Here is a 144179-nt window from a genome sequence, read left to right as displayed (position 1 = left end):
ACATTTCCTAAGATTCTAAACCAGCAGAGGATTTGTCTCTGTTGACTAGAATTTATAAGAGTTAACTAATATTATGTCACAAAGATTCCAGGCTGAACGAAAAACCTTTATTCAAGATACTAATTTCCTGGAAATTTATAATCTGAGTTGTTGCCAGATTCAATGATCTTCCAGAACACACTACTGATTTAGTTGCCAGGAGGTTAAGGAGCTTAGGTCTCCTTTTCCTAAATGCAAACTTTAACCACTACATCACACTACTGGTAGAAGCACTTTAAATATTTATTATTTCCACATTCTGTCTAAAAATTTGGAGGTAATTGATTGGTAGGAAACTTTAAGGTTTATCACAGAATTGTTTTGATGTTAATGATTGATCAATCAATTGATCAATTGATAATATGCAATCACTCTTAGTGATTATATTAGATCATTTTTCCATGACAGTCTCTTCCTAACTGTTAGACTGCGAGTAATGAGACGCAGATGGACTCCAGCTCTATAAACATTCCTTTATTTTCTCTTACAGGACTGACTTCGGCAGCCGCAGCTGCAGCCAGTGATGGCTGTTCAATTTCCTCCCACCACGGACCAACCAATCACACGTGAGTATGTTAATACCTAATACTCACCTTGTCCTACAGATCTTCCATCTATTGCCATTGTCATTGAACATCTACTTGTTCATCATCATCCTCTTTTTCCTTCCTTCTTTCCCAGCATTAGAGCCTTATCCAGATATCTAGGTCTTCATATAATGTATCTAAAATAGGATAATTTGGGGCTAGTTCTGTGTACCTTGAGTGAGAATTCTGATTTGATTTATTTGATGATCTATTTGCTTGCTTTCTTGGCTGTCCATGGTATGATCAGGAGTTTTCTCAGTACTAACATTCAAAAGTGTCAAGATTATTTCTATCCTGTTCTACAAATCCCAAATTTTGTTTCCATATGATGTCACAGGGAATGCTATGACTTGTACTTTTTTACTCTTTGTGGGCATAGACACATTATGGTATCCAAATATTTTTTTCAAAGTCTTCATAGCTGACCTACTAACCTGCAGTATATTTCTTGACTGCTTGTTCTTTCATTGTTGATGATTGATTTTAAAAGGCAGAAGCTATCTACCAGTTCAGTATCTTCACTGTAGTTCTGAGACTGGTTGTTGTCATTAGCTTGGTTTCCTATATTTAATTTTAGTCACATTTTCCTAGTTTTTTTTACTATGTTTCTTGAGTTTTATTACAAGAGCTTGCAGATCATGTGAATTTTTGGTGTAGTGTTATTAGCCTAGTGCAGGTTATTGATATTTCTTCCTCCAATTTTAATATCATGCTAATTTTTCCAGGTTCCTTTAATATGTGTTCAGCATATACTTGAATAAATAAGGGAAGAGCCTATAGCCTGGACTCAGGCCTTTGACAACCTGGAACCAGTATATATTTTGCCATGTTCTGTCCATATTTCAACTTCTAATCTGCAAATAGTTTTTGCATGAGGACAATGAGATGTTTTTGGGTTTCCATTTTTCCAGCTTGACATGATTGCCATAATCAAAAGCTTTTCTATAATCAATGAAGCACATATTCATTTCTTTTTTATATTCTTTCTCAATGAGCCAACATGCATTACTAAAAATGTCTTATATCCCTGGACTTTTCTAAATCCAGGTTGTGGATCATGAAATTATAGTCCAAAACATATGAAATAAAAATATATGTTTGGCATAACTACAAACTCCTAGAAAAGTATGATAAATTTGCACATTCTTATACTATGGAGAAAAGTTCAAGACCATTTAGAAAATGCCCAGACACCATTAAAAAAATGCAAAAAATTCTTGGCAGGAAACAGGCAATCACTACCTATTTCACTCAGCATAATGCTTGGCTTACATTACTGCCACGCACTGCTGAAGCCAACAGATCTCTGCAGATTGTAACTGTTTAAATATTATTGAAGCTAGCCTGGATGGGAAAGCCCATTTCAGGAAGAAACCAGCTCAGTATATTTCAGCTTCAGCTTGCAACCACTCTATTCAATAGATTATTTATACATCTTCAGTACTCCATCAGAGAGTTTAGAAAGTTTAGTCATGAACAGGAAGTAATGGAGAAAAAGCAGGATTTCTTAGAAGAAATCATATATCTTGAAATTAATCATGTAAGATAGTTAGACTGCTTTCCTGCAAATACACCTTTCTTGGAATTTTATTTTTAGCTGATTGTAAATTAACAAGACAGATAGATGTTAATCCAGAAGGTTCTTTTCTGACAATTGAGATGTTCATGATCAAATGGAGACTAAGATATAAACAAGTTCTTCCCTTGGCCATTTATCTTTTTACAGTTTCACTGACACGGATCTTTAAAATGCCAAATCTGTGACTCCCTTATTTGTAAGGTCACATCTGTTGCTGGAGGGAAAATTAATAAACTGCAACTGACTCCAGACTTTACAGTTATAGTACCCAATTCATAACAAGATCTTGATAGCAGTGTGACTGGATAAGAAGACTGAATCTAGTAAATGAACTTCAAGCTTCAGAAATAAAACAGCTTATATGGAACTCAATATCAGCAAATTAGATTAGGATAGTCTTAAAAACACACCATATACTGTGTTTGCAGGGCATGGACAACCAGCCAGCTTCTACCATGAGAAAAATATTCACATCTGAGCAGAACCCTCATGAAATGATAATCCTGTATAAACAGGAAGTGAAGGCATTCTCTTTCATCTTAAAAATATGGAAAAAGAAAGAAATATTTAGAGTGATGTTTACAGTATTATTTAACTCAATATCACTGAAAGAAAGTTGCAGAAAGCTTATTCAGTTCTACTTTTCTGCTTTTGTTTCTATGTGTGGCAATGCTGATAATGCTGAAAAACAAATAGGAGAAAGAGAAAGATTATTACAACAGTTCTATTTTTATAGCAGGTAGAAATTAAGAGTTGCTGGACAGGGAAGTAGTGGGGTATAAATTTAATTAATAAATATATAGCATTCTTTTTCTTCTTTCAACTAACTAGCGTAGTTTACTTCCAAATAACCCCAGAGCATTTTTATAGGTTTAAGAATCTTCAGCCATATTACTGTTTGGATTTAGTTGTTGAAACAATATGGCAACTTACCTTGATCCTAGTAAGTATACCATAAGTACAACAGAGACTAGGAACAAGCCTTTCCCCAGCTTAGTTGCTGAAAACTTCATTTATTTATTTATTTAGTATCTGTTTTGTTTTTATGGTTAATAAAAACCAAAACAGATACTAAAAATAAATAAATACATAAATAAAAAAGCAACTTACCAAAAATGAGGCAGGCAACTTCTTGTTACATTGCTGTTGTTATACATTATCTGTTTCTGCTTAAATAAATATATAGCAACAGCGATGTAACAAAAACCTGCATGCATACATAATTGGAATCTTTTTTAAAATAAAAGTTTTTTATTGTTTTTTAAACACAAACAAACAAAACAAACATAAAACATAAACCATCTTCAATTACATACAGTGTGTCGGTTGGTACAAATCACTTGTGCACAATCTTTGCAGTGTTTCCCTTCCAATTTGCATTAATCCTTATATCATAAGTCCACTATATATATTTATATTATTACTATTATTAATTACTTACTAGACTTTACTAATATTACATCATTTTATGCAAGCAAATCAACATTTTTTACTTAATCTACTTTATAATGTTCATTTCATCAGCACCAATCTATTCTATAACAATATATCCTTACTTTACCTTACCTCTGTAATTCTATTATATTTATGTTATATGATAAAGTATTATAAAATATTTCATAAATGAAAATTGTTTTGTGACAGTGCTGTTACATATTGATACTTATGTTTCTGCTTTGCTTTTTCCTAATAGGGAGAAGTATCTGGAATTTATCCGAATTGAACTTAATGTCTTTTTAAATTGTGAAATTGTAATAGTTCAGCCCATATTTGTACCTGAAAGCATAGCAAATGTAGAAAAAAGAATGCTAGCACAGGAATCCACCATTCAGTTATAGAGTTTTGAAGGAATGAAATCTCCCCAGCAGCTTTACCATATTTCAGTTTAGCAATAAGTCGGGAAGTTTCTAAGGGACCCAATAGAGAGACAATAAAAATTTTCATCCAAAGGAAAAATTCACAAGCTACTGTATTAAGCTTCTGGCAGGATCAAATCCCCAGTCACAAAATAGATTTGAAAACTGATTTGGCAACAATATCCCAGAAGAAAGTAGGTTTCTTCTGAGATTTTCATATTAACTTTTCCCTAGCTGGCTATTTGCCATGAGTGTTTCTACTTTTTCATAAGAAACCTTCTATATGTTTTTTGGGGCGGGGGGAGTTGCCCAGAGGCATGTTCACCCTTGCACCTGACAGCTCTGCATGCAACAACTAATTCAGCTTTCAAATTTATTGTTTTTCAAAGCATGGCTTGGAAAACTGTGAGTTTCTCTCACTTCTGTAAGTGAGATTAGATTTTAGGACCTCTTGGTTGAGATTGATGCCATGTTGCCAAATGTTAAGAGCTTCAAAACATTTTTCACATCTCCCATAGATTGTTTAAGATTATATTCTTAAAGCTTGGGATATATTACAAAGTTTTTAGGTTGCTCATGTGAGTTTGAGGGTTCTGTTTTCTGACAGCCTCCTCCAAGCCTTTCTGATGCTACCTGCAGATAACAGTGCTAAGAGGAAAACTCCCGATAACTGTTAATGATTACTGCTAGGGTAGAACTTTAAAATCAGTACCCTTGGTTGACAATTTATCAGTTTTGCAATCAATCATGCTGGCATTCATTACTCCCTAGAAAGTGAACTCTTTGTTCAAACTGATAGTAACCAAGCTATTTATATTTAATACATTCAATTTAATAGTCAAATGTGCTAACATCCATCCTCCCTTTATTTGTTCTTAGAACCACAGAAACCAAAGTATAGTAGCCCACCAGAATTAAACATGCAAAATGGGAGGGCAGGAGCATATTGCCAGGATTCAGGCTAGCATTAAAAGCTGCTAAAAATGGTTTTGAACTTGGAAATTGGGAATTTATTCAAATATAGTTTGATAACTAACATAAAAAAAGCTTTTGTTTGGAATACAAACAAAAATCACATGCAGTTGTCTGCATGTGATTTTTGTTTGTATCCCAAACAAAAGCTGTCTGCAGTTGTCTGCATTCAATTACAACAGAGTTGGAATGCATCTTCCATGGGACCTTCCAATCCAACCCTCTGTTCAAGTAGGACACCTTATACCATTTCAGATAAGTGGCTGTCCAGTCTTTTCTTAAAAACCTCCCTTGATGAAGCAGTTACTAGTTCTGAAGACAAGCTGTTCCACCAGTTAATTGTTCTCACTGTTAGGAAGTTTCTCCTTAATTCCACATTGCTTTTCTCCTTGGTTAGTTTCCATCCATTGTTTCCTGTCTTGCCTTCTGGTGCTTTGGAAAATAAGTTGACAGCCTCTTCTTTGTGGCACTTTTCAAATACCGGAATACTGCTATCATGTCACCACTAGTTCTTCTTTTCTCTTGACTAGCCATACTCAATTCCTGTAATCATTCTTCATATGTTTTTGTCTCCAAGCCTTTAATCATCTTAATTGCTCTTCTGTGCACTTTCCAAAGTCTCAACATCTTTTTTGTAATGCGGTGACCAAAACTGGATGCAGTATTCCAGGTGTGGTCTTATCAAGGCTTTATAAAGTGGTACTAATTTTTGCCTGGCAAAAGAGAGACTAAGAGGTCACCCATCTGCATTCTGGACTGCTGCTTCTCATGAGGAGAACATGGAATAGAAGTCTTGTTGTTTTCTGATTAGTAGAGTGCATAGCAGAGTCAACAGAGAAAGAGCCTGAACACGGGACATGTAAATAAAATGACTTTCAAATACTAGGAGTTTTGATTGAACCTTATAGAGTGGACTTGAGACATTTGGAAATCTTCTTGAATTACCTAAAATAACTAATTGACTAACTATGGAACATAAAGAATTATAATTACTGTATTTCCTGAGGAACAACATCAAGACTGAGTAAATGGTTTACAGATCAACTTTCTGAGGTCAAAGATAATTGAGACTCTGGGGCGGTGATAGACCATTGATAAACTACAGAACAATATTTGGACTTACCAAAAGAAGACAAGATGTTTCAGCAGGGGGATATAAGTGGGTTGCAAAAAGAAATGGTGTTGATGTTTCAAAGCATTTATAATATTATGATAAGGAATCACAGGGAGATAAAGGATCTAATAAATAAGATAGATAGGAAACTAGAAAGTGTTCCGCAAGGAATAATGAACAATGATAAAAAAGCCCAGGAATTATAGGAGATAATAGAAAGACCAGAGAAAAAGATAGAACAGACAAATCAACAAATAAAACAAGAAGATAAGAAGGAGAAGGCAATAAAGTATTATGAAACAATTCAAGCAAAATACATACTAAAAGACAAAAAAATGGTACTGGATAAACAGAAAGATATTCTTGAAAAGAAGATAGAGACCTCTGGAGGCTTAACAGCAAAAGACAGTAGAGATGGAAGAAATACTTAGGTTAAATAGGAAAGATGTAGATAGAGATAAAGACCCAAGGAGGAGTTTGGGTGGCAATCAAAAAACAAATAAGAATTAAAATAGCAAGAGATGATGGATGGAAGAAATGTTTTGTAACACAAGATTGGCTTTCCTAGGAGCTAGTAAAGTACCAGGTGGTAGGGATCAGAATGGGCCAAAAATAGGATCCAGAGGCCAGAAATGGGATACGTGGAGGTGGCAATAGGCGATGGTGATCCTTGAACCTGAAACAGCTGATTGTCGGGAGGCCAATCCAACCAACAATCAGCTACTTGTGCTAATGAGGCTATGCTGAAACTGAGCCGGCTGTTTGCTGCAAGGTGGCAAATTGTTGGAAAGCAGAGGCTGAAGAATGGGGGCCGGTGGGTGGGCGGGGCTTTGGCAACATTCACTGTATAAGATGCACAGACATTTCCACCACAAAATACAGTACATTGACAATTTGTTGCTTAAGACAGTGGCTGACCTTGAAAAAAAGATTAGGGAAGCACTTTAACTAACAGTTTTTACACATGGTGTTTTCTCAGCTTGCTTGTGTTTTTTTTTTTTTTTTTTGCAGATGTTTCATTACTCTAACTAGATAACTTCATCAGTGCTGTTTGTGGTCAATTTACATTCTAGTGACTTGTCTGTGTGGGTGAGGGCGGTCTTAAAGATTCTTTGGTTGGGCTCTTTACTGATGGCTGTTTGGCAGTTTCTTAGTTGAGTCCTATTTTTTTTCTTCTGGGGTTGCTGGGTCTTTTAGTTTGCTTAGGACGTTTTGAAGGGCTTTAGTTGGCTTGTGTGCTATGCTGATTCCATGTGGTTATAGAAGTCTGTTGGTGGTTTCTTATATATTTTTGATGTATGGCAATGTAATTCTTTTTAGGGTTTGTGTTGGTTGTACTGTATTGGGTTGAGTGGCCAGGAACATTTTCATAAAGTTATGTGGGTATCCATTTTGTGGGAATGTGTTGTTTAAATGCTCAATTTCCTTGTTCTGCTATTCTGGATTGCTGCAGTGTGTTTGAACTCATTTAAATGAAGTCCTTATGCAGCTTCTCTTGTGGGAGGTTGGGTTGAGCACTCGGTTAGTATGGGTGATTTTTACACATCTAGATAGCCAATGTTACTCTCCCTGATAGGTTTCTACACTGCTTAAACAAGATATAAAGCTTTGGATATATTAATATTTTGAGTAAGAGATAGAAAGTATAATAAGTATTGTGGATAGGGAAGAATAGTCTATGACCATTTTTCTCAAATTGTCGTCCCAAACAATGTTTATCCATCACCAGTCTTTAGGATTATAAAAATGGTGCACACATCTGCAGCCACTGGACTGAAGAAAGCTGCTGTACAATATGTTGTAGTCACTAAACAGAGAATTCCACACTGCACTAAAGGCAATGTAGAGCAAACTCTACATCCATGCTAAATTTCTGTCAGGAAAATTTGTAGGAGTGTCACTGCAAGAAGGTTATTGTTTTGCATGTACACTGAGAGCTTATTCACTGGAGGCAAATACTTTGTGTGTCTAATCACACTTAGCCAATAAATATTCTATTCTATTCTATTCTATTCTATTCTATTCTATTCTATTCTATTCTATTCTATTCTATTCTATTCTATTCTTTTTTTAAATATATTTGTATTGTTTACAACTATAAATATCAAACATAGTGCGACTGTTCTGGCATCATTCTGCCATACATACAACCATTAACATTCATATTATTAGTACAATATTCACAACCTAGGTCTATTTGTCCTAACTATTTTTGTTCCAACCTTCCCCTCTCTCCTGCAACCATTGATAAAATGTATTCCAAATATCATAATATTGACTCCTAGTAATGGTATAGATTGATCCCTCGAATTCTCTTGACAAGATTATTGGAAATGGTTTGCCATTGATTCTTCTTCCTAGGCTGAGAGAGAGTGGCTAACCCAAGATCACCTAGCAGTATTAGTCCTCACTGTCTCCCAATTTCTAGCTTGGTACTTTAATCACTACATTAAACTCTCACTTTAACTTCACTAGGGTATAATAATGTACATCTGTAGATGCTTTGTTTATAAAAAGTATGTATGCTATAACTTAACCCGGAAAGAAAAAAATCCAAATAATAATTCCACACTATGGGATACCAGAAAAGGGTATAATCTCAGTATTAATCTCTTTCCGTTGTGTTTTAAAGATCTAATATTTACTAATAAATTATATATTGTTGGAAACCCCATGGGTCCCAGTTGCAGATGGCATGATTAAGACTACTTCAAATACAATTTCTGCTTATAAAAAGTATATGTTAAAAGGATTACTTTTAACAAGTAAGATTATATGTTTGTTTGTTGTGTTTATAGACTTCTAGACTAGTGGTTTACAGCATAACATATAAAAACATAGTAAAACCTGAAAACCAATGAAAGCATCAAACTACATTACATTCACTATATATATAAACGAACAATTTGTTTGTAGCTCCTATCCTTATAACCATAATTCATGGTTTCAAAAAGCTTTACAAAGTTTCTAGTGATCCAAAGAGCTCAAATCCTGAAGCTGGGGATTATGGACCAAATCCCCAGCAGATGAGCAGTTTATGGGAAAACAGTTAATTTCTTACTGTATCAAGCAACATGTCACTATCTTTTGGTAAACTAAGTTTAGAATATTTATTAATATACTTTATTTATTTATTTATTTAGTCAAATGATTATTAGATAACAGGTATAAGTATAAACATGAAATGGATACATGAAATTGATATAAATACATGAAATGGATACGAATAAGAAAAAAGAAACAATAGGACAAGGATGGTAGGCACATTGGTGCGCTTATGCATGCCCCCTACAGACCTCTTAGGAAAGGGGTGAAGTCAATAGTAGACAGTCTAAGGTTAAAGTTTTGGGGGTTTGGGGAAGAAACCACAGAGTCAGGTAGAGTATTCCAGACATTGACTACTCTGTTGCTGAAGTCGTATTTCCTGCAATCAAGTTTGGTGAGGTTTATCTTGCATTTATTATGTGCTATTGTTTTGGTTAAAGCTGAAGTATTCATTGACAGGTAGGACATTGCAATATATAATTTTATGTACTATACTTAGATCAAATCAAAGGCAGCGTAGTTCTAGGTCTAGAATTTCAAGTCTGGTGGCATAAGGTATTCTGCAACGAGTAGAGGAGTGGAGAACTCTTCTTGTGAAATATTTCTGGACTTTCTCAACTGTGTTAATATCAGATACGTAATGTGGGTTCCAGACTGATGAGCTGTATTCGAATATTGGTCTAGCAAATGTTTTGTATGCTCTAGTTAGTAGTGTGATATTACCGGAGAAAAAGCTACGCAGGATTAGGTTAACAACTCTTAATGCCTTTTTGGCTATGTAGTTACAGTGGGTTCTAGCACTTAGATCATTTGAGATGAGTACTCCAAGGTCCTTGACAGAGTTTGGATCATCAACAAGGTCTTGACTATTCAGGTTGTATTTTATTTTCTGACTTTTTTTGCCAATATGTAAGACAGAGCATTTATTTGTTGAGATTTGAAGTTGCCATTTGTTTGACCATTCTGATACATAGTCGAAGTCTTTTTGAAAGGTAACAGTATTGTTGGTGGTGTTGAATCGCTTTACATCATCAGCGAAGAGCATACAGTTGCTCTTAATATGATCACAGAGGTCATTTATGTAGAGTATGAAGAGAGTTGATCCTAGAAGACTGCCTTGGAGGACACCACTGTTGACAGGTACAGAATTTGATAGGACGCTCCCAATTTTGACCATTTGTTGTCTGTTTGACAGGAATGCTTCTATCCAGTTATGCAGTTGTCCAGAGATACTATAAGATTTTAGTTTTAGGGGTAGTTTGTTGTGTACCACTGAATCAAAGGCTTTACAGAAGTCTATCTAGATTGTGTCTATTGCTTTGCCCTGATCGAATTGTGTAGTCCATATGTTTTTGCAGTGTAAGAGTTGCAGATTACAGGATAGTTTTTTTTTCTGAAACCAAATTGTTTATTAGAGAGTAGGTTGTTTGTCTCTAAGTGGAGGATAATGGATTGGTTAATACTTGATTCCATGACTTTACAGGTGATGCAGCATAAAGCGATTGGTCTGTAATTTTCAACTAGGCTGGGGTCTCCCTTTTTGAAGATAGGGATGACTGTGGCTAGTGACCATAGGTTTGGCAAGGAGCTGGTCCTGAAAGATTTTTCAAAGATTATGCTCATGGCAGTGGATAACCTTTTTAAGAAGTAGGCATAAATTCCATCCAGTCCAATAGATAAAGATGGTTTTAGATTGCATAGTGTTTTTTAACATTGTCCTCTGTAAAATCAATATGTATTAGACCATTGTAGTTGTCTGTGGTTCGACTAGGAAATATTGAGCATGATCCATTGCTGTTTACAAATACTGAGCCAAAGAATGTGTTAAAGAGGTTGGCTTTAATGGTGTCATTGTTGCAGTCTTAACCATTTGGTTCTTTCAGGGGTGGGATGGAACTTGAGTCTTTTAGTTTGTTGTTTACAAAATTGTAGAAAGCGTGAGTGGAATTGGTGCATAGAAGCTTTTCCTCTTGTTTAATGTGATAATTGGTGCATTCAGTCTTTATCTGGTGGCATAAATTTTTGAATTGGCTTTTAAAGTTGGCAACATGACCAGATTTGTTTTTCCACCAAAGGATTTTTTGGATTGGAGCTTCCTTATTGTTATGGGTAATTTGTTTTTTCTGGTTTGGGTAGTTATTGGTACATATAGTTTGATGACTCTTTTGACTTCAAGTAAAAATAAGTTGTAATGGTCTTCAACAGTATTGCATCCAGCGAATAGAATTTGCCAATCAAGAGATGAGAGATCATTGTCTATAAGATCATAGTTGCCTTTTTTGAAGTTATAATTGGGGATCCAATTATGGTGATTTTTGTGAGGACATATGTTGAAACAAAAGTCAATCATGCTGTGGTCACTGTTGGAAAAGGGTTCTTTAATTTGTATTCCATAAATTGAATTCAAACTATTACAGAAGATGAGATCGAGGCAGTTGTTAAGTCTAGTGTTGTTGGTTACTAGTTGTTCCAGTCCCAGATTTGTTACAGCATTGTAGAAGGTTACATGTATGGGTTCGGTTGTACATTCGTTTAGGGTCCAATTAATATCAGGTAGATTGAAGTCACCAAGAAAGGTAAAAGCGTGTGGGCAGGAGGTTGCCCATGTTAGTAATGAATTTAACTTGCTTACACGTTCGATGTCATAATCAGGGGCTCTGTAACATAGTAAGAATCAAAATGTGATATTTAAGGACAGTTCACAGGTGATGGTCTCCGGAAGAGCAAGCTCCTGGGTAATTTGGATGTTTTTTAGACGTAGGGACTTTTTATAGAAGATAGCAACTCCATCTCCTCTATGGATTTTGCGATCAGACCGATAAACTTGATATTCACTTACAGTGGTAATGGAGTCTGAGAAAGATGCATTCAACCAGTGCTCACAAACAAATATAATGTTGAATGTGGCAGTGCTTAGTAAGATGAAGAATTCATGCATTGTATTAGCTAGGCTTCTTGCATTGAGTAGTTTAAGATTTAAGATATGAGGGAGTGGGTCTGGAGGAAGTAAGGGGCATGCATTCCTAACATTGGATGCTTGGTTGATTATTGAAACGATTAAAAGTCTTGTCAATATGCTATACCAATAGACTTACTGATAACATAATTATGTGTAATATCTAATGACTAGACTATATAATAAATACTTGATATATTCCCCCAAAGGTATGCTTGAGCAGCTGTTGCTTATTGTACAGGCTCTTTTTCATTGAGATTATAATATTAATCAGGTGAACATCTTTTCAGAGACTGTAAAATAAAGACAGGTTCATAATGATATATTGATTGCATGCTGTATGTGGTAAGGCTTATTCAGAATAAATAACGCATGAAGAAAGAACTGCATGCTATACAATTAAGATAATGATAAAAAACAGGATGTTAGTTTCCTAATATGAAAAATCTTGAACAAACAAAATGGTTGCTAAGGAAGATTTGTCTCTTAACAGAATAGCTGCCCATATGGGAATGGCCAATCATAAAATATAAATTTAGTGGAAATAAATTTGTTCCTGAAGATACTCTTTAATATCCAGTGGGGCTTTGGAGAATGCAAAAGATCACGTGATGGGTTTTCTCTCAAAATTAACAAAATCAGTCTAATACATTTCTAGTATTTTCAAAATTCATTTCTGTATTGCACATTTTACAGATCTTACATATTTGTTAAAGACACAATATAGATGAATTGTATTGGTATATTCATAAGTTACTATTGTTAAGTTACTATAAGTTGCTATGTTATGTGTGCATTATTAATGGGCAATTATTAATAATGGTCATTTTTGAAAATGGGATTATTAATCCTTTGGCCAGCAAGTACATTTGAATCAAAATAAGGGGGTTACATACCTGTTGATCTATAGCAGAATATTTGATAAAACTGAGCTCTTTGAAATGAATAGAAATTCCACAGGACTCACTCTATTTAAAAATCATATACTTCAGTCTGTCTGAAAATCTGAATGAAATCAAAATGAAATACATAAGTCTATGAAGGAAACAACCCAAAGGTTTCCAATATTGTGTAGTAATAGAAATTGCATACAATGTGAAAATATGTGACCTATATAGTTCAATGTGTTGCATTGCTTCTTTGGCTTATTATAGAATAGTCATACTTAGTACTCAAATACACAGTGCTTTATTTATAGATAAATATCACATGTGACTCATATCTTTATGCTTATTTAACAGACTTTAGCAAATAATGTTATAGAACCCCTGGTTGTTCTCTAGAATGGGAAAATGTCCCAATAATTGACATAATTACTCTCCCATGCTTTGTTCTACTGGTAGACAGCCTATGTTGATATTAAAATAAATGTGTTGAAAGAAAAACAAAACAAAACAACCTAACTGTAACTACAGGAGTACAGGATAACAGTCTGTGTCATGACTGCTATTAGAGCTGAAGTAACCAAGACAAGAAATAAAGAATCTGGAACCAATAAAACTCTTTTCAAGACCATGATCAAAAACTGAGCATCCTCAACATCAGAGGATGGGCAACATAAAGCCTGTATCCACATCTCGCAATAGAAAAAGACACAAAATGTAAAACCTGGAGCTAACAGGTAAAAACCACTAAATTGGCCTCACCTTCTGACTAGGGCAACAGCTGATTCTAAGGGGATGGGGCACTGGGATCCAGAGGAAGAAGAGAAAATGCAATACCCAGGAAGAAATGTGCTACATTTACTTAATTGTACTACCAATAAAAAAGAATCTGAATGTACTGTGCCTGAAGTTGAAAGGAAGACAACGGGTTTAGTTGCTAAAAACACTGAGAACATGGACATTTGCCCTACCATTTGTATTAGATGGACAGGAGAGTTAAAACTCTGATTTCTGCTGAAAGATAATAGAAATTTCCCATGCTGAGATCCCAGAACAGAAGAAAGAGTTCCAGAATGAAAACAGGGAAGGCTAGAAAGTCTTCTACTTTCTACTTTCCTCTTCTACTAGAGTTAAAGAACTCTCTGACAAATTGAAAGACAAAAAGGACAAGTATAAAAAGTGGAAAGAGGGGCAAATAACTAAGGCAGAATAACAGCAAATAGCCCGAGCCTGTAAAGATGAAGTGAGAAAAGCTAACGCTCACAATGAACAAAGGCTTGCAACAAAAGTAAAAAATAGCAAAAAAAAAAAAAAGCTTCTTCCAACATGTTAAAGACAAGAAAAAAAGGCAAAGAAACAATTGGTCCATTGCTGGGAAAAAGTGGCAAGAAGGTGACAAGCAATAGGGAGAAAGCAGAACTACTTAATTCGTTTTTTGCAATAAAGGGAAAAACAGTCCAACCTATCCAAAACAGAATTGGAACACAAGTTAAAATAGGAAAGAAAATAGTAAGTGAACACCTGTCTACCCTAAATGAGTTCAAATCACCAGGACTGGATGTGACTACACCCCAATGTTCTGAAGGAACTGGCAGATGAGATCTCAGAACCGCTGAATTATATCTTTCAAAGATCCTGGAGCACTGAGGAACTGCCAGAGGACTGGAAAAGAGCTGATGTAGTTCTCATTTTCAAAAAAGGAAAAAAAATAGTTCCAGGAAACTACAGACCTACCAGCCTGACTTCACTACCAGGGAAGATTTTGGAAAAGATAATCAAGCAACAAACACCTAGAAGCAAACAAAGTAATAACCAAAAGCCAACATGGGTTTCTTAAAAACAGATCGTGCCAGACTAATCTTATTGTATTCTTTGACAAAAGGACAAAATTAGTTGATCAGAGAACACTGTCTATATAATTTACTTGGACTTCAGTAAGGCATTTGATAAAGTAAACCATAACCTTCTACTTGATAAAGTAGAAAAATGTGTGTTAGACGGCATCACCACCAGATGGATCCGTAACTGGCTAACCAACCGCACGCAACGTGTATTCCTCAATGGAACTGCATCTACATGGAGGGAAGTATGCAGTGGAGTACCCCAAGGCTCTATTTTAGGCCCAGTACTCTTCAACATCTTAATCAATGACTTGGACAAGGGAATAGATGGGGAACTCATCAAATCTGCAGACAACACCAAGCTGGAAGGAATAGCCAACACTCCAGAAGATAGGCTTAAAATACAGAAGCATCTTGACAGACTTGAACATTGGGTGCTATCTAACAAAATGAAATTCAATGGTGAAAAAGTAAGGTTCTACATTTAGGCAAGAAAAACCAAATACATAGGTACAATATATGTGGAATCGTGCTCAATAGTAGTAACTGTGAGGGTGGGGAGAAAAGGAGAGGAGGAGAGGAAGAGAGAGAGAGACAAGACACAGAGAGAGGAGAAAGGGAGAAAGAAAGAGAGAGAGAAGACACATAGAGAGAGGGAGAAAGGGGGAAGGGGAGAGGGAAAGAGAGAGAGAGAAGACAGAGAGAGAGGGAGGGAGAAAGTGTGAAAGAGAGAGAGAGAAGAGGGAGAGAAGGAAAGGGAGAGGGAGAGACAAGACACAGAGAGGGAGAAAGAGGGAGAAAGAGAGAGACACAAGACACTGAGAGAGAAAAAGGAGAAAGGGAGAGAGAGGCGTGGGAAAGAGAGAGACAAGACACAAAGAGGGGGAGAAATGGAGAGGGAGAGAGAGAGACAAGAAAGAGAGAGAAAGGAAGGAAGAAAGAGAGAAACAAGACAGAGAGAGAGAAGGAGAAAGGGAGAGGAGTGAGAAAGAAAGAGAGAGATAAAACAGAAAGAGAGAAAGAGGGAGGAAGGGAGAAAGAGAGGGGGGAGAGGGAAAAAGAGAGAGACAAGACACACAGAGAGAAGGAGAAAGGGAGAGAGAGTGGGTGAGAAAGAGAAAGACAGACAAGACACAGAAGAGAGAGGGAGAGAGGGAGAAAGGAAGAGGGGAAGAGGGAAAGAGAGAGAGACAAGACACACAGAGAGGAGAGAAAAGGAGAGAAGGGAGTGGGAAAAAGAGAGAGAGAGAAGACAGAGAGAGAAAGGAAGAAAGGGAGGGGAAAGAGATGAGAGAGGGGGGGAAACAGAGAGAGAGAAGACACACACAGAGAGAGGGAGAAAGGGAGAGAGAGGGAAAGAGAGAGAGACAAGACAGACACAGAGAGAGGGAGAAAGGGAGAGAGAGAGAGAGTGGGGAGAGAGAGAGTGGGGGAGAGAGAGAAAGATAGGGAGAAAGGAAGGAAGAGAGAGAGGGAGAGAGAGAGACAAGACACACAGAGAGAGGGGAAAAGGAAGAGGGGGAGAGGGAAAGACAGAGAAGACTCAGAGAGAGAGGGAGAATGGGAGAGAGAGAAGGCAGAGAGAGAAAGACGGAGAAAGTGAGAAAGAGAGGGGAGACGGAAAGAGAAAGAGAAGACACAAAGAGAGAGGGAGAAAAGGAGAGAGAAAGAACGAGAATGGCTCTAACACATTTTTTTTGAGAATTCAGTGACAGCAACAGTGAAAACAAATGAGATGATGGTTATGGAAAGACATTTGACAGCTAGATAGGAACTTTAAACCGTTAGTCATGGGGCTTTTTCCAAGTAATTCCATAGTTTTCAGTAATACCTCTGAATATTTGTTTTTCCTTTCTTTTATTAGTTAGACAGCATCAATTTTCAGTTTCAGTAAGATTTCTTAGCCAATTTTATTTACAGCTGGATCTGCAAGCACCCTCTCTTCTGGTTTCTCTTGCCTGTTTTTACTAATAACCATCAGGAAAGGAATAAACTATGGTTTGAAATTTACATTGTAAAGAGAACTGTTTTTCACTATTGAACATTATGAAATCTCCATGTTTCCTAATGAACAAAAGACTTCTTGCATTCCAGGGAAAATCCATTCCTGTCAGTAACTCCAAGAAACACATCATCTCAAAGTACTTTTATTAGAGTAGCACCTGGCACATTCTGTGGAATTCCGAAACTAAAAGTTTCCTGGCTTCCCCACAATGTCCCAACCTACAAACCATCCCCTTTTCGCTCATCATCACATCAATCAATCCCAAAGTAAGTTCTAATTCATTCTGCACCACACTCTTTAACCTTGAACAATCAAAAGAATTATATTTTGTCTACTAAGAGCTACTCAATTTACATCACCCCCCCTCCCACTTTCTCCAGTTATATGGCAGCGATGAATTCTATAGCTGACAAAGACACCGGCCAACATTTTCTCTCTCTGACTGCCCTTATCTCCATCCCATCCAGGGATAGGATTCAGGCAGTTCGGGCTGGTTTGGGAGAACCGGATGTTATATTTACACCTGGTTTGCCGCACTGGTAGTTGAAGTGACCGGTTGGCCCTGCCCACCCCACCCTGCCCCTCCCAGGAGTCTCCACGCAGCCCATTTTGGATGCAGGTAAGTCCAAGGTCCACGCAGAAGCTCTAGGAGGGTGAAAAACAGCCCTCCTGGAAGTTCTGGAATAGAACATGGCCTGTTTCTGGCTTCCAGAGAGCCTCCGGAGCCCGGGGGAAGACACACTCAGACTCAAAATATCTTAATTCTGTTAACCATTATTTAGGCCTACAACTGAATTGGCATTTTCTCTGTTATGAGCAAAGAAAGTAATATACAAAAATATTTTTGTATATTACTTTATTTCAAATTACTTCTTGAAGTGTTTAATGACCGTTAGTGCTGAACACTGAAAGAGAACCAAGTTCTCTCTTCCCCCAGTTAATAACAACATTTTTGCTTTCTATCATAGGACAAATATGGGTGTCTTTGCACCTGGCTAGAATGTGTATAGATATATGCAAAAGGCAACTCTATAGCTCTGGGCAAGTTTGAATGAATTTTCATTTGAACACAAACCACATCTGAATCATTCATTTTGCAGAAATCAGCACAACCCAATGAAACTATTTTGCAGAAATATACAGAAGATCAAATTAAGGAGGCTGGGGCTGGCAGAAATAGCAAAACAATGGCTATGGCTAGGATTAAAAGGAAAATAGAAGGGGGAGTGAGGTTTTTCCCCCCTGATTTCGTGTACTGACAAACCTTCAGAATCTTTCTTTTCCAGGTAATTCCAGAGTTTTCAAACAGCAACTCTATTGATTTTGAGTCATGAGTCATATGTGGCCCTGGAAATGGGAGAATGAAGCTTTTAAAATGCAATCACCAAAGCCAAATGGCTTTGTTTCACAACAACTTTGAGCTTCACTTTAAAACAAACATAGCTTGCAATGGCGATTGATGTTTTTCATCAAAACCCAATTATCATTCTAGCCCACACAGAACAATAATGCCACACTAACTGAGCCAAGGCAAACACATTGCAAACATCTGAAAAATTTAGATCTGTGTTTTGGGAATGTAACCTGTTATAGTTCTCCAAGGCGTGCTTGATCTTGCCCATGAAGTAAGCAAACATAAAGGAAAGCACTTCTTTTAATCAAGCATTTGCAGAAGTTAACTTTCACTAACTTTGGAAAATGGGAGGAAAGACTGGCGAAGTCTTTGAGAAAATGGTTAAAGACGGGATTTAAAAACAAAACCAGCTTAAGCAAACTGTGACCCATCCAGTCAAATACAGCACACCAGTCACATACCATGGCCTCCTGAATACTTAGCCAACTTTCTTGTTTTTTTTCCTGTCAGTTAGAAGAAACAGGTTGCACCTGATGAACCAGAACAAGGGGATTGCAAAAATTGTGCAATTTATTTTAAACGAAAAATATTGCCCCTTGGAGGTTCTGATATATAACTACTGGTAATCTGTTGGTTTTAGTTTTGGCTGGCACTAAGTATTGCCCTCTGATAGACCTTAAGTATTACAGGAACATGCCATTCTCCTGCTAGATAGAACAGTAGAAAGAAGTAGATAGGAGTTTTCTTATTTGTCTCAGCTACTCTTTGGCACAAATGCAGGGATGCTTCAGTATTTCATAACACAAAAGCTTATTGTTTATTCCTTCCTCTGCAAGGAGTCCGAGATAATAGCTAAGCAAACAAAATAAAGTTGGATCTAACCTGAGTTTCCTGGGACTCGATATTTATAATGATTTCCCCTCATTACCCCTGATTACCCTTATTACCCATGATTACCATTTTTAACGATAATTATTCATATGAACTCAATCACGTGAATCGTGGTTAATGCATGGAGTTTCACCTCACAGCATTTTACATAGACCGCGCATATAATTATGATACAGAGTTTATTCTGATGAAGAGGAATGCCATCCTTCAGGTCGCTATGGCTTCTATGCAAACATGTGTGTTGTGTAGTCGTGACAATTTGCCACTATTTTATTTTAATATTATCAATATAACTGTAGCCCAGGCACAGCTTACAAGCACACTGAAGCAAAATGGCATATCTCTGATGCAATGCTGAGATGTAAAGAAGATTGGAGGATCAAAAGATTGGATGGAGGATCAATTACACCTAAGGGTGAAACATCTATGAAAGGAATATGCTGTTCTCAGCAATTACCATATTAAATCAATTTATATGCTTGATGGAAACACCCTTTTCCACATACCAAGTGGACTAAAAAACACATCTATTGCTGGTAATGATAATTCCATCAGATTGTTCTACCTACAGGTAGATCTTGATCAACATCTGCCTTACAAAACCTGCTTAATAAACAACTGCAATTATGAAATATTTTATCTAATTTCCAAACTTAGCTCTCAGTCTCTCTTTACCAAGCTTTCATTTTTTTCTGAGGAACACTGAAAGAAAAATGCTCAATTTCCATGAAATAAATAGATCGTAGGTTAGTTTCCTAAGATTTACTTCTAAAGGGATGTATAAAATTGTGCACTAATTTAAGTTGCTATGCAACTTAAGACTTTAGTCCATAAAAACAAGCAGAAGCCAGAAGCCTGATCCTTTTGGTCTGTTGTAAGCCATTGTTGTTCCCTCAAGCATTGAGCCAGGAAATTGGACAGTGTGACATTAGTGGATTTGTCTGCTGTGATACATTGAAATTGATTTATTTTTAGATTTCAGACATATTAGTAATTTGGATTAGTTGCTTCTTTTTCAATTTGTATTGCTGGATTAAGGATAGTGGTATGCTTTTACTTTAAACACTGTGTGCCATTCAGAATCCCTGTTGTATGATAGATAGATGGCTATAATTTTTCCTCTCTCTTTTTAAAGTCATTACATGTTCAGAAGGAAGCCGAATCCAGTAGGCCCCTTGAAATTAACAGGGTTAACTTCTGCATATACAGGTAGTTCTCAATTTACAACAGTTCATTTAGTGACCATTCAAAGTTACAATGGCACTGAAATGACTGCTTTTCAACTTACAGTCATTGCAGCATCCACATGGTCACATGATCAAAATTCAGATGGTTATCAATTGGTTTATATTTATGACAGTTGTCCCAGGATCATGTGATCAACTTTTGCAACCTGTAAACAATCACTATCAATTTACTGTAAAAATTCATTGCATTATCTAAAGCAATGGATATTTAAAAGGACTAGCTATAAATCTGAACTAAGACTGTGGATCTTTTTAAAAAACAAGGGTTTGTTTAAAAATAACCTTCATAATATATCAATATTAAAAGCGTTAATATTCAATTATCATACTATGCTGCCATTTGATTATCATCAAATGACTGGGGAATGAAAAAAGGAAAATAAAATCTTTTTGGTGGAACATCTATTTTAAAACACAATGAAGTCAACCCACCTGTCATTGCATTATTTAAAAAAATATTATATATATAAAATTTATGTCTGGATAGTAACCTTTCTTAGGGAAAACAAGCTAACAGAAAAATTGTGAAGGTTTTGAATTCTCCACAGCTGTTCATTAGGTAAGCTATTGCAAAAAACAGGAATAAAGAGCAAACAATATGCTACAGCATACCAGTGGTGGGATTCAAAATTTTTTACTACCGGTTCTGTGGGTATAGCTTGGTGAATATGGCAGGGTAAAATCTCCAGTCACAGGTGGTATTTGCTGGTTCTCCGAACTCCTCTAAATTTCCAGTACCAGTTCTCCAGAACTGGTCAGAACCTGCTGAATACCACCTCTGCAGCATACTATGATTTTGGTATAGTGAGTTTTGTAAACTGAAGTCTATAGCTTGGCCACTGAAGCTCATTTTAATACCATTATGCCATGACAAGTGAGTCCAGATAATCATAGTCAATAATATGGGGCTCAACAAGATTTCATTGTCCTGTTCACAACAAATTACAAGAGTGAATTGTATTGCAGTATGACTGAGCTGGAACCTTTTCTACAGCAAACTTTGCTTGGGGCAACTGGCAGTTTTAGACTTAACAGTTTAACATATCTTCTTGCTGGAAAAATGAATCATCCCAGTACTATCTGCATTTGTTTACAGAATACATAGGATGGGAAATTTTTATCAAGTAGTTGCATGTTGATCTGATTCTTGGCAAGATTTATCTTGTGAAAATTTGCTGACAGCAGTACTGGTTAAGGGAAATATTCTCTAAGTGGAAAACATTCTGAAGTTAACTTTTATTCAATTCTAAGAACAACATGGTATTAACTGTTATTTAAGAAGGGAAGGGAATCAGTCCATTGAAAAACAAATAGTTACAGCTTCTGCTATGGAAATTTTGCCTCAGCTGCAATGCTGGTTCAAATTGTCCCACAGTGCAATACATACCTAACCAGATGTTTCTCAGGGTTTCCCAGCCAGGTGGAGGAAGATCATCATGCAAATCAATCACTCTTCCCTACAAAGTAAATATTACAATACTTTCATTTTGCAATCTTTTTGCTGGTTCACAAAGAAGTCCTGAAAAAATATTAGCCTCCAAAGGAGCCAAGCAGTACACATACCACCAAAGATATTTGAGAAAACTGGCTTTTTAAATTCTTATATGGCTTTTGCCCTTTCAAAACAAAGATTTTCTAAAACAGTAATAACAGTAATAACAACACTACATTATGTTAGTTGGCTTCTTCCTTCCTGCCAAATGGCAATCGTACTCCCAAAATCTGCACACTCAAAATGCCTCCTAAAGGGATCTTCTTAGTTTCTGAATGATTATCAGTATAATATATATGATCAGAAACTTCAGAAGTTGCAGGGGACATTAGATCAACGATACATAATGTCATCTATGTTTCTTCCCAATACCAAAAGATTAATCTCTTAGCAATAAGAAAGACATGGAAAATCCATTTACATTATTCAACCAATTTACAATAGGTATATAATTCAAAAGAGGCAAATTAAATTATGTAATTACTGTTCCCAGAATGTAACAACTTTAGGATATCACAAAGAATTAATGAACTAATGAAGTATTTCTATTGATTCTAAACAAAGATGATGTACTTGTTTCTTTTCTATACAAATACAATGAAATCCAATATGTCTGAACTATTACATAAGCCATGCGTCACCATGTATTGAAATTTTTGATGCAAACATAAAGATACAGTAGTTCCCCATTGTTTAAGCAAAGTGAGAATCTTCATTTTCTTGTTCCATTTAGCTTTTAAAATTTGTACATCGATTTCTCAATAAGAATTAAGACTCTTGCAGTTGCCAAGATTGGCAGATGTTTTTTCTATTAGTTGCAGTGAGTAAAAGGGGAAGGATATAAAAGCCAGTCACATCAGCCAGGTGATTTGCTTATCAGGTGCTGCACAAAACTTGTGGCACTGAAGCAGAGCAAAAGTAATGGAAGCAGGACAAGGAATGGCAACCAAGAGAAGCAAATTGCAAGTCTACAGTTTTCTACCAAATCAACAAAAAGCAAAGAAAGACAGAGTTAAGGTCTTGCTGCAGCACTTTCAGTGAATCCTTGGTGTAATTTGGGTAGGACTCTAAATTCCAGCATCTATGAGAAATATAAGTTACAATGAATCCAATCATCCATTATTCTGTATGTTTTGATGGGAAAGGAAGATCACTAATTGTAGGGGTAATACTTATTATTCCTTTAAATATGAATCTAATCTAAATGATCATGTGGAATATTAACACATGCATATAAAAGTACATGCATGCATACATGCATGCATACATACGAAGCAGTTGTCTTCCCTCTCTCTTTTTGCCTTTCCCCTATGGTGCATTTAATGAAATTACATGTGAGTCTCATTTATTTTAAGTACAGAGTCAACATCTCAGCAAGATTTAGTCCATGTCCAAAGCTTACCTTCTACTTGTTAAAGACTTAAAAGTAATTCTCAGCTTGAATAACTTGGAGATGAGTTGTTTACTGTTTTAATAAGAGTTTATAAAACTCCATTCCTAACCATTATTTCATTGATAGCTGTTCATTTTCCTGCATTCCTCCTCTGTTCCTCTATTCTAAGCAAGCAGAATTTTGGATATAAAATAATATTTTCAAAGAAAACACTTTTTTTAAAATTTAAGAAGATTGCAAGTTGGTAAAACTGGATTTGGAATGTTATAGATCATGGGTGTCAAACTCAAAGCCCCAGGCCCGAATCCGGCCCACGGGGTGCTTAGAACTGGCCTGTGGAGCCGCCCTGCAAATCATGAAGGACCGGCCCGCAGTGCCTCTGCCAGTGAAAATGGGGCTCAGGAGGTCTGTGTGTGCCCCTCCGGACATTTTTGCTGGGAGAGGGTTGCAGGAGGCCATCACAGGTGCCCCGATATAAATGATGTCAAGCTGGCTACACTCGCCCTGGTCACACCCACCCCAGCCCCACTGAGGTCAAACACAACACTGATGTGTCCCTCAGTGAAATCAAGTTTGACATCCCTGCTATAGGCATTTAGGATTAAACATTAACTCTACTAAATCAAAATATGTTGTAAATTGCTAAAGAATATTTGATCCAAAAAAGGAGAAGAAAGGTTGGATAAGTTACCTATAGCAGCTTTAAAATTAAACTATTTAGATTCATTCCTCCTAATTCACAAGAAATTTTCAGTATGTTGAAATGAAAGAATATAGGAATCAAAGACAAATATTTTCCTTAATATGGGCTTTCCTGTGTTACTTAAACTTTAATAGAAATATTTTGGGACTTTGCTTCTTCATTCCATTCCAGTGGTTTGCATTAAACTTGATTTTGGAGTCCAAAAAAAGAAGTCACATCTAAGGAAAATATATTTAAAGCTTTCCTAAGGCAATAAGCAATTTGAAACTCGTTAACTAATTTCTAATTTATCTAGTCATAACATATCCTTGATTGCTGCTTTCATGAAAATATGCTGAAGCCAAAGGAGTGTAAATGTCGTAGCACTGAGAAACTACTTTTAATGTATTAAATTGCAATAGTAAACAAACTCAGACATTATCAGAAGATTGAATACATTTGGAATATTCAAAAATATTAGAATACAGTATTATGCTGATTAATCAGCTTTTAAATGAAAGAAACCTGGGCACAGATTTCTTCAAGTTAATAAACATTTTAAAAATACATTAAATTGTTACATATTTTTAAAGTTAAAACCCATCTAAACTAAAATAACATCAAGGGTACAAAGAGACAGGAAGGGGAGGACAAGAAGAAATCACTTCCATTGAGTAATGATTAAAAAAACCAGGTGGAGACAAATAGTAATGTAGAGATAGGAGCATAGGAAACTCCCTTCTATTAAGGTAAAGTATTTGTTTATTTAGCTCAAGATAGTTTATTTGTTTTATTAGGCTTACATTTTACTCCAATCACAACTGAGTTCAAGTTTGTTAGTAGTAGTGGTTTGAAAGAAGATTTTCCATCCACACTGGAGATCCTGAAGTAATTGGGGGTTGAACCTGGGACCTTCAGCACAAAAGCCATTAAGTTCCGCTTTGCCATCAAGGTATGATGGAGTTTGGATCAGCAAAATGAGTGAGCAATTGTCAGTTCTAGCTAGACACCAAAGTGTTGTTTTGGGGCTTCTGGGAACTATCCTGGTGGTGTTATTTATGGTTTGCCATCATAATTTGGTGATATTATATGATTACAAGCATCCATTTTAGTAGTGATAGGAAATTAAAGGAAATCTCACACCCACAGGAAATCAATATTAGACATTATCAATCATCAGTCCGTCTGTCTGTCTGTCTATCCACATACACAAACATATATACCGTTTCCCTGAAAATAAGACCTATCTCAAAAATAAGCCCTAGCATGTTTTTATGCATGTGCCTAATATAAGCCCTTCCCCCAAATAAGCCCTACATAAGAACCTGTGCAGCCCATTCTGTCTGGCTGATCATGGTGGCACAGCCACAAGGCGAGGCAGGGTGGTGGTAGAACTGCCCATGTGCCTTGCACCGGCTTACACAGGACCCCCACAGCCAGGCCATCCATGACCCGACAGCTGCTTCATAGCAGCAGCACCAGCAACCATGTGCAGCAGGAGTCCATGTGATCTCCGACCCACTTCTTGTGCTTGCTTGCAGTTGCAGTTGAGTAGGAGACTGTGTGATGTGTTGGCTATGGCCACAAAGCAAGGCAGGTGTCGGGGAGTGGATGGCCTGCTGCAGGGCCCTGAGTTAGGCCAGTGTGGGGTACATGGGGCAGCTCCACCTACCTTGTGGTGATGGCACTGGTGCACAACACAGCCTCCTGCCCCTTGCCTCATGGCTGCAGCACTGGCATGTCGCTCAGCCTCGTGCTTTGTTGCGGCTGTGAGCAGGCAGAAGTGGGCCTGTGGCAACGTGGGATCCTGCTGGATGGGGATGGAGCCACCGACACGAGGCGAGACAAGGCAGGTGTTGAGGCATGGGTGGCTTGGCTGTTGGGCCCTGAGGTAACTGGTACAGGGCATGTGGGGCAGGTCAACCCCATCCCATGGTGGTGGCACTGGTGCACCGCACAGTCTCCAGACCCAGCTGCAAAGAAGCATAAGTGGGCCTCCCAAACATGGGGGGGGGGATAAGAACCCCCTCCAAATAAGCCCTCGTACTTATTTTAGGGCCCAAAAGAAAATAAGATCTACTCTTATTTTTGGGAAAACATGGTATCTATTCAGAGTTTTGCAGCATTAATTCAGCGCCAAAAAAATAAACACAGATGGCTGATGCTTCATTTAACATCTTTATAAACATAATAAGTAGATTTTACAAACCAGCTGTAGATTTCTCCAACATGGAGCAAACTCAGGCAGAAACATGTTGCAAGTAACTTCAGTAAGATGTTACAAGTGCAGAGCAGAATAGCAACTCAGCTTCAGCTCAGAAACAGAAATCAGTTTCGCTTTAGTTCAGCAGGCAAGCAGAGGAGAGAAGCAGTTTCATTTTCAATAGACAGACTCAGAGCTCAACATAGCTTCAGAACTGCAGAGCTTAACATAGAGTCATGCCAAGGCTACTTCTAGTTTCAGTTTCCAAGGCTACTTCTAGTTTCAGATTCCAAACAGTTCTCATTGGCTGACTTAGTTGCTTTGCCTATTGATTGGCTGACCTTGTTACCATGCTCTATTCCAGTTCATGAATATACTCCGTCCCAAAGTTTTCAAAACTGTGTCAAGCCATACTGATACACACACACACACAAAATACACATGTACCCATATGGGTTGACAGTTTTGGAAGAGGGAGATAATCTCCACTTCACTACAGCTAGCGAACAACACACAAGTTTGTATGTATTTAGATATGTGTATGTGTGGGAGAGAGAGACAGGGAGAGGGAGGGAGGGAGGGAAGCGGGTGGAACAGTGCTGTATATTTTTTAAAAAGATAATGTAATAAAAAAGAGGACTTATTTTGTCCTGTACTCCCACCAAGCTTTCATGCCTTCATTTAACTTCTCATTTACCATATCCAGGACATATCTTGAAGACATTAGCCATTATTACTAACTGCGAAAAGGAGAGTCAAGTTTATTTGTAATGGAGACAAACACCCCACATTTGGGTGGATGCTACAAATGGCTGAACATTTGGTGCCCTAGGCAAAACTTTCAGAGAGAGTTCATATGGTTTTGCTAGTTGTAATCAGCACAACTCAAATTATCCATAATTTGGTTTTCACAGTTGGGTCTTAGCTGAAAATCAAGTATAATCACTACCACAAAGGCGTATTCTATCGTAGATGCATGTCAGGACGTTCATGATGGACTTATGACACACTAGAAAAAGATTCTACAATTACAAGGAAATGATTTAAACACTTTTTTTTTTTTACCCCTCAAAGGCATGTGAATTGCAGTGAGTAATCACAGGATCTAAGGTAAATGGTTATTAGGATTGCGTGTGTATGTGTAATGTATGTGTAGTATTAAAAAATTATCAACTTTTTTCGCGTAGAGAGCAAGAGTGTCCTTAAAGAATTTACAGTAGGAAGGATAAGGGAAGCAAGGGGTGGGGAAAACTAAACAGAGGGAAGAAGATAAAATATTTTGCTATAATGAATAGATAATAATCTATTCATATAATCTATGTCAGCTTTCTCCAAACTGGCATTTGTGAAATATGTAGGGACTGCAAATTCTAGAATTGGCTTTGGAATTTTCTTCTACTTGCCCCTGAGGATGTTCCAGAATTATGTCTTCCAACACTCATCACCATTGGCTTTGTGTAATATGTTCATCTTATATTGCTTACAGCATCTTCTGCACTCAGATCTTTAGCTGACATGCTGAAATGTGATGGCAACATTGCCAATTATGAACAAGAATTTTTCAGCTCCAATGTCATAGGTGCCTATGTACATTAAGACTTATTTTATACTTCAACCATGTGAAACATAAAAAAAACAAAGCAAAACAAAGCCAAAAAGAAGTTAACGATGCCTCTATTTTTAATACTGTACATTTTTCAATGAAATCACTTTATGTCACTCACTCGGATATGGAGGATGTTAAGATTATTCCTGATTACTAAATGTAACTTGTAAACATTGACCTATGGTTGCCATTTCATCTCAAACCTATGACCAGCTTTTTCAGGGGATGCTCTATCATAAGCTTATATGTATCTCTTGACAAGCTGTCTACTGAATCGTCTAAACCAGGGGTATCAAACTCGCGTCATCACAGTGTCATGTGATGTATCAGGACTTCCCCCCCCTTCACTAAACTGGGTGTGAGCATGGCCAGTGCATGACACATCTGGCCCATGGGCTGCAGGTTTGACAGCCCTGGTCTAAACAGTCCTCCAATAGCAATAGCAATCAGTCCTCCAATAGCAATAGCAATCTTAAAATTAAAAGAAGCATCTTGTTTCAAGAGATTCATGAAGTTTCCCGTTTTTTCTAGAAAATCTTTAAAAGCAGTTTTAGATCATCCTACAATCAACCCCAATGTGCTTATTGTGGAGAACAGAGAGCAATTACTCATTTATTAATTACTATTTTTAAATAACTTGATCTATTAGCATTACTTTTATTATCTTAATGTTTTCTAACTCCCTCCCATCCCCCAGTGATTGCAACTATTCCAGTACCAGAGTTTTTCCAAAAGTGAACTCTTTTTAAAAATGATTAAACAAAACAAAATACAATTACTTATCAAAATTTTATTGAATATTTTAATTGGATGTGTACATGGAACTGAACACACTTTGGAGGAAATGAGGACATCGTCAACATCCTCACCATCTACTATGCCATACAGATTGAATTAACCAGGCTAAAACAATTTCTTGATAACTGCAAATCTGGAAATGGATTTTTAAAATATTGTTTTAATGGAATTACTTATATTTCTGAATATGAAAGCATTGTTATCCTCCAACAAGTAAATTAAACTATTCAAATGTCAACCTCCCAGCCTTCCCTGTACTTATATAATTAAAATACAACAATATGACAAATGATGTAAACTTGTTGCATGCCATAATACAGTGTTCATTCCATACTTCTTATTAATCTGTTGCCCTCCAAATCGGTTGGGAGTTACATTTTTTTATAATTCCCAGTTCAATATGATCCAAGATGTTTTTAAGTGATGGAAATTAAGTGGTGGAAATAGACAAACATATCTGTAATATTCTGTTCAGGAAAAGCTGCTTTACAGTATAAAAAAGTTCATTTTAAACATAGCATAAAATGTACTGTTCCAGAAAATGACAAGACTCAGACCTTGAAATCAAAAGAAGTTGCTTTTATTTGCACAAAGGTTCAGAGCAATATAGCCAAAGCAACATCTGAACAACCTCCTATGGAGCAACACTTACATATATACTCTTCAGAAGCAGCAAAACACAGCATAAAATGTACTGCTTTTCTCATTCTTCTTTTCAGCCATACGTAGAGGGTCAGCTTCCAGAGTGACACCAGTAAGGCCTCTTCTGCCTCATATGTTCCTTGCCTGTTGCTGGTAGGGCAATTATAAGGGGCACTTCTTCAAGTGTACACTAAAGGACGGGTCTCTGCAAATCCTGGATGAGCCTATATGAGCCATCAGGCTTTGGGATGGGTAAGATGGGAGTATTCCAAGGAGATTGAATAGTTGTTAAAATGCCTGCCTTTAAGAATTTGGTAATTTGGTCTTGAATTGCTTGTGCAATGGAGTGAGGGTAACTTCTCTGCCGGAGACCAACAGGCACTGCCAGAGGCTTCACTTGAATGACTAGTGGTGCATGGTGAACTGCATAGCCTGGCAGATTATCTTCTGCCCATAATCAGTGCAGACATAGATGCAGACATAACCACTAGGGTCAGGACCTGCCAGACATGTCAGCTATCGCTCCCTGGCCCACCAGCTGCCACTCCAGGGGAATAGGAATTGGCTAAGTCCCCATGGTCATGAGTCCACATAGATTTGCCAGGCCCTTTCCATAGCCGCATATTCCTAATTGTAGTGGACACTTACTCCAAATGGGTTGAGTTGACCCTCATGCATACTACTACTTTGGAAGCTGTCATAAAAGCATTAGACTGTTTGCAGCTCATGGGTTTCTAGATGTTCTTGTTTCAGACAATGGTCCGCAATTTACATCAGTTAGTTTTGAATTGTTTCTTGCTAAGAAGGGGGTCCGACATGCTCTGACAGCCCCTTATCACCCAGCAGCAAATGGACAGGCTGAAAGAGCCGTAAGGGCAGCCAAGGAGGTTTTAGGCAGACTTGAGGGAGACAATTGGCACTCAAAATTAGCCACTTATTTACTGTCACAATATATCACGCCCAGTTCAATGACAAATCGTTCTCCAGCAGAGCTGTTAATGGGAAGGAGGCTTAGGAATAATTCACATAGGCTCCACCCAAGCTACACACCCTCAATCCCCTTAGATTCTTTTAGCTGAGTAAGATCATTCCAGGTAAACAACCTTGTCTATGCTAGGAATTTTGGGGGTAATCCTCTTTGGCTTCCAGGGCAAGTGGTGGCTGTCACAGGGCCCAGGTCTTATACAATTGGTTTACAGGATGGCAGAATATGGCGCCACCATATCGACCAATTGAGAGGTCGTTGGGGCTCATTCCCAAGTAAATCAGAAGGGAATGAGCAAACAGAGGGAATGCATTGTAGAAACGACGAACTGGAATTCAAGACACTGATGAGTGATGCACGTGCTGAAACAAACCTACCGTATGAAGAGTTCCTGAGAGATTCCAAGTCATCTGTGGCAAGAAGTCCAGTGCCGCCTCTACAGGAGTGGTGACAGCCAATCCATTCCAGCCAGCTGCAAAGACTGAACTGCGCAGGTCGGGGTGAGAGAGACGACTCCCCGCCTATTTAAACAATTCTGCATGCTCCTAGCTGGGGGAAAGGAGTATTGCGTTGTACAAAAGTTCCCTTGTTGATCCACATTTTAAGCGAGAGTTTTGTGTGTTTCTATTGGCTGAGCCGTCTGGCAGCGAACTATAAAAGGGAGCTGTCACACGGCATCAGCTGTTATCCGTCAGCTATCCAGTTCCGAAGCATATTGGCTGATGCGGGTAACCTGTTTATTTGTTACATTAAACATTGATCATTTGTTAATGCCTGCCTTAGCTCATTCTTAAAAAAGACCATAACAGAACCAATAGTTATTAAATTCTTTTGTATGGTAACACCACCTTACTTATCACACCTTGAGTCTTTTGTAACAATTCTGACACAAGAGTCAAGATTAGCAATGCTGTATTTCTTGCATAGTGTAGAGGCCATATATTTGCAATTACTAGTTCCAAATTCTTAGTTAGGTATATACTTGTTAATAATATACATGTTATGATATGTACAGAAGAACCCTGAGTAACAAGTATATGCACATGGAAACATTTATGAGAGTAGTTATGAATAATTATTTAGCCACACACAGCTACACTGAATTGAGTTAAAGTTTACTTCAAGAAATAGCACAGTCCAATAAACGGTCCAGGTCATATACTTGTTACAGTCCAAAGAATATCCAATTACAAAGTCTTCTTACCGGTTGCCTTTGTCATTTACACTAAACAAAGATATCAAAGTATAAGCACAGCATAAATACAACAGAGAACCTTAGATAGCAACAGAATGTCAGAGAGACAGAATGTCAGAGAGAGCAAGCTATGATCTCTAGCTCCCTCTTATGATAATTTGCAATATAATCAACCAGTCGGAATATAGTATAAATCAATACAGTGATTTTGTCTTAAAGCTACAAACATACATTGTTGGTTTATATATTGCCAACCCAACTAATTGGTGTATAGATTCCTAACAATATAGTTTATTATATTATCCATTGATATAAATTATTTTAAAACACAAATAAAACAGCAGCTTATTTCTAGTCATTCTTGTTTTTGTTTTTTAATGAGTCATTGCCCTTGCCAATACTTAAGATAAGAAACGCTGTGACGTTTTCCAATCAAGCCCAGCTCATACCAGCAGAAAGAACACTTATCATTCAACTGCTATTGAATGACCTCTATTTAGATTTTGAACTTAAATTTTGCAGGATCCAATCTGAGTCGGTCACCAGGACCAGAGTTACAAGCTTTTGGACTCCCGCTGGAGCCCATCCTTCTTTTTTTTTCCAGAATGTGTATGCTGGGCTGTTCCGTGTAGTATTTATGTGGTGCCTGTTTTTTTGTGTCTTAAAAAATTCAAATCTTTACTAAAATCAAGATGTTGATCAAATCAGATTGACTGGAGCTTTAGTTTCCTTATCACCTTCTAGGCGTATTTGTGCGGACATTTGGTATGTTTGCACAAATGGGTTTGGATTTTTTTCCCTTTAGCTCGAGATGGCTCCGCTGCTTTTGTTCTGGAGACACTTGCCTGCAAAGCGTATCCTCCGATCGTCTCCCCAAGCCAGAGCTCTGCTTCCCCCGGGTGCCCCCATCTTTCCTCAGCCAATCCGCCCCGCCCGCCGTTTTGTTGTTATCACATGGCAGGGGGTGGGCTCAGCCTGTCCGGGCAGGCGCTGGGAAAGCGCCAGAAAGTTAGGCTAACTGAGTAGAGTTGGCTGGTCGTCGAGGAGACTTGCTTGCGGATTTGCCAGATGGCGGGAGGGAATGAAACGACGCCTCCCAGCGCCCTGAGAGTGGCAAATCCTTGTCTTGACTGCACTCCGTTTCCCCAGCCCCAAAGCCTCAGATACTGAACGGACGAGGGACTTCGGACATGGGCTCCTCTGTGCGCCGCTGGGTGGTACAGCGGCCGCCGCTGCCACTTTTAGGACGCCTGCTCTTTTGCTGCAGTCTCTTCTTCTCAGGACTGGCCCAAGAACGCCCGACTACTTGCCGTTGTTTGGGAAAACGATTGGATTGCAGCCGCCTCAAACTGAGAGAAGTCCCCGCACTGTTTCCCAGCAGGACGGTGCAGCTGTGAGTATAGGCGGATGGGGGGAAGGTACTGGCCGCGAGTCTGAAACAGGGATCTCCGGCGCTAGGAGGTGATCAGGGTTTTCCTGCTGAGCCCACTAAATAGAGGTGCTGGAGAGGAACTAGAACTAAGCTTTCAACACTTTGGCTCCCTTCCCCACAAATACCTCAGCTTCCCATCTCTCTGGTAGACTTCTGCAGCCTGATCCCAGCTTCTGGGCCGTGTGGATGGAGACTCTAGGTCAATGATTGGAGATAATCTTGTAGAGTTGTCCTGCACCTTTCTAGCCATTAAGACTGCATTTACACAACTAGGCTAAGATGTCCTTGGCTAAACTATGATTCATCCCTTTTGTGTGGACCCTTATGGATAATTTATGGGCAGTTTATCTGTTATGCAAGGCCTGACAATAGAATTGATTTAGCAAACCAGAACATCCAGGCTATCTGGGTTGTGTTGGTACTTCCTGTTGCAGGGAGAAAGTTGGTGGGGTACAGCCCTAGCTGCTGATAGGTCCTAGCTGCAATAGCATCAATAGAATTAGCATTAAGCCATCCTTCCCCATTTCAAGCATGTTGAAAGGTAACATTCCCATAATTCTTATCCATCACCTGGAAGCAGTTTAGTTACTCACCTATATACTTTGCATCTAGGCATTATAGAAATGAGGATTGGCCCAAGTTTTAATGGTCCTTTCACTTAAAGACAGGCAAGCAGTTAAACAACTTCTGATACTATGGTATATCCTGTTGTGTGCAAATGGAGCTGGCATTTACTTATTTTGTGCCTCTCAATAGTCCTGGGGGACAGGGATGGCCTAGGAGGTCTAGCAAAGCTTTTTTACTCTCAGGACATCATGGAAGTTGGGGTTTTAGCCAGTCTCCAATTGCTTTGTGTCTAGAAGGAAAGAGCAAACCGGTAACTAAGTGAAGGGTTTCCTTTTCTCACTTCGAAAAATGAAAGGCAGTAATGGTGACAGTTTGTACTGACATCTGATTGCCTGGTTGGGGCAGTTAGGTATCTATCACCATGATTACATAGAAGGAAAAGATAGAAGAATGAAAACAGAATTGCTCCATGTGCTTGTGATTTGTTGGTTTGTGCCGCCTCTGGCTTAGTTGGAAAAAGAGGTACAATTGTTGACTTAAAAATAGAAAACAAATCTACTAATTGAAAGAAGCCAGAATATCCAAGTAAGTACAACATGTTCCCCTCTTTCTAGAGCAGGGGTGTGAAACTCAAGGCTTACGGGGTGCTTAGATCTGGCCTGTAGGGCCACCCTGGAAACACCAGCCCACAGTGCCTCTGCAAGTGAAAATGGAACACCATTTTCACTGGCAGAGGACTGCAGGAGTCCGTCACAACCCAAAACGGAGCTCAGGAGCCCATTTTTACTGGCAGAGTGCTCGGCCATCAAAGGTGTCCCCGATATGAGTGATGGCAAGCTGGCCACACCCACCCTGGTCATGCCCCCCCCAGGTCAAACACAACCCTGATGCGGCCCTCAGTTAAATCGAGTTTGACACCCCTGTTCTAGAGCTAAGGCTTTGGAGATACATCAGTATCTGGATGCTGCAAGAAAAGGTCTTGACATTTTTATACATTGTAATGGCCTTTTGAATGGGGAATAGATGTTGCCATTTAGATAACTGAAGAAAAAATGTAGATTTATATATGATTAATCATTGAAACTTGGGTAGTGGGCCAGTGTTCATGTCACATCTACATCTATTCCAGTAGAAGGGCCACTGTTTTTCTCTTGCATTTTTTTTCCTGTTAGGGTTTTATCTTTTAAGAGAAAAACAGTTTTTAAAAAATGTCTTGCAAAAACCTAAAATGGGAGATAGCAATAGCAATAGCACTTAGACTTATATACCACTTCACTGTGCTTTACAGCCCTCTCTAAGCAGTTTACAGAGTCGGCATATTGCCCCCAACAATCAGGGTTCTCATTTCACCCATCTCGGAAGGATGGAAGGCTGAGTCAACCTTGAGCCTGTGAGACCTGAACTGCCAAACTGCTGGCAGATGGTGATCAGCAGAAGTAGCTGGCAGTACTGCATTCTAACCACTGCGCCACCGAGATACTTTCATAAAGAAGTCTGTTCATGCAACTCTGAAGAAGGCACATGAATTTCCTTCAACTTCTTACTCTTGTGTAAATGTAAGGTACATATAGTTAATATAGATAACTAAGGATTGTGGTAATTGTAATACAAAATACCGGTACTAGAATTTATCAGGATAGAGAAAATTAGTCCAGCTGTTTATAAGTGTTGGTCTGTCTCTGTACTGGGAATATGATTCCAAACATGGGTAAGAGAAGATATATGTTGATTTCAAACTTGAATAAGATAAGATCATATATGTTGATCTTTTGATGTATTGCACCAGAACATGTAAGAGATGAGATAGGATTAACCAAGTTAGTCTTTCAAGTAAAAGCAAAAAAACCAACAACATTCATTTGTATGATACATGACAACTAATCTGTTATTGCATTATTATTATGCATTAATATTATTTGATTTGGATGTTATCTAGTGACATTTTAAAATAACTATTCAGCAGGAGTTGCTTCTCATTTTAAAATTGAAGGGCAAATCTAAATTAGGACCAGTACAATTTTTTAGAAGCAATAACAAGAATACCTAATGTAATGAGGAAGATAAATTCTATCACTGATATTCACATGGATTTATTGTGAGCATCATGACTGTTAATCAGCAGTTATAGACAATGGGACCTGAAATCTAAAAATATTTTAAGGGCCATTTCCCCCAATTTCTGATACAGAAAACATTCTATTTGTGTTTAAAGTAACTTTGGGTCCAGTATGGTTCCTGAGCAACAATCCTGCATGCTGTGAGATCTGTATGGGAAAGTGAAGGATTCTAAATAATTTTTGTCCATGTGATTTTATTTAATTGCTCTATTAGTTTCTGTAGACACTCTCTCCTTCTGACTTAGATTTTTGTTAAGAATGGGATAAATTAATATCTATATTTTCATGAGGGATGGCCACAATAGTTTTGATATTGTTTAATTCTGTAGGGATTTCTTATATAAAATCTTAATTTGTTAATTTGTTTAAAGTCATCAAGGTATTTAAATGTACTAGTGTTGTATGTTTGTTCTGTATGTGTTGTCATTTCAATCACTTCTAGAAATAGTAATTTTCTGTTTCAGTTCAGAAGCTAGTAAAGAATTTAAAATAACAGGAAGTCTTTCAATTAGTTGTAGCTAATTCTGTTCAATTGCCTCTTCTGGAAATTGTCCTTGCTTATTGAAAAAAAGACACTGATGTATTCATTCCATATAGTAAGTCATATGGAATCAACTATGTATGATTATAGCTGTAAATGTAAATCCCCCTGTATGCAGAAACTATGCAGTTCATAGATAAATATGTGAATTGTAGCCTTAGAGAAAGGAGATTCAAAGAATGTAAACAGAAAATAAATATTTATTTACTAAATAACAAGTGATGTAAAGATCATCTTGAATAACTTTTTAAAACAATTTTTTTTAAAATCTTCATTTTTATTAAAAGCTATATATAGATTGTAAATATCCAGAAAACTTCTAGATGATAGCAAAGAGGCCCAAAACCAGTCAATATAAGGTAGACCTAATTGTTTACAACATTTGAACAAAACCTTTTCAAGGTTTATTATAAATATCTGTTCACAAAAGGTGCAGTATTTAAGCACTCTTTATCAGGCAAGAACTTTCTCTCCCTGATTTCTTTTTAAAAAACAAACTAGAAAACCAAATGAGAGAGAAAAATTGGCAGATGTTCAACCATGTCTATATTTTATTACAGTTTTAGATGGAATGTGGGAGTAGACTACAGACATGCAAATAGAGCCTTTTCAGGTGCTTTCAGTAATGTCAGGTTGCACCAGGACTCTTAAGGATTTCTGGGAAGAAAAGACAAATATGTAATGGTTTTTTTCCCCTCCTATTTCTGAAAATATAAAATCGGTTGTCTAATTGTCTCCCAGTCCCACTGAAACACCTCAGTTACTTCTTAAGCAGAAAACACAAGAAAACAGCATAGATGTGTCCATTAAGTTTTCAGGAGTCAGGCTTGATTTGAGGGATAGTTTACCTAAGGCTGTTTATGGGTATTTTAAATGTTTTATTTAGAAAGAGAAAAAGCAATAAACATGTACTAATTGTCTGCAAATAAAACTCCTTGAACACAGAGGGACTTAATTTTGAGTAGATATGAAATAGAAGTGCTTATAGAAGTACATGTTTTCTTGAATAACCAATTTCATGGATAACCATTTTTGCTTGTAAGAGACCAGTAAAACCAACATAGAGATGTGTAGCTAATAATTCATTAATTAGGACTTAAAACTTAAAAATATGTTCTTTTCAAGTGGATGGTGGATTAATCAAAATAAGAACAGGATACCTATATCTTGGTGACAGTTAATTTAGTGTTTATTAAAACAAAGAGATCTTTTATGGTTGCAGAAGCAGTGGAAGCTTTCTAATTGGATTTCCCCTGGAGAGGCAAATTGTCCATATGTATGTTCACATTCCTTTACAAGAAGTGTGAAAAATGGGCTCCACTTGTATAAATACACACTTGGTCTTTTGTAAGGAACCCTGCTGTGATCACTCATGGGCAGCTGTGTCACTTGTTCTTAAACTGACTGGGTGACATCTTTGTAAATGTCATCAGACCATGTGGTCTGGTAGATTTGGTGACAAGTTTCTTTTGTTAAAATTAAATACCTTCAGCAGTTACTGTTCATTGCTTGCTTTTCATGCCTTTAAAAAAAGCTAGCAAACTGGCTGTTCCTCCTTCCCTCCCTCCCCCCTTGGCCTCCTTTTGGTCTTGCCCCAGGAACCCTCAAATGCTAACAACTAAACAAAAATGGCTGTATTTAGTACCGATCATAGTTTACCCAGTTTGTTTGTGAGGAATGTCATGATATATTGGCAGCAGGATAAATAGATAAATAACAAAAAAGCATTTGGTTTGTTTTTGTATTTAAATAATATATTTTTAATTTAATTTTTAGTAAAGACAAAATGCTGATTACAATGGATTTGATTTATTAAAACTGCACACACTCATGCACACGCATATAACTCTGTGGGGTGTCTGTGTATATGAGAGAGAAGGTGTGTATAAAGAAATCATGAACCCCAAGAGAAATTTATTTTATATATTTATTACTGGTAATATAATTAGTCACAGTGTAAACCTACAGTGTTAACTTGAAAGTTAACTTGAGAGGGCGGGGGAGGAGGGAGAGAGAGAGAGAGAGAGAGAGAGAGAGAGAGAGAGAGAGATGTGTCCCCAAGATATTATACAAAGAAAAAGGTTGGGTTGAGCAAAATTGACATATATTTACAGGGTGAGCCTTTGTACACACACACACACACACACACACACACACACACACACACGCGGGGTGGGGGGGGCGGCAGGCAAGCAGACAAAGGTTCACCCTGTAAAATATATGTAGTTTTGCTCAACCCAACCTTTTTCTTTATATAATTTCTTGGGGAGACAACCCCTGTTTTAATTTTATTTTCATATTCAAAGTTCTAGATAAAATAAATGCTGGATGGTTGGTAGGAACAAACTAAGTACAAATTTTGAAATTATTATTTTTAAATTTTGGAAGCTCTCCAAAGGTTCCTGGTTCTTGAAAGACTGAAATTATCTTTACATGTTGTCAGCATTGTGGTTACTCTTATAATTGTGATTGACATAGCAAAATGGGTAGTGGAAAACAGCCAGTTTTAACACAGCTTTAATGCAGGCTTTCATAAAGATGTATGCATATACTAAAAATAAAGCCAAGACTGTTCAAAAGAGGTGAATGTTTATAATAATTTATTTTTTAAAAACCTCTGCAGTCCAACTTTAGCGTAAAGGTTTAAGAATTCATAGAAACAACTCCTCATTTTAAGAATGTAGCTTTTGTTAGGTTTAAAGTATAGCAGCCAGATGGGAAAAGAAGAGAAAATCTGAATAATTGCCAAACATCTTTGATGTTTTTCCATTCTCTTTGGAATTTTAGATTATTTTATCAGGATTGTCTAGGAATGTTAAGTCTGTCACTGAGACAGGGAGGGAAATCTAAAGGATGCTTTCTACTAATGTTTGCATTACATCTCGGTATTTACATATTCTAAACTCTCTAGTCCTTACCAGACATGCTAGAGGGGAAAAAAAGTTTGGATAGTTTTCACAGCTGTTCTGCAGTATTTTCCAGACTGGAATTTGAACACAGCAGGCTGATTTATGAGTCACTTTGGACCTGTGTCTTAAAACAGCTACAGCCTACCTCTTTGTTTTTTAGCTTTCCTTCTTTCTGCTGAATTAGCAATTCTCAAGGTCTCAGTGGGGTTTAATTAATATGTTGCTGGATTTGCATTAAAAAAAAAACTAGATTTCAGCATTTTCAAAAAGAAGATACTATACTTAACAAAGTACATTGAGTCAATTATATAAGTGTGCTTTGTGAAGACTGTTTCTGAAATTACTAAGTTTTATGAACCTTGGGGCATAGTATTAGGTTGCTCTATTTCTTTACCATTGTTGGAAGAAATGTCCACCTGGGTATAGTTCCAAGTGGGAAGAAAGACACTCAAAACATAGAGACTGCTTGGAATGATGGTTTTAATGGTGGACAGGACCACATGGTTTGAGGTCCTGGGCAAAAATGAGCACATGGGTAAGAGAGGGAGAGATTTATACTCTCTGTTGGGCTTTGAACTTACTTCCTGTTCCTGCGGCAAGAAATGTATCTTGATTGGTTGTCAGACTCCCATAGGGCCATGCAGGGGTAACTTTGTAGGTTGTCTTGAGTCCCAGGCTTGGTTGAATCTTGCTGAGTGATGTAATGAAGGGGCTTTAGGCAATTCCTTTTATGGCTTAATGGCTTTGTTCTGTTTGGATTTTGAGTGAGGGCTAATCCTATCACCCTGAAGCTGAAGGTCTTTTGTGTTGTAGATAACCTGGCCCAGCCTTTTGTTCTGTAGATAAGCTGGCACCAAAATATTTGCTGGGGCTGAGTTTCTGTGTCCCTTAAGATTTCTATTTCTCTTTTCGGGGAAATATTCTGCCTTTTTAATATTTCCTAGAATATTTCATTCTTCTAGGAGAGGGGTAGGTGCTAACTTTCTATACCATCATTTTGCTCATATTTGAGATCATATATATCAGTGATGGCAAACCTTTTCTTTGCGTGCGTATGTATGCTGGCTAGCTGATCTTCGCGCATGTGGGAGTGCTGGAAACCGGAAGCTCAGCTTCCTGGTGCATGCATGTGCACCAGCCACCGGTCTTCCAGTTTCTAACACGCATGAGTGCATGAAGACCAGCTAGCACGCCGGGGAGCTGCTCTTCTGGATTCCGGTGTTCCCGTGTACATGAAGACTAGCGGGCTGGAACCCAGAAGAACAATGGATGATGGCTGGCATGCCCGGAGAGAGATGGCCCTGCATGCCACTTCTGGCACATATGCCATAGGTTCGCTATCACAGATATATTGTTAATATTTTCTGATAACAAACAATGACTTGTGCATTTGAATAATATTTCTAAAAATCTTCATTATCCTAATGCAAGAATGTGAAGGATGAAACTGACATCTGTCCCTACATCTAAGGAAACGAGGAAATTCAGGAGCTGGTATTCAGAAGTTGAAGTTGAATAGGGGTTTGTGATTTCAGTCCCAACATTCAAATACAAACAAGAAATGATTTAATATTACTTGAATGAAAGTCAGGCTCCTGAGATTTTTCCTCTCCATCATTCAATGATAATAGTACAGTATATGCTTTCATTTGTAAAAAGATGCAGTTTATCATGTTTAAAGCCAAATTCAATTCTTGGTGTCTAATTTTGGCTTCTTACACTATATCATAGTTACGATATGCATAGTTGTAAAGTTGCTGTAGTGGTGTTGAATTCAAAGCTTTGGTTCTTCTCTTTGGAGCCTTATGGGAAGTAACTGGAGGACGCAGAAGTGAACAAAGTTGCCGTATCTTCATTCATTTTACATATATATTGCAAAGAGATCAACATCTGTCTAGATATGTACACAGAGGCTTGCTGCTCTGCAAAACCTCACAGTTTCTTAATAAAAAGGCAGTGTTTCAAGATATCCATTGCATTTTCCACATCCAAGAGAGCAAGGTCTCTGCATGTTGTTCTGAAAAGTTTAAAGAAGAGTCTTACTCCTTCGAAGATTGTAACAACTAATGGCAGCTTAACAGGCCTGCCTTCTTAAAAGTGAAATGCGTATTTTTAATGCCAGAATCTAGTCATTCTTAATCATTTAAAATTTCCAATGCTACTAGAGATTTGAAACCACTGGAGAAATTTTACTTTTAAACTGTGGTTTTAAAGACGTGGGAGGCCAGAGGAGTGGAAAATGTGTGCTCCAGAACTTCAGTGATGCTAGTGCTTACTTACTGCTAAATTACAAGGAAAGAATGATTCATATTGTTTCATATCAGTTTAAGGATTTATGTCAAAAATTGTTTGAGGTGCCAGAAAGAGATGCATTTTAAAACCTATTTTGTCAGGAAGCTTCTTCAAAATTGACTTCAGAAAAGATCACGTTTATTTCAGCTCTTAGAGTATTTCTACTTGTTACTTCTTCAAATAAACAATCTTTTCCTTTTTGTATGCTTCTATAAGCAAAAAAAAAAAAGATTTAAATGACAGGCCTATTAAATTTCTTGTTTAAGTATTAGTATTTATAAGTATTAGTATTTAGTATTTGATTTTGGCTGCTGAGTAATGAAGACACACTAAAAATCTGGACAGAGGAGGGAACGAACAGATCACAGAAAATCTGCTGATACCAGCACTTCTTGAAAATACAAAGGTAGTCTGAAAATAATGCAAATATGTTTAAATATAACAAATATGTTTACATATATACATATAATCTCCTTGATAGAAGCCAGATGGAGAGTAAGTTTGAGCTCTTTAGTGAAAATTCCTGAGTCTAGTTTAGTGATAATTGACAGCAGTAGTTGCAACAGTTAGATTTCTATAATGTAAAATCTGTGCCCGGTTCCTTCGCTGCTACATTCCCATTTACCAAAGCAATTCTACTCATTTCTCTTATTATCTGTCAGACCCTAAAGAAAGTATGTCTTCTATATTATTTCATGATGTTGACTCCTTCCTATCTTTATTTAGTGTCAGGCCTTCCAGTCAATGTTGACTTCCTAGATGAGTCCCTAAGGTTTCCTCAGCATATTTCAGAAGTAGTTTGCCATTGTTTTCTTCTAAAGGCTGGGTGTGAGTGGTGAGTCCGAAATCACCCAACTGGCTTTGTGACTAAGGTGGGACTACAACTCAGAGTCTTCTAGCTAGTTTCTACCTTGGTGCCTTGCATATGCATTTATCTGTTTTAGCTGTAACTTAAGTCAATAGAAACCTGAAATCCTGTGTTTAAATAATTATTCATATTCTTTGCTTATGCAGAATAAAGGTTAATGTATTTTAATAATAATAATTTTATAAAATTGGGCTTATAATGCCTTGATCCAAAGTCAAATATTGCTATATTAGTATTAGTAAATATTAGTATAAATCAGGGTGGTATTTATTGTGAGCTTTTTTAGACCACTTACACAATATTCATGCATTTTTTAATTTCTTCCAGAAGGTACAGATACATACCCATCAAGAATATGCATACCAGAAATAAACACATGATCTTACAGGGAATAGATTTCTTTGGCATATTGAGCAGTTTTATTCACTGCTGAATCTGAAATGGGTTATGCCTTGAAGCTGAAGTATTTATTTGGGTTTTTTCCCCCATACTTGATATTGCATTTTATATGTGAGAATTAATGATGCAGAGACATATGAATGGGAGAAGTTTCCATGCCACCCAACATCAGTATATCCATATACCACAAATTTAGACATATCAAGTAAAAACTATAAATTGAAAGACAGCATTAGCTTTGTTTGCCAAATGTGCCTTTGGTCTCCTATGCTGCCAAGATAGATTTTATTTTATTTATCTGCTACACAGGACAGTTATTTGACATGCTGGTCTTAAATAGTTTTTTATTTTATTGTTTTAAGCTCCTATGAAAATAGCTTTTGAGTTGTATGCACTTGATAGACATCATATGAAAATATATGAAAGGCTATCATATGAGCTGCTGAGGGAAAATGGGAGAAGATAGATACGAATCAAAATGTATTTAGATTATTTTTAAATATCTCTCATTTTGATGAGTATTCATGCTTTTTAAAAATTTTACAGTGATCTAAGCCACAATAGATTGTCTTCAATCAACTCTAGTTCTTTGAGTCATCTTTATAATCTGCGAGAAATGTAAGTATTTGTTCTGCCTCAGCCAGATTCTTATGGCTATCTTGTTATAAATGTCTTCTTTTCCATTGCTTTATTCTAAATTTCTAAAATCATAATGACATGTGCATATAAAACCTAGAATGATTTGATTTGAATTCAGAGATAAGTTGTGATTCCAAAGAAAGCTGATATATAAAGCAGTTGGCTTTCGCTTTGCATTTCTTAGAGATGAGTAGCAATGTTTTCTGCCTAGTCATGACCATATACCGTATTTTTCAGTGTATAAGATGCACTCCCCCACCCCCCAAAAAAGTGCATGGAAATGTCTGTGCATCTTATACAGCTAATGTTGCCAAAGCCCCGCTCACCTGCCGGCCCCCACCCTTTAGCATCTGTCTCTCACCAATTTGCCTCCTTGCAGCAAACAGCCTGGTCAGCTTCAGCACAGCTTGATTTAGTACGAGCAGTTAATTGTCTGTTGGATCGGCCTCCTGACGATCAGCTGTTTCAGGCAGGGATTGCCATCACCTATTGCTGCCTCCGTGCGGCCCATTTTTGGCCTCTGCATCCCATTTTTGTCCTTTGCATGCTCTGTTTTCAGCCTCCGAGTGCCCCATTTTCATCTCATTCCAATCCCTGCTGCCTGGAATGGACTGAAAATGGGGCACATGGAGGCCAAAAACGGGGCGTGCGGTGGCTGAAAATGGGACACACAGAGTTGGCAATAGGTGATGGCAATCCCTGCAGTCTGAAACAGCTGATTGTTGGGAGGCAGATCCAGCCAACAATCAGCTGCTTGTGCTAATAAGGCTGTGCTGAAGCTGACCAGGCTGTTTCCTTTTTTGCTACAAGGATACAAATTGCTGGGAGGCAGAGGCAGATTTTTCCCCCTTGTTTTCCTCCCCAAAGCTAGGTGCGTCTTATACTTCGGATTGTCTTATACTCGAAAAAAAAATGGTATTTACCTATTTAGACACATGACACACTGCTGTATTTCAATACCCTCACTCACTGCCCATGCTGCTAAGTGAAAGCTCCTCTTGTTTGATAGCTGATAGCTCCCAGCTAATGGAAAGCACAAGTAGTAACAGTTATATGCCAAGTCACAGAAGGTATTACACAACCACAACCAATCACTAGCCTTTTTTTTTCTATCTATGCAGAAACCAACTTCTAAGAATTAAAAAAAAAACCAGTAAAGCAGTTTCCGTGGGAGGGGGGGCAGGTTCACTAGCATGGAGAGGAGTAAATGAGCCACATGTACCACACAAAGGATACTCTCAATAAACCAGGATTCTGGTTTAGTATTCCATAGATAAATGGCAAATGCAAATGTTCAAAGGACTTACAACAATTCACTGGGCATTTGGAAGTCAGCATCATTAAAAGACTTCGTTTCTTTGGGAATTTGTGCCATTATGAGGGTGGGAGGTGAAAACTGCTAAGTTGTTAAGAGATAAAATAGGAAGGGAAGATAAGATACCAGTTACCATTTATGTCTATCTTGGCTAAACTTTCATTATTTCTTTTAAAACAGAAAACTGAACAACAATGAATTGGAAGCTATTCCAAATCTTGGACCTACTTCAGTAAACATTACTTTCCTTTCTCTGTAAGTTGATTTCATATATTTTATTTGTATATGAAAAGAAATATATAGGCATACTCTCTATTCAAATATTAATCAGATGTTCATAAAAGTTAATATTTGCAATGATAGCATTAACTATGTTTAATGTAGTGCTACCTTTGGATCATCTTGACTGTCATGATATGTTATTCTAGGATAGAAGCACATATTGTAGAAATTGTACTTATTAGAGAATATGAGAATTCTGAGTATCCTATGGTTTATTTTTCCCCTAAATTCCCCTAAATTCTGTACAGAACAACTTGTAGATTCAATTTATTGTATCTCAAGCTATAACCAGGACAGTCTTTTTCTGAAATCCTGTAGGACTACTTTCAGTCATAGTAGAAAGTATCTTAACTATAAGCTGCCCTTAGTTGAATGGGTGCTCGGGAATTAGCTCAAGTCTAATTTTCCTGAATTAGAGATTATTCTGTTGTATAATTTTTTACAGATTTTGATGGTGATGTGTTGAACTCTATCTACATTTAATTTGAAGTACACTCTGTTACATGTAGTGAGATATACACAGGCATCAGATTCTGAATATGCAGAATATTTATAGGATTCAAATCTGCAATGAACGTATGTGATTTTTACAGTCTCTATATGATTATTTTGTATATGAATGCAAGTGTTCATATGCATGTTCATATGATCTGTATCCAATTAAGTATGCTTGATTTCTTGGTAGAATGCACATAAAATCGACACTCTCTGTTGTTGTATAAGATAATAGCAGTGATTTATAATTTGTCAGGAATGCATCTGGTCAAGTATGGAAGCCTGTGGTGTATTTGCTAACCATTTGTTTTAGCTGGTGATTGGCAAAAGTCACTGCCAGATATCCCAAACTCCATTTAATACTACATCTGATATGGCAAGGATTCAAAATAAATCAGCAGAAATTAAGAACTGTGTGGAGCTGTGGGAAGGGGCCATCACGTAAAATTAGCTGTTTTTTTAAAAAAAAGAAACCATAAAACAAAGATACACAGCACTGTGCTGTCCAGCCAGTTATAGTTAATGGAAATTGGCATAGTTAGTTAGAAATCGAGAGCTGTCCCATTAAGGGAATGCATCATGGTAAATGTAGTTTAACACATCTTGGGAAATGTAGTTCTTGTCATGTGGCCACATCTGTAATCCTGATTGGTCACTGAATTGACCCTTTGTTGGGTTGGTGGGAGGTCCCTTCACTCTCACCAGGACCTCAATAGCATGCCGATATCTCTACCCCTTGCTCATTCGAAAATAGCATGGTCCCAGGTTGAACTTATTTATACTTATTTATATGCTCCTTTTTGTATTCTATTCCATATCTTATACTATTTTACATTTTCTATATAGTTTTTCCCCTCTTTTAATTTTCTCAATTTTATTTTGATTATTTCATCTCAATTCAAATCATTATATTTATACTTTTGTCTGTTCTGTTTCAATTTCATATTATGTTTTCTCATTAAACAAATTTTCTCCTGTAGTTACTAATTGGAGTATGACACCTTTATATCTTTTAATTTTATCCATTCAACTCTTATTTAAACTTCAATGTATACCTTAAGGTTATAACATTCAATATAATACATAATACATAACTTCCAATCAAATTCTGCTTGGCACATTCTAATAATACACACTATATTCTTTTTAAAAAAAGATTGTAAATATATGTAATTATAAACCCTCATTCCATTCCAGTTCTGTTCTATCATTAATAATCATTAAAACCATAACATCTTTAACACTTCTTTTCAATTAAATATCATGCTTCCTTAAAAACACATATAATCTCCATAATTAATTTTTCCCTTATTTTTCTTCACATATGTTTTATAAATCATTAAATATACCTTTTGTTACATTTATTTATTGACAAGCATTCCACTGAATTACGATAGCTATTTTATCAGTTGTTTTAATCATACATTGTTTCATATTTTCTAAAATTATTTCTGCTTCTAATATAACCATACTATCTTATGTACCTTTGCAGAATCCCTTTTTCTATTAAGTTTTCATCCATTATCTCTAAATAGACCCTGTTTCTCTATATTTTGCTTCTGTCCTTTATAACTTCTTTTCCTTTCTTTCTTCCCTCTCATTTTCTCCCTCCCCTTTTTACCCCCTTGTCTCTCTAGTTCTAATTCTCTCTTCTGCATTTCCCTCTTCTGTTGCTTTCTGATTTTATACTTATTTTTCACTCTATTTTTTGTGGGGGGGGGGGAGTTGTTTTTCCCAATCTTAAACTTTCCATTCTCTTTCTCCCCTTTCCTTTTTTCCCCCCATCTAAGATTACTTGTTCATTAAAGATGTCTTCTTTGTCGCAATCTTCTTGTTCTGCAGGCATTTCTTGTTGTTTCTCATAATTCCAAAACTCCATTTCTAAAAACTGAAATACGAAGCCAAAAGAATCTTTCCCTTCTTGTGCATCTTCTTTGTACTTTTTAAGTTCCATTTTCAGTTCTTCTAAAAGTGGAGCCATTTAAAAAAGTTTTAAACAACCACCCGATTTATTTTAGTCATTCAAAACAATAACCAAGAATCCAGAAATCATCAAGTAATCCAGATAGTCCCAAGTAATATCTTTTTCGACTTTCTCTTCCTGGGGTTTTTGTTGCAATATTTCAGTTAGAATGTATCTTTTGGAAGTCTTGTTGAGATTTTGCTGTAAGTTCTTTTTTAATTCCAGGCAGTCTCCTCCCTTCCAGATCCTGCCCTTTTATTCTTCCTCTCTCCTTTCCTGTTTTCAAAAGCTTTTAATTATCCAGAAATCTTTATTATCTCTTTGACTTTTTATTTTCAGCATTAAATGCCTATTGATGTCAAAGTGGATTTTTTTTCCAATTTCTTGCTTAAGTCTCTTAGCTGTCAGTATAGGAAAAGGAGAAAACCAAATCGTTTCCCTTTTCTTTCTCCTTCGCAGCTTAAAATTCTTCTTAGGGAACAATGTTATTGTTTTTTAACAGTTTCAATTCCAGGATACCTTATTTGTTGCTTTTGCTGTTTGACCCGGTCAACCAAAACTTTCTCTTCTTATCTTCCTCCTGCACATTCTTTTCCGGTTGAGTTCTTCTTTGTGGTGGCCATTTCTGACCACCACTGCAACCACCTACAGGAAAGGGAGTAATGGCCAGCTGGGGAGGAGAGATGCGGCTCTCCTCAACCCTGCTGGCAGTCTCCCTCCTCTTCACCACCTCTACGAGGTGGCTTAGCCCCGAAACCAGCCGGCTCAGGGTGCTCCAGCGGCGAACACGGATTGAAACCTCGCAGAGACGAGGTCTGTCGCTGAAAAAGCTCAAACCGGAACCCGGGCCCAAGGACATCTGAACATTGTAAATGGAGTTGTGGATATCTCTGATAAACAGAAAAATGAAAGAATATAAAAGTACATTGAACTGAAGACAAGCAGAATATAATACATAAAATAATACATTGTTTTTGCTGTTTTGTGCTTTTATGCATTAATATTACAATAATTAAATAAATAATATACTGTAGAATCATTAATAGCTGATTATCTGAACTAGTTTCTGCTGTTTCTTCCAGTTGGAAGTTAAAGGGATTAAAAATTGGAATATCTGGAGGACATTAGATTAAGAAAGACTGTCCTAGCCCTATTATCTGATATAATAGTTTGGAATTTTCTAGTTTTCTCTAATTTTTATGAAGAGCTGCCTCTCTTGATCAAACACCTAGAACTTGAAGTATTCTAACATCAAATTTTAACCTGCCAAGTGAAACGGTAATTAGTCAAGCAGAAATAATGGAGAGTACTTGTCTTGAAGTATGTAAGGGTTCTGTTAGAACCAGATTTTTTACAAATAAAACTTGAAATAAGTGAATGCATTGTTCTGCCTCTGTTCTAAGTTTAGATTCATAGCTTTAGATGTCCTTGGTGGGTCCTTATTGGTTGCAGTGAGAATTAATGGAGTGTTGTTACAAATCACAGTCTGCTGTCACATTCAATTCTTAGTGGGATTGATGGCTGTTAAAGCTGAAATCTAGTAGTTGCAAGTTAAATTGCAAGTTAAATGCCTTAAGTTTTATTACAGATACATTTATTCGAAGCATCTACACTGTTTTAGGTACTAAATAATTCTACTGACAGTGAATATTAGTGTAATAGAAACACTTAGAATATTTTATGGAGATTAGATTCTTTACAGAAAGTAGCACTGGACCTTGTAATGCCTGTTTAGTTCACTAGTGCATGAATATACCATGGCAGCTGGATAGATTAAAAAATCTAGTTAAAATGGTAACATGCCTCCAAAAAAATTCTAGTCCAGAGCAATAGAAAAACCTTTCCAGATCTTTGGATTTTTGTCTGTTACTGTATAACTTTTTGAAGCTCTGAATTGATTTGAACTAATTCTGAATGTCAAATTCATTTCACAGATTGAATAGACAGTTTTATTAGATCCATTTGACCAAATATGTCCAAATCAATTTTGTCCAATTCAGGCACTTTGACAAATTGGCATGTATGTATGTATTTTAATCATTGTAATTGGTGCACAATGAATCTGATATGATGAAAGATTTGGTTCAAATCAGTTTGGATGTTCAAATTTAACAGGTTTACTTTCATTTAAATTGAATAGGACCTGTCTTCCATTCTACAAATGTCCAAACCAGATGATTTGGACATCCAAACAAGATGGTTCCAAGATGGCGGCAACAGAGGAAGTATAGTTACATCACAGAGAGAAAAGTTGCTATTAAACTAAGATAAAATGGTAGGAGGAGAGATTGAGTGGGAAAGATAAGTCATAGAAAACGAAAAAAAAAACTGGGGAAAGGAAAAGGATATGAAGACTGGAGAAATTATGAGAGGCAGAACCCCAGCTACACCCAAGAGGCCACCCAAGAGACCGAAGGTTCATTGAAGTGAGGTGAGCAGAGGCAAACTGACTGGGGGGAGCAAAACCAATCAGTGGAGAACAGTGAGGCAAGCTAGTGAGCGAATGGGGCCAGCTGTGGAGCAGAGAGAAAAATCAGCTATGGGATGGAGAAGCCAGCAGACTGAAGGCAGAGAATGGCAGGCAGCAACAAAGAGGCGAGCCAGTGAGAGAGCGGAGCAGGGAGGAGGAGGAGAGAGGAGAGGCGAGCTTGCTGTGTACTATCCAGGTTAGTCCTATTTGCTGGGGGAAGCAGTGTACCGGCATGACGGACCAGCAAACGGGAGCCACATGACCGCAGAGCAAAAAGCAGCATCAGTGCAGCAGGGAGAAGAGCCAGCAGCAAAGGCTGGTGCAACAAGCTAGAGCCTGAGAGCAGCACAGAGAGCAATGGGGAAAGCGACGGTGGAACTGAATGGCAAGTGGAGCAGAGCAGAGCAGACCAGACAGTGGAGCTGAGCCAAACAAAGCTGAACAGCAGGCCAAGAGAGCTGACTAGAGCAGAGACAAGGCTGCTCTGAGCACCGAAAGACAGAACAGAGCTGGCAGAGAAAACAACAAGAGGCTGGAGCAGTGAACAACAGAAGTGAAGGCAACAAATTAAGCCAGCTCAGAGAGAAAAGAATAAATAAAACTAACATAACAGTAAGCAAGTTAAATAAATAACAAGGTAGAAAAATGAGCACATAAAGGCAGAAAAAAGGATAGAAAAAAAGAAACAAACATAATTTTTACCCTTAAAAGAACCAGCAAAAGAAACCAACTTATGGAACAGGTGACTCTTACTATTGTGGTATGCAATATATGTTCCATGTATGTGAACATGTGTGCCCAAATAACACCCAAATTATACATGTATTAAATGTAAACTACTAGAGGAAAAAGTAAGGGATCTAGAGGCAACTCTAGCCAGACTGCAACCTATGCAAGAAAGCTATACCCAAATCGAACCAAATAATGAACAAATAACTCCCGGAGGGTTTGAGCCTGCTGATAAACCCTTGGAGGAAGACAAATGGAGGTATGTCACACATAGAAGGAAACACAATAATATAAGAAAGAAGCATCCCTATTGCCGAATCTAACCCAACCAGAAACAACCCCATTAAAACTGAGCAATTGATTTCTCCCCCTAGATGAAAATACACAGACCACAGCCTCCCTCTCCAAGAAGACATGCAGACACCAGGAGAAGAGACAGCATCAAATCTCTTAAAAAGTCACATTAACAAACACATCTGAGATAAACAGAAAAGCCCCACAGACTGCACCCCCCCCAAAAAAAAAAGAAATGTGAATGTTGATAATAGGAGATTCTGTTCTCAAAGGAACAGAACTAGCCATCTGTAGATGGGACATACAATTTAGGGAGGTACGTTGTCTCCCTGTAGCAAAAATCAAAGATATGGCTGAGAACCTAACCAAAATAATTCGGTTTACAGATTACTATTTTTTCTTCCTCCTTCACATTGGGATGAATGACCCAACAAAGAACCTGAGTACAATACTGAGAGATTATAAGCAACTAGGCAACAAAGTTAAGGAGCTGGGAGTACAAATAGTGTTATTATCAGTACTCCCAAAGAAAGGTCAACACCCATTGGGGGGGAAAAAGAATTCTGGAAATAAACCATTGAATAAAGGGTTGGTGTTGCCAGAGAAAACGTTGGTTTCCTTGACCATGGACTGCATTACCTTCATAAAGGACTCTTGGCAAGAGATGGGCTGCACCTCATGACAACAGGGAGAAATGTACTTGGAAAAAGACTGGCCCAAATTATCAGAAGGGCTTTAAACTAAAGTTGAAGTAACATTGACATAGGTGTACATTACAGGCCACCCAACCAATCAGAGGAAATAGATGAACTCTTTGCCAGCCAGTTAATGAATGTATGTAGGAAGCATACCACAGTAGCAATGGGAGACTTTAATTGTCCAGATATCAACTGGGAGAAACACTCTGAAGCAAGTGGGAGATCAAATATATTCCTAACCAACCTAGATGACAACTTTGCCATCCAAAAGATAGAGGAGGGAACTAGAAGTAAAACTATTCTGGACCTAATTCTTACTGATAGAGAAGAAGTGATAGAGGGAGTTGAAGTTGCCAGAAACTTGGGTAAAAGTGACCACGTCATACTGGAATTAAATATAATGCAAACACAAACAATAGAAAATAATCCAACCAGTGTCTTAAACTTTAAAAGAACTGGTTTTAATGAACTCAGACAGAGCCTAGAAAAGATTTCATGGATGAAAATCCTGGGAAAGTCTGAAAAAATGAAATCATTAGAAGTCCATCCCAGCACAATACCACTGAAAAAGAAAAACTACAAATCAGCATGATGAGCAAAGATCCCTCTGACAAACTGAAAGGCAAAAAGGACAAGCACAAAAAAATGGAAAGTGGAACACTTAACTAAGCCTGATTATCAGCAGATGGCCAGAACATGCAAAAATGAAGTCAGGAGAGCAAAGGCTCAGAATGAACAAAGACTTGCAACAAAAGTCAAAGATAATAAAAAAGTTTCTTTCAACATATTAATAACAAGAAAAAAAGTCAAGGAAACAGTAGGTCCATTAAAGAGAAAAGATGGCAAGGAAGTAACAGGCAGTAGGGAGAAAGCCGAGCTGCTTAACTCATTCTTTGCATCAGTCTTCACACAAAAAGAAAATTATAGTCCAACATATTCCCCGCCCCCCCCCAAAAAAACCCTACTGTAAAAAGACAAATTAGAAATTAAAAAATAAGCAGGAAAATGGTAAGAGAACACCTACCTGACCTTGACAAGTATAAATCACTGGGATCTGACAGATAATATCCCAGGGATTTAAAGGAAAAATCCCAGGGATTTTACATTAAGCAGTAAAAAACAAAGGTATAGGTATAGATTAAGCGAGACCTGACTCAAAAATAGTAACTCTGAGAGGGACCTTGGAGTTCTAATGGATGATCACTTCAATATAACCCAGCAGTGTGCAGCAGCAGCCAAAAAGATAATACAGTCCTGGGTTGTATAAACAGAGGCATAGAATCCAGATCACGTGAAATATTAGTATGCTTTATAAAACCCTAGTAAGACCAGATCTGGAATACTGCAATCAATATTGGTCATACTATAAAAAATGTTGAGACTTTGGACAAAGTTCCGAGAAGAGCAATTGATGATCAAAGGCCTGGAGACTAAAACGTATGAAGAAGGGCTGCAGGATTTGGGTTTGGCTAGTCTAAAGAAAAGAATTACGGTGACATGATAGCAGTATTCCAGTATTTGAGAAGCTGCCACAAAGAAGAGGGGGTCGAATTATTCTCCAAAGCACCAGAGGCCAGGAGAAGAAATAATGTTTGGAAACTAATCAAAGAGAGAAGCAACTTGGAATTAAGGAGAAACTTCCTAACAGTGAGGACAATTAACCAGTGAAAAAGCTTGCCTCCAGAAATTGTGGGTGCTCCATCACTGGATGTTTTTAAGAAGAACAGTTATCTGAAATGGTATAGGGTCTCCTGCTTGAACAGGGAATTGGACTAGAAGACCTCCAAGAACCCTTGCAGCTCATTCTATTCTAAAACATCTGAAACTTCTCTTCCCTTTTGGAGGTTAGTCTAAATTAACCACTCAAATAGTTCAAATTAAAAGAAAATTATTTCAGTAATGCCATATTCACAACTGCTTTAATAGGGATAGGGCAATTGAAAATAAAACAAAAAGTGTTGGGGATTGATGGTATTCAGAATGCAAAAAATAATCTGATTTCAACAATTCTTATTACTACCTAATGTCTTTGGTCTGCTAAAATCACCATTTTGAGACTGAGTTTGCATAGTTTGTGACTCAAATACATTATTACAATTTTTATTTTTCTTCCCTCTTTTTGTAACTTCTTGCTGCATTTATAATTCTCCCATGAGCTGTTCAGAGCATCCAGTAGTGGGAGGTGCTTCAGTCTGTGCATGTCTAGGCTGGGCTTAATTTGTGGAATGCTCCTCCTCCTCCACGGGACTCCTCCGCAGCATTCCCCAGTTTTGGCTCAGCCTCGTTGAGGATAGGCTTTTGTTCTTTTAGCCTCCAAATCCCATTACAATCTCCCGACGTTAGCTCTCTCCATCTGGCTGTCAGAGATCGTTTGCATTTTCGGGCAGCGCCGTTTCATGCCCCGAAGCGGCGGGCAGCTTTGGCATCGCTCCGAGCCCCCCCCCCTCAACTGCTTGTTCTACCCCCTGCCATTGTGATTCCGCATTGCCCTTTTCTACATCGGCAATAGCGGCGTGGGTGTTTTCACCTTCATCCAAGTTGTATCGTTTGATTTTTTTCCCCTTAGAATGCCATCTTGGTGTGGAAAGCATAAAAGCTTAATTCTTTCCACCCCCTTTCATGTATTCTAAATTTATCCTGTTTACTGTTACACTCGTAGTTATCTGATATAAAGCTTGTCAAGGGTTAACATAGGAGAAAACTCACTCAAGCAATTTTGGAGTCTTCTAAAATCTGGATTTACCTTTATAACAATAAAGACAGTATTTCTTAATTTTGGACCTGAAAACTATAATCATTCTGTAATTAGAATCAAATGTCTTGACATAATGTACACGGAAGAAAAGATGCAGTTGTGATAGAGACATTAAAAACCTCTCTGTAATGATGTGGTACTGCACCTTTGTTGCTTATATACTCTGCTCTCCACAGTTTTCTGTAGTTTTCCTTGAAGGGCGGAAGTCACTTTACAGGGTTATAAGCAGAGGAGAATGATACAGGGTTAGTTTTTAACAGAATTTTATCTGAAGAAAGGTAGGGTACTTCAATAACAGTTAATCAGATATCTAATTGAAAGTTCAAAAATGGAGAAGATAATTTCCTTTGCTGGAATAATCCTCAGGAAATTCTGACTCATTTGTTTTCCCCAAATAATTGAATTTAATTTAGATTAGGATATCTGCAAACACTCTAGCACAGTGATGGCTAACCTTTTCGGCACCAAGTGCCCAAAGCATGCACATGCATGTGCATCCCCAAAATGCAATGCACCCCCCCATGCATGCATGTGTGACCCTCTGCATGCACCCCGCATGTGCATATGCGCAGCAGAGCTGAGCTGGGCTAACTGCTCATGTGCTCACAGAGAGGGCTCTGCGTGCCACCTTTGGCATGCATGCCATAGGTTCGCCATCACAGCTGTAGCAGAAAGACATAATTCCAATATTTGTATGTCATGTAAATGGTATAATCAAAAGCCATTTTTTGTTCTGTTGACTGTTTCTCATTGCAATTATGGTGATACTCTTAATGATTGTCTCACAAATTCATTTCATGTTTATAATATATACGTATATGATATGATAATATATCAACTGAATTTAATTCAACTATGTATATTGTTCTTTATGGGATAAATAATATCCTTTTGTCTATTTGATAAATTTCCTTTCTTAGGTTTCCTCCTTACATATCACCCTGTTCTTTACATTCATCTTCTAGTCATCCCTTCTATTTCCTCATAGCCCTTTTGTTGGTCATTTGTTCTATTTTGAGTTTTAATTTGATTTGATCTTTCTTGTACTATTTCATATTATATTCTGCCTCTTTTCTCGGGTGTTTTTGTAAGTGGGCTTTTAAATTTTTGACTTCCTATTTGGGTAGCTTATTCAAAAACAGAGGTCTTAATTCTTTGATTATCATGATACTTTCCTAAGGAAGTATTTTTTATTCTTTTACTTCTTTTCCTTTTCTCCTCATTTTTATTGGAAGAAAATGTTTTTTTCCCCTCTCACTTTCTTTAATTTTTGTTTAATTGTATTTTGTTAGTATATTGTGGCTGGGAACCAGTAGATTCTCTTTTCTGTTCGTGTGCAGCACTTGCTGCTTATAAAATGTCTTAATTTTATTACTTATAAGTCTATTTTTTAGTGAACTCTGGATTAGAGTTCAAAATTATTTTCTGATACTTCTTTTGCTCGCATTCTTCCCTTTCCCTTATTCCATTTCAAAACTTTTTAATTTTTATTTGGTACTTAGTAAATTTTAGTTATTTCCTAAACAATATATGATGTTGATGCAATGTATGACTGTGTATATGATTTAACTAAACTATTGGGATATATAAAGCTTGTCAGTGGTCCAGAAATTGTTTTTAATGTGATTGCTAATTTTTAATTCAGGATAAATAACAAGATCACGAACATTCTGCCTGAAGAACTGAAACTATTTCAATCCCTCGAAACTTTAGATCTCAGTAACAACAATATTTCTGTGCTTGAGATGGGGTCATTTCCTCCACTGGTGCTCAAAAACCTGTAAGTTAAGTTCAAGCTTTCATTTCATCCAAAATTTTCTTTAAAAAAACTTTAATGTAATCAGGGAACTCTGGTATCCGAAGAGATTCATAGTGATTCACAAAAAGGTCTGTGGGTATGGATTCTCTACTGGGCTTTTCCTTTCCTTTCCTTTCCTTTCCTTTCCTTTCCTTTCCTTTCCTTTCCTTTCCTTTCCTTTCCTTTCCTTTCCTTTCCTTTCCTTTCCTTCCCTTCCCTTCCCTTCCCTTCCCTTCCCTTCCCTTTCCTTTTTACTCCTAACATCTGACCTTAAAGAAAATAGGTTAAAAATGCCCACATAGACCAGCGTACTTTGGAACTTATTAATGGTCTATTGTGCTATCCACTTCCTGGTTAGAATTGATTGAATATAAAATTCAAAATAATAACACATGTTCACATGACTCTATTATTAAAATAATTTAGGAAAAATAGTGCCTTGTGAAGATTTTGCTTTTTGTTGATGTTATCCTTACCCTATGCACAGTGGATGTTATATTTGCATAGAAGTCTGTTCTCATAGCTTCATTAAGTAGTGGTGAACATAATGCCTACAATTTAGAGTCAGGAATGTCCATTAAAAGTTGTATAGGACAGCAGTTGGAATCTCAAGAGAGAACCGTCACTTTAATCAAACGAAAATTCACTGGACTATTGATTGAGCCATTCATTCATAATCCTTTTCATCATAATTACTATACTTTTTTTTAAAAAAGTATTTAATATTTAATATATTTAATAAAAAATAAGTATTTGAGGCTATTTTGAAAAAGAATCACATTTTTCAGTTTAATATTTTGAAAGTATTTAAAATTTGGTTGAATATTTTTAAATCACTGTCATTTCAGGATTAATGTAAATTGTAAATTATATTTCTTTGGAATCAATGTGGTGGATTCTCTGACTTTTAAGAACTGTTCAAAGTGACACTTATCCACTGATAAAGAAGATGAAATAGGTCATCTCAGAACCACTGCACCATATCTTTCAAAAATCCTGGAGCACTGGGTAACTATCAGAGGACTGGAAAAGTACTGATGTGGTTCCCATCTTCAAAAAAGGAAAAAAAATCAGACCCAGGAAACTATAGACCAATCAGCCTAACATCAATACCTGGGAAGATACTAGAAAAGATAATAAAAAAACAGATCTGCCAACATCTAGAAACAAGTAAAGTAATAACTAGCAGTCAGCATGGGTTTGTTAAAAACAGATCATGCCAAACCAATCTTACTTCATTCTTCAACATAGTGATTAAATTAGTAGACCAGTGAAATACTGTGGACTGAATATATTTAGATTTCAGCAAGGCATTCAACAAGGTAGACCACAGCCTACTTCTTGGTAAGCTAGAAAAAAAGTGAAAAAGATAACACTACCACCAGATGGTCTCGCAACTGGCTGACAAATTGTACTCAATGAGTAGTCCTTAATGAGTCTAAGTCTACATGGAGGGAAATAAGCAGTAGGGTGCCATAAGATTCTGTCTTTGGCTCAGTACTCTTCAATATCTTCATAAAGGACTTACCTGAGGAAATAGAAGGGGAACTTACCAATTTTGTGGATGATACCAAGCTGGCAGGAATAGTTAGCACCCAAGAAGATAGGCTCAAGATCCAGATGGATCTTGACAGACTTGAACACTGGGCCATATCTAACAAAATGAAATTCAACATAGAGAAAAGCAAAGTCATACACTTAGGCAAAAAAACCCCCCAAAAGTACACATATAGATTGGATGAAACCAGGTTCCATAGCAGTAACTGTAAGAGGTCTCTTGGAGTCTTAGTGGACAACCAGCTAAATATGAGCCAGCCGTGTGCAGCAGCAGCCAAAAAAGCTAATGCAATTCTAAATTGTATTAACAGAGGGATACAATCAAGATCAAGGGAGGTACTAATACCACTCTATAAAGCCTTAGTATGACCACACCTAGAGTACTGCATCCAGTTTTGGTCACTACACCATAAAAAAGATGTTGAGACACTAGAAAAAGTACAGAGAAGAGCAACCAGGATGATTAGGGGATTGGAGGCTAAAACATGAAGAACAGTTACAGGAACTGGGCATGGCTAGTCCAGTGAAGTGAAGGACCAGGGGAGACATGATAGCAGTCTTCCAATATTGGAGGGGCTGCCACAGAGAGGAGGGGGTCAAGCTATTTTTTAAAGCACCTGTAGGCCAGACAAGGAATAATGGATGGAAACTAAACAAGAAGAGATTTAACCTGGAAATAAGGAGAAATTTTCTGACAGAACAATCAACCAATGAAACAGCTTGCCCTCGGAAGTTGTGGGAGCATTTTCACTTGTGAATTTCAAGAATAGATTGGACTGCCATTTGTCAGAAATGTTGTAGGGTCTCCCACTTGGGCGGGGGGGTGGACTAGATGACCTACAAGGTCCTTTCCCACTCTGGTTATCTGTTATCTGATAAGACAAGGACTTTTAAAATGAAGATTAAGATGAGCAAAGAGCAGATTATTAGGATTTCAGTACATAATTTCAACATTTCCAGATATGTTATTCTGCCCTTCTTTCCCAGCCACATTAGCAACAATCGGATAGTTTCACTGGATCCAGGCATTTTTGACAACTTGGCTAACACACTTCAAGTCTTAAAGTTGAACAAGAACCGCATTTCAACCATTACACAGAAAATGTTTAAACTTCCCCATCTCCAACATCTGTGAGTACATCCTCCAAATGCCTTGTTCCTTTCATTGATTTTTGTAGGCTTCCTTCAATGGTTAAACATTAGCCCTATAGCAATCACATAAATTCAGAAGAGATTTAGATGCAACAAAAACACAATTCTGGCCCCACATTCTGAATGTTTATATTAATTTATTTTGTTTGCATTGCCTGAAATAAGATACTTGTAATGCTGTTGTGGTTTATAGTATGGAAGGAAGATAAGACATTTTCTTTAGATTATTTTCTCTCATTGTTAGTAAATCATTAAAAATATTGACAGGGTACATTGTAAAAGGCTGAATGTACCAAAGAAAGAAGTTACTTGTTTTTCCCACATGGCCAAACCTTCATCATTCACTATTCCACTCCCAGACTCCCAAAGTAACCTCCTTGATGACAAATTACGTTTTTTAAGAAAAGTAAAGTGAGAAACTGATTAAAATGCTGAATGTGTAAACTGCAACGTGAGAAAATTAGTGGAGAAGTGTCAGATTTTAGGGATGCAAATAAATACAACAATTTTGAGGATCGATGCCAATTCAGTGAAAAATTCTAAGCTGCATAAAATTAGTATGATAAAATAATCATAATAGAATAATGAGCAGTTACTGAACCAGAAGATCACATATCAATATAAAAAAATAATTTAACACAAACATTTTCATAAAACATTCTCATAAAAACTTAAGTTCCTACAGCTTAAAAAAGTTTCTGATCCCTAAGGTACCAGCTAGAAAGCAGAAGTTCATGAGTTCCAATCCTGCATTAGCCATAAAAGCCAGCTGGGTGACCTTGAGCTAGTCACTCTCTCTCAGCCCAACCCACCTCATAAGGTTGTTTTTGTGGGCAAAATAGGAAGAGGAAGATGTGTTAGATGTGTTTGCCTCCTTGAGTTATTTATAAAAATAATAAATAAAAATAAATAAATAAATACAAATATCAAGAATCTGAATATGTAAAATGCTAATAGTTTGGTATTTGAGGGCTTTCATAAGAGTCACTGCAAAAGCTTAAAAAGAGGCTGCATCACAGAAAGCTAGCATGCACTACCTGAATTATTCTTTTTTATTGCTTGTAATAATTCATTAGTAACATTTTAAATTACAGAAGATTTGAGATGGGGATGAAGGAAAAACTGCTCCAGAGTTCACATGGGTAAAAAGAATAACAATTATAGAAGTGACAGATATAGAACATAGTTTAAAAAATTAAGGTGCCGAAAAAGATGTCACGTACAGCAAATCTAACCAACATTTTAAATGTTCTGTAAGAGAATATCAGAAGTAGCACCAAACACACACAGATGCACACACACCCATTAGATAGCAAATAATTTCCTAAAATTGTTAACTTAACCCCCTGAATTCCTGGCAACATAATTTTCAAGTTTTTTTTAAAAAAGAAAAATAGGCTTGAAAGACATTCAAAATTATTGGCACTGTCGTGCCTTAAGAGTTCAATATTTTTTTGTTAAAAAAGAAGTCTGGTTTAAAAAGAATGTTTTGTATTTCTGTTAAACAGATAAAGACATAGGACCACACACACAGTGCTTAGAAACTTGAATTTACCTACAATAACATGGAATATTTTTTTTCCCTTCAGAGAGATGAGCCGTAACAGAATTAAAAAAATAGACGGACTTACTTTTCAAGGACTGCCTTCTTTGAAATCATTAAAAATACAGAAAAATGGGCTTGTTTGGCTCATGGATGGAGCTTTTTGGGGATTAAGTAACATGGAAATTCTGTAAGTGCATATTTTCACAGTCTTTCAGAAAGAACCATTCTGAGTATTAGAATTAATTGTGTTTGAGGACTAATTTGTTCACAAAATATTTATGTACAAAATGCAAAATGATATATATATATTTTAGCTTGTTTTTATGAGAAAGATTCTTGACATATTTTAAATGGTTAAAGCTTGAAGCTATAAATTGGGTTTTCATTTTGTATTCTTAGGCAGCTGGATCATAACAACCTAACAGAGATTTCCAAAGGCTGGCTTTATGGCTTGTTGATGTTACAGCAGCTTCATCTTAGCCAAAATGCAATCAGCAGGATCAGACCTGATGCCTGGGAGTTTTGCCAAAAACTCAGTGAGCTGTGAGTAGTGAGTTTGTGTGTGTGTGTGTGTGTGTGTTTGTCTTTAGCTCTCCTCTATTTTAAAAGTAGGATGCAGGTCCAAGTATGTCTGAAAGAACAACTTTACATGAAAGCAGTACATTTGCTTTTATGTACATGTGCTGAATTCATTGATGCTTCATTGCAAGAACCTGAAATCAATTGTGTTTCTTTGTACCAGTAACACTTGGACGTTGTTTCTGTAATTTCAAATAATAGAAACTAGTTCTGCAATAATATTACATGTCATGGAAAATAAGCCACAAACTTGAATTAAAAATAAATTATTCTGAAACTAATTAAGAAGTTGCATTCTTAGCTTGAATGTTTTGCTTATGCTGATTTAAAACAACATTGCCCCCATTTTTTTTAATTTGCAGTGATTTAAAGTATAATAATTTAGCAAAACTAGAAGATTCAAGCTTTGTTGGTTTAAGCCTACTGGTAAGGCTGGATATTGGAAACAACAAAGTCAGCGACATTGCAGATTGTGCGTTCCAGGGACTATCCAGTTTACAAATTCTGTAAGTGTCAAAAAAACTTGTTTAAAGATCCCCCCCAGCTGAGTGTTGTTTGTTTATTATTCAATTTCTATAGTCGCTCATTTCAACAAAGTGACTCTTGGCATCTATCTATCTATCTATCTATCTATCTATCTATCTATCTATCTATCTATATATCTGTCATCTATCTATCTAATCTATTTGATTTCTATAGCCACCCATCTCAGCAAATGACTCTGAGTGGTTCACAATTCTGCATTATATATATAAAAAATATTAGAACTAAAGACTACTCCAGTGTTTTTCAACTATTGTGTAGACTTCAACTCCCAGAATACCCTAGCCAGCATTTGAATTTTGGTAGTTGAAGTCCATACATCTTAAAGTTGCCAAGGTTTAGAAACACTGGAATACTACAGAAAATTTAGTAATAGGTGCAAGTTTCTTAATACAGATTGACTTAGAACCAAGGACTTTTAATTTAAAAGCACCAAAACTAAAAAAAAAAACCATATTGCTTACTCTTTGATGAATTTCCATTTTAAATTATGTAATTAAAAACCTAGACAGATTGTTATAGAAATAAGGAATTACAATACAAAACATTCCATACAGTGCCATCATGGGGGGAGGGCTATATGAAACTCCAACAGCATGATTTGGGGAAGGAACACAAAATATTGCAAGATTTGGAGATAGAATTTCATGTGCATAAAAATATTTAATGTCAGAAGAATAACTTGGGGTTCCAATTTGAGCCAGGCTGCACAAGAATAAATAAAAATGAGATCCAGACAGTTGTGAGGAAAGAAGAAATATTTATTTCTAAAAGTAAAACAGTTTGCTTTTAGGGACAGGCTACAGAGAAATGGGGTACAGAGGCAAACTTTTATAGGGGGAGCTTGTCCAGGGTGTAGAAGTATCTACGTAGTGTGAGGGGGTGTGGGGGGTGTATTTCTGTGAACATATAGTTCTTCTAGGAGACAATTTAATTAACTCTATTTGTGTTTGCAGACTTGATATGTACATTATTAGGTCTGGGTAACATATTTCAGAGTTTGAGGAAGTTTGCTAATTTGATTAACTTGGAGACACTGATTCTCAGACCATTGTGGATTATATTAATAGTTTAAGGGAAGATGGAAACAGTATAAAGAATAAAATATATTTGGACATAAAACTTCTCACAATAATTTTGGATTTTTCAGACATTACATATTTGGAGTCATATATCCTATGATACTCACAGGAGCATTGTTGCCAACTTTTAGCTGTGGGTTTACCATTGAAAAGCTTTCAATTATGGTGTTGTAATCTGCATAATGGCATAATGGAAAAGAGTGGCAACCACAAGAAACATCACATATTGTTGCTGTTATTATAGAAGCACTCACCCATGTATTTGCTATTGTTGCCCACGTGCACTGATGTTTACATGTCATATGTGCCATTGATGGAGATAGCTGTATTCCAACTCATATTATGACATACAAATCAGACAATGATCTTAACCTCTTGAATTCTCTTTGTGTTATCTATAATAACTTGTTTGAAGTGTAAGAATTTACTGATCTTTGGTACCATTCACATACATTAATCCAACTGTTAAGTCTCTGTTACAGTTAGTAACCTGCTTGCCTTGTTAACTCCCTTCACTAGTTATTGGCATAGCAGCTCTTCTAATGAGGAAGCCAAAATATTTTTATGATGCATAAAAGCCTTGTATGTTTGGTAAAAGCATTAAAATCAGTAGGATACCATAAAATCACATTTTACTTTATGGCTTGCAGATGGGACTACCATTGAAAAAGTGTGATCAGTGCTTAGTGAACTGAATAGTATATTGAGTCTTTTTTTCTCAATAGAATAAGTATTAACATGATCTAAACTGCAGATACAGAATCACTTAGTGTAGTAGTTAAGGTATGAGGCTAGAAACCAGAAGACATTCACAAAGTCAGCTGGGTGATTTTGGGCCAGTCACTCTCTGTCAGACCTAGAAAGAAGATAATGGAAATTACTTCTTTGCGAAGAAAACTGCAGTAACCTCTCTGGAGTCAATATTGAATCAGAAGCACACAAACACAAATAAAAGATTATAAACTTAAGAGTTATACAAGCTGTGATTTCAAACATGTACACCTTTTTTATATTTTGGGACTGATTTAAAATACTTTTCTCCCCTCATTACAGAGACCTTAGAAATAATGAAATCTCATGGACAATTGAAGATATGAATGGTGCTTTCTCTGGACTTGACAAACTTAGATGGCTGTAAGTATAACTTTCTTCTTTCTATTTGAGTAATGATGAATATTTCTTCTGTGGTCCTGGATAGGAAGCTTTATAAAGGACACACATTCCTGCAAATTATAATTATCATCATTGTTAATATTGTTATGATGGTTATTATTATTACTGTTCCACAAAAGCCCATAGATAAGACAACAACCACAGAGAAAATGATAAAACACTGAGAGCCAGGCATAACTATAGGGAAATTTGATAGTATTAGTTGATATTGGATCAGCTGGCAACTATCTGCAATGTGAATTTAACTTTGATGTCACCTGCTTGCTCACTACCTTTATGTTTTCTCTTTGACACTATCTTTACAGTACTTTCAATGTTTGCACCATAACAGCACAAAGCTAACTGGAATTTTTTCTATCAAATGCATCTATTTTGTTTCTCGTGTAGTGGATAGAGACCGTGATCAGGAGTGCGAAAACTAGCTAAGATGGAGATGGGAAAATCGAGATGTTATGAGACTTTGTAGCCAAGGTTACTCATTTTTAATTAAGTAATCATCTTCATTCAACAGTTTCTTCCTTGACATACTATCTTTCTAATGCAAAATTATGAAAAGGATTTGCAATATAGTTCAGCTTCTTGCTGTTGATTTTATGGCTTTTCTGGTCTTGCTTATAATGACTAAATCTGTTTTAATTACAACTCTACATATTTCTATTTCATAGCTGTTATTTGGGATATGTTTTACAGGAAGTTTTTGGTCTTGCTTTCATTGCCTGTTGTCTTGAAAACCTTATAAAGCAACCAATAAAAGCAATACATTGAAATAATAATTTCTTAGTGTCACATGTAGAATAGAATAGAATTCTTTATTGGCCAAGTGTGATTGGACACACAAGGAATTTGTCTTGATGCATATACTCTCAGTGTACATAAAAGAAAAGATACATTCGTCAAGAGTCAAGAATCATAAGGTACAGCACTTAATAATAGTCATAAGCAAACCAATCATACTAGGAAATAGTCAATAAAAATTATTAGGATACAAGCACCAAAGTTACAATCATACAGTCATAAGTGGGAGGAGATGGGTGAAAGGAAGAATGAGAGGATTAATAGTAATAGTAATGCAGATTTAATAAATAGTTTGACAGTGTTGAGGGAATTATTTGTTTAGCAGAGTGATGGCGTTCAGAAAAATACTGTTCTTTTGTCTAGTTGTTCTGGTGTGCAGTGTGCAGTGCTCTCTAGCATTGTTTTGAGGGTAGGAGTTGAAACAGTTTATGTCCAGGATGTGAGGGGTCTGTAAATATTTTCACAGCCCTGTTTTTGACTCATGCAGTATACAGGTCCTCAGTGGAAGGTAGGTTGGTAGTAATTGTTTTATTCTGCAGTCCTAATTACTCTCTGAAGTCTGTGTCTGTCTTTTTGTGTTGCAGAACCAAACTAGACAGTTATAGAAATGCAGACGACAGTCAATAATTTCTCTGTAGAACTGAATCAGCAGCTCTTTGGGCAGTTTGAGCTTTCTGAGTTGGTGCAGAAAGAACATTCTTTGTTGCGCTTTTTTGATGACGTTTTTGATGTTAGGTGTCCATTTTAGGTCTTGTGATATGATAGAACTTAGAAATTTGAAGTACTACAAAATGTCTTATTTTTATTCCTTATAGATATTTAAGTAATTACATTATTGAAATGTCGATTAGTTTTGTGCAGAGACAACGTTTTATTGTGCAAATTTTTATTCAGGCTTCATTAGAATGCAGATATTTTCTTCAAACTCTAGCAGGTAGAAAAAAGGAATGAGTTTGTAGATTCCTAAAACAGTTGCTTTACTAAATTATGTTCATAAACATTTTTAAAATGCCTTCATCTCTCTAGTTATTGAACCAAAATTAAAGCACCTATTTAGGAAATGTAATCACTGTAGCAGGAAGAAGCTTAAAAGGCAAAAAATTGCAACATGATAAAATATGGCTCCAAAGGTGTTATCAAAATTTACAAATATACTTCTTATTTTATTGCATCTGTTACATATTATATTTCCAGGCTACTCCAAGGGAACAGAATTAGGTCTATTACTAAGAAAGCATTTTCTGGTCTGGATGCACTTGAACACCTGTAAGTACTTGAAAATCATCATTATATAAAGTTACTAAAATGTACAGTGGGTCTAATATTAGAAAAAGTTGCTTAGGGCTGGCAATGCACTGTCCACAAAGAAAATTTGTACACTTTTCTGGGTTAGGGATTAAAAATATTTTTATGCCAAACTTTGCTAGGAACAGTTGGAGCTCACTGCAGTCCAATTAGCATTTATCCACAATTGGAAAATTCACATTATAGGTAGTAGGGGGAACACTTACTTTCCAAAATGTCTTTATTTTCATTTCTGTTATCAAAGTGAGTAAAGTAGATCCTTGTATCTTTTTGGAGCTTTTAGGAAAACCAAATATACCTGGAGCAATAGTTTCTTTGAAGTATTGACTTCTTTATGACATTGCATAGTCATATGGTCCAGGAAGTTCCAGGAAGAACTTCTTGGTTTATCAAACTATCTACCATTGTTGTAGGAATGCTGGTCTTTTTAAACATTAGAACAAGCTGCTGTCATTTTAGGAAGCACATCAATCATCTTTTAACCTTGATCCTCAACAGGATAGACTTTAAAGAATTAAAAAGGGCTTTAAAAAGAAAATGAAAATGAAAACTGACACACAAAGTGAAGTTAAGATCTCTTCTTTTTTAATCATTCCTTTCTTTCTTCCTCTCTCTCTCTCTCCTTAGGCCAAACAGGTAGTCTTTGATTTACAATCACAATTGAGCGCTTAATTTATCTTGCTAAATTTATTTGTTAAGTGAGTTTTGCCCCATTTTATTATCATTCTTTCCGCAGTTAAGTAAATCATAGCAGTTAAGTTAGTAACACAGTTAGGTGAATCTAGCTTCCCCATTGACTTTGCTTGTCAGAAGCTTGTAAAAGATGATCACATGACCCCAGGACACTGCAACCTTCATAAATATGAGTCAGTTGCCAAGCTTCTGAATTTTGATCACATGACCAAGGGGATACTGCAATGGTCCTAAGTGTGAAAAACTGCCATAAGTCACTTTTTCAGTGCCATTGTAACTTTGAACAATCACTAAATGAACTGTTGTAAGTCGAGGACTATCTGTATTTCTTAAAAATTCAGATACATGTACAGTTTTTTTAAAATGGAAATCTCTTTTTTTAATTTATCAAAAAAAAATCCCTTATCCAATGTTATTTTTTTATCCAGAAATATTACTAAATTGTTGTATGTAATTACAATGAGATACTTTTTCCCCTTTTTGGTATAGAATTTGTCCTAAGTTGATTTGCATTATTTTTTTCTCCTATAGAGATCTAAGTAATAATGCAATAATGTCAATTCAAGAAAACACATTTTTACAAATGAAGAATCTTAAAGAATTGTAAGTATCTGTCTTTCCTCCAACACAGCTTTCACTTACTGTATTTTTCACACTATAAGACACACCTGACCATATGACTCACCTAGGTTTAGAGGAAGAAAATGGGCAATGACAAAAACAGAAGAGGCGGGGTTCAGCAATGTAAAAGGACCCCACTGCTTTGGCCTGTATTTTTCACTCCATAAGACGCATATACATTTCCACCACTTTCCTGTTTGTTTTCCAGATATATAAACACATCAAGCCTTTTGTGCGATTGCCAGCTGAAATGGCTACCTGAGTGGCTAATAGACAATAAATTCCAGACTTTTGTAAATGCCACATGTGCTCATCCTCAGGCATTAAAAGGAAGAGATGTTTTTGCTGTCAGCCTAGAAGGTTTTGTATGTGGTACGTTTGCTATTTAAAACTTATCCTATTTAAAAACTATCCTTTTTAACTCTTATCAGGATTGTAAAATTTGGTAGTTAATTGAAAAAGTTAACAAGATTTATCTTTAATGTTTTATAATTCTCTTTCACTATATGTGCGTGTAGGATGTTCTTTTTCTTCTAACTCTTCATATACAATGAACTTTTTTCCCCCATCTAAGATGGCAGCATGCATAGACACTGTGGCTTTGACTTCCTGGTGTTATAATGGAGTGAGTGGGCAAAAACTAGTCTATAGAGGGTCTCCTTTCAAATTCCTGGAAGTCCATCTTAGCCAAGATCTCACCTGGAAAAATAACACTATCCAGGTGGTCAGGAAGGCTCGACAGAGACTCCATTTCTTTAGGGTCTTGCAGAAAAATCAGGTGGAACAACATATGATGAGTTCCTTTTACCGGTCTACGATAGAATGTGTTCTTACATATTGTGTTACGGTATGGTGTGCTGGCTTGACCGCCATGGATAAAAAGATATTACAGAGGGTGATGAGCACAGCACAAAAAATTATGGGCTGTCCCCTGACATCTGCTGCCTCAGCAGAGTGAGAAAAATCCTCAGGATGATTCATACCCTGGTCAGCACTTCTTTACTCTCCTACCATCGGGCAGGAGATATAGAAGCATAGCCAGCCGAACGAATAGGTGAAAAATAGTTTTTATCCATGGGCTGTTAGACTCCTGGATGCAACATAACACCACAATTAGGTTTAACATAATAGACTTGCAGGGCCAGCGCAACGTGCAATCTGAAAATCATTACAAGTCATTTCAGAACTACAATAAATCCCACTTACAGGCAATCCTTTGCAATCATTTGTTCAGTGACCATTTAAAGTGAAAGCTAAATTTAAATTTAATTAATTAAAGCTAAAGCATTATACAAATATCAAAAATCGAGAAAGTCATCCTGAACTTTTAAGCAGTTTTCTTTATTGTTCCTCACCTATAAGCAGATTTATTTATTTATTTATTTATTTATTTACTTGGCGCCTTTTTAGCCAGGGATCACTGAGGTGGCTGGCTGCCTCTGTGAAAGGAATTTTTTCAGATGGTGTTATCTTTACCCACAGGATGCCTGGATGCCAGTAGGCAATCAGAGGAAGCTCCTTTTTTGTCCCTCCATGGTTTATTTGCTCACGAGAATTGAGGTGCCGAGCTGTCGACCTCAGCAGTGCGCAGGCCCAGCATTTTACTACATGAGCCACCATGGCACCTATAGGCAGAAATCTTGCCTATTAACATGTTTCCCTGAAAATAAGACCCTGTCTTATATTTTTTGAACCCCAAAATAAGCATCCGTCCCAAACAAATTATAGAAGACTGAATTAGACAAAGATTAGTAAAAGAACTGGTTTTTAAAAATATGTGCTAATAAGAACTAATAAGTTTTTAGTCTGATCTCCCTTTTCTGATGGAAATTGTGTGATCTTCATGTTACTCTTTTTTTCCCTCTTTTTTAATAGATGATTTTCCCAAGCCACAGATAACTGTCCAACCTGAAACTCAGTCAGCAGTCAAAGGCTCCAATTTAAGTTTTATTTGTTCAGCAGCCAGTAGCAGTGATTCCCAGATGACTTTTGCATGGAAAAAGGATAATGAATTAATAGGTGATGCTGAAATGGAGAATTATGCCCACCTTAGGGCACACGGTGGTGAAGTGATGGAGTACACCACCATCCTTAGGCTGCACAATGTTGAATTCAGTAATGAAGGAAAATACCAGTGTGTTATATCCAATCACTTTGGCTCATCGTACTCTGTCAAGGCAAAACTTACAGTGAACAGTAAGCATTTACAATATATTTAGATATTAAAATAAAATGTATGATATAGCATTCCTTCTGAAAGGTTTTGCTTAGCATATTTAATAGATATTGAACACATATTAGCTGGCTGTATGAATACATGAGAAAATAAATTGATCTTTTTGCTGAAGTTTTATTGAAGAACTTTAAAAGAGTAAATCCTGCTTTTCATTTTAATCACAGTTATTTATACCTAACAAGCCTCTGTTTAGATTGCTGCAATTTGTAGGTAAAATAACTAGAGCGCCTCATATTATAGCTCCCATCATTCCCGATGTTTGGCTATTCTAGCTGTAGTTTCTGTAAAGTATTCAACATGTGGAAACCTCTGGGACGGGTCTGCAACCTGCGGCTCTAGAGCCACATGCGGCTCTTTCGGCCCTTTGCTGCGGCTCCCTGTCGGCTGATCCCACCACTGGTTGTCCCCTCCCCTCCCTCCCCATCACTCTTTGCCTGGCCTGAGAAAGTAAGGGGCATGGCGGGGGATGGAGACTTGCTTCCTATTCCAGAGCAGGAGGTGACTGAGTGGGAGTGAGTGATGTCAAGTTGGCCACGCCTACCCAGTCACACCAGTTGTTAAATTATTAGCTCCCAGTGTTTTCTTTTCTATGGGAAACAGGTCCAAGTGGCTCTTTGAGTGTTTAAGGTTGCAGATCCCTGCTCTGGGAATTTATTAACACTAAAACTATATTTCAAGGCCATCTAGAAATATCTAGTTAGAATATAGATGCTCAATTGATAATGAGGACCAAGGGTTTCTTTATGAGCTCTTATGTTTTTGCTCTCCTGACAGAATTAAATGAGGTTCTTTATAACTGAGAATGGAGTTATATAAAAACATTTTAATCTTTATATCTGCTTCTATGATGGGTGGGTCTTCTCAAGGAACCCTATGAATTGGAAAAAAGAACAGGTGGCAACAAGAAGGTTCTCAGAGGTGACATCCTCAGTAAAATGGTCTCCCTAGTTTTTTTTTTCTAGCATCAGTTTTCTCTAAAAAGTTCACAATAAATATTAAAAATGATAAATAATTAAAAATCAATAAGTAAATCAACAAATTGTCAGCAAATTTATAAAGTTAAGTTCCAGTGTAGTAAGACACTAGGCTAAAAACCAGAAACTGCTAGTTTCAGTCCTACCTTCGGCATGAAGCCAGCTAGATGACTTTGGGACAGTCATGCTTACTCAGCCCTAGCAAAAAGGGCAAACCACTTCCAAAAATATTGCCAAGAAGGTCATGTGTACTTGTTTAGGCAACTACCAGGAATCAAGACTGATTCAAAGCCACAAGATACAGAAAAATGGCTTGACAAACAAGACTTTTTATTCTATTCTTTTGACCTTCCCTGAAAGAATTCATGACAAATCTTCATTGGAACAATTCCCAATATATAGATTTATTCTTTCTTATAGTGTTTCCATTGTTTACCAAGATGCCCATGGATCTTACAATCCGCACAGGGGCAACAGCACGGCTAGAGTGTGCTGCTGTTGGTCATCCCATGCCCCAGATTGCTTGGCAGAAGGATGGTGGTACTGACTTCCCTGCAGCACGCAAGAGACGTATGCATGTGATGCCTGAGGATGATGTCTTTTTTATTGTGGATGTCAAAATTGAGGATACAGGTCTTTACAGCTGCACAGCTAAGAATACTGCAGGAAGTATTTCTGCAAATGCGACATTAACAGTATTAGGTAAGAATATCACGTCTCTCAGCTGAACACTGGTAATTTGATAGCTCACCATTTTGTTTTTGACAGCAATAAATACAGCTTAATACTCATAGTGTTTCTTTATTAGATTTGATCTATTATTTTCAGTACATTTGCACATAATTATGCAATTTATGATTAAGATTCTAGCCTGAGAACTTTATGAGTTTACTGACTTTTTATCCATTTTCAGAAACACCCTCCTTTTTGAGACCGTTGCTGGATCGAACTGTGATGAAAGGTGAAACAGCAGTCTTGCAGTGCATTGCTGGGGGCAGCCCATCTCCTTGGTTGAATTGGACCAAAGATGATCGCACCTTAGCAGTGACAGAAAGGCATTTCTTTGCTGCGGGAAATCAGTTGCTTATTATTGTAGACACAAACTTTGAAGATGCTGGGAAATATACATGTGAAATGTCTAACACACTTGGAACCGAGAGAGGCAATATTCTCCTAAGTGTGATTCCTACTCCTACCTGTGATTCTCCTCAAAATGCTGCCCTGTCTCTCGATGATGATGGATGGGCTACTGTGGGAGTAGTGATCATAGCTGTGGTGTGCTGTGTGGTTGCCACTTCCCTTGTGTGGGTGGTCATCATATACCACACAAGAAGGAGAAATGAAGATTGCAGTGTCACAAACACAGGTGAGTAAACTAAAATTTGGAACAGATTCTCAAAGATGTTTGTGGTTACCCTCCTGAAGTTTTCCTTGCAGAAATATTTGGGTGTTCTGACTCAAATTCAGAAACCTAAATCATTGTTGAAACTCATCCTTCTGTAGCTCATACAAAATACTTCAAAGAATTCAGCTACTGATAGTTTTGTGCACGTACATTGATTATCACAGATGAGACAAACTTACCTGCAGATATTCCAAGCTATCTGTCATCCCAAGGAACTTTAGCTGAAAAACAAGATGGATATGGGTCATCAGAGAATGGAAGCCAGCATCACTTTGTACAATCATCTCCCATGGGTAGATATTTCTTTCAACAGAGAGAAAGCAACGGTAAGGATTTAACTGCTCTATGCTATTCATGTGTGTTTGAGGATTCATTCCAATGTAATGTGCTCCAAAATTGCAATTTAGGATTCCATCACTGTTGTTTTTTAATCAAAAAAATTGGAGAACCAATAGTTTTACTATTTCTAAATTTCTCATCATTTGTTTTAATGAAGGATTGTGACTATTTTGGCCCAAAGACATCATAATATTATATGTTCAGATATTTCTAGTTTTACACTAGACACTATTCTGTATATTTTCTTGATATACAGCTTTTTCCAGCTGAAGAACATTTCCAGGAAATGACTTGAACATTCTTGTTACTCTGCTTATTATTTCATTTTTAGTTTTCACCTAGAGCCATGTTTTTCAACAAAAATCCATAATGCTAAAATCACACATATTGCTGTCCAATATTTTCAGCTGCAATACTAGCTAAAGCCTTGCTGTTAACAGAAAAGTTCTGTTTTTTTCACAGTAGTGAAAGAAGAAACAGAGCTTATGTTCCAAGAATTTCCCTAAAGATTTAACCTAACCCCAAACTTTTAAACCGGTGTTCTCAGTGATGATCTTATGAAGCACATCATGGAACAGGAAGTGGCTATATTTCATGTGGATAGTTTTGTCTATCCATGGCTTAAAAAGGAAGGAGAGGTTCCCTCCTCTATATATGCACATATCTGGAGAAAGAATATTCCAACTATGTTGCAGGCAGTGCCTCCAAACTGGTCTATTTCAAGTTTTGAGTTAGAATTTCAGCATAATATAACTTTAGATTTTTGTCACATAAAGCACTCTTTTGCATAATGTTGTTTTCCAGCATCTTTCCCTCATAATAGAGATTCCTCAATTTTTTTTTTTTTGAAGAGTTGCCTTGGATAGTTAGGAAGATTTGCAGGCATCTAAGGATTGCAGGTATCCCCAGCAGAATCAATTTGATATCCATCAATAGAGTGTTTTAATTTGTGATCATAAATGAATGGAGAGTGTGTCTTACTAAAAATAAATGGAAGCCACTAAGATTGTAACTGCTGAAAGAATCTGGAACTCAGCATATTCAGGATAATCATTGCTTTCTATTTGGTTAGGTTTCTCTATACAGGTAATTCTCGAGTTACGAATGTAATGGAACCTGCCAATTACATACAAGAATTCATTAATTGGAACTCATTAAATGAAGGAGCCCCATCGCTCCTCTCTCCAGTCATCTGTTAATCAAATGCTGGGTTGTTAAGAGCACATGGAGTACCTCAGGACTGGGGAAGACCATAGGTGGCCTGGCTCTAGTGCATCTAGCCACCAAAGCCCCACCCCCACCCCCTGAAAGATCCCATACTCCTCTTCCCATTTCCTGGGGTCCCAGGCTGCTTGAGCCTTTCCTCCCCACCCCATCACCAACCACTGGGAACCAATGCACAGGGAAACCATAGAAGAATCCTCCAAAGATTTGTGAAATCTGGGCAGGTTCGGTATGTCTCCAAAGTTGTCGCTTTCCCCAATACAGAGCAGGAGAGACCAAGCAACTTCATGAGGCAAGTTTCTGGTGATAAAAAAAAAGTAAAATCAGCCTTTCCAACTTTGTGGGAACTTACTTTTTTTTCACAAGAAGTTGGAAAGATTAATCCCTGTGGTGCTGCAACATACATAACTTTGGGACTTGGTTGTCAGTACTTTTGGCAGGGATGTCGTAACTTTGAACATATACTAAGTGAGTTGAGAAATACCTTACAAAGATGTTTTGGTTTGAAAATAAATCTGAAATCAAAGGAGACTGATACATGTCATCTCCCTTTCAAAGGATGTTGTCATACAGATAGTTGTAGTGAAAATGACTTGGAAGCTGTAATGGATCCATTCTTTTGCCATTATCTGGGAACTTCAGGAAGCCTGCATTTAAAAGAAAATTTATGTAACCCAGAAATGTTTGAAACATACCATACAGGTAATTTATATTATATACGTGTTTTAATTATTTCCATCAAGCTGCTTAAAGAAAAAAGACTGCTACCCATATATCTACTCACCTGGAGATCCTTTTGACCGATACCTCTGTATCTCTAGAATACACATGCCAAGTAATCAGTTGATTCCTTCTATTTATCCCCCAAATGAAGAGAATGGAATAAGAAGCTCACATCTAAATGTAGACACATGTCAATTTAAGAGAAGTCAAGAACTATGTTCTGTTACACCAAGCACCACTTTCGTGGGTATGTTTTAATGGTTTTCTAATCCAGAAATCCTAAATACATGCAATGGGGAAGAAAACCACATTGAAATTAAGTAAACAAAATTGCTTTTTGAAAAACTGTTATCTGCCATACCCATTAAACATTTTCTTTAGAGATTCTTTCAGGATGTGTTAACTAAACATTGAGTTTGCCTTTCTGCTAAAAAGGGGCTGACCACTTAGTGGCCTATGCCCATTAAAATATTTTTAGCATGTCTCCATATTGGGATAGCTAGAAGCTATGCCATGCTACATTTGAATGCAAGCAATAAAGTTATAAGACAGTAAATGAGGACTTAAATACTGTATTCATTGAAAAAGTCCCATTTTCCTATATTATAGTAACTGAAAAAACATACATATATGAAATAAAGGTCTCATTCATCAAGCATCTATGTTATTTGCTCTTTCTTGAAAGAACTCAGACAGTATTAAGTCTTACTACCTTCCAGTATTATCCCTCTGATAATCCTTAGAAGTAGAGTAAATTGAGAGAGAATTCTCATTCAATGAGCCTTACAGTGAACCTGTCAGGTTTCAAAGGCTATGTATTAAACTTCATGACTGCATAAAAATTTGAACTCAACTCTCTCTTTAACTTGCACAAGACACCAAATCTTGAAAGATGAATAGGAAATTAATGTCTTGCTTTGTTTCTCCCAAATATGTGAACACAGGTCTGAACCAGAATAATTGAGTAATTTGAAAAAGTATAATTTATATTAACATAGACTTGATTGTTGGCTATTTTGTGGATACTTATTTTGCTTGTCCATTATTATAATAAATGTTTTCTCTATCTCTTTAGGAACATTTGGAAAACCTATATGGAAGCCTCAGATTGATTCTTTGCCAAGCTATAAGCAGTCCTCAGTTTTGCAGCCAAAGGCCTCCCAACATTATTCTAAGGAATCATTGGATTTTGACTTGGAGTTTGAAGGGGGTAATAAAATGGGTAGGACCTTTCCTGAAGTGGACAATTGCAACTTTATTTGTGGGCAATCAACTGAAAACTATAGGACTTCTATTTTTCAATCTTTTGACTTAGATACATAGTTTGCCATCAGTGCCAGCCCAAAATCAGCTCATGAACCAAGAACTATACTACCTCAAAGTGAACATTATTTAAAAAGAAACTTCTTGTACTTTAAAAGAGATTTATGATTTTATACAGATGCAGTTTTATTTGCAAAATGCATTATATCAGGAAGATTATACATACCTTATATTTCTGATGTGTATGGTTTTGTTTAACCAAACTGTATTTTTGTAAATTAATGGTGTCAATAATAACTATGCATTTGTTACTGACACAGACGTCATTTTATTCAAATAGATGTTTTAAACTAATACCAATTCATATGCTTCTGTGTGATTTAAGAAGCTGTTCAAAATTATGGATGGTTAACAGATTAATGCCTGATAATGTTTATTATTTTTGTTGATTTCTGCATTAAATAGCACTGATAACAAACACATAGAGGCAAGATCATATTCAGGGGAAGGAGGAAGCTGCATCTTTTTTGCAGGTTTCACCTGTACTGTGGTGAACATTGCCCATGTCAGAAAAGATATTTTGCATATATGCAAAAATGCACTTGTAAACTTCTTATTGCCCATGGACATTCCAGTTCTAGTTAGTATGTATTGTCAGTATCAAATTGAATTACCGTATATACTCGAGTATAAGCAGAGTTTTTCAGCACATTTTTTGTGCTGAACCCCCCCCGGCTTATACTCGAGTCAGATTCCCTCTGAAAAAAAAATGGTGTGGTGCTCCGGAGCTGGGCAGCCGCTTCCCTGCTTCCGTATTTCCTTTGCAACTTGTAAGCATGGGGGTAATTGGAAGCAGAAAAGTTCTTGCATAAGGATGTATTGTTTTTTCTTTATTTAACTGTTTTTTTGGGGGGGGGGTAGTCCCACCGTCATGTGAGAATGCTCAGACACAAAATCTATCCGCCTGAAAATAAGTGGGGGGGGGGGATTTTAACATAGGGAGAAGGCAAAAGTGACAGAAGATCCTTCAGGGGAAACTGAGGGGGAGACTCACCCTTGGTCCAGATGAGCCCCCTTCCCTGCCCCTAAGGAAGCAGAGGCAGCCAGCAAGGGCAGGCAAGCCCCGCTTTGCTGACTCCACCCGTCCTCGCTCCCACCCACCCACCCAAAGCCACGAAGTCCCCCAATCGCGCAGCCCAGAATCGCCCTCCCCTCAGGGGGCAGCAACGACGCCCGGTGTTTCCTGAAACAAGAAGTTCCGCCGTGCAATGAAAGCGCCCTGGCTCTAGGCTCAGAAAATAACGCGAGCCGAGGTGGCTTTGTTTCCTCAACCCTAGCTGCTTTCAGTCCCCTCGGGAGGAGGAGGGGGAGGAGGAGGTGGCGATCTCAGAAAACAACGCGAGCCGCTGCCGCCCCCTCCTCCTCCCGAGGGGACTGAAAGCAGCTAGGGCTGAGGAAACGAAGCCACCTCGACTCGTGTTGTTTTCTGAGATCGCAAGCCTAGAGCCAGAAAACAACATGAGCCGCTGCCGCCCCCTCCTCCTCCCGAGCGTTCCATTCCAGTAATTCAAATTGCATTTCTAGGTTATCTTTTAATAGATGAAAATCCTGGTCACATTTAGCTTTGTTTTGGCCCTGCTTGTCCCGAGTCAGCCTATCTTTAGGAGTAATGTACTCTTGTTTTTCACAAGCCACTTAAATACTGCATTCAGTACAACCCAGTGTTGACTTTGTAAGTTTGATCATTAACAAGAAGTATGGGGAAAACATCCATTTGAGATCTTGGACTGACCACCTGATACCCCTAGATAGTTGTAACTAGTAAAAGAAGACTTCTAGGTTGGTCCATATTCCTATACATCCTTATCCTAAAATAGTTTATTTCAGTTGCACATACCTGTGAAGATGTATGTATGAATTGGGAAATGTTGGATTATGAAATATAAGGCAGCATCTGATGTTAGGGAAGCCATGCACTCTTAAGAATTTAATATGTGATATGAGGGAGAATATATCTCTCTGAAAAGGACAATTGCTGGAAAGATTGCTACTGCATTTTGCAGAAATTGTGGGTGAGTTTATATTTTTTTAAAAAAACATGATACAGCCATTTGAATTAAAACTTCAAATGGCGATTAGAGAGTGTTGAATCATCTTTAAAACATGGCTGATGAAACAAAGTCTGCTGAAGTTTGTAGTTTTAATTCCACTATCCTACTGCACTGCTTTGGTAAACAAGAAGAAACATGAAAGAAACCATAGTTTCACTGATCTTGTACCTTCCAAATCCATGGTTATAATGATGTTGATATTTTAAGTTATAATGGTACTGCTAATTTTTCTGTAGCATAATCTAATCCTGTTTGTGCTAAGGAAAAAGCACAGCATTTCAATACCAGATTGACTTTTTTTTCCTCTTTATTAGTGATAATAAAGAGTTGATAATAGTTGATTCAAAAACTACGGGGAAGCAGTAATATTTTGGTCCAGCCATTTATTTGAAACCCTGATATCAGAATTTAAAAAATTGACTTTATTAACTTTTTAAATGAAGACAAAGCTGAGATTTTGTTCTTTTGATCAATTTCATTAAGAACAATTCTCATTACAGAGATTAAAATTTTAGATATTGCTTTCAGGTGTTCTGAGTTCATCATACTATGTCAAAATATTTTTTATGAAATATTTCTGCAGAAGGCTGAGCTTAGGTATTTTTAATTTATTTTGCATTAATTGAACAAACTCAGATAAATGTGAAAAGATTCCGTTTTTAACTCAGAAATTACTCAGTTCTCATAAATTTATTTCAAAATCAAACTGGAAAGTGCATTGTCTTCCACTCTAACTTAAACTAGAACGATGTCCTGTTTTCCCTTTCTCTCCCTTCTCCCCTCAAGAAAACTCCTTAATCATTGTTTCAAATCAAGGATTAGGATTTGTCTCTCTGGTTAGAAATCAAAAAGTAATGCTTTGGGGTAATTAAGGGTAGATTAAAAACAGTTCCATCTACTTGATACAGTAGTAGTCTAGGCTCTTGTAAACTGTTAATCCCCATGTCAGCAATATGCTTGAGACCCATATATGTCCCTATGGACTAATGTTACAATGCTGCCATCCCCACCCAACCCATTCACTTTGGAAATGCAAATTTATATACAGTGTCGTCGAGCTTTTCGAAGCAAAATTGAAAGCAGCTGTTTATACAGAACTCTTAGCCATATATTTCAGATGCAGAAGAAGAGTTCCCCCATTTGCACCACCCCATCTAGCAATGTCAAAGAAGCCAGGGTTTTTTTTTCCCTATCAAGGAACCTGGTATCCATATTGCAGTATAATTTCCCTCTTTAATTTAGCTTTAGAGACAGGAAGTTAATCTATCATCAGATACTGGTGGTCTCAACTGTGCAGAATAGATTTTTCATGCTTTAGTTTATCCAATTGCCAGATTTTCTGGCTCTCCTTGTTAATTTGTCTTCATTGTTGCCAGATGTAGTTATGTGGTGGCAGACATTCATATTGGCATTTGGGGATAATTCACAATGTTTTGCAAAAAAATAATTTTTCCAGGGTTGCAAATAAAGCAAAGTCAACAATGCAAGAAAATCTTTAAACTGAGTTCTTCGTTCACCTTGACCTCTGATTCTTCTGAGGTCAGCTAAATTGGTATTTATACACATCAGGCATCATTTTGAAAATATTAGATACAAAACGACAAAATAAAGTTCCTTTCAGTGGGAAGAACTGCAGCTTGAATTTGAATCATCATATACTAAAGATGATTACACAAATGTTTTATAATGCACTATTTACAAAAGTGCAATATTTTAGCTAGAATTAAATTGAACCAACGTTTACATTTGTAAGCAAGACTCTTGAACTTACTTATTTGCAGAATGTCTAAACTATGGAACAGCTGTCCTGCCCTACATAAGAGGTACTACAGACAAAATCAGTAAGATACTACACAGGCATCACATCAAGACTGCCTTCAAAACAGACAGAAAAATAGCAGCCATTCTAAGAAACCCCAAAGATAAGATTGACCTGGAAAACGAAGACATATATGAAGTCCCCTGTGCATCATGTCCTACCACATACAGCGGACAGACCAATAGAAGAATAAGTACCTGCCTAGATGAACACAGAAATGCAGTAAAAAAGCTGGAATATACTTCCTCACTAGTCCCACACATGAAAGCCACAGGTCAGCATCGACTTCAATGGCACCAAAACCCTAGCCACTATAGAAAACCCCAGCTACAGAATTATCAGAGAAGCCATAGAGATTGAAAAAAGACCTGAAAGCATGAATAGAAGAGATGACTCCACCAGACTCTCAATTATCTGGAAGCCTGCACTCACAAACAAATCTCCACAAGCCAAGCAAACACCTGGGCACGAACAGACCCCACCTGATACCCCCAGCTCAAACACACCCCACCAGGCACCCAGATGAAACCTAGCTTTGATGAAACCCCATTTTAGGTTTTTATCAATAAAGGTTCACAATTCATCCAGCTCTCGTGGGGTCATCAAGTAGAGCTTTGGCTTAGGGAATTTCACCCCAGGGAGGATCTCTATAAAAATTTTATATATACTTGGATTTTTACTGTTTTGTTACTGTCAATTTTTTTTGTAAACACCTCCCATTAAGTAATTATTTGAGGGCTGAAGATGCTTAAAAACAGTTTTCTGATAAAGATTCCTAAATCATGTGTTTCTATCAGAGGGATGACTGTACATATTCTAATCTAAGGTACTGTTTCAATATTAAAAATCAGTCAACTATTCAACTTTGGAATGAAAAGCCGCTGATGAAGAAAGACTTTAATTTCTTCTTAATAAGACATTTACCAATTGGGCTACTAGCATATGCAGAAACTGGGATGTTCAGGTGAAGGTTCAGGATTTTGAAAACAGACGTTTGTATTTCGTAGTTAATTTATTGTTCACTTTTCTCAGTGACATAGCTATTACAGTATAGATTAGCCCTATGATGAGATTTACTTCACACCATAGAAGTGAAAGTTAATGTAATGCTGACTCTTTTTACCTATCTTTGTGGTAGTCCCATGTAATATGTGAACAGTTAATTAATAGTTAATTAGCTGGCCAAATAATTATGGCAGCCACTTGGAATGAAGACAACAATTTCTTCTCAATGGATACAGATGGTACATGCAATCCAAGGTCTTTGGACAAAAACCATTGACCCACGAAAACCCTGATAAAAAAAACCTGATATTGTCTTTTTGAGTAGTATAGAAGAAATGAGGGGCCTCCTCTCTCTCCTCTTATATAATAGCTGGAAATACATATTATTCTATGGTTTACAACACCAGGACTGCAGCAGTTTAATTTGGGAGACAAGGAAAAAAGAGACAATCTCATGGCTCTTTTCTCTCAGAAAATAGAAAATCATTGTATTTTATTCTCCTTTGCTGGGACAAAACTGTATGCATGAATGATGAAGTGTGTGTGTTTGCAGAGACAATGTGCATTTATCAGTGTGGATACATGCATATAAAATAGAGATTTTATGTGCCCAAGCATATAGACTCATATGTAGGGAAGGTAAGATAGGAGCAAGGGAAAGTGGTGCAAGGTCACTGGTGGAAACAGCAAGAACATAAATAATGTAACTATTCTCTGAGGAAATAAAGTGAATTTCACATTTTTCATTGATTTCATTGGGGTTTTGATGTAATTTTATTAACTGTAATAATTTTGCCTTTAAATGACTGCATTTCTTTTGCCTTGCTCAGGATGGAGTGACAAACATCTCCCTAGAGAACATATTTTTATTACAATGATTATTTGTTGGTAAAGAAAAACATTGTTTGATTTTCTTCCATTCTTCTTTCTTTCATTTTTTATTCCTACGGGTGTTCCCATACATAGTATAGTTGTTTCACAAAAAGAGAAACATTTTCTCAGGACTCTATCTGCAATACATGTTTTCATTGTAATAACATTTTTAATAAGGGATTCTCAGCAGAAACAATAGGGGAATGCAAATTAGGTTTAGATTTAATTTAAATGACAAATACACAGTCAGAAAATGACTTTGTTAGAATGTGCAATCTTTACTATAAGTAAATACTGAATACTCAATTAGACTCAGTTAGAAAGTATGTTGAGAACTGAAAAGTTAGGCCCAACATTAACACTGCAGAGTTTACAAGCAAGCCTAAGTACAGTGCAGGAGATGATGATGAAAATCGAGGAATCTATAATAAATAATCATGAAGAAATGAAAGGCGGCATGGGAGAAATGAGGGGAGATATCCACAAGCTAGATGGTAAAGTGGGATTGATTCAAGAAGGGATAGCAAAGAATGAAGAAAAAATCGAAAGGAGGTTAGAACTGACCAACTGGAAAATAAAGTAGAAACAACAGAATAAAACTTGATGGTGGCAAATAGGAATCTGGAAGACGCCATTACACACCTAGAGATGGAGAGATCTTCATTTTACCTACAATTCCAAAACCTAGATGAGCACAAAGAAGAGAACCTTCCAAACCTGATGGCAGAACTACTAGATGATGCATTATAGAGGAACGTCCAAGAGATGAGAAATGATATAGATGAAGTGTACCTTATTTATACTAACTACGCACAAAGGCATAAACTACCAAGAGAGGTGCACGTAAGATTTGCAAGGAAATCCATCAGAGATGAAATCGACAGAAGAACAAGGGAAGAACCATTAATGTATAAAGGAAGAGAAGTCATGACAAAGCAGGTCCCCAGGAAACTAAGGGAACAAAGACAAAATTACAATTTTCTATCATCGCAGCTAAACAAGAACAGAATAATGTTAGATGGCTTACTCCCAAAGGCATGTTAGTTTCCTGGCAGGAGAAGAAAATCTGCATAGATACATTGGGTAAAGCATAAGAATTCCTTGAACACTACATAGCACCAGATGAAGAACAAGATAGTAGAGAGCAGGTAGAGAGTGGAAGCCAGGAGGAACAATTGCTAGAAGAAAAGAGATTAGGTCAAGAAGCAAGAGATAGATGAGAAGGCAAACACAAGAAGCAGAGGGGAAAGGAACAAGATCACACAGAGAGATAAGAACAAGGAGAAGAGAGACAGCATAAGACAGACAATAACATGGTAGATAAAGTTACACTTTTATCATTAATATAAATGGATTGAATGCCCCGATAAATGAAAACAAATACTGATTAAACTCAGAAAAAAGAATGCTGACATTACTTGTTTACAAGAAGTCCACATTGAAAAGGAGTACAGCAATATATTAGAATCACCTAAATTAGGGAAACTACACTTTGCACTGGCACAGAAAAATAAAAGAGGGATAGCAATGTATATAGAGCAATGGCTAAACCCGATCCAAATCTCTGAGGTTGATGAAGGAAGAACCCTAATGGCAGAAGTACAAATCAACCAAAAGAAAATGTTAATAGCAATATATACCCCAAATACTAACCAAAAAGAGTACTACCATAAGCTACACTGGAAAATAGTAGAACTGGAACAGGAAAATATATGCATTATAGGAGACTTTAATGCGGTAGTAGATACAGAAAAAGATTATACAACAACCAAAAGAAATAGAAAAAAGAGGTAAACACTGCCAAATACATTCTATAAGCTGACACAAAAACTAAACCTTAAAGATATATGGAGGGAATTTAATAGACAAGAGAGACAGTATACATTTTTTTCAAATCCTCATGGTTCCTGGTCCAGGATCAACATGGTATCGATGGCTATAGAAGTAGCAAAAGATGTAGAGAAAATAGAGATATTACCGAACACATGGTTTGATCACATCCCACTGGTAGTGAAATGGAAAGGGAGGGGAAAGGGGAAGATGGACTTTTAACCGCTTCTAAGGGATGGAAATTATATATCAATGTTAGAAAAGGAACTAAGACTATTCTTGAAAGACAATATGAATGACCAAACAACACTACAAAATCTATGGGACACAACCAAAGCATACATCCGAGGTCTAACTATCGCATATGGAGCAAAAAAGAATAAAAATAAGAAAAACAACAGATAGACCTACAAGAGAAACTCAAAAAATTAAAAATATAGACTCCAAAAAGATCCAAAGAATGAAGAAATTAAAAAAGAGAAGTGACCAAGCATAAAATAAATTTTACCTTGCAAGATGAAATAGCACAGAACCTCAGGAGAGTAAACCAAAATTATTTTGAGCATGCCAACAAACCGGGGAGATGGTTGGCCCATAAATTGAAAAAAGAGAAGGAGAGAAGAACAATACAATTCCTTCAAGATGAAAATGGAAATTCATACCATTTGGCAGAAGAGAAACAATCCGTTGCCCAGAAATATTTTGCTGCATTGTATGCACAGGATGAGATATCAGAAGGATTGATCAATATTTGAGCAGAAAAAACCTAGCTACAATCCCAGATCCAACGAAGGAAATGTTAAATGCAGAAAACACAATGATTGAAACGAAACAGGCAATTAGCAAACAAAAGTGTAACAAGTCCCCAGAACCAGATCAGATCCCCGCAGAATTATATAAAAAATTACAACACCATTGGAACAATTAATGCTGGACATGTACAGTGAAATATTAGAACAAACAAAACTGCCAAACTCATGGACAGAAGCCTATATCACCCTTATCTTAAAAGAAAACATTAATGACCAACAGATACAAAATTACAGGCCGATTTCGCTACTTAACATGGATTATAAAATATATGTCACAATAATTGCCGAAAGAATTTTAAAAATTCTACATGAATATATCCACCCTGATCACAATAGATCTTATCACAGAGACACTTAAGAAATAACACCAGGTTGATAATGAATGTTCTGGAGTACTATGAGGCACATCCCAATAAGCAGTTGGTGTTAATGTTTATGGATGCACAAAAGACCTTTGATAAATTGAATTGGAACTTTTTTATTAATCAATTACATTTAATGAATTTCAGAGTAAAATTTGTGGACATGCTAAGGTCATATATACTACCCAAACAGTGAAGGTAATTTTGAATGGTGAGTTAACAGAAAAATTTAACATATCAAAAGGAATGAGACAAGGATGCCCGTTATCACCACTACTATTCATTATTTCAGCAAAGGAACTACTAAAACAGATTAGAAACAACCATGAAATAAAAGATCTGAGAACAGAGGAGTACAAAACTCAAGCATTTGCTGATGACATGGTGTTCATTCTGGAAGATCCTTTGGAAACAGGGCATATACTATTGCAAGAAATTGAAGAATTTGGCAGAGTGGCGGGGCTAAAAATGAATAAGGAAAAAACAAAGATACTAACAAAAAATATGAGAGTAAAACAGAAGGAGGAATTAGAAAGGAAATTAGGAATGCAAACAACAAAAAAATTGAAATACCTTGGGGTATGGTTGACAGCCAAATGTTCGTCAATAAAAACAGATAATTAAGAAAAACTATTAAAACAAATACAAAAGGATTTGGAAAATTAGGGGAAACTCCAGATATCATCGATTGGGAGAATTGCCACTATCAAGATGAATGTACTATCCAAGATACTATTTCTCTTTCAAATAATCCCAATAAAGTTAGATAAAACCTTTTTTAAAGAACTGAATAAAGCAATTAAAAAGTTTATTTGGCAAGGGAAAAAGGCCTGAATAAAACTTAAACTCCTGCAGATAGTAAGGACAAAGGAGGGTTTTCCAGATTGGGAACTCTATTATCAGACCACAATTGCAGTATGGATTAAAGATTGGATAAACCTAAAGAATAAACTATTATTGATATTAGAAGGACATGACATGCAAATTGGCTGGCATGCGTTCATGTGGGAAGGGAAAAGTAAATTTCATTCATATTTCCAAAGGCATCAAATTAGAGATACACTTTTAGGGCTATGGGAAAAACTAAAATGAAATCATTACACAAGATCCCAATCTGGTTGACGATCATGGAAGCGATGCTATACCTGAATGTGTTAGATAGACAAGATAGTGAGTTATAAAAAGTTATTGGATGAGCAAGGGAAATTAAAACCTAAGCAGGAACTGACAACACAAAGAATACAAATAAGCTGGGGGCCATACCTACAAATACAGACTAGATACAAGAAGGATGCAGAACAGTATGGTATACACTTAGATCCAAAAGAATTAGATAAAATTTTACAAGGGTCAGGAAGAAAAATATCTCTAAAATGTATAAATATCTGTTGAGTTATAAATTGGAAGAAGAAAATGTGAAGGAAATGATGATAACCTGGGCCAAAAACTTTTGATACAACATCAGTTTGGAAGACCTAAACAGTTTGGGAAAACCTATGGACAATAAATTATAAATTCTTTATCAGCAACTAACAAGAAAAATTTGTACAAAATGTTTTATTGCTGGCATTTACCGCCAGCGAGACTTGCAAAAATGTTTCCCAACAATTTGGTGAGCTGTTGGAAGTGTGGCTAGAGAAGCTACTATCATATGTAGGTGGACCTGTCCAAAAGCAAAAAAATATTGGAGGAAAATTAAAAATTGGTTGGAAGAAATCACAAAAGTTAAAATTGAGTTGAAACCAGAGATATTCTTTTTAGGAATCCTAAAACAGAAAATTAGTAAAAAAACCAAAAAACTATTATACATAATAATCCATATATTAACGGCAGCAAGGCTCGCCTTTGCCCAAATTGGAAATGCGAAAATACCCACCCACCCCGAATTTATGACCATAAAGAAAACCTTGAAATGTGCTGAAATGGACAGATTATCAATGGAACTTAGAAACAAAGAGGAATCAGAATACTATGAAATTTGGAATTTATGGTACAGTTGGCTAGAAGACAGACAAGAAAGGAATAAAAAAACAAATAAGAGTATGATGAAAATTCATAAAATTATATGTAAATTTATTTGTGATAAACAATTTGAATGAACCTTAGTATGACATCTAAATAAGTGAATGAATATTTGATATAATGAGAGAGTTGTCAATTAGAGTGAACAGTGTATTTCCTCATGTTGCAATAAATGGAATGTTTTGATTTTATTGTATGTATATAAATTTATTTAATAAAGTATTTTAAAATTTATATTAAAAAATTAATTAACCAATGGAGGTAAACTTTTTGAAGATTGTAGCTACTGTTTCAGTATTTATTAAAAAGGCTATCTGGCCACATATCTAATCACTTAATCCTAACATGCCTTTTATCATTTTACCCATCTTTTCAGTTTTTCTTTTTTCTTTTCTTCCATTCAATCATGTCTGGTTGTTGGAGACTGCTTGGACAAATTCCTGCAGTTTTCTTGGCAAAAGTGAAGTAGTTTGCTCTGATCTCTTTTCAAGGACTAAGAGAAAGCCCTCAGGTCACTGAACTAAAATGGGACTAGAAATCAGAGTGCCTGGTTTCTACCTTGATATCTTAAAAACTATACCAAACTGTACCTCAAACTTTTCATTACTAAATACTTACCTGCTTGATGATGGCTTGGGTTAAGGTGGTGGGGACAATCTAAATTTAAGCCATGAAATGAAAGATTAATTCATTAAAACTTAGAATCAATTTATTTTAAAAAATATTAAACCCTATGGAGAGCTGAAGGTTGACTATTAGAATATGATTAATCCAAGATATACAGGAAAGGCAGGCTCAGTCCTGCCATTAGATTATCTGAGAGTGAAAATAAAATGGTACATGCCAAAGGTAAAGAATAGAGAATTTAGAAGATGGAAGAGATATAACTCTAAAGTTAGCTGGGTGATCTGTAGCATTGTGGGGGAATGGGCCCATCACCATTATTTGCTGATCCAGTACATGAAATCAGGTTGCCGTTTTTTACTTTTTCCTCTCACAATATAGGATTTTGAACCAATCCAGGTGGAAGACAAACTTTGATAAATGACAAGAAACTGTTGTTATTCAGATGAGTAGTTGCATATAAAAATGGGGACGTTATTTCTCCCATAAACAAACACCAAATTTAATCCAGGTGCGTATCATGCATATAAAGAGAAAGCAATTACAAACAGATTGGTGATTTTAAATGGTTAAAGTGTAGTTGTATGCTATTTGTATTCATTGTTGACCATGAATTTTAAATGTAATTATATTTCAGAAATATCTTCATACAGCTGCTTTTGCCATCTGAGCTACATTTTTACAATTCTTTCTATCCACAATGCCCAATGTTTATTCAGGGAAATGTATAAATCCTGAAATTAACTGGTGCTGGGAAATGAATAAAAACTTTTTTAAGGGTAGGGAGAATAATGTGTGCTTCTGCCAGCACCAAGAAAGATTCATTTCACCAAAGCTGTGTCATAAAATAAGAGAGTTACCAACCTAGTTAAATCTGTGGCCAGAGGATAGGCCAATGTAGAGGCTGCAGCTTTTTATTTTTTGTCATCATGAGCAAAAGAGAATCTCAGCAGTGAGATTTGTTGCCCCAGTGAGAAATTTGGAAGTGTTTGAGTGCCATCTACCGACTGGATCAGTGTTTCTCAACCTTGACAACTTAAGATGTGTAGGGTTTAACTGGGAAATTAAACCTCCTAGGAGTTGAAGTTCACACATCTTAGAGTTGCCAAGTTTGAAAAATATTGGTTTAGATACTCGCAAGATACAACATTTGTTAATGAATTCACAAAACATAAGTTTCTGGTTTTTAGTGAAATAAAGGAAAGTAATGTTCATCATCCAGTGTGCATAAGTGCACCAACATGCCTACTGTCCCTGTCCTATTGTTTCTTTTATTTTTATTTTTATTATATGTATCCAAGTACGTATAAGTAAAACTATGTTTTTACTTATACCTATTATCTTGTAAGCAATTGACAAAAATAAATAAATAAATAAAATAAATAAAAGTGTGCTTTAATATTAAGTTTTGACCTTTCAGTAAATACAAACTGTTTTTACAGAATTGTTTGCTCTGGTAAACTGGCTTCATTTATCTGAAAAGAAAAATGATCTCACATATAAATGTCCTTATATATGTAAGAGCTATCTGCATAAGCACATTTCAGGATCTCCTACCAAGTTTATTTTATTTTTAAATCCAAATAAATCAATCCGATATTGGGAACATCTAATTATTTAGTGTAGGAATAAAGTCCAATGTTAAATGTGTACTGAAAGGGTTAGGGGCATTGGTCACATTCCCAAGCATTACTCTGAAAGCTAGTCCTGTTAGTTTCTTGCAGCAAAAAAAAAACAAACTTTACTTATGGCAGTTTTCAGACTGCATGATTCTCATATCCTGTTGTAGACAATAATTCATTTCATCAGATGTATGCATTAGCTTTTACTAAAAATGAACATATAATCAAAGGTGATGTGTACAAGAAGTGTTCAAGACCTGCCACTCTTCCATTTTTCAGGATTAAAAAAAAGTTTGAGGGGGATAAATAAGAAGCAAAAGTAATATCATGTCTTGGAATTTGTTTCTTTTAGGACCTGAGACAGAACAACCCTTTTGTCCTCTTCATTTGATCCTGTTCATAAATGTTTAGAAAATGATGTCTTCCTGAGAAGTGTCTCTTCTCAGGTGTTTGAACATATATGTTGGGGTATTCACATTATTAAGCATATTTGTGCAATGTCTAAGATCTTTAAGCCAGGAATCCTCTTTTATTTTGTTAGAGGGTGCATTGTGAATTTCATAAGAATATTGTGGGTAGGATGACTCCCATGTTTGCTTCATCTATTCACAAAATGATAAATGTAGTAGGCGTGGCCATACAAAGAAATAAACTAGTTAGTTGGTCAGATAGGCAGGTATTGTAACAGTTATGTATAGCTATTGTATGCCCACATGCATCATATTAAAGGCCTTCACCCTAAGGTACCAGTGATTCTAATTTATGTTTCTATTTGTGAAACAGTGAAGAAAAGGAAAGGATGTGAATCAGTATAATCTTGTCTATGTTCAAATGTTTATAAAATAGAAATTTAGCAGAAAGTTCCATTTTTTTCATAAATGAAATGAAATGGATGTGTGTTTTTATTTTAAAAATAGATTAATAAAGCCTTAAGATTGTTTATCTAGACCACAGGTGTCAAACTCGCCATGTCACATTGCTTTCATGTGACATTTTGCGATATTTTCCCCATTTGCGGAGCCTGGGTGGGCATAGCCTGCACATGATGCATCCAGCCTGCAGGCTGCCAGTTTGACACCTTTGATCTAGACAATCTGGTAACCAACCTTCTATCAATTTTCCATTAAATTTCACTCTTCTAGCACTAAATTCGACCTAGAGTCCAGCTTAATTGTGGATGATAGATCCCAGTTGAGCTAATTAGATTGACTCACAAGCCAGCCAGCGTTTCATCATGACCACATCCATTGCAAGGTTATCTTGGATTTTTTATGTGACATAACAATTTCCCCTATTTTCCCCAAATCTGCTTGTCCTTGAAAAACTGTACTATTTCCAGTAAGAAGTGCTATGTAATCCACTTTCTTTTATTGGGTCAAACTCTTCTTTCAACTCATTGTTTATCCTTTTGCTGATCAAGTAGTACCTCTAATACTACTTGTATTTTGATTCATTGGGACAATAACTTGCTATACATATTTCCAAGCTTCTGTTGTAATTCCTGAAATCTGAAGGAATCCTATTTGTCTTGTTGCATGTATGGTACTATATAAGATCTTCATGGGCCATCATACACCACTGGATTTTTCAGATCTTGCAAGGTGACTACAATTTTCTTTCATAACATCACTTATGGTAATAGTCATTCTTGTTCCATAAGTCTTTGCAAATGATAGGGAATTTAATATCTCCAGCAGCTAAATCTATATCACTATAATCTACTTTTTTTTCTCTAGCTTGTCCTCCATATTTCTTCTGTTTTGCAAACTGGAACTCTTATGTCTGTTTTAGCTAGTCTTTAAGGTTTTTTGTTTCAGAGGAAGTCATGTTACTCTTTTTCGGACAATGGATGCTGATGGCAAGTATAGAATCATGGGTGTCCCAGAGATTTAGATCACTTATGTTCATCCATTTCTTATTTTTTGAATGTAGAATAGTAAGTGCTAACTTAGTTCTCGTGTAGATATTCACAAGAATTTGATGAATGTCCATATCTACCATGCACGGTAGTTTTGGAGTTAATTTTCAATCAGACTTTAATCACATTAAGCTTGTAGGCATGTCAGTTTCCAAATTCTGTCTAATGCTAATTACTCTAAAACAGAAAATTAACATCCAGTTTTAAAATAGCTTTTCTGAAGAACCTTATTCTTGAAAGCTTGTCAGTAATTTCTTAATAGGAAGATCAATAATAGCAGATCAACTTTTCCAAATCACAGCTTTTTAGATTAGTAATTTCCCTTTGTATCACAAGGAAATATGTTGTTATTTATACATTAATACATTCTCAATAAACCACGTAGCTTGCATAGTGAATTTACAAAATAAATCAATGTGGGAAATACTCAGCCTAGGCAGGCAGTAATCACTACAAACCACTTTTTGAAAGAATGTAGATAGTCTTGCCCCCAGTATTCTAGTCTGCCTTTGTTCAAAACCTTTGTTTTGAACATAAGTCTTCTCAGCATTCCATGAGTAGTATTTTGGTTAATGTGCCAATCAGGATGTCTGCTTCATTAGAATTTCTGATTGCAGGAAGTCTGTGGGTAGATTCAAAGACTTTACAGAATAATTTGTTTATTCCTGCATTCCATTGTTCAAGATTGAAACTTTGGTGATAGTCAAGATAGGGCTGGGGATGATTCAAGTGGTATTTACATCTATACTGATATCTCTCCAATATGGTTAACATCATGTCTCCCAGAATGCAGAAAAAATATAAAAATATTTATGATTGTCCATTATAACTGTTGTATCATAAAATGCTTTATGAAATTTGCCAAATTTCAATTCCACAAAAGTCATAGGTCCGTGTGCTTTGGCCACATTCTGTAAAGTTAGCCCATCTAAAGTACCCTGGTTCAAAAATTATTGCTCTACAGCAGGGATGTCCAACCTTGGCAACTTTAAGACTTGTGGACTTCAACTCCCAGAATTCCTCAGCCAGCAAAGCAAAGCTGGCTGAGGAATTCTGGGAGTTGAAATCCACAAGTCTTAAAGTTGCCAAGGTTGGACATCCCTGCTCTACAGTATGCAGTTTTCCCTTGTTGAAGATTACAGACAAAAAAGTTTAGTAGTTTCAGAGATATTACCTTACCTAACTAGAGAAACAAAATGGATAAGGCCAAAAACCAGTGAGAGCAGGAACAACTTCCAGCTTATTGCTGGCTTGACTACAGCTGAATGCCCTCCAGTAGCTGATGGTTAGACCAGTCTCTTAAAGTCAGATGGCCAGGGTGGGACCAATCTACTAAACCTCCTAGTGGTGCCAAATTTGCCAAATTTCAATCCTACAAGAGTCATGGGTCCTGAAATTTGGGTGCATTCTGTAAATTAGCCCATTTGAGATATCTTGGTTCAAAAATTGTTGCATTATGATGCACTATTTTGCCCATTTAAAGATTACAGATTTGAGAATTTTAATCGAATTTTAGATTGTAGGGAGTGAGGGATTATTTCAGTTCTGAAATTCAACAGTTTCTAAAGTAAGATCCACTCTTTCTTGGATCTGTAAGATCATTCCTTGCACAAGCACATTTCACCTTGATGATGATAAAATGAACCAATTATGGCATGCTGCTAAGTGCAGCTACAAAGAATATTTATGGTTACTTCCAGAGAGCAATCTTTTATTCAGGAAGTAAAAATGTCACAGAATTACTATAATAATTTGTAACTCTGATGCACAGAATTATGCTAAATATTTAGAAAATTTTTTCTCTAATCTGTATGAGACAAGGGAAATAACCTTTTTTCCAGTAAAAAGTTATTAATCATATATTTACAGCAGGGGTGTCAAACTTGATTTCATTGAAGGCCACATCAGGGTTGTGTTTGACCTTTGGATTCGGAAGAAAAGGAGGTGGGAATGGAGGAGACAGTGATTGGGGCTGTAAAGGTCCCTTTTCTGACTTTGGATTCGTCTCCTCTGTGTGTGTTTACTAAAGTTGCTAAGATGAACAGTTTGCTAAGGATCTTTCCCATCTGGTTTCCCTGCTCAATTGTTAGCCTTCTTTAATTCAGCAGCAGCCACATGGGAGAGGAGGAGGCAGGGGAAAGGTATGTTGTTGTTGTTGTTGTTGTTTCTGTCAGGTTTCCAAGTGATGAAATCCATTTAAAAAGAAAAGAGCAGTCCATCTTCCAAAACAATTTATTTTACAGTATTTAAGAAAGCATCAAGTTGGCAAAGTCTGTTGTAATTTTGGATCTGACACAACCCGGAATTACACCACATAATATTGGAAATTAGAAAGTCACATTCCCCAATAAAAGTAAATCAACATTGCCTGGTGCCTTTAATCTCCACCTCATCTCAGCTTTTGTTCCCACAGGAAGGAGAACCTCCTAGCCTAAACAACTCTCTCTATCTCCACTCCTCTCACCTTAGGAATGTAACAAGTCCGAAACCCTTCCCCCCATAACCAGCAAAGAGAAAGAAAAGGAATATATAATAAGGCTAAATGAAATGGCTACGCATATGTCAATTTTGGGCTTGAAAGTTTCATTGCCTGTGTTCCAGGACCTAAGTTTGTTAACTATGCTGGTTACACAGTATATAGTTAGTTTGGGAATGAGAGCTGTCCCTTTAAGGGAATGCCTCATGGGAAATGTAGTTAATGCCTCATGGGAGATGTAGTTCCTGTCATGTGGTCACATCTATAATCCTGATTGGTCATTGAATTGACCTCTGGTTGGGTTGGGGGGAGTTTTGTTCATTCCTACCTGGATCCCAGCATCATGCTGGAGTCTTCCCTTGCTGTATCATTATGGGATGAAGATAATTATCTTTTCACGCTATGAAGACAACAATGCAAAGATTGGACATTAGATGAATCTCAACATAACTGTGAGGATGCTTGATATAATCCAATAAAGAAACTTTGAATGGAAGCCTTTGTAGTGTTTAACTACCTGTCTCTATATTCAGCCAGAAAATTAGAGACAAGATAGTGAAAAGATAGGTTTTTTTATTCCTTCTTAAATCATTAGCAAGAAATTTGAATTGTATCTTAGAAGAGAGAAGAAGAACTGTTAAAGCAAATAAAAGATTGCACCTATGCTGTCTCCCTGTCTCTCCCTACGAGCCCTCCAGTTTGGTACTAACAAAGTTATTGTCTTCAGACCTTTTACAAACTGCAGTCAAAAGAGTCTAAGTAATCTTTTCTTGTGTCCTAAAACAAAGAAACTGCATTATTCCCTATCTCTAGAGCTGCTAAAACAAACATGGTCGTGCCATAGAGAAAACAGGCAATAAAAAGAGGCCCATCCTTCCTATGAGTTCATGACTTGGTTGGCTTTGCAAAGAACTGAGTGAATGTATTAGCAATTTGAGACTCTCTGATCCTTACTACCATCTTAAAACAAAGAGAAGGAAAAAAAAGTTAGGTGCCATAAAGATTCTTTCGCCAGCAGGAGTTGAGTTTTATTGCAGGATATATCCATGGAGATGAGCCATCTCCATAGAAATGACCCATAAATACCTTTAGCCACTCTCATGTAAAAACCAACCTCCCTAAAGAGGGAATCTACATTTGTAAGGAGGTGACTACATGTCGGAAGAAAGGTAACCAAACCCAGCCTGTTGTTTTAACTTTGCAAAACTAAGGAGAGGCATTCCCCTTTACTGGAATTTAGAGGCAATCTAAACAGTTTGCTCCAAACATTACTTTAAATCACAACATCCTTTGGTGACTACTCTTCAAAGCATAACTGCCTGCAACCAAGCCACCCATTGCAGCACCCTCTAGTGGCCAACCAGTGTATTGCACCAGCGTCTTCCAGAGCTTGTAATGCACTCTAGTGGCCAACCACCTGCGTCTTCCAGAGCTTGCAATGCACTCTAGTGGCCAACCAGTGTATTGCACCAGCGTACGAGAGGCTTTGTTATTAAATTGGGAGAAGATCAAAATGCAACATTATTTAAAAATTCCAGTCTGGCTATCAACTATAGAAGCATTTTCATATCCAGTACTATATAAAATGGAACAAACAGTTAGATATGGCGAAATATTGAATGAAAAGGGTGAACTTAAATCTATGCAAGAATTAGAAGAACAAGATATAAGGATGAATTGGTTTTCATATGTGCAAATACATTTTAGATATGATAAAGATCTCAAAACAGAAGGTATTTATGATAAATTGACTGACAGATAAAATTTTGACACGTACTGATGAAAAGGTGATTAAAATTTTTTATGGATATTTATTAGAGGTTAAGCTAGAGGAGCAAGTCAAAGAAACAATGATTGCTTGGAGGAAAAATTTTGGATATAGGATTGATTTAGAGAAATGGCAAAAATTGTAGTCTCAAAACAATAAAATGACAATGTCAACAGCATATAAAGAAAATATGTATAAGATGGCATATGTATAAGATGACAGGTGGCATTTACCCCCGACGAGGATAGCAAGAATGTTCAAGAATAAATCTGAAAAGTGTTGGAAATGTCATCAGATACCAGGTTCATTTTACCATATGTGATGGACATGTGCAGAGGTGAAAAGATACTGGACTAAAATCCACACATGGTTGGACAAAATGATAAAAGACACATCGATTTTAAACCAGAGATATTTTTACTGGGTATTTTACCAGAGATATATAGTAGAGAATTGAAATGTCTGATTGTAAATGTATTAACAGCGGTTAGAATTGTATTTGCTAAAATTGGAAAAATGAGAAAATACCAATGCAGGAGTAAGTCATTAAGAAAATAATGGAGTGTGATGAAATTAATAAATTGACATCTGAAATTAGAGAACAAGAAGAAAAACAATACTATAAGATGTGGGATTTATTTCATCAATGGTTAGATAAAAAATATGAAAATGAAATATTTTTTTAAAAATTCATAATACAAGGATAATAGAACTCTAGTAAATATAGCATAAAAACATATTATTATTATTAGACTGATCTATGATGATGTAATGAATGCTATGATAAGTATGATGTTAAAATGTTGTATTTCTCATAAAAAATGAAAGAATAATAGTTATAGTCAAAAAAATGATTAACAATGATAAATAATATCTATCTATCTATATATATATACTATGAGAATTTATATAAACTTTTAGTAAGGACTATGGAGATGAAGCACAAAAAACTTGTAACCAACCAACATACTATATGTAATTGGAAGATGGATTTGTGTTTTATGTTTTGTTTGTGTATGTTTGTTTAAAAATAAAAACTCTTTAAAAACAATGTGCAGACCATTTTCATATATAGCAGATCTGATCGAATTACAAATAACAAATGATTCAGATTTGGGAACAGGGTTGCATTCATGTAAAACTGCAGTTGCAATAGTAGATTTCATTGCAAAAGACATCAGGTAACATTTATTTAGCAAAATTATTGAGAAAACTTGCAAAATCTATTTGATAATTGACGAAGCCTCAACAATTTGTTCCAAACCAGTTCTTATACTATACTTAAAAGTTGAGGATCCAGTTTTCTCACCAACAATTTTTCTTGAACTAGTAGAATTAGATAAACAAGATGCAGAGACAATATGCTCTTCAGTTATAGAAAGTTTGAATACAGTTGGGTTTAACAAGAACTATCTGGAGAAACATTTAATTGGATTTTGCTCTGATGGAGCCAGTGTTATGCTTGGGAGAAAATCTGTGGTAAGCACTAGGATAGCCAAAGAGTTTCAAAATATTATAATATGGCACTGTTTAAACCATCGTCTGCAACTTGTTTTAGATGATTCTACTAGGGAAATAAAGCAATTAATCATCTTCAAATTTTTATTGATAAAATATATTCTATTTTCCATCAATCGAATAAGAACCTAATTGAACTTAACAAAATTTCCGAACAACTTGAGATTGAAATTATAAAAATTGGTAGAGTTTTTGGACCAAGATGGTCTGCCTGTAGTTTAAGATCAACCCTAGCTGTGTGGCGTGCTTATCCAGCACTACATCAATTTTTCTGTTCAAATAAAAAATACTCTGGTATGGCTGCCAGTCTTGAAAACACATATTTTCTCACTGATTTGGCCTTGATGATTGATGTGCTAACTGAAATATCTCTTCTTTCTAATGCATTGCAAGCGAGAAACATAGACATTATAAAGGCTGAAAAACTTGTGGTAAGATCAATTAGATCATTTGAAATGCTTATAGACGAAAAGGGTGCATATGAAAAAAAAAGGTTGATGAATTAATTACTTCAGAAATCTTTAAAAATATAAATTTTATATAAAATCATCGATTTGTGGGACTTCCTCATGAAAGACTTATAGAAAGCATTGTAACTAATTTGAAGAAAAGATTGATGGATTGCGAACATTTAAAAACAGGCTGTCAATTTAAAGACACTGATCTATTAAAATTTCTAAATTATTTGGAGCCACATTATTGGAACATTGATTGGTGGTTCCATGAAGAGCAGCTGAAGAACAATTGGTTGCATTTGGTGAAATTTTCAATGATGAAATCAATATTAATGATTATCATGATTTCATAGAAAATGTATTGAAAAATCCAGAAAAATATACAATTCTTTGCAGCATTAAAAAGGCTAGAGATATTATTAAAACTATTGCACTCAGTTCAGCAGAGGTGGAAAGGGGCTTCTCACAGATGAACATAATATGTTTAGAGGGCAGAAGTTGCCTTACAGTTTTCAGTAGTATAAATTGGCTAATTGGCTTACCTCTGCAAGAATGGGACCCTGTTCCTATAGTAAAGAAGTGGTTACGGGCACATCACACAACTGATGATGCTCGTGTTAAATGCAAGAAAACTGTAACTCAGGATGATAATAGAAAAGCAATTTGGCAGTACTTTAAATAAGTTTTATTGTTTTTTTTTAAAGTTTCATTATGTAATAGTTTTTGATTAATATTTTAAAACATAACAAAATCTAGTTCTGGGTACCTTTTTTATTATTTAAGCATTAAAGATATGACATAATAAACAACCTTTTGTTTTGGTATATCTTTTTTAATATTTACTCATTAGGGCAAAGAAGTGATGTTGAGTTGACCTCACCCAGTTGACCTCGCCCAGCCCTCTGCAGCCCTCCCCATAGCTCCTCGTAGCTGCCTGGCCTTGCCTTGCCCTCCCCATAGCTCCCCATAGCTGTCTGGGACTCACCCAGCCCTCCTTTTAGCTGTCCAGGCCTCACCTTGCCCTCCCTGTAGCTCCTCACTGCTGCCTGTGCTTCGCCTTGCCCTCCCCATAGCTCCTCGTAGCTGCCCAGGCATCACCTTGCCCTCCCCGTAGCTCCTTGTAGCTGCCCGGCCCTCACCCTGCCTTCTTCAGGGCTCCCCAGGCCTTGGAAACTCCCCAGGCCTTGGAAACTCCCCAGTCCCTGGAAAAAAACAAAAAAATATCAGTCAGAAGACTGTGGGATGTTGTAAATGGTCTTAAGTGTGTGTGTTAGTGTGTGTGTGTGTGTGTGTGTGTGTGTGTGTGTGTGTGTGAGTGAGTGTGTGTACATGTGCATGTCTGTGCATGCATCGCTGTCAAAACACCAAAAATAGGTCAAGTAGCACTGTGGAGGTCAGTCGCTAAGCAAGTGCCCATTAAGTAAGGATCACTTATATTTGGTTTGCCAGTTGAATGGCCACCTGGCCATAGGTCCGCCTTCAGAGGTCTAAATCTACATGGAGAGAAGTAAGCAGTGGGGTGCCACAAGGTTCCATCTTAGGCCCACTCACCCCAGTCACATGACCACCTAGCCATGCCCAGTCAGCAAATCATGCCCACTCAGCCACATGACCACTAAGCCACATCCACAGAACTGGTTGTTAAGAAATTTAAATCCCACCACTGAAAGGGCAAGCACTCTGGAAACCGGTGCAACCAATGCTGTTTCTGTCTCAAATCCAGGCCTGAATCCTGACTGGTAGCGGTTGAGATAATCCGTTTCACCTAGAAACCTCTGGAGCTGCTGCGTGACCATCTTCTCAACAACCTTTCCCCAAAAGGGAAGATTGGAGACAGGTCGGAAATTATCCAACCAGGAAGAGTCCAGTGAGGGCTCTTAAAAAGAGGGATGACCACAGCCTCCTTAAAGTGCTGGTGCACCGTCCCCTCCTGTAGAGAAGCATTAATCACCACCAGAGTGCACTTATCTGTCACCTCCTGGGAAGCTTTCACAAGCCAGGAGGGACATAGGTCTAAAATACAGGTGCTCACGCACATACTTCCTAGGATCCTGTCCACTTCCTCGGGAGCAACAAGGTCAAACAGTTCCCAGATAACAGGGCAAGAACATGCCTCAGAAGCTTCCACTGGATCAGCAACCATGCCGGCATCTAACTGGGAATGAAGTTGAGCAATTTTGTCTTCCAGAAAATTAGCAAATTCCTCAGCGCCCCCCTTCAGGTGGACCTCAATCTCCTCCTTCCCTAAGAGGAGACAGCTCACCTTAAAGAGGGTCACTGGGCGATTATCTGCAGATGCAATTAGTGTGGAGAAGTATTTACACTTCGCCTCATGAATCGCCACAAGGTAGGCCTTAGTAGCAGCTCTTACCCGTGTTCGATCGAGTTCATCTCCTGTCTTCCGCCAGCAGCACTCTAGACATCTCCTCTTGCATTTCATCCCTCTCAGTTCCTCTGTATACCATGGGGCACAGAGAGGTCTATGGGTAAGGAGAGGTCACAAGGATGCAATCCTATCCAGAGCCTCAGTCACCTTCCTATTCCAAACAGTGACTAAGAGTTCGGCTGCATAATAGATCTGTAGTTATAACCCCCAGCTCCTTCTGGAATCAATTTGGGTCCCTTAGTTGATGGGGGCGGACCAATCTAATAGGTCCTGCCTCCCTGCGGGGGGATGCAGCTTTTGAGAAACTCATTGCCACCAGACTGTGATCTGACCGTGACAAGGGGACCAAGGAGAGGTCTACCAATTCTAGGTCACATAGACACTGCTCCGACATGAACACCAAATCGCGAGTGTGACCACTATTACTAGTCAGGCTCTGGATAATCTGGGACAGGCCCATGGAAGTCATGATTTCTATAAAATCTCGGGCTACATCCGACCCCGACCCCAGAGAAGGCAGGTTGAAATCCCCCAGAACTCTAAGCCTGGGGAATTCCACTGTCAGTCCTGTGGTGAGGTCCAGGAGCCCAGGTAGGGAAGCTACCACGCAGCAGGGAGGCTGGTATAGCAGCAGCAATCCCACCTGATCCCTTGAGCCCAATCTAAGAAAAAGGGTCTTCTTGGGTTCAGTGGAGAAGAGTTCCAGTAGTTGCTCCAGTTCCAAAACAATAACTTGGTTCTTCTTGCCAAGGGAGGACATCTTACATTTTCAGTATATGGAAAGGACCACCTGTCATTAGAAAAGCCAGGTGTTCAACCTTACTTGTAATTTAGTCATAAATGAAAAAAAGAAATGGGAAGCCTCTGAGTAAGTACTGTAAGTGATGTTACAGGATCTATCAGCATGAAGGATTTTTATCCTGCTGTGAAAGAAAGGTTAACCTGAGAAACAGTAATGCATCAACAAAAATGATAATGAATTTATATGTGACAACAGGCAACACAGCACAAGGAAGCTATTGTGATAGGCAGTTAATTACAATGGAAGTCATGTCTTAGTAACGATGAGAATTCACAGCACATCTCTTTCCAGCCACAGTACAATTTCTCCAGCTCTGTTTATGATAATCTATGGGATTATTTGACACCGAGATGACATTTTGACTTGGAAACAAATTTATTTTATAGACAGTGCAATTAATCACTGGTATTGTGACATTAAATTTATAAGTAGAATTGCTCTGAAATTTATTATTTTTATTAGTGGAAGATTTTTAAATATTGGGTCTATTTCTGATTAGGACATAGGACATTTTCTTTTCAGCATTCTGGCATTCTTACTTTAAAAAACTATGTTTTCTGTAATGCCATGTGTTAATATCCAAGAGAAATTGCCTTGCAATATATATTTCTTTTTTTAAATACACACAAACTCACACCAATCAAATTAAATTGTTGTTGCTGTAAAAAAAGGAGATAAAACGTTACAATCTTCTTCAAAGACATTATCATGCTGGGAGTCTATAGGTAGCTGAAAGATGGGGTCTTCTGTCCTTTAAACTATGCTAAGAATTCATAAGTTATATACATTGTTTAAAACACTGTACAAAAAGAACACATTCAAGTTGTAGATTGTCAGAGCTGCCTTCCGGATATAATATCTGCAATAATATCACTGGGAAGATATAATATAGAGGAGAAATTAGCCTGATAGATAGAAATGTTTAGATAGCACAAAAGGTTGTGTTGCTGATTCTTTTTCTCTGCAAAAGAGAAACGGGGGCACAAGTAAGGATGTAGGTGTAGGCATGGTGTGTGTATTTAAGAGACTGAAGCCGAAATAGCATTAAGGAAACTCTTAGCAAGAATAATACGTCTGAACAACTACAATATAACTAGCTTGGTATAGAGAGATTTCTGGAAATAATCCCATACGTAACATGACTATGTGGATTTTAGTCCAGTATTTTTTAGCATCCGCACAAGTCCACCACATATGATAATATGAGCCGGGTGTCTGATGACATTTCCAACATTTTTCAGATTTATTCTTGAACATTCTTGCTATTCTTGCTGGGGGAAAATGCCACCTGTAAAACATCTTATACAAATTTTCTTTATATGCTGTTGACATTGTCATTGTATAATTTTGAGACCACAGTTTTTGCCATTTCTCTAAATTGATCCCATATCCAAAATTCTTCCCCCAAGCAATCATAGTTTCTTTAACTTGTTCTTCTTCTAATTTAATTTCTAATAAATATCCATACAATTTTTTAATCACTTTTTCATCAGTACCTGTCAAAATCTTATCTAAATCAGTCAATTTATCATAGAAACCTTCCATTTTAGAATCTTTTATCATACCTTGAATGTATTTGCGCATATGAAAACCAATTCATCTTTATACCTTTATACCTCTGTTCCTTTTTATATAGATTTGAGTTCACCCTCTTCATTCAATATTTCACCATATCTAACTGTTTGTTCCTTTTTGTATATTATAGGATAAGAAAATGCTTCAATAGTCGATAGCCAGACTGGAATTTTCAAATAACATTGTCTTTTAATCTTCTCCCAGTTTAACCATAGAAAATATATATAATGTCTTCTAAAATACCCTTGTGTTTTAGTTCCTTTATACCATAAAAAAGCATGCTACCCCAACAACAATTCATGTCCTTCTAATGTCAACAATCTAGTATTTCTTAGTGTTATCCATTCCTTAACCCACATCAGATTTGTAGCTTGATAGTACAACTCCCAAGTAGGCAAACCAAATCCTCCTCTAATTCTAGCATCTTGCAAAAGTTTTAACCTTATTCTCACTTTCTTACCTTGCCATATATATTTCAACACAATTTTATTTAAATCTTCAAAGTAATCTTTTCCAAGCCTAATTGGAATTGTTTGAAACAAATATAAAATTCTGGGTAATATATTCATCTTGATTGTTGAAATTCTCCCTATTAGTGACAGTTGTAAATGTTCCCATTTTGCCATACCTAGCGCTATCTGTTTGATATAATTATTCTTTTAGTGTACTACATCTTGCTGTCAAATATATTCCCAAGTACTTGATCTTATTTGTGACCTGAATTTTCAATAGGTCTGCCAATTCTTCCTTTTGTCTTAATAGCATATTCTTTGTCAAGATCTTTGTCTTATCTTTATTTATTTTCAAACCAAACCTTTCCATATGTCTCTATCTTTTCTATCAATTTTGGTGCTGTTTCTAGAGGGTCTTCTAAGATGAAAACCAGATCATCTGCAAATGCTTGCAGCTTAAATTCTTCCTTTTTGATTTTCACTCCTTTTATATTCTTTTCATCTCTAATATTTCTGTTCAGCACTTCCAAAGCCAACAGTCTCAATAATCAAATAAACCCATTGACACCTTGTAATTCTGGGGCTTGTTCATTGTGTAGCTGCACCAGTCAGTCAGATGCATCCCCCTCATTCATCCCATCTGTAATGGCAGTAACCAAATTGTGCTCTGTTGCACATTGGTGTCCAAATTGGTGTATGTGGGACCAAATTCAAGTGAGGAAGTAATTAAAATGCTCATGGTGCCATCGAAAAGGCCTTTGAACTGGATTTGATCTAGTCTGGGTTGGGAAGGTGGTATGGGCCTGGCACCTGCATTATGGAAGACTATGTCACTTCCATAGTATTACCCAAAACTATGTAGATATTCCAATGTAGTTTAGATATTTTCCAACAAGTTGATTGCTGATTTGATATACCAATCCTCAGAGGAGCTTTTGAACACATGCTAAGTCAACCCCTGTCATTAGGCAGACACCTCGGATATTTTTATGGGGTGGGGGAGAGATAGCATCTCCACCTGTCTCCTGCACCTCCTATTTCTTCCATTGTATTACTCTTTATGTTCTTCCCCAGAGCTAGCCTCCCATGGTCAGATGTGATTAGGAAATTAGCCTGTTCCACAGACATAACGTTCAGCTCTTAAACCCAGTCAATTTTTGGAATAGAGCCATTTTGTTACTTCAGGCAATATGTTTTAGGGCATTTTGACAATGTTGGTTGCAAATAAAGGAAATCTGGTGTATCTGAAGGACCAGAATAGAGAGGTATCTTGGAAACTTTCGTATATAGAATATTTCTACTGCAAACCACAGCAGCTAAAATGCTTCAAATTACAAGGACCAACTTGGGGGAGAAAATCAAGGTAGGTTTTTTTTAGCCTACACTTAATATCATAAATATTTGCAACATATTATTATACAAGGTGACAGTGAACAACAGTTTATGTGCATGACTTTTTGATGCCTCCTGAAAATGCTGCCATACTGGAAAAAGTGTTAAAAGAGGAAACTGGAAAATAACTAAAGGTCACAGGAATATTAAGAAGCACAATTACGTTATTGCAAGCTAAGCTGTTTATGTTAAGAAGTAACTTTGAAGAATTTAATGCACAATTTTCTCCATAGGTGCAGAAAATATTTTCTAGCTACTTTACTTCTAAGTATTGAGTCATTTTACAGCCACGAGCTATGACATAGTGGATCACTGATAAAATTGCTGCTTGAAAGAAAGATTTTTTAAAAATGACATGAAACATGAGGAGGGAGAGGGAGGGTTAGTTGTTTATGAATTAGATAATTATGGATAGAATTGTAGAATACTCCACAGTGGGACAATAAATGTGCAGGCATAAATATTGCGATATAAAATATTTGCCATTTCCCCCATCAAGATCCCTGGTTACTCCATCAATCTCATCAGATGTGGCAGAACAGGCCTGCCACAGATGCCCCACCATGATGTCTGCCCTTTGGTATATCATTCCCCAGAACAGTTTGGCCTCAGCCCTTCTAATCTTTAGAAAAGGCCTGAAGATATGGTTGAGCCAGTGCATTTGGCAGTCCGGTTGGAGGCAGCCTCTTCAATGGTTATACTAAACTGGATGTATTGATTGTATTCTGATCATGATTATGCTTTTGTGCTTGAGGTTTTTAACAGTGGTTTTGGTATAGTTGTATGTTAGCTATTTTTACTTTTTAAATTCTTCTTGCTGATTTTTTTTATTTCTGTGAGCCACTGTAATATCCCATTTCAAAGACAGGTGCTGCATTTTCAAAAGGCAGAAGCCAGACTAACTTAACAAGTTCTTGGGTTTTTAATGCAAAAATTAATATTTGTCAGGCATATATATTTGAACATGTCTTCTTTAGTAAAGAATTATTCACTGGAATAAAGAATTATTTTAATATGAGCATGTACACATAGAGAGAACAGGAATGGATAAGACAGTGTGAATCCCAAATCTAGATCAGAACAGAATAATTTACTCAAAGGGAATTGCAGCAATTCCAATTTGTCCACAAAGCAAGCAAACAAAAAACTACCTCTCCCCCAAATAGTTCACAGAAAAAAGGATGGAGAAATCACTGAATTTAGTGAGTATATTTTCTGACTCTTTCAGTCTTTAACTGTATTTTGAAAGACATTCTTTGACACCATCCTATTCTTTCATGGTGCAGTAAACATTCTCCCAACACATTAATCTATCTGCCTGAAATTGGATAGATATTTTTCACTACAAAATTTCTTTTTGCTGCAAATTTCATTATGGTCTGTCTTAAAACAAATGTTATGGAAACTTGTATTTTTTTAATTAAATGACTATTATTTAAAACCCATTCACCAGTCTTTATGATGTTTGGCTTCCTCCATTTCTTTGTGGTATCCTAAAGTTCCTGAAATTTTTATCCAATTCTAGTAAAAAATAAAACTATCATTGGAGGGTTCAGATTGCCTACAATTCAGTTTGGAATGTTGTTTCAATTTGGATAGAAATCAGAGTTTAAAAACAAACAAAAAATCAAATAAATCGTACATTGATGTTTGAAACATCAATCAAACTAGGGCAGCAATGGATAAAAATGACTAGTCATGGCACACTTGGGATATTTGGGATGCGTTCTGAATGTGCTACAAAACAAGGTGGTTATGATTTGGTTTGAATGTTTGTTTACATATTGACTTACTACACAGTTCTGAGTTTGATGATATTTACATTATGTTAAATGACAAAATCACACTGTCCAACCACTTGGAATAAAGTACATAAATTAAAAATGACCTTTATTCAAACAAGGATGAAAAAAATTACAAAACTAATTGAGAGAGTAATATACACATAGACATCTAAAAGCCAAAATGAACAAAGCTCAGTTCTGTGGCAAACTTCTCCCCTTTTGGTTCCCCACAATGCAAAAGCAAATAAATAAATTACTGAGCTTGCAGTGAGATGTTACTTTCATAATTTGTCCTCCCTTGAGCCTAGCCCTTGATGCTTATGTTCATAAATATCCATTTTGCTTGTTGAAAAAAAATTAGTAATCAATCAATTAGGCAAATGAAACACAGAATGGAAATTAAACAAATCTCCAGGGACTTCAATTATCCTCTAATGTAATAGGTAGTCTGAACAAACAGTTTTCATTTTCATAAATTTTGATAGTAACGGTGACGGTTTTGAAAACCTCTGTATGCATACTTTGCATCCAATTTGCTGTGAGGCACTCTGTCAAATGGTTCATGATCATTGAAGCAAGATTCAAAGACTTCATCTACTGCTTTCTCTGCCATCTCTTTAGTGATATTTCTAACAGCCAACATGGAGCGAACAGCTTTCATCTTTACACAAGTCTGAAACAGGTGATAAAAAAGGCTGAGGTACATCTAATCTACTGAAGCTTTCATTAAACAATTAGGTTTATATAATATTAGATAATATAACAATTACCTAAATAAATTGATAATAATTATAATTTCTATGGATATCTACCAATGTATTGCTATCTAACTCAAAAATCTTTTTTTAATTTTCCACATTAAATGTATCACTTGGAAGATAACATAGTGTACAATTCAACAGTTAATAACAAATAATTCATGAGGCTACTTTATCAGCTGTGCCATTTTAAAAAAATCATAAGCATCTGTAATGCTTTTGCAGTAATTTTAGATCAATGAATAAATTCAGACTTTATATCTAGGACTTCCATTACTTGAAATACACATATCTAGATTATATGATTTCAAGAATAACAGCAATTTTCAAAAGAATAGCCAGAAATAATTTAATATATTTATTACTTCATAAATGTTGTAGGGCACTCAAGGCCTATATAAAGTAGCCCTGAACTAAAAACAGCAATAAACAATTACTTTATCCAAGTCCAGATAAACAAGTAATCTTCGTGTCTAGGGAGATTCTCAGTCATACAGGTCATGGTTGTCCCGAAGGTGCTTTTTCAAGTGGGTAACTAGACTTTCTGGCTTTTCTTTGAAGATGTTTCACTTCTCATCCAAGAAGCTTCGGAGCTGAAGAAGCTTTTTGGATGAGAAGTGAAACATCTTCAAAGAAAAACCGGAAAGTCCAGTTGCCACTTGAAAAAACACCTTTGGGGCAAGCAATCTTATTCTTTCTATTTTAATAAATAAAAAACCAAAATTATTGAAATCTATCTTTTAACCATATTACTATATTTACATTTCCACATAATCACCACCATTCACTGCATCACTCTCTTGATGGACATTTTTAAATGCTTTCACAAAAGTGCTTCACATTCTGTCTCTTCCACCAGGCCTTGATAATCCTTTCGACTTCTACCTTTGTCACTTCAAAAACAAAAAAAACCAATTAAGCAGGATATGGAAGCATAAGAAGGTACTTCTGACAATGAGACAATGCCAGGCTTCACATCACAAAGTCACCCAAGACACAATTGTGAAGGTGGATTCACTATTTTATCCCATCTGTGAGGAGCTGATGGAAGACCAAAATGTGAAGTTCTTTCATTCTTGAAGAAGCTTGTCCATCACTGAGAATTTGATTCTATGGGGAAATAAATTCAGGTAACAAAACAGCTTATTTTGAGAATTATTTTTCTGTTCCATCTATTTCAACCTCCCTATTTCAGCTAAAATTATGGAAATGGAGGCATTATTTTTAATTCTCTCTCTCTCTCTCCGTTCCTCCCTCTCCCCCTCTCCACACACACACACACACACAACCTACATATACGCGCACACACACACACACAAAAAGACATAGCATGAGTAAGAAAAAACCTGGTCTTATCTTTTTCATGTCTATTGACACTACATTCCTACGTAAGAAATTGTTGAAGAAGAAACTACCTCAAATGAAGACATGAACCCAAACCTCTTCTTTTACAGATTATTATTAACTTACCTGCTGATGCTGCTTCAGCCCAAACCTAAACCTCATCATCTCATTTATGAGAGAACAATCTCCACTGAGATTAGATGCCCGAATCTATAAAAGATGCACAAATTGAGTAGAATATTTACAGGAAAGTTAGCATAGTATCCCATTTTAAAGCTTTTTTTCCGAATGTCTGAAAAACTGTCCTTCATTTCCAATTTGTGGTATAATGGCTAAAAAGAGCTTCAACAATCAAATGGTTAAGAATAAGTAAATTCTCTTGGTTGTTCATATAGCTATTCTCCAGGGATGCTATTAAAACATAACTGCTGAAAGATTATCACCTTGATATCATTTTATATATATAGAACATGACCTTACTTATTCAACTAGGGCAGCAGTTTTCAACTACCGCAACTTAAAGATCTGTGGACTTCAATGCCCAGAATTCCCCAGTTGAGGAATACGGAGCTTAGGTAGTAGCTACATCTCAAATTACAGAAGAAACTACCTCAAATAAGACATGAACCTTAGATGAACTTGGCTGATTGCAGAAAACTAAAAAGTGATGATTTCATCTATTTTTGATGTTATTAATTATTCATGATTTTATTAATACTTGGTTAGGATGGTTGGGATACACCAGGAAAACTCCAAGGCTGTAGGCTAGACAAAAAGTTTTTATAAGAAGCACCCCAAAACTGTACTAAACTATTCCCATACTGCTGCCAATAACCTAGATGAACATATCCATGGGCACTATAGGGTTGATATTCTGATTCAGCAATGACTTTATTTTCTGGCTGTCAAAATCCTGGCCTGTGGGCTGGATGCGTTACATACTGGCCACGCCCATGCATGGTTTAGCAAAGGGAAAGAAAGTCCCGATACATCATGTGATGCCATGATGTGAGTTTGACACCCCTGCTCCAAGTAATACTAACCAAACTAGCTTAAATAGCACTTTATAAGAGCTGATGCAGATCTATCAGTCAGTAAGCTTCTGATTATCTCAGTAGGTGGCAGTATCTACAGAATGTAACAGATAATCAGAGTTGGAAGGGACCTTGTAGATCATCTAGTCCAACCCCTGCCCAAGTGGGAGACCCTACACCATTTCTGACAAATGGCAGTCCAATCTCTTCTTGAAAGTCTCAAGTGATGGCGCTACCACAACTTCCGAGGGCAAGCTGTTCCATTGGTTGATTGTTCTCGCTGTCAGAAAATTTCTCCTTATTTCCAGGTTAAATCTCTCCTTGTTCAGTTTCCATCCATTATTCCTTGTCTGGCCTACAGGTGCTTTAGAAAATAGCTTGACCCCTTCCTCTCTGTGGCAGCCCCTCAAATATTGGAAGACTGCTACCATGGTCCTTCTCTTTACTAGACTAGCCAAGCCCAGTTCCTGTAACCATTCTTCGTATGTTTTAGTCTCCAGTCCCCTAATCATCCTGGTTGCTCTTCTCTGTACTTTTTCTAGAGTCTCAACATCGTTTTTATAATGTGGTGACCAAAACTGGATGCAGTACTCTAGGTGTGGTCTTAATAAGGTTTAGAGTGGTATTAGTACCTCCCTTTATCTTGATTGTAACTCTGTTAATACAATTTAGGATTGCATTAGCTTTTTTGACTGCTGCACACTGCTGGCTTATATTTAGCTGGTTGTCCACTAAGACTCCAAGATCCCTCTCATTGTTATTGCTATTGAGCCTGGTTTCACCCAGTCTATATGTGTACTTTTGGTTTTTCTTGCCTAAGTGTAGGACTTTATTTTTCTCTACATTGAATTTCATTTTGTTAGATATGGCCCAGTGTTCTAGTCTGTAAAGATCCATCTGGATCTTGAGCGTATCTTCTTGGGTGTTAGCTATTCCTGCCAGCTTAGTATCATCTGCAAATTTGGTAAGTTCCCCTTCTATTCCTTCATCTAAGTTGTTACTGAAGATATTGAAGAGCACTGGGCCTAAGATGGAACCTTGTGGCACCCCACTGCTTACTTCCCTCCATGTAGATTTAGACCTCTGATGGCAGACCTATGGCACACGTGCCACAGGTGGCACGCAGAGCCTTCTCTGGGGGCACGGAAGTGGTTGACCCAACTCAGCTTCACCGTGCATGCGCACCTCCCAGCTGATTTTTGGGTCTAGATCACACTACCCTCCCCCATCCCATTTGCAAAAAACCGTCCAAACCGTTTAACTTTTTGCCCCACTGGCTGGCCCCACCCTGTCCCACCCCATCTGCCTCCCCTGACTCCAGAGTCACATGTGCTGCCTAATGGTTCTTTAGCTCTTTTCTGGTTCCAGTTCCTTGCTTGTCATTACCGCTGCTTGCTTGCTTGCTTGCCTGCCCTGACTCCTCGCTTGATTGCTGTGGCCTGCATAATTTTTGGTAAGTTGCTAACTTTGTGCCCCCACACCCCTCGCTTGCTTGCCGTGGTCCAGGCCCAGCTGCTCACATTCCTGGCCCGCTTGCTGTCAGAGCCGGCGGTGCCCACATGCAGCCCCAGGATATCTACCCCCTTGCCAGCCAGGAGTGCTGCCGCCAGTTGCTCCCCTGTGCCTGCCTGTCTTGTGTCTTTTAACAATGCTACAGGAAAGGCCTGGGATCCACATGGGCTGGGGGGGAGGGCAGGCATGGCTGGCTGGACACTGCCCTAAGTGCGATTCTGGCAGAGGAGGAGCAGGTATCCCTGCGCCACTCGCCCATTCATGTCACCGCCACCAGGAAAGGCCAGTGGTCCGCAGCGCACCCATGTTGGCAACGGGGGTGATAACGGTATTGATATGAAGTTTATTTCACATGTGTTTCTGATATCCTTATTAAAATATATTTATAAAATTAAGTTTTTCAACTTACCTCTGAACAGGCTAAGTGCCTCATATTGTTAAACCAATCCACATGAGCACGGCAGTGATCAAATGCATGAATAAGTTCATGTGCAACCACTCTGTTCATTTGAGATTGATTATGTATATTGTTTTGGCAAAGTACAATCTGCAAACAAAGTTAACCCAAAATTTTAAGAAGTCATTTTATTTTAGAACTTTCATAGCATAATGTGCTTCCCTGTTCTGTACATAGCATTGTTCAATCATTCATTAGATGTAGTGCCAGAGAACTTGAAGATACTATTTATCCGGTTTCTCCCTCTCTTTCCTTTTGGGCATGAAGAACCTCCCAGAGACTAAATATACATATTAAAATATAAAGTCAGATTAAAAACCAGCTGATGTCATTACAATATGCCTGGAGGAGATGACCAGGCTGACTGATGATACATGAGTGCCCACAAGAGATCTAAGTCCAGCCCACCATGAATTCTGTTTTTTTACTGCCAAACAGCTTGACTACTAGTGAAGGATAGTTGCTTTGACATTGAGCTCTGGGGCTGTTCCTAATTTATTTGATTTCCTGTTATAGTTATATAGTTATATAATGAAGCTAGCTTACAAAAAATTAGGATATATATATATATATATATATATATATAGTATTTTAAGCCAAAAGGAAAAAAATCAGAGAGTTTAATAGCAATATTTATAAAATATTGAGATTGACAAAAATTCTAATAAACTCTACTATTTAACACTGACTACAAAACTCAACTATTTTGTTTTACTAACATAAAGGTAAAGGTTCCCATCGCACATACATGCTAGTCGTTTCCGGTTCTAGGGGGTGGTGCTCATCTCCGTTACAAAGCCAAAGAGCCAGTGCTGTCCTAAGACTGTCTCTGTGGTCATGTGGCCAGCATGACTAAATGCTGAAGGCACACGGAAGGCTGTTACCTTCCCACCAAAGTGGTCCCTATTTTTCTACTTGCATTTTTACATGCTTTTGAATGCTAGGTTGGCAGAAGCTGGGACAACTAACGGGAGCTCACTCCGTTACACGGTGCTAGGGATTCGAACAGCTGAAATGCCGACCTTTCTGATTGACAAGCTCAGCGTTTTAGCACTGAGCCACCACGTCTAACATAGCAGAGAATAAAAAGATGCACGTATTAGGAGCAGAAAAAAGTAGTACCTTACCTGTGATACTGAAGAATCAAATCCTCCACCAACATGTTTATCACAATTTTCACATGAAATGTGTCGGTTATTGGTCACAGCACTAAAACAATTAAAGTCACGCATATAACAAATATAATACAGAGCATCATATAATAAACTTTGGACATAAATTATCTCACCAGCCAGAATTCTTCATAGCTTCAAGTAGCAGTTTAGCTTGTGGACCTAGAATAAACATTGGCATAATAACTCATTTCTAAAAAAATGTGTTGTTCAGAGAAAAAAAAGAAGAACTCTTTAAATTACCACAGAAAGTGTTTAGAACATCTTAAACTTATGAAACATCATACATCCAGAAATGATTTATAGATATCATAATCAAAACACAAAGATGAACTTCAGCGACTGCAAGCGATACTACTGGCAAAATCTTAAATGTTTACTTAGATATCAAATCTCATTAATTTAAGGGAACTTAATAATGTTCAAGTGTACATATGACTTCCACAGCCAAGGAGCATTAGAACTAATCTGAGTGAAATTGCAAATGAATATTCTACTTCAATAAAAACTTTGAAAAATATTTTGATGTAGGACACCAAGGTAGATGGCCCAACACCTAGATGCTACAATAAAACCATGATACCAGAGCATAGGAAAGCAACATGTCCCAAAGGTACTCTTTCAAAAGGCAACTGGATTTTCTTGGTTTTTTTCCTCTGAACAAGTTTCGCTTCTCGTCCAAGAAGCTTCTTCAGACTGAAGAAAGTCCATGTGCCTTTTGAAAAGGTACCTTTGGCACAACTATGAGAATCTCCATCATCAAGGAAATAAATAGGGTATTTTGTTTTTGCTGAACATTATCAATTTATCTTGATTATTAGACTAGAGTGTAGAAATAGAGCACTTTGTTTTTCCATAACTCACTGAAACTTCACTCTTGCGTTCAGATAAAGAAGTACTGTACACTATATGGAAGCTGACTTGCAACAAATTAAGCTGTGTCAATCTAATTTAAAATTGTCTTAAATATTGGCACGTTCTTCCAGATTTCAACTAGAAGTCTTTCTCCGCTGTATTCAGATACTATGAACTCAACTGAGCACCTTTATAAAAGTGCTCATTTATTGTTTCACTTAGTGACCCCTCAAAGTTATCATGTGTTAAAATCTTTGCTTCAATAATAGCAGACTGAAAAAATGTAATATAGTCTCCAATATGCGTCAGCATGATTTCTACTTGAAGAAAAAATAAATGTTATCCATTTTGAGGAGAAATGGTATGTTTGAGGTTTCTATTCCTTCCAAGTGTCCAGCTAGATGACAACATCAACACCCTTGACTAATGTTGTGAGATATTTATTTTAAATGATTAAAATAAATAAGTTAATAATAGTGTATCTAGAAAAATAAGACCAGCAGAATGTTCCAGAACTGTAATTAAATCGAAAAGGAAGAAGAAAGAAGATGAAGCCATGGAGAAGGAATTGAACTTTGACTGAAATGTGTCTCCCCTTGCTATGGAAGAGTACACAGTTTGATTCAGATGACATTTGATATATCAGCAAAATTAGTCTCCAACTTTATTAAAATAAATACTCAAATGATATTTTATTTTTGCTCTTTCCTAGGCCAAATCTCCTCTGCATTAACCATGACCACAGGAGTGGAACAAGTATTCTCTTTGTTGTTAGTTGGTAGGTTTAATTTTAACCTTAAAGTCACTTTGGGAAGATTTATAATCTGGAAAAATGAAATACAAGTATTATACAATTATAATAAATAATACCACATACTACAATTGTGCATTAAGTTTTCAACTTCCATTTTGGAACTCTGCAGATCTCATGGTTGAAATACATGCTCTAAAATTTTGGATCTTTCCACCTTTTCCTGTTTTTTTCATCCCTGTTTTACCTTTTGAAGAATTCTGTCAAATGGGAGTGTGTGTGTATACATATTTTTGTAACTATACAGATATAGCTTCATGGCATTTTGGTTGGTCATTATACTAGTTACTTAAGATGGGGCAATACGTTTTCAAGGTCAGAATTACAATTTATCAGGCAGTAAACTTCCAGGAAATATGTTAAGGATCATGTATTTGAGGAGAGTGCAGACTAAATACCTAGAGCTATTTCTGACACAGAAGATGGTACATCATCCTTCCTCACTAGAAAAATACATTCTCACGACCAGGGAGCCAAGGGAGGACTTACTGTCTAGAGCAACCTTCAGCATCGACTGGCACCTAGACTGGGAACCAAACAAGGTGGATATTATTTTTCCCTTCAACGCGGGCTTCTTCCCCTGGCCAAGAGTTCGCTCGGGAAACCGACGGTAGCCAAAGTCCTCATCCTCCTCTTCGCCAGAGCCGCGACTCTCCGGTTGCGAGGGCTGCTCAGATGCCATCGTTCATACAAGCGCGTGCGAAAGTGCAAACGGAGATCTCTACTCTCTTGGCCTCCCCGGCCACCGTACTCTCGTCGCTCGAATCCAGACAAAGGCCATCTTCCGTTGAAACTATACAGGTTCGCCACTCGTGTTTCCTGCTGCCTCTCTGGGGCAATTCATAGTAGGTAAGCTAAAGTGAGATGGGGTCCATAAGAGCTCTTCCTTTACGTCTCTTTTCCAAAACATGTATACTCAAATAAATTATAACTATCTTTCTGCCTCAGCAACTTTCTAGATTCTGTATCTATGAAGCGGAGTAATGGAAGCGCAGCAGTCATGCGCATTTTCTGTAGGAAGAAGTAAATCACACGATGCTCATGCACGCTCATGCACGCGCATGCGGAGAGGTGGGCGATGGGAGCTGTCGACGCTCTTTCTCATTTTCTCTTTCTACCAGTCTTTTCCGCTAGAGCGGCTACCACGGAGACGCACCTCCCTTCGCTTGGCGCGCTGGCTGTTGTAGAAAAGAAAAGCGAGACGGGCTTCGGAGCAGCAAAAGAGAGAGGAGTTGACAGTCGCAGAGGTTGGCAGGGCTGGCGGGGGTGGGAGCAAAGAAAGTGCATTGAGATTGGGCTAATGGCTTGTTTCTTGGATGCTTATGAAAAACCGGAAATATGACCCTTGTTTGCCTTTTTGGCCCAGTCGGAGAAGTTGACGTTCTCCCTTCTTTTTGGAAGGTGATGTTCAGCATTCATAGGACGCACTCAGGACGATCCTTTTGCACTGTGGGAATACTGTAATGCATCAGGGTTGCTTTCACGCCTCGTCCCCCTCCCGCGTCCCTTCTTGCCCACCATACACCGACCTCTCTCTTTTGATCTGCCCTTTAAAAAAGGAAAGTCCCGCCAAAGAGATGGGCTTTTATGAGGCTACAGAATGAATATATACAGAAATAAGGCATGCTTATATCACTTGTATATAAAAATAAGTTACACCCATGATTTGTTCTAATAATTTCCCATTTTAGTGAAAAATTAAAAGGTGGATTAGTTATTCCATATCAGTTTTAAAAAAGTGCAAGGGTGCTTGCACAAGCAGAATTCATGCTCCTGGTTTGATTCCCCTCTGGGTGCTGATTTAGTTTCAGGTGAACTGGAAACCTGATTAGCTGTGTTAGGTCAGAGGAACTTTGCAGAACTTTGACTGGGCCCAGCTGGTTGGCAGAACATCACTTTTTAGTACCTTCTTCGTAAGATGCTAAGATTTAATTTATCCAAAGGGAAAATGTCCTTCAAAGAGGTTTTGAACCTGAATGATTTCAATTTGCTTGTGTTATTTTTACACCTAAAGTAATATTGTAATAATCACTGGTAAGCTGATTTTTCCACTGTAAGTACATGTAATTTACATAATACTACGCCAAAAATATGTTTTTTTCTTTTTTTTTTAAGCTAAAATTTGTTTGTATTCTTACAGCCCTATCTGTTTTCCAATGTATTCTTTCATCAGATGAATTCACCAAATAAAGCAATTGAGTTGCAGTTGCAAATACGACAAAATGCTGAGGAACTTCAAGATTTTGTGAAAGATTTGGAATCATGGGAGAAGGATATTAAAGAAAAAGATCATGATTTAAGGCATCAGAGTGGCACTGCCGAAAAAGTAAGACTGGTGTTTTGATAATGGGATGAATAAAGATACCTTGAAATACAGCCTGTTGACTAGATCATCTAATTACAAATAGAATTACAAATAAATCACCTATAAATCATCCAGGTTAACCTGGGGTTCAATTATATTGCTTCTGTGCCGGAGACCTGGGGTAATGGACAGACAGACTTTCTTGAAATAGATGTAGAGACAAACATTTGAATTTAAAATATTCCATTCCAGCCTTCCAAGTATTGTTTGGTTTTCTTCCTTACAGAAACAGGGAAGAAGAATTGTAGTAATTTCTAAAGCGTTTTAAAAGGAATAGATTTTTATTTTATGGTTTTTCTACTTAGATCTTGTCTTTACATTTATTTCAATCTGTCACTGTTAAAACCATGTGAGAAGCAAAACCTTTTCTGTTAGGACAGATTGTCAGTGTTCAACTCAAGGAAGTGGAATTGCCCTTGTTGGCAGACATATCCGGATCCAGTTCCAATCCAGGAATAAAAGGGAGGTTGATTGGAAAGAAAATGAAGCAGAACCACCAAGCGCATATGATTCTGGGGTCATATAGGGGTCATGGCTGATTCTATAGGCAAAAGGGGAAATGCAAATCTGTTCTGTCCTAGGCCTCCCCAAAAAGCACTAAGTCAAGTCTTGAGTACCTGCATAAACCTCTTTTATTACATTAATGTGAATTTATTTCATTAACAGTCAGCCAACAGCTTGGCAAGACTGCAAAGGTATACTAATTAGCTCAGACCTTTATCAATCCTGGAGCACTGCCTGGTAATTTATTTATTTATTTGATTGATTGATTGATTTATATTGCCGCCTATTTGCCCATGGCGACTCGAGGAGGTTTACACAATGTAAAATCATATTTAAAACAAAAAAATAAAAACAAGAACTAACAAAAAGAATCAAATAAATTACTAAAGTACAATAGAACAAAATTTGGAAGAACAAAAAGCAAAACAAAAAAACAAAAACCAACTCCCACCCACCCCTACCCCGACGACAGCGGATCACACTAGCCATTTGATGGGTTCCATCCCTCTCTGGGTTCCTCAGGCCCGCTGGCAAAACCAGGTATTCAGTGCCTTTCAGAATAGTATTAATAAGGGGGCCATTCTAATCTCTGGGGGAATGATGTTCCAGAGAGACGGAGCCACCACAGAGAAGGTCCTTCTTCTAGGTCCCACCAGGTGTATCTCCCTCAGGGCTGGGATCCACAGCATTCCCTGCCTCCTCTCACTAATGGGTCGGATAGATGTCACTGGCAAGAGATATTTCCTCAGATAACCCGGACCCAAGCCATGAAGGGCTTTAAAGGTGACAACCAGCACCTTGAATTGCACCCGGAAGCAAATTGGCAACCAATGCAGCTCCTGCAGGAGAGATGATACATGTGCACACCGGGGTCTGCATAAAACCATGCACACCACTGCATTTTGCACCAACTGGAGCTTCCGGATGCTCTTCAAGGGCAGCCCCATGTAGGGTGCATTGCAATAATAAAGATGGAAGGTGCCCAGGGCTTGAGTGACTGTGAGTACGGACCGCTGATCCAGGAAAGGGTGTAACTGGTGCCCAACCTGCAGTTGCACAAAGGCCCTCCTGGCCACGACCACCACCTGCTCTTCGAACAGGAGTCGTGAGTCCAGGAAAACCCCTAGATTACGCACAGAATCTGTTTGGGGTAGTGCCATCCAAGACTATAGGTGGTAATTCTCCCTGAACCAATGAACCCCAGACCCAGAGCCACTCAGTCTTGCAAGGGTTTAGTTTCAACCCGTTGCTCCCCATCCAGCCCCTAACAGCCTCCAGGCACTGTGAGAGGGAGGACACAACACTTAACTCAACACGGGCCAAGACATACATCTGAGTATCATCAGCATATTGGTGATACCTCAGTCCATGGTGATGGATGATCTTACCCAGCGGTTCCATATAAATGTTGAACAGGAGCAGAGAGATTACCGAGCCCTGTGGAACCCCGTAAAGCAGTGGGAGAGGGTTGGATCTCTCCCCTCCTATCGACACTGACTAAGCAGCCGCAGAGGAAGGAAGTGAACCAAGACAGCAGAAGGCCTCCCACTCCCATCCCCCGAAGCCGTCCCAGGAGAATCCCATGGTCAATGCTATCAAAAGCCGCTGAGAGGTCAAGTAGAGCAAGGATGGATGCACTACCACCATCCCGCTCCCGCCAGAGATCATCTAAAAGTTCCACACTCAGTGATGGCAGGGAAGGGCTGGGTTATACAGACAAATCCTCATGAGGCTGGAATGAAGAAGCAAGAGAGTTGTTTCCAACAAAAGCTCCCTCCCCCTTCGCTTCTCTTTTAATCCAGATTGGAGGGGCCGTTCATTGTTCACCTGTGGCCTTACTTGCACATCAACCCTGAGTTCTTAATTGTGCTTTCCTTTTGGCAGCTCTGCACATGCGCAAGCTGGGAACCGGTTCCAGAACCTCCCCTGTCTCACTGCTGTCAGAGCCCAAAGGCAGCTGATGACTGCCAGCCTGCCCTGGCCCCATCAGCCTCTGACACAGACCCCTCATCCGAGCCTTCCTCAGCTTCCAGGAATGGCCCGGGTTCTTCCCCAACCTCCTCACTACTGTCCAACAACAAAATCCTTAGTGTTTGAGCTAATTTTGTCGACCTTTGGCTCGATTGTGTTGCTTATTGTGTAATTCATCTGAAGTTTCTCCTGACCCAGTCTTTCTGAATGAATCACCAAATCTGCATTTTTATAAGCTGGCCTCCTCAGTTTCTGCTTGGGGCAGTGGAACTGGGGCTGATTTCTGCCTCCTTTAATGTTTTCTTTTTTTCATTTCCCCTTTAGGGGAAATATTCTACCTTGCCTTTTTAATATCCCCCAAAATATTTCATTATTATGGGGCAGAAGGGGGGGCTTCCCACAAAATTAATCGAAAGGAATAGAGCCTTGGATAGAAAGGAAAAAACCACTTCTCCACTAGAATATAAAGAATTATATACTGTAAAATAATATAATATAAAATAGTGGAACTCAAATAGTATTTTGCATAATAATCCAGTATTTAGCCTGCCTAGTTAGAATCTCCAGATCCATGTTTTGTAATTTGAGCTGCAATTACAATTACAATACATATTTCAGAAAATTCCCTGTACAATGTCATAGAGTCCAGTTTAAAATATCTTCCTCCAAGTTTTATGAATGTACATATAACTGTTGTACAATATCAGAACATTACAAAACATAAAATTGAATCAATCTTTAAACTGAGTTCATTTTTAATATAATGAATAACATGAAATCATAAAACATTCACACTACTTCCTAAATGTATCAAATTATTAAAAATAGATCCTATTAAAACCAAGGAAGTAATGAAGAATTGCAAGTAACAATGCATATTACTGCTGCAAGCTTATGTGCCTGAGTGAGACTGTTTCCTTGATGTAATCCTTTCTGTAACAGACATTTGAAACTTTTGTATTAGAATCAGAATAGAGCTGGAAGGGACCTTGGAGGGGTTCCTGTCCCACCCCCTACTCAAGCAGGAGGTCCTATACCATTTCAGACAAGTGACTGTCCAGTCTCTTCTTAAAAAGCAGCCACAACTTCTGAAGGCAGGCTGTTCCACTGATTAATTGTCCTCACTGTTAGAAAATTTCTCCTTAATTCCAGGCTGCTTCTCTATTTGATTAGTTTCCAACCATTGTTTCTTGTCCTGCCCTCTGGTGCTTTGGAAAATAATTTGATCCCCCTCTTCTTTGTGGCAGCCCCTCAAGTACTGGAATACCACTATCACCTAATTCTTTTGTTCTTTAGACTAGCCAAACCCAAATCCTGTAGCCATTCTTCATATGTTTTAGTCTCCAGGCCTTTGATCATCTTAGTTGCTCTTCTCTGAACTTTTTCCAAAGTCTCAACATCTTTTTTGTAGTATGGTGACCAAAATTGGTTGCAGTATTCCAGGTGTGGTCTTACTTGGGTTTTATAAAGCAGTAGTAATATTTAACGTGATCTTGATTCTATACCTCTGTTTATTCAAGTTCTACCATTTTGTATTCAATCATTAGTTTGCAATATTCTGTTGAAGTGTTTGGAGGTCTTTATGGTTTTCCCCACGGAGAACACTTTCCAGTGGCTAATGTTTTCAACTGTTGTCTTTTAGAAAAAAAAGCTAGCATTGATTTTACACTGCTGCATTCCTGTTTTATAAATGGATGTTATATATTGTCAGAAGTTTTCTGAAAGTATACTGCTATATTTTCTGTTATTAGGATTTACCCCCAATTCGGAATGAAGCTTACAAGAAAAAGAAGAGCAAAGTTAAAACAGTCTCAAAACAAACAAGTGAGAAAAATGAAAAAAACAAGATAAAATCTTATGATTACGAGGCTTGGGCGAAGCTGGATGTGGTATGAGAATATTTTTTATTAAATATGTTTATCAAAATATTAGGCAAGATTTTGTGACATTTATACACACAACTATAAATTATTAGTTTTTATGTTATATATATGTTGGTGACAACACTGAAGATACGAGTCTTATGTGTTGTAGTACTTCATTAAAACTGATATCCAAAATCAAAAAAAGAAAATGTTTTTTTATAAAAAGTATAGTTGACAATATTGTGTAGCATGCATTCATTTTGTTTTAATGTATCAACACCACTTTAAAGTTTGGGGAATGATTTTACTTATATCTGTTGCACATAACCTTGATGCTTTCATGAAAAGCACTATTAATACGACAATATTATACACACCACCCTCACACTTTTAATGTAAAAAATGTCAGACACAGGAAGAAGATGATTATACTTCTAGAAGTTATGAAGAAATTTATTTCGTTCATTAGGAAAGAGTTTGATGGAATAGTTGGAAATAGTATAGAAAGGCTATGATTTTGCCATTGATACAAATACTTCTCTTTTTTTAGATAAAGTTTTTTATTTTTAAACACACACATACACATACAAAAACATAAAATCCTCTTCCATTTTATATACATACAGTGTGTCAGTTGGTTACGTATTTTTTTTGCTATACTTTTGTAGTCATTTACTCACAATTTATACCAATCTTCACATTGTCAAATTAACATATGTTTATATATTTGTCAATTATTAATCATCCATGACTAAACTATTTATTCTATCATTTGATACGAGATGTTCCACATTTTATCTTAAAATTTATGTTATACTTTCAACCAGTGGTTATATATATCTGGATTATGTTTTATATCAATCTATTAGATTTCTATCACAAAATTATCTACTCTATTACATTACCATGCCTTTTTATCCAACCATTGATAAAACAAATTCCATATCTTTCTCTATTTTCTGTTTAAAGTCTTTTTTTTTCAGAATCATATTCATCTGGATCTCTTCTTGTATCCTTTCCAAATAACTGATACTGGATTATGATCTGCCCATGTGCTTGTTTCTATTTCATCCATATCATATTTATTCCAGACCAGGATGTGTGTCTATTTGAATAAAAAGTATATTGCTTACTTTCTGCATTTCTCTCTCTCCATGCATCTTTTAAATTAAATTCTTCTGTTATTCGAAGGAAGGATTTTGGTAGTATCTTTCTAACTTTCTTCGTTGTTTTCTGTGTTTTATAGTCCAACCAGTCATTAATTATTCCATTAAGATCACCCATCGTGCAGATATTAACGTAGTCCAAATCAGTTATTTTTGTAATTTCCTATAAAATTCTTGTTTATCATTCGGGGCATAAATTGCAATTAAAAGTGTTTTAACGCTGTTATCCGTTATCTCCACCATCAAAATCCTTCCATCATCATCTGTGTAAATTAGTTCTTCTAGAATTGTTTCTTTAATATATAATGCCACACCTCTTTTCTTCGATTGTGCCAGAGATGTGGATAATTTCCCTAATTTTTCTTGCTTTAGTATATATTCATGTTGCCTTTTAATATGTACCTCTTGTAAGCAGATTATATCAAATTTTAATTTATCTAATTTGTGAAATACTTTCCTCCTTTTAATAGCCGAATTAAGTCCATTTATGTTAATCGTAATCAATTTTCTTTCATCCATGTTAAATTTTATAGGAGGGTTTTATTGCTGTAGTAGATCTCAATTCTCATTGTTCTCTGGGTTCACCACCTACTGCACCTTCTTCTTTTTCTTTTTCAATTACTGCTATAGACTCCTCTTGGAATTCAATTAGTGACTCTTCCTTCCTTTCTTCTTCCTCCTTTCCTCTAAAGTATTCTAAGTAGAATAGCTAAGTAGAATAGCTCAGCTTTTCCAACTGTGTCAATTCTGTGTCTTGGTTCCTGCCAAGTGAACAAAAGACCTGGCATCAACCATCTGTAGTTTACTCCTCCTTTAAGTAGCTCTTTAGTCAAGAATAAATATTCTCTTCTCATCTCTCTTATTTTTCTTGGTATCTGTTTCAGCACCACAATTTCTTTATTTTTATATTTTAGTGTTTTCTCTCTCGCCACCTGGAGTATCTGTGTCTTAAAACTGTTCTTAGTAAATCTGATGTGAACTTCTCTTGGTACTCTATTCCTCATTGCATATCTTGTGTAGACACGAAACACTTCATCCATCCCATCCATCATCTTTTCTTTAGTTATTTCCAGTGCTTCTGCCAATATTTCTGCCATTATTTCAGCAAGGTTTTCACCTTTCCCTTCTTCTATATTTTGAAATCTTAAGTAAAATTCTGATTTATCTATTTCCCATCCTAATGATTCACCCCTGCCCTTCTCGATATTGCTCAAACGAATATCAATATTTCCAATTTTCTGATCTCTTTATATATCTTCTTCAATTTTTTTGAATCTGTCTTCATATTTCATCATCATCTGTTGGATATTTTCCACTTTTTCATCTGTCTTTTCAATTTTTTGGTCAATTTTCTGAATTTCTTGCATGATCATCTGTAATGTCACTTCCTTCTCTTTTTCCTGTTGTAATATTGTCTGTATAGATCGTTGTCCTCCATATGGTGAGGAGGTTGGTATCAAAGAAGCTGGGGCTGTTGTCTTTCTACTCATCTTGTAATGCTTATCTGTACAGAAAGAGAGAGAAAAAAGAAAAAAAGAAAGAAAAGGAAAAAGAAAAAAAAAACAAAGGCAAACAGTTGCCACTCCAAAGAAAAAAAGGAAAAAGGTATTCTTCAGGCACTTGTATACCTTAATCCAATTATTTGCAATGGTAGGTGTAAAAAATAAAAAAGGAAAAGGAAAAAAAGAAAAAAGAAAAATATTCAATATGTTCCTCTTGATAGTCACCCCCCCCCCAAAAAAAAATACATAAATAAAAGGTTTACATTCTAGTTCCTGGTTTAAAAAGTTAAAATCCAACTAGAGAGAGAGAAAAAGAGCCCCACTAGTGAGGGAGGGTAGAAAGGGAAGCAAAAGATAAAAAGCAATTCTAATATAAAAACAAGCCTCTGCCGCCTAATATCCAAGGCTCTTTGATAAATCAGCTCAGAGTTTTTCAAGGTCACTTCAATCTTCTTTCTCTCAACTTCAACTCCAAACTCCAACTTATCTGTTCAGAAATGAGCACCTGAATAAACAAACTGCCATGCTCATCTCTATCTTTTCCAATACACAGCTCAGAGTCCTTTATCATAACACAAACTAGTGGGAAAAAAAGAAACAATGTATCCAAGCCTCTGGACCGCAGTGCAACTTAGTTTCCTTCACTTTCACTTCCCCCTCCTCAATCCACAACCAAGAACTACAAGAAAGAAAGAAAAACGTAGAATCTCCCCCCCTTTTTTTTTAAAGGGAGAGAAATAAATCTTAAATCAAGCAGAAGAGTCTTAATCAAAAGAGAATTTTCAAAAGGATTGTTAAAAAAGGAGAAGGAAATACAAACAGAAATAAAAAGATTAAAAAGTACCAGTCCAGCTTAAAAAGTAAAACAGCCTTGCCAAGTTCAGAATTCCAATAAAAAGAGGAAAAAAGGACAAAACTTTCACTTTGATAATTAATACCCCCGCTTAAACTCTTTCCTCTTCACTTTTAGTCCACTTTCATTTTTTCAGGGTGTCCTCTCCAAGAAATAATAAGTAAAAGCTCATCTCACCAAACTGACACACTTTCTTCCAGTCTCTTCTGTTCCGGAGCTGTCCCAGCTTCAGCAGCTTGGGAGGCTGCCTCTCCGCCGCCAGCAAAAAGGGCTTTCCCTGGATCAACCAGGGACTTTGCGATGTCCCTGGGAACAACAGGACGTTCCCTTGTCAATCACTGTCTCTACGGGACGGTTTAGGTCCATGGGGACCGACCAGCAGCTGAGATATCAATGGTGATCTTGGAGAATCAAGATCTCCCGTCCAACCGCCAGGACGCCAGCTCCACCCTCCACAAATATTTCTATATAGTACCAGTATTATTAAATATACATGCCACCCTTCTCACTATCAAGCCACTATATAGACTTTATATATCTGCAGGGCTCTCTTTATGTATCATACATTTATTTATATTGTTTCCTTATTACATTATATACTCATTCTTTAAATTTGTTTTGCCTGTGTATATATATTTAAATTTGTCTTTTCAGGATAAGATACTTGAAGAATTCGATAAGGAAGATACCACTCATGACTCAGTGTCAGATTCTGAGGAAGATGGAATTCGCATTGATACAGAAAAAGCTCTTGCTGAGAAAGAAAAGGTTATTTTTCATGTTTCAATGATCCACATTTTTTCTTCTAATGCTCACTAAGGAATAGAATGGCCAAGTGTGATAGGACACACAAGGAATTTGTCTTGGTGCAAATACTCTCAGTATACATAAAAGAAAAAATACATTCGTCAAGAGGCAAGAATCATAAGGTACAACACTTAATGATAGTCATAGGATACAATAAGCAATCAAATCATACTAGGAAACAGTCAATATAAATTGTAAGGGTACAAGTGACAAAATTACAGTCATACAGTCAACAATTGGGAGGGGATGGGTGATAAGGAATGATGAGAAGATTGACAGTAATAGTAGTGCAGACTTTGTAAGGTTGAACAGTGTTGAGGAAATTATTGGTTTAGCAGAGTTATGGAGTTTGAGAAAAAACTGTTCATGTATCTAATTGTTCTGGTGTGCAGTGCTCTATAGCATCGTTTTGAGGGAAGGAGTTGAAACAGTTTATGTCCGGGATGTGAGGGGTCTGTAAATATTTTCACAGCCCTCTTTTTGACTCATGCAGGTTGGTAGTAATTGTTTTTTCTGCAGTCCTAATTATCCTCTGAAGTCTGTGTCTGTCCTGTTGGGTTGCAGAACCAAACCAGACAGTTATAGAGGTGCAGATGATAGTCACAATAACTCCTCTGTAGAACTGTATCAGCAGCTCTTTGGGCAGTTTGAGCTTTCTGAGTTGGCACAGAAAGAACATTCTTTGTTGTATTTTTTTGATGATGTTTTTGATGTTAGGTGTCCATTTTAGGTCATGTGATATAGTAGAACCTAGAAATTTGAAGATCTCTACTGTGACACTGTGTTGTCTAATATTGTAAGAGGTGGTAGTATGGGAGGGTTTCTTTTAAAGTCTACCACAGGTTAAATTAACAGGATAAATTAACCTATATAATAGTATGTATTCTCAAACTCTAGTTGAGAATGATTTTTTTCTTTATGTTATGCCTTGATTATTTGTACAAATAACTCAAGGCATATTCAGTATATCTTCTTCCTATTTTTCCACAGCCTGTGAGGTGGATTGGGCTGAGAGAGAGTGACTGGCCCAAAGTCACCTACCTGGCTTTCATGCCTAAGGTGGGCCTTGAACTCACAGTCTTCCACTTTCTAGCCTGGTGCCTTAACCACTAGACCCAACTAGCTTAAGTTTCAAATTCTTATATTGTTCAGTTATATAAATTTTGAAGCCAAAATTTGGATTTTAGTAAAACCAGGATTATGTCTTGCTGTTCTTTAGTTTTTCATAAGATTTTTATTCATATTGTAATTTGATTGCCTATGTCTACAGCTATATTAAACGTGATTTTTTCATAAAATTTCAAAATTGTCAATAAGTAGTGTTCTAAATCAAATTACAGAATGCTTTGAAAAAAAATGCCTTTAGAATATATTACAATGCAATAGTGACCATGATTTAATATCCCTATATATCTATGTCTTCTTTGTTTTTCTTCTACCATGGATTTGTAGATCCTGAAATTTATGTTCTTAAAATTCTTTAAAAAATATTCATTCTTAGATCTATCTAGATAATTATCAAAACTGATGGATGTCTTTACTGCCATCTGATTATCTGCTAGAGCAGAAGTGTCAAACTCTATTTCATTAAGGGCCTCGTCAATGTTGTGGGGGCCAGAGGGGGCCAGATGGGTGTGGTCAGGGCAACATACATGTTGGGGGTACCTGTGATGGTCTGGATGGGGCTGGGAGGATGCATTGTCTCCAGCAGATGAAGGGGAAACCAGGGTGAGCGCCAAACCCTTGTCCACCAGAGGAGTCTTGCTGTCCCTCTCAGGCCACGCGGAGGAGCCCCAGGCAGTGGTGCAGGCCTCCTGGCCTAGGCAGTGGAGGGCAAGCACCCAGCCCGATGCTTGAGCTCCAGGGCCTTGGCATCCCACAGCCCAGCTGCACTTACCTCCTTCTCGAGGCTCCTGCTGCTATGCTCACTCTCCTTGGCCAGGTTGCTCTTGGTGTGTGCAGGAGGGCAAAGTGTGTGGGTCAGAGGGAGGCCTACTCCCTCTCCTTGTAACCAAAGCATTTGTAACCAAAGCATCCTCAGCTATAGGATGAGAGACCACCAGGAGAGAAAGGGGCAAAGGGGTGGTGAAAGGGCAGCAGGACTGCTGGTGGCTAAGTGCTAAGACAGGACTTCCCTCAGACCTTCCCTCTCATAATCTCCTCCCTCCCTCCCTCCCTCCCTCCTGCATTTCTCATTAGGTGAAAATACAAGCCCTTCTTCCCCGTCACTCACTCCTACCTCCTTAGGCTATCAGCTGCCTGCATATATTGAGACACATAGCAATGAACGATTTAATCTGTGTGTTCCCATCTCCCTCCTTCCCTCCCTTCCTTTCTTCGAGCAGGGTATGGAGACTTGTGGCACCCATCCGGGCTGGAACATGGTCAGCCCTAGATCTGACCCGTGCGGCCACCCTGAAGCCAGCTAGGGGCCACACCAACATCTCGGCCCTGCCCCCTGAGTGTGCACACAGGAGGCGGTGAGCGCTGGCTTCCTGGGTGAAAAGGAAAGCACTCTAAACAAAGTCAACCTGCATAGCAAGATGTACTCGCTGCCTCCTATGCACACCTCCAAGGGGAAGCGGGGGGGCAGCTCCTAGCTGGCTCCAGGATGGCCCTGCAGATCTAAGGCTGACCATGTTCTGGCCCAGATTGTAGATCAGCGCCTGGGCTGGGCCAAGGTGCCGCTGGCTGGTCCTTCGTTGTCCCAAGGGCCAGATCTAACCACATCGCGGGCTGGATCCTTGTGTTTGACATGTCTGTGTTAGAATAAAGCCTGACAACTAATATGAATTCTTGTGCATCTTAACGTTTAAAAAAGTTAGAATTGAGAGTTGATAGATTGTGAAATAGATTGTCCTTCTGTCTTTTTCCAATGCTGTACCTAGTCCAGAATTTTATCTATAAAACAGTCCCATGAGTTAGATTACAGTGAGAAAGTAACAAACCAAATATCTTTCATAAGCATTATTCTTTCTGTTATAAAAGATTGTTTTGTTTTTTATTCATTTCAGTCATTCAATTTAAACTATTTGGATACTACTAATTGAAGATAAGAATTCTTAAAGAGATTCAGATGAAATGTCATAAAATTAGATTTATAAAATTGACATTTCAATTACTATGATGATGTGGGAGATACAGCATTTATTTAACAGAAAGAGTTTGAGAAGCCCAGAATATTATTGTTGAATTGGACTCTCCTGTTAAATTAAATTGAAGGATTTCATTTATCTAGCATTTTAAAATAATTCTGTTGATTTGAAAAACTGGGAAATTATTGTTTCAAATACATGAGAAAAAGAGAATAAGGGTTTGTAATAATATTCATCTTTGTGTTTATCACATTTGTTTTTACAGGGCAATGCTTATTTTAAACAAAGAAACTATGATGCTGCAATCGAATGCTATACAAAGGGAATGAATGCAGATCCTTACAATCCAGCTTTGCCTACAAATAGGGCATCTGCCTTTTTTCGGCTAAAGAAGTAAGTTTGTTGGTTTCCATCATATTTCACTTCAAATATAATCAATTTCAGAGTATATTGAATTACATATGTTTTTGACATATATTGAATTACATATGTTTTTTACATATTAGGATACATTTACCACACCATTATCTGACAAAAAAATTGTCTTGCTAATTTTAACCTTGTAATTTTTTTTCTCTCTTTCTCTCTCTCTCTCATTTTCTCTCTCTCTCTCTCTCTCTCTCTCACACACAACACGTATTATAATAAAAAACAAGACTATTTTTCCAGTTGGAGAGCAGTGCAAAATAGAGCTATCTGGAGAATGCAAAATGTAGTACAAGAAAGGAAAGAAAAACTAATACATTTTAAAAATATATATGTGCTTTAAGAAGAATTACTTTATTCCCATTGCAGTTTTATTACACATCAAATTTCACCTTAATGATGCTCAGGGAAATGCATTTTAAAAATCCCATTTTAGTAGTAAAACAATTCTGTGAAGTGAGGAAGACCAAGTGAGAATGATAGGCCCCATGCATTTAATGCTTGAATAGACTTTGAACAATTTGTGCTTCCTTTTTGTTATCATTAAATTTGGATTCTGGGCAAGAAAACATTGTCAAACAGACAAAATCTGGAGAGTTCGCTTTAGCAAAGCATTCTTCACTCTTGGTTACTTTTGTGATATTGTTATTTGGAACACTGCTGAATAAAAGACGAGAACCAAATTTTAGACTTCTTGTTTTCTGCTATTTTCTAGAGTTTTTTCTCATGCTTATTTTAGGTTTTGAAGAACAAGGATATTTTGCTAATCCTGTGTTAATTTTGCCTGTTAATGGGTCTTTTTAAATACTTCACAATCTTTAGTGTATTTAGTGCTTTCGCAGACAACCATCCGCCAGGGTGGAGGCTCCCTCATGGGGTGCAATCAAACTTCCAACCCGGATCATCCCAGATCAAAAACCCCCAAAAACGTCCTGAGTGCCGCCAGCCTGCCAAGGCCCCTTCCCAAGCGGCTGCTGGTGGAGCCCTGCTACCTGTGCCGACTCTCCCGCCACTGACTTTGGGCTGCTGTGCGCCAGCCTGCATGCCTATTCGCTGCTGCAGGCGCCAGGCTTACCATACATCTATGCTGAGCCTGATGTTCTTCAGACCCTGGTGGGTGCTACACCTCTCTTACCAGCTGTGCGAAGCAGGCATTAGGGCTGCCCCTGGTTGCCTTTGGCACCTGCCTCATCTGTAGCTCTGCAGTCACCTCGCCTTCCACCCAGCCCACCACCAAGACCCAATCAAAAACCTCTGAAAACGTGAGCACTGCCAACCTGCCAGGGCCCCTTTGTGAGCAGCCGCTGGTGGAGTCATACTGCCGTTCCCGCTGCCATTCCATGCACAGCTGGAATGAGAGATACAGCGCCCACCAAGGCCCAAAGGTTTTCCAAAGTTTTCGATCTGAGATAATTCAACCCGGCCAGGCAGGAGCAGTCCCGCAGCGCTGCCAAGAGCAGTGCTGCCAGGAAGTAAAGAGGCCAGCAGCAGCACGGGCAGCCGCTTGGCCATTTAAAGACTTGTGGATTTCATCTCCCAGAACTTCCCCTCCCATCAGCTCCTTCCCCTTTTTGGGTTGGGGTAGCTCGTGCCCACTGGATCTGTTGGGGTTGGAAATTCGATAGCGCCCCACGAGGATACCTTCACCCTGGCAGACAGTTGTCTGTGAAAACTGAGATGGACAGCCGGAGGGGTGGATGGCGGAGAGAAGGGAATGAGAAAGCACAACCCTTTCTCAACACAAAGCTTCACAGAAAGCGAATCAAACCATGATGAAGGGGGGATTTTCCTGTGAGTACGGTGTTAAAAGTTAACACTTCAGAAATGTTACCGATACCTGCAGAGGTCTTCTGGTGCAATACTCTGCTGCAGCTTTAGAGCATACCTCCACCTTCCCTGCATAGGATTGCAAGGTTGGAGGCTTCATCTTGCTCTGATCATCCGGAAATCCTCCCCCATTTCCTTGCTGATCATTCTATCCTTGGGGAGCTCTGCACAGACACACATTCCAAAAATGTTCCCTCTGAAACCTTCAACTCTGCAATCCTGCGCAGGGAAGGTGAAGGTTTGCTCGGCAGAACGTTGCACTGAGAGGCCTCCGCAGAGAGCAGAACGAGAGGCAGCTCCCAGCCCTTGCTGGCTCAGTTGATCGGGTTGTGATTAAGGGGCCAAGCCTCCATGAGGTGACTGGAGAAATGTGGCACCCACAAATCAGCTGTTCCATGGAGCAAGTTGCTGGTAAGACCATTAGGCAAGGAGGCACTCCCGGCCTCCCAGAACATGGGGAAAACAAATAAGGCTTCCACAAAAATAAGATCTAAATTGAAACACCAGTACCCTATCAGTGGTTGGCTAGTATTCTCCTCAAAATTGGACAACCGGTGTGAGAATTTTTTTTTTACACAGTCCTTCCAATGTACAGTAGTAGACTATGTCTTCAACAGCCTTGATAGCTTATGAAGTTAAGAGTGGAATCTTTTTAAAGCTTTGCTCCAATTGTTCATTGATGGCTTTGAGAAATAATATGGTGAAATAGTTAAGAGGATGGATCTAAAAGACCCAGGTCCAAATCCTCCCCTACGGTAACTTGCTAGATAACTTTGTACAAGATTTCTCAGACCTCGGTAATCAGAGGAATTGGAGGAAGATATCTAATGCAGAATTACTGAACTACTGAAAGAAATGTAGCAGATAAATAATTTCAGAATTTATATCAGGGCTTGTTATTTTATTAGTAAGCTTTTAATGAATAATTATTTTAATAGTCATACAATTCCATTTCAGGTTTTCTGTGGCTGAATCTGATTGCAACTTAGCTCTTGCCTTAAACAAAAATTATACAAAGGCTTATAGCAGAAGAGGGGCGGCTCGTTTTGCTTTGCAAAATTTTAAGGGTGCCAAAGAAGGTACATGTCATGTATTATATCTGGTCGCCAACCGGTGGGCCTCAGACCACTGGTGGTCCGGGAGAAAATTTCGGTGGGCTGCAGTGCCCCAGTGTCTGCAACAGGGGTGATACTGGCAGCAGTTGGAGTGATGCATGCAGAAGATTGCAGCATCGGAACTCTTCCCGGGTGTTCCCTGGCCTGCGAGGAGGTGGGGTGGAGTGAAAGGAACCTCTGAACTGGTGCTGGGTGCTGGGAATCTGATGTCCTGAGGCTGACAAGCCACGTGCTGAAAGCCAGATGGCTGGTGGGGAGGTAGGGCAATCCTGCAGTCTCCCTAGCTGCCTAGCAAACCGGTGTCGTGGCTGCTGCCTCCTGCTTCAGCGCATCAAGGAGGCCGAGCAGCATTGGGAAGAGCAGGGACTTCCTGAGCCACAGGAAGTGATTGCTAGTGATGCCCTCAGTTGAAGATGTTGCGAGGGGGAGGTTCGACCCCCTCTTCCTCCTCGCCAGAAGCGCTCACACACCCAGTGGGAAGGAGGAGGCTTGGCAGGTGCCAGAAGAGTGGTGAGTGCTTCTGGCAAGGAGGAAGAGAAGCTTCTGAGGGGAGAGGCATGGGAGATCACACCCTCCCCTCGCAGGTCAGGGAACACCCAGGAAGGGCTCCGATGTCGCAATCTGCACATATCAGTCCATCCGCTATCGTTATCACCCCTGTTGTCCCACCACCCCGCCAACCATCTGGTCTTCAGTATGTGGCTCATCGACCTCCAGACATCAGATTCTCACCATCCAGCACCAGTTCAGAGGTTCCTTTCCCCCCCACCCCCACCCCCGGGGACAGGAGGGGGAAGAGAGAGAAAGAGGGAGAAAGAGAGTGGGGAAGAGAAAGAGGGAGATCGGTAGAAAGAGGGGGAGTGAGAGACAAAGAGAGAAAGAAAGGGAGAAAGAGGGAGAAAGAGAGGGGGAGGGAAAGAGAGAGAGATGAGAGATCCCAGTGTTTTGTTTTCTGTGGGAAACGGACCCAAATGACTCTTTTGAGTATTTAAGGTTGGAGAAACAGACAGTGCCTGAAGGACCCCATCCCATTGGTGGGAGTCCAGGTGCTTCAGTGAGTGGGCCGTTGGATTCGTATTACTGCGGGATTTAAAATTATGAATTTGATGGTCCTTGAGCTCCAAAAGGTTGGCGACCCTGTGTTGTATAATGCATTCCTTTTTTTGTTGTGTTATGCGAAAACTTTGATTTATAGAGTATATATTTCAGTTTATCACTATTACTTTCCATTCACTACTGCTTCTCCAGTCTCAGCATAGAAGAACTTGGCCAATTATTCTTACAGGTTGCCTAAGAGGGTTTTTTTGTGTTATTGTGGGAAATATCTGTGATTTTAAAAAATTTAAACACTGGCATAATATGCTTTATTTGATCTTTGTAGAAGATCTTACAGATTTGTACTTAAAAGTTATTTTTTACAGTTTTATCCCATCTTTAGATAGATGATAGGCTATGTTAATAAATTGAAAACAAAAAATGAACTGTGGCCATGTTCAATCAAAATGAAAACAAGTACAAGCAAGAGTTAGTTTCTAATATTGTAGAATATAACTATAATACTCTAGACCAGCAGTGTCAAACTCGCAGCATCAAGTGACATATTGGACTTTTTTCCCCTTCACTAAACCGGGCGTGGGCATGGCCAGCACATGACGCATCCAGCCCATGGGCCACAAGTTTGACAGTTCTGCTCTAGACAATGGAGTGTATTTCAGGAATGAACTAGTTTATCTAGCTCACAGTTTTTGCACTGAACCATGTCATATTTTATATAAAGAACCACTAATGTATCATCATGGAAGCTTTTTTTCTTTCTTTAAAGAATTGTCTATACAATCATCATTTTTGAAAATTCTACCTTTATATCTTCATGCAGATTATGAAAAGGTTTTGGAATTGGATTTAAACAACTTTGAAGCGAAGAATGAACTAAGGAAAATTGAACAGGTGAAGAACATCAGCTTAATCAATTTGCCAATGACCATGATTCTGTGTAGCCTAAATATTTGAAATATTGTTTATGTTTTTATATTAGGCTCTCTTGTCAAAAGAAAATTGTCAGGCTGAAGAAACAGATACCTTTAGGAAAGTAGAAATTGCAGAAGATGAACTGAAACCATTGGAGGAGGATACAGATACTTTTAGAAAAGTGGAAATCGCAGAAGATGAACTGAAACAATTGGAGGAGGAGCATTTGAAGCAAAAGGCTCTGGCAGAAAAAGATTTGGTAAGCAGCAATGCAAGAATATTTTTCAGGTATTTAAATTGGAATGTTTTTGGTCTAACAAATCATTTCTTGGCCAGTGGCAGAATGACCATGCTATTCACAGATTGCATTCTCTATAATTGATAACTACATTTGCCCAATATTGTTAAACTGATTTTTTTCTGTGCTTGCTTTGCATGTCAGTAATTTCAGATGATGCATTGCCTACAATTGGCTTATGACATCTCAATTTATCTTATAATTTCAACAGTAACGCTAATTGTGGTAGAAGGCAGTGTAGTCCAAACAACTGGGGACATCATGTTGCTTACTGTCTGATACCAAGCACACAGAATTCTATATAGCTGTCTGAAAATTTTCCCCGTGGTCAATTCTTCCTGCTCTATTCTTGCAAATAAAATTATTGGGAAAAGTTTATTTTCAGTAGTACATGAATGCATATATTTAGATAACAACATCATTTATTTCTTTACCCAAATATGATAGGGTAACAGATATTTCAAAGAAGGTAAATATGAAATAGCAATAGAATGTTACACACGTGGAATAGCAGCAGATGGCACCAATGCACTTCTTCCAGCAAATAGAGCTATGGCCTATCTAAAAGTTCAAAAGTGAGTTGTGTGAATTTATCATTTTTATGTATGCATTTTTATGAAATTCACTTTTAAATGCATAATGATTTTTATTAAACCGTTCATTTTATTGTGTCATTGAAAATGGCTTACGAGGAGTCCTTGGTGCTCTCTGAGTTTGCTTGTTTTCTTATAGACGCTTCATTACCCTAACTAAGTAACATCACCCGTGCTAGTAAGGAGATTTGTCAGTGCCAGGCTTCTAGAAATTCCCTGGCATTTTTGGACTTGGCCTAATCTAAGATTGTCACATTTTTCCCAGTTGATTTTCTTTGATAATCAGCCATCAGTAGACACATAGACATTAACAACATCTATAGACTATGCAAAAGAGATAATTAATCAGCCCGAAAGGGGCAAAGACTCCACCTCTCCACCAATAATCAGCACTCAGATCAGCACAGATTAACTCCAAGGTCAACTTCAGACCAACAATCAAATAAGCAATACCCGAATCAAGAAACTGCTAAAAAGCCATCAGTAAACTGTCCAATCAAAGAATCTCTGAGGCTGCTCCCATCCACACAGACAGGCAAGACACCAGAATGTAAACTGACAGCAAATAGCACTCCATACTAGTGCTGATATTACCTAGTTAGGGTAATAAAACATCTGCAGGAAAACAAGCAAGCTCAGAGAGCAACAAGGACCCCTCTTTTCAACCCTAAGCTACAATATTCTTTATTGGTAGAATGGCTTTCATTAAGTAGTTCTGAACTAATACTTCTCACATGTATTTTAGTTGTACATAATTCATCAAATTTACATGTTTTCTTAGTGGACTTAATTCAGTCGCAATTATGTATTTATTTGCCTTTCGTCTTTATTTTTTATTAACATTCACAAAACACAACTAGTGAAAATCCAACATCTTGCAAGGAATTGTTGTTGTTAGCTTCAGATAGAGTATCTTACTATTCTAGTATCTACAATATTTTTGTTTCTTATTAATAAACATATATTAGCCCTACCCTGATTAATCTGTTGAGGTGATTTTACATGCATTCTGGTATATATTTCTCTTTCATACCTCACATAAAATATGAAAACCTTCATTGGAATAGGTGAGAATTACTGTATGCTTTAAGAGCTCAAAACTATTAAATTTTTCTGTAATAAGTATTTTTTTAAACAAGCAACTCTTTATCAATAAGATATGGAGAAGCAGAGGAAGATTGCACTCGAGCTGTGTTATTTGATCCTTCATATTCTAAAGCCTTTGCCAGAAGAGGCACAGCGAGAGCTGCCCTTGGAAAACTAAAAGAAGCTATGCAAGGTAGGATTGTGTGCCCTTTTTCTATCCAACTTTTTGAAGGAAGCAACTCCAATCCAGCAATAGCATTCAGATATTCAAAATGCTGTGGTATACGGTAGCACAAGGTTTGATTAAAAAAAATTCTAGTTACTTTTTAGAAACTTAAAAATTAAAGAATAGATAATGTCACTATTACAAAAATCCTATAGGTTTTAATCAGAGAAATGATTTGGAAGTCCTGTTGAAGCTAGTCTTGCCCTGTAAAGATATAACTGTACCATTGTGAATAAATGTGCATATTGGAAGAAATGCACTTACTTGTCTCTTTCATAAAAATATATTAAAAGCCTAAATTCTTTTTTTCTGCCTTTGCTAGATTTCGAAAGTGTCCTGAAGCTGGAACCTGGAAATAAGCAAGCAATGAATGAAATAACAAAGCTTAAAAATGTATGTGTGCTTTATGCTTATGTATTTTAATACCATCTTGCAACAGCAATTAATTGCTTCTAATCTGGATATTTTGTGGGTATTAACCTCTTTAGATTTCCATGGGTATTTATTTGAGTAATCTTTTCTTTAAGGAATTAATCGCAAAAGGATTTTTGTCAGACACTGAATATTTTGGACTATCACAGAATGAATCAGAAATACAAAATCTGGTAAAACCCTTTGATAAGCCCTTACATCTGAGATCAGCTGTAAGTAGTACTGGTTTGTTTGTTTAAATATAAATATTTTAAATAGGCCAAAAATAGTTAAAAATGTGACATTCAAAGGTGGGAGGAGGTCTTAAGTATTAATGGTAAAAGGATGCAATTTTTTGATTTTTTTAAATTTTAGTGGGAACATTTTTTGGGATAGTGTTTCTGCAAGGTTAAGCAATTTGGTTAATTGAAATTACTTGTTTCTGACTCCAATCCTGTCTCTCTTATTCATTTACCAGTAATCAAATACTTCTATATAATAATGAGGGAATAGTGGGTTTAGTAGATAACAACAGAATGCTTCTTGATAATAAAACTGAATAAATTATCCAGGATTCAATTTCACTTATCCAGTTCAAAGCATGTTATTGAATCTAACCCAGAATTTATTTAGGTTAATTGCAAATCTTGGCCACCAATTAATCATGATTCTCTTGGGTTTGAGATAAGGGTGAGATCATTAAAATCCATAGGTGGTCAAAACGTTTATTAGAACTAAACAAAGTTAGTCAAAAGAGCATGAACATTTTTGAATCACAGTATTAAGTCATAAAGTTCACAATAAAAATACCAATGTCAACTTCTTGGACTCAGTATATTGGGTATTGTTGGTAACAGATTACACTCAGTCGTCAGGAACAAAGCAAATGGTTGGTAGCTGATTTTAAAACCATAGTTGCTAGTCTTCACATGTTGATAAGTCAGGAATTAATAAAGAATATTTGTCATGGTTGAAATGAGGGATCCTTGGCGCTCTGTGAGTTTGCTTGTGCACTTGCAGACATTTCATTACTCAAAATGAAACAGCTGCAAGAACACAACGAATCTCAGAGTGCACCAAAGACTCCTCAACTCAGGAATTGGCCAACACAAAAAAAAGTGGAATTCTGGTTTATTCTCTCCTGCTGTTTTTTTTATCTCATTCTCCTTTTGCACATTCAAATAATGATAAACTAGCATTTTAATGTTATATTCAGGTAACTGAAAAATCAGGTACAAAAAGTATAATTATTTAAAGGGGTAAAATTTCAGTTATTTTCTTCATTCTACCTTTGTAGAAAGGTAGATTGAAAGATAGGATACAACATTTCCCTTGGATTATTTCTTTGGAAGAGATAGACAAAGTACTCTTTGTTTTCATTAAGACAGATATAGTTATTCTTCAAATTGTTGCTCATTATATGTAAAAGTGTGCTTCTATGTTAATTCATTGCTCGGTTTTTGTTTATTTAGAAACCTTTAAGAAGAATAAACATTGAGGAAATTAGTAATGATGTGCTAAGTGCAAATTTGATGTCCACCAGAGAATCTGAGCCTATTCAATCTGTTTTTGATAACCCAAATAAAACACAGGAATTAATATCTATTAAGAATCAAAATGAAGATTTTTCTTCTCTATCTGAGACTCCCAAAGCAAAGCTACTGAAAATAGAAGAAATTGGTGATGCTTTGTTGACCGGGTAGGCTTGTATTTTTTAGAACAGAAAATTATCAATTTTTGTGTTCAAAGGCTTTGTAAAATAAATATCCTATGCATGAATTTGTGCCAAAAGTATATTATGATTTTCTTACTACTTTTTGTAACCCTTTAAAATTATACATGAGTTTAAGAATCTAGTTCAACATTTCAACTGCTAATTTACATCTCTACAGTTTTAGTATTTGTTCAGCTTAATTACATAAGAAAATTTGCATAAGTTGCTACACAAATGACAATTTGTTTTCATTCTTTCAGAGATTCTAATGCTACATTAGATTTTATACACCCCCACCCCATATATAGATATAGATATATAGATATTATATATAAAATATTCAATTGGTAGTGAAATTCTATTCACAGAAAATGTCTCCAGGGTAGGTAATTGTATATATTTCCTAAGGCAAAATATTTATCCAAACAGAAATTCTCTGTCTTAATATTTTAGATCTGCTACCACAAACACTGTGAAAGAAAAACCATCACTTCAGCCTTGTGCTATAAAAAAACAAGCTAAGAGAGAAAAATACATTATATCTTCTGTGTCTGAAGTTTCCGTGCCTCCAGTCCCTGTGAATTCTTTCCAACTTGAGTCAGATTTCCGAAAATTAAAAAATTACCCCAATCAATTGTATACATATTTGAAGGTAAGATAATTCATTCTTTCTATGATTTGTGGTGACTAATTTCTCCACATTTTTGGCATTTAACCAATTTAATTTCGAGAATCAGTTTGATATGGTGGTTAAGGCATAAACTAGAAACTGGGAGACTGAGTCCTGCCTTAGGCACAAAGCCAGCTGGATGACCTTGGACCAGTCACTCTCCCTCAGCCATAGGAAGTAAGGAATGGCAAATTACTTTTGAAATCTGGTCAAGAAAGCTGCAGAGACTTGTCAGAGCAGTTTCCAGAAATCAAGACTGACTTGAAGGGATTCAGAAAATGGTATAGCTTAATTGTATAAGTATACTGGCATCTTTCTTTGAGATATAATTACATATTCTATTTTATTTATCTTATATTTTTGTATTTTTTTTATAAAAAGTTTTTAGAGTTACATACATATCAATATGTGAACAATATGGCAACTGGGTGTCTTATATTTTGATACAATTAAAATAATACTCAATATATTTAACTTTAATAAACTTCTATACTTCTAATATTCCTACCTATGTTTGTTATTTCCAAAATTCTCATTCTTTGGTTTTCAATTGTTCAGTATCTAACTTGTATACCAATCCTTATATTCAGATATCTTCCTTTTACATCCAGTAGCATGTTAATAATCATGTTGGCTATTTTTTCCACAATCTTATTTCATTTTAACATTAATACACATCTTAATATTCCATTATAATCTTCTATTCATTTATGTATTCAATATTTCATTGTATTAGTTGTTTTATGCCAATCCTCATGTTATTCAAATATACTTAATATCACCCTCATTCGAATTCTAGTTTTCTTCGTTTTTCTGACATCATCTTATTATTAAAAGAAGTGTATTCCATTATTTCCCCCCTCTCCAATTCCATCCCAGTTCTAACTTTCAGTTATGCCACTACAATTTCCAAGAATATTCCCTAATAGTCTTTTTTAATATAACATTTCATTTATCAAATATATCCTTCCCTTTACCACAAATAAAACATCAATAATCATATTTAATACATTTAACAAGTCCTTGTAGTTCTACTAATAATACCCCTGTTAATATTAAATTCCAATCTTCCGTTATTTAATTAATATTTTAATACATTATTTTTATACTAATCACCACTTTAATCAAGCCTACTCAATTTAACTATCATTCAAATTCCATTTCATATATTCCATTGTCGTCCCCGCTCTAATTTCCAACCCTATTCTAAATTTAATTATATCTTTGTTATATTGGAGAGAGAGAAAAAAAAATTTAAAAAGAAAAAAATTGTTCTTTAACCATTATCTCTTATTTGCTTTAAAGTGTTAAATATTCTCTTTTTAGCTCACCTCCCATATTCCTCTCTCAAGTCTTTGTCCCTGTCTACTTCCAGATCGTAACCTATCATTTTAAATTTTTCTCCACCCTGTTCCATTGTCTAATTTTCAAAATGTCTGCTCTTGTTTTAGTTTCTCTCTCAGGGGAGTCATCTTGCAAATTTATTTCCTCTTTCCATTCCCTTAAGATACTCTCCTCTCTACTTATTACATCCATTTTTATTATATTTATTTTCTCTTTTTTCTCATCGCCACAGTCTATTTGTTGGGTTTTTCTCTGTATTTTCTTCTGATCTTCTAATTAATTCCTCTTCTTCTTGTGCATCTTGTTCATTCCTTTCCAGTTTTTCTTCTATGCTCTGCATTTTGTTAAGAATTTTTTTTCAGCTGTCCTTAATATCCTTAGATATTGACACAATTTCTTCCCAGATCCCGTTCTGTTCTTGCTGGTGAGACATCTCGTTTAATTTCTTTGAATGTTTTTTTAAGGCCAATAATCCAAAAATCCAAAGGCAAGTTGAATATTCACGCCAAAATCACTTCTCACAAAGTTTAAAATTCTTGTATTTTATTTTCAATCCTTTTGTTGAAACTTTCAAAGTCACTTCAATAATATTTTCTGCTTCCTGGGAATATCTTGTATCTTCCTTCCTTACTTAGGTGGAACATTTAATTCGCATTAGCATTTAATGTTATTTTAGCCAGTTTTCAATTTTAAAATATCAATCCAAAATAATAAAGTATCTGTTTTTTTAAGTATATAGTTCCAATATTTTAATATGCTTCCACAAAACAATATTTATCCTCTTTAAAATTCCAATTTTCTATGTTTTCTATATTCCAAAAATTGCCTTCTCCCTCTCCTTCCCACCCCCCCAGCTTTAAATCTTTTCTCTTAATACTTGTACTGCTGCTTTTAATATGACAATGAAATCCTTTTTTTCCCTGGCAAATCTTTTTGGGGTTAGATTTTAAATAGTTCTTCTCACCCAGTTCTGTATATTCTCCACTTTCTCCTCTCCTGCACAGTGCTTTGGTATATTCATGGCTGTCCCGACTGTGGTGGCCATTTTGAGGGCCATTTCTCACCTACGTGGCATAGAGGAAAAAGCTCCGGGGTTAAATCAATTTAATTGACCTGTAAAGCTGCTGTGTGTTTACTTGGAACTGAAACTTGAAACATTTGTATTAGAATCAGAATAGAGCTGGAATGGACCTTGGAGGTCTTCTCGTCCCCCCCCCTGCTCAAGCAGGAGGTCCTATACCATTTCAGACAAGTGACTGTCCAGTCTCTTTTTAAAAACCTCCAGTAATGAAGCACCCACAAACACTAGCCGGCGGGGATGAGTTACAGGCTGAGCTGGCAGGGAGAAGAGGCTGTGGGCCACTCGAAATTTGGAAACAGGCCACAATTGGCCCCCGGGCCAGACTTTGGACATGCCTGGTCTACAGTTTGCTGGGTCTATTTTTTTTCCTTTTTTGAAGATGGGTGCCATATGAGCTCTTCTCCAATCCTCTGGTAGTGCCCTGGTGCTGCAAGATTTTTTAAAAATATGATACAGTGGTTCTGAGATAACATCTGCCCGCTCCTTCAGAACTCTGGGGTGTAATCCATCAGGTCCTGATGGTTTACATTAGTCAAGATCAGATAGGTGCTCTCTAACAATTTTCTTGCTTATTTTAATTTTTATTTCTAGTCTGTCTTTTACAGTAGTATTTTTGGTAGGTTGGGCTATAATTTTTGTGTGGGTGAAGACTGATGCAAAGAATGAGTTAAGCAGCTCTGCTTTCTCTCTACTGCCTGTTACTTCCTTGCTGTTTTGTCTCTTTAGTGGACCTACTGTTTCCTTGACTTTTTTCTTGTTATTAATATGTTGAAACTTTTTTAAAATAAACTTTGACTTTTGTTGCAAGTCTTTGTTCATTCCTAGCTTTGCTTTCCTAATGTTCTAATTTCATCTTTTCAATTTTGGACTATCTGCTGATATTCTGCCTTATTTCCTCTTCCATTTTTTGAACTTTGTCTTTCAGTTTATCAGAGATATATTTGTGCAACAATGCTGCTGGTTTCTTCTCGGATTTCTTGTTTTTCTTTTTCAGCGTTACTGTGCTGGACTGGGCTTTAATGATCATATTTTTCAGCGTTTCTCATACTGCTTGAGTTGTTTTCCCCTTTAGGATTTTTACCCATGAAATTTTGCTTAAGTTCTCTTTGAGTTTGTTAAAATCAGCTCTTTTAAAGTTTAAAAGTTTCGAAAACCTTTATGTATTATGCTGTTACTACCTTTCTCCCAAATAATCAACTATAATGTGCAGGCTTGCACCTTCTTTTGATAATACTGATTATCATGCAGTGTTCATTAGCTTGAGAGAGGGTTATTCACCCATGTTCATCTAAGATGAACTTTGGGACTAAGTGTGAACCCTTCATGGTAGACCAGGTCAAGAAAAAGACACTGCAGAAATTATAGAAATACTATTTATTAGAGTTAGGATTGGCTACAATAAATTATGTTTGCATTTTTTAAAGTAAGCTTCATGTAAGAATATGAAATCTATTAATAGTAAATATGTGGTCTGGTTTATATATATTTCTATTATTAGTCTGATTTTCTTTTGTTCTTCCAAAGCAAATTGATCCTTCCCTTTATCCTAACCTCTTCCAAAAATCATTGGATCCAGAGGTTTTTTGCCAAATCTTGAAAATTTTGCAGGATTTTCATACTAAGTAAGTTCAAAACGATTTTCTCAGATTAATTTACTATTGTATTTTTGGTTGAATTGTGCCTTTAGTTTTAATATTTTCTGCTGCATATTTCTTGAGACAAATTTGTTCTATCTGATACTAATAATATACTAATATTAGAATTCATACTATTGGATGAGAAGCAGGCACAGTAAATCAGGGGTGTCAAACTCAAGGCCTGGAGGCCAGATCCAGCCCATGGAGCTGGCCTGGAAACAGCAAAGAACCAGCCCGCAGTGCCTCCACCAGCTAAAACAAACTAAAAACAAAACAAAAGGAGAAATGTTCCCCTTTTGCATTTGAGCATGCAGGAAGGGACAGGAAAGGAGAAAGGGAAAGAAAAAGAAAGGAAGGTGGGAAGAGACCAAGGAAGGAAAAATAAGGAAAGAGGAGAAGGAAGAATGAAGAGGGAAGAAAAAGAAGAGAAGGAAGGAAAGAAAGAGATTATAATGAGAGTGAGGGAGGGTTCCAGGGAAGTCCTGCCTTAGCATTTGGCCACCACAGATGCCCCAACATGACCACCCCCATCCCCGGACATGCCCAACCCCACCTATCCCCCCAGCCCTACAAAGTCAGACACAACTGTGATGTGGCCCTCAATGAAATCAAGTTTGATACCCCTGCAATAAATTATTATGTAATTTAAGATGTTTTAAAACATCTTAAGGGGTAAGAACAGCAAAAGTAGTTCCCATGGCTGAAACACTTCAGTGTGACTTTTACCATTTTTAATAGAAATCTAGAGCTGATCCATAAGTACAGTTGCCATGACAATTTTTTCTTTATACATATCTGACAAGATTACATCTCAGAAATACTCTGAGCTTCTGAATAAAGTGTTAAATTAAAAAATGAAAGCATTCTTTTTTTGCAGACTTATAACTAGGGAAGAAGAAGCAACTCATCTCAATATTTTTGTGCTATGTTTCAGAACATTCTGAATTTCTAGAAAGCACAAAATTCTGCCCAAATATTGTTCTGGACGGGATCAGTGACTACCTCTTGAAAGACGTTGTAAAGGACTTCCATCAAGCTCTCTGGGCATATTGGAAAATTCAGCAGATAGAACCTATGGTCTTGATTAATAATAGTTTGCCAAGGCCAACTAGTGAATATTTTTTTTAATTCAAGGTGCCAAAAAAATTAAACCAAGAAAATAATTCTTCTTAAACTTTTACCAGTATCTTTGGGAGAGGGGTAGTTACTTTTTAAGAGGAAGTATAATTTATTTATGTAGTTGCATACTTGTATACAGAAGAAGAAAAGCTTACAGTGACCAAGGAAATAAAGATTAGACAACTTTTTAATATAAATGGAATGTTTCCATTATTGTGTATCTATAATATAGAACAGATTTTATTTGTTTGTTTATTAAATTTCTACACTTAAGTGATTCTGGGCAGTTTAGAACCAGATAATTGCAGATACAACGGAATGCCATATTTGCAGTTTGAAGACATTCTCTTATTTAAACAATGGCAATTTTGGGAATCCATCAGCTAACAGAAAAGTACAGAAGAGTCATTTGGTTTTCAGGCAGTGACTTTATTTTCATTTTAGCAACAGTTCTGTATTTTATACTGTATATAGCTGCTTTTAGAGTATGCAGCTGTATGAATTATTTTCAAATATGCATTTTTCATTTTACTCAGTGTTGTGCTATTTTTATGCCACAAATAAAAATAATGATATGTATGAATTAATATCTTACTTGCAAGGAAAGAAGAGCCTTTACTTATCCTTGAAATTCTGCACAAATTATCAGAATCCAAAAGATTTGATATGGCAGTTATGCTTATGTCAGAGTCAGAGAAAAAAAGTAAGTAAAACGTATTACTGGGTCACTATTAAAATCAACTGGCTTGATAGTTTAGAGATTAGTATAAATGTTGCAGCATGTCACTATTCCAGATATATTAAAAACATTTATTATAACATTTTTTCCACAGAAACCCTTCTGTCCCTGAAAATATTTGAAAAAAATTTTTCAGAACAAACTATAAAAGGATTTGTTGGGCTTGTGAAATGCTTTCTAGCTCTTTGAATATCTTTTATTTCAGTTTATATTGGAAGATAATAAGGAAACAAAGAACCAAAAATGAAGAATGGCCAAGCCATCTTCTGCCTTTTTTTTGTACAATTACATCTGGATAGCAGTGGATTGTATTGTTCATAAAGTTAAGCTTAAGGAAATGTTACAGTTTATTCCAAGTTTAATATGACTGTTAGTTCAGTAGGGCCTTTGCAACATTTATTGTCTTTTTAATATATAAATTGAATGATGATATAATTTACTAAATGCTAAATGTATTTTTAATTTGAACATAATGTAATACCAAATTTTTCTCTCTCATTATAGCTGTACGTTGTTTATTTGATCATTTGGAACAATCTCATTTGGAAGATTCTCTTATTAAGCAACTCAAGATAAAATACAGCATTTAATTTAAAGACTTTTTGAATCTCTGTATAAATACAGCAGATTATATACTGCTTTGGAAGGACAGTTCCATATAGATGATTATGATAAGAGAATTTCAAGTTCATTCTGCTTTTTTGTTATGAGTTGATCCACCATGTTTTGCCTGAATCTTATTTAATTTTTCATTTTGAATATTCTGTAGAAACAAGATTGACACTTTTACAATATCAAATTCCATTCTTTATTAGTTGTGTGTTAAAATTATATATTTATTTGTATAAATAAATTCACAAATGTTAAATTATTTCAAATCTTTTTTTTATTTGCAATAATTCCAATATTTCTTGACAGAATTTCAAGCTTAAACAAGTGAAAAATCACTTTTAAAAAACCCTCTATCTAATGCTTTCCTTATTTTGATTATTTAGTCTTGATATCTTTTAAGAACATTTGTTTGCCATTAAAATTTCACTAATTACAGTTTTGACTATGTCAGCTTCTTTTGAGATAGAACCACTATCTATACTTGATTGTATGTGATA

The 144179-nt window shown here is 37.0% G+C and overlaps 5 protein-coding genes and 1 pseudogene across 13 annotated transcripts; 3 read left to right on the top strand and 3 right to left on the bottom strand.

Moving 5' to 3' along the window:
* The first annotated feature begins 32377 nt into the window (after positions 1-32377).
* Positions 32378-75499, top strand: LRIG3 (leucine rich repeats and immunoglobulin like domains 3). Of its 2 annotated transcripts, XM_026700446.2 has the most exons (18): positions 32378-32759; positions 43038-43109; positions 44626-44700; positions 55777-55911; positions 58474-58617; positions 60228-60371; positions 60584-60727; positions 61126-61269; positions 63442-63522; positions 65551-65622; positions 66886-66957; positions 67184-67347; positions 68851-69171; positions 70606-70887; positions 71099-71551; positions 71755-71916; positions 73712-73855; positions 74952-75499. In XM_026700446.2, the coding sequence occupies exons 1-18, from the start codon at positions 32557-32559 to the stop codon at positions 75197-75199; spliced, it is 3060 nt and encodes a 1019-aa protein (XP_026556231.1). In that variant the 5' UTR covers positions 32378-32556; the 3' UTR covers positions 75200-75499. The 2 variants fall into 2 exon arrangements, with proteins under 2 accessions (XP_026556231.1, XP_026556246.1); XM_026700461.2 differs by lacking the exons at positions 73712-73855; positions 74952-75499 and having other exon boundaries at positions 71689-71825.
* An 18269-nt stretch (positions 75500-93768) lies between these two features.
* On the top strand, positions 93769-97036 carry LOC148125578 (E3 SUMO-protein ligase KIAA1586 pseudogene; annotated as a pseudogene).
* Positions 97037-97489: 453 nt separating this feature from the next.
* On the bottom strand, positions 97490-98845 carry LOC148125577 (uncharacterized; the record flags this gene model as incomplete). Its single annotated transcript, XM_087935517.1, is given in 3 exon segments — positions 97490-97556; positions 98092-98228; positions 98231-98845. Coding segments are annotated over 3 exon segments (819 nt in total), but the record flags the coding sequence as incomplete, so codon positions are not given.
* A 5186-nt stretch (positions 98846-104031) lies between these two features.
* On the bottom strand, positions 104032-113376 carry ATP23 (ATP23 metallopeptidase and ATP synthase assembly factor homolog). Of its 2 annotated transcripts, XM_026700521.2 has the most exons (6): positions 113178-113376; positions 111139-111184; positions 110978-111059; positions 109803-109940; positions 106974-107057; positions 104032-105418 (listed from the first exon to the last, which is right to left on the bottom strand). In XM_026700521.2, exons 1-6 carry the CDS (start codon positions 113368-113370, stop codon positions 105215-105217), a joined length of 747 nt encoding a protein of 248 aa, XP_026556306.1. In that variant the 5' UTR covers positions 113371-113376; the 3' UTR covers positions 104032-105214. The 2 variants fall into 2 exon arrangements, with proteins under 2 accessions (XP_026556306.1, XP_087790553.1); XM_087934427.1 differs by lacking the exon at positions 109803-109940.
* An 80-nt stretch (positions 113377-113456) lies between these two features.
* On the top strand, positions 113457-143941 carry RPAP3 (RNA polymerase II associated protein 3). Of its 7 annotated transcripts, none has more exons than XM_087934426.1 (19): positions 113457-113537; positions 113810-113935; positions 114862-115014; positions 119280-119417; positions 123569-123682; positions 127082-127209; positions 130027-130148; positions 132061-132131; positions 132220-132263; positions 132324-132411; positions 132898-133025; positions 134201-134322; positions 134678-134748; positions 134883-134999; positions 136239-136465; positions 136934-137132; positions 141100-141197; positions 142934-143034; positions 143575-143941. In XM_087934426.1, the coding sequence occupies exons 3-19, from the start codon at positions 114862-114864 to the stop codon at positions 143658-143660; spliced, it is 2007 nt and encodes a 668-aa protein (XP_087790552.1). In that variant the 5' UTR covers positions 113457-113537; positions 113810-113935; the 3' UTR covers positions 143661-143941. The 7 variants fall into 7 exon arrangements, with proteins under 7 accessions (XP_087790552.1, XP_087790548.1, XP_087790549.1 ...); XM_087934422.1 differs by adding an exon at positions 113637-113711 and having other exon boundaries at positions 113823-113935; positions 114829-115014; positions 132220-132411; XM_087934423.1 differs by having other exon boundaries at positions 113823-113935; positions 132220-132411.
* LOC148125576 (uncharacterized) lies at positions 116106-116717 on the bottom strand. The gene has a single exon (XM_087935486.1). It carries the CDS (start codon positions 116715-116717, stop codon positions 116112-116114), a length of 606 nt encoding a protein of 201 aa, XP_087791612.1. The 3' UTR covers positions 116106-116111.
* Positions 143942-144179: the final 238 nt, after the last annotated feature.

Source organism: Pseudonaja textilis, chromosome 5 (assembly GCF_049901715.1).
Source record: "Pseudonaja textilis isolate UNSWEBS1 chromosome 5, rPseTex1.2, whole genome shotgun sequence".
NCBI lineage: Eukaryota > Metazoa > Chordata > Lepidosauria > Squamata > Elapidae > Pseudonaja > Pseudonaja textilis.
This window is presented reverse-complemented; position numbering and strand designations above follow the sequence as displayed.

Coding starts and splice junctions, on each gene's coding strand:
- RPAP3 (XM_026700488.2), top strand. CDS start 114,862: ATGAATTCACCAAATAAAGCAATTGAGTTGCAGTTGCAAATACGACAA. Junction 135,000..136,238: donor CCTTACATCTGAGATCAGCT/GTAAGTAGTACT, acceptor TTGTTTATTTAG/AAACCTTTAAGAAGAATAAA. Junction 141,198..142,933: donor TTGCAGGATTTTCATACTAA/GTAAGTTCAAAA, acceptor CTTACTTGCAAG/GAAAGAAGAGCCTTTACTTA.
- LRIG3 (XM_026700446.2), top strand. CDS start 32,557: ATGGGCTCCTCTGTGCGCCGCTGGGTGGTACAGCGGCCGCCGCTGCCA. Junction 67,348..68,850: donor CCTAGAAGGTTTTGTATGTG/GTACGTTTGCTA, acceptor CTTTTTTAATAG/ATGATTTTCCCAAGCCACAG. Junction 71,917..73,711: donor TCAACAGAGAGAAAGCAACG/GTAAGGATTTAA, acceptor TCCCTTTCAAAG/GATGTTGTCATACAGATAGT.
- LOC148125576 (XM_087935486.1), bottom strand. CDS start 116,717: ATGGCACTACCCCAAACAGATTCTGTGCGTAATCTAGGGGTTTTCCTG.
- ATP23 (XM_026700521.2), bottom strand. CDS start 113,370: ATGGCATCTGAGCAGCCCTCGCAACCGGAGAGTCGCGGCTCTGGCGAA. Junction 111,060..111,138: donor GCTATGAAGAATTCTGGCTG/GTGAGATAATTT, acceptor TAATTGTTTTAG/TGCTGTGACCAATAACCGAC. Junction 109,941..110,977: donor TTGATTCTTCAGTATCACAG/GTAAGGTACTAC, acceptor CTTTGTTTGCAG/ATTGTACTTTGCCAAAACAA.